Below are 118,646 nucleotides of genomic sequence, written 5' to 3'. Positions count from 1 at the left end.
CGCAAAGAGCGACGCGTACAGCTACAATCCCTACGGAAGGATTGTGTTTATTAATAATAATAATAATGGATAAGTGGCTTAAAACCGGGTCGCTCAAAAGAAAAGCCGAAGATTTCAGTGGAAAGGAAACAAGGCGAGGATCGGAGGAAGTTTAGTTTTACCTGCTGCTCAGAGATTCGATTCTTTTGAACGGTCTCCAGAGAGAACTGTTCTCATTAACTGTTCATTACAGGCCCGGCTGTCAGTATTTAACTGATAAAGAAATATTGGTAAATGTGTGAAATAAATGAAAATTTAAAAATATTTAAATAAACTATTATTATTATTATTATTATTAATTTATTTATTTATTTTCTATATTTAATTTTAGAAACTTCATCCTTTAGAAGTCAAGTCTAGGTAACAAATAGAATCAAATGAAAAATTATAACAATAAAAAAGTTTAATTAATAACATTAACAAAAACAGTAATGTATTTCATTTTTGCAGGAATAACAAACATTGCATTTATATTTTCAAATAAAAGAAATAATTTTATATACAGTTTAAAATCTCATTTTAGCACTGAAACTATACTATGATTGCTTACGGTTAGCATTAACAATCAGCAACACAAAACTGTCATAAACTCAAGTTACTTCTTCTGTCAGCTTTAATTTGACCAGATAATATGGATTAGTGGAAAAAAGAAAAGACTTAAATAAACTTGAACTGTGTCAGAATAAAGCTTTTCATTTACAGGATTCAAATCTTGACTGGCTATTTACAGAGCAATGAAAGAGTTCAGTTTAATTAACTAATTAACGCTGAATAAAAGTCGTTTTTTTAAAAAAAAAGCTGAAAAGGTTTTCAGGAGCAACATACTTATTTCACTTAAAACACAGGAAAAATATGTTATGAATACACAATGTAATCAGCCAATAGAACTAATTCTTTTTAAAATTAATATCATAGAATTATTACTTTAAAACAACTTTTCTTGCTGAAAAGCTAGTTTTGTCTTATTTCAAGTGTACTAAGATATTAAAACTACAGCTAGACAATAAATCAATAACAATGTATTTCACGATAGACATGTGATCAATATCAATAAAAAGTAAATCTGATATGATAGAATATTCATTATAGATTGTTCACTGAACACCGATCCAGAACCGCACAGCATTCTGGGAGATTTAAACAAAGCAAAGATGTTAGCTGCTTAACTTTTCACTGCTAGCTAAGCTAGGTTGGTGGCATCAGCGAACTCTCTCACTCTTTGGGTACCTATAGCAACTCACTCATCATTTGGTTACCTAGCAACAGCTTGTTGAGTAACTTGTGCAGCAGCAATTTAAAAGTTTGGCCTCATAACTGCTTAAAAATAAAAAACAACATTCAGTGAAAACTGGATAAAACAGGAAATATCACACCACCAGTTTGGCAGCATTTAAGATATTTAAAACCAAAAACAAACATCAATAATGATCTATATTGACTGATATGAAACAGTTATATACTGATATGTTTTTCATGCTTCATCCTACTGTAATGAAGTAAAGTTGCTTGTTTTTTTTTGTTTTGTTTTTTTTACACCCAATTTCTACACTATAAAAACACAAAATTGTGAATTTTTTTAGATTCTAGTACAAATATGTTATTACACCTTTAATAAGACAAATCTAACTTACAACTAACTTTTTACCAAGATATATTACCTTTATTAAGTCAATACTGATTGAAGTATTGACTTGGAACTAGTACTTTTTCATCAATATTAAGGAATTATTGACTCATATCTTGCTGTAACGTTGCTTATTAATTAGTTTTGTCTTATTTCAAGTGTGATATGACGTTTGCATTAGAAATAGACCCAAATACTCGGTAAGATTCTGTGTTTTTGCAGTGAAGTAAAGCCAGTTCAGCTAGTTTTCAAGGTATTTTCATGGCTAATTTATCTGATGTACTTTACCTGGAGGTTCGTAAGTCGGGGAGGTAGATTTTTTTTCTGTGCTTACCTGACTCCTCAGCCTAACAAGCACAAGCCTCTTTAGAAAAAACCCAGCAGGCTTCAATTAAATCGTAAACTCTCCTCTCTGTTGCTCTCCAGCTGCTTTTCTCTCAGGGTGGTCAAATTAACTTTACTCTATGCTCACATTTAATAGCATCGCCGCAGAAAGCAAACCTGTAGAGTGCGAGCATGAAAAACAAACGTGGGATTGAACAACAATAGGTAGAGCCAGGAGGAGGGGGCTGTAAATGTGGAACCACTTAAGGTCCGAGCGCGCTCGCCCTGCAAAGGGTTAAAGATGGCGATGGGATAAGTGGAGCTCGTTTATCCCAAATTTGACAGTGGTAGTTAAATGTTGAGTTTTCCCTCCAACCTGGCAGTCTGGACGAGGCTTTCTGCTCCCCTCAGCCTCCCTGGTGCTGCGCTCGTTTACGACCGTCTGTCTTCTCTAAATCAAATCCGAGAAACGGAGGACGATTCCGCAAGATTATCTCCTCAGCTTCACCTCCATCCATCCCACCATTCCTTCAGCTTTCTCACAGCCGTTCGCCTCTCCTCTCCTCCTCCCCACCAACGCTCCGCTTCGTCTTTCACTGTGGAGCTAAATTTCCCAACCTGCCGTCCCTGGGATCCCCACAGATGTCCGGAGCCTGGCGCTGAAGCGGGCGCTCGCCAGTAGCCCAGATGCATCTGCGACTCTTTGCCTTTGGGATGACCTTGCTTTGTGAGGTGATCAGGATGGGATCGGGCGTCACGCAGAAGCGAAGCGGTGAGTAGACGTCCAAGACGACCAGAAAACCACAACTGGCTTCCTAATTAATGAGTTATTATGAAGGATAAAGTTTAATATGTAATATTTGGCAAATGGACATGAAGGAAAAAAGAAAATGTTACTTCATAAGGTAGGTTGAAGTATTTTTGTCTAGTTTGTAGTTTAAGTTGTCATCTGTCATGATAACAAATGTTTCTGGACGATAAATTGTCCCGGAAGTCAAGTAATGCAAGAAGACATTATCAAAATTCAATAAACTTTAAGCTCTAATGAACTTTTAACACTGGAACTGGAAGACATTTTAAATAAAAATAAAATAAAAAACAGCAGAAAAAACAAATCAAATACATTATGAAGTGTTTAAAAACAAAATTGTCCTTTAAAAAAGATTTAGTTGAGGCCAAAGCCCCGGAATGCAGACTTATCATCCAGTTTTTAGTAAAAGGAGAGAAAAGAGAAAAACAATGAATTATGCAAATGGAAAATATTAAGCTTATTTTAATTTATCATGCAATTAATTGATTAATTACAACAGGCTGAGTTCAAATATCTCAGTCCACTTTAAACAAGATTAAACTAACTTACAAGCAACTTTTCAGCAAGAAATAGGAGCTTGTTCCAGTTTACTTATAAAATGTGAAAAATGTTATAAATGAAATAATCTGCCAGTGGTACCAGAACGTTTTATCAATATTAAGGGATTATTAACTTAAAACAAGCTCCTATTTCCTGCTGAAAAGTAACTTGTAAGTTAGTTTTGTCTTATTTGAAGCGTAATAAGATATTTGCATTAGAGGGTAGACCAACAAAACTTTGATTTTGTGTTTATTCTGTATTTTCATAAAACCCAAGGTCACTTCACATCTATCTACAGCTAACTTGGGATAAAAATCTGAATTTGTGCTATTTTTTCTCAAAAAACGTTCAACCTGAGCTGTCGCTCAATGTGCAGCTGGTTTCTCCAACACATTTAGAAGGTTTAGATTTGTCTCCAATGATTCTGCTTTTTGAAATCGCTGCAGCCAGACAGGTATGTGGCGACCCTGGCGCTCACCAGCGACCTGCATTTCCTCAAGAATTTGGCAATAATGGAGGAGAATCCTGTCCCAATCACACAATCTGTCGACCTGAAAACGCCTCCATAAAACCACAATTACCTCCATAATGTCATGCTAACTATTGTAAAATTAGACGATCGTTAAAAGTAAAAGCTGAAGGCACATGAAGGAGTCTAAAGGCAAACTGCAGCCATCTCTTCACTGCAAAAACACAAAACCTTAACATCTACTGTTGTGCAAATATTTTATTAAATGTAAAATAAAATACAACTAACACACAAGCAACTTTCTAGCAACATATAGGAGTTTGTTTAAGTCGATAATTTATAAATATTGATAGAAAAGAACTACTTCCACTGGATTAGTTCACTTATAACAAAACATTTTTCATTTTTCCTTCTTATAAGTGAAATAAACAACATATTTGCATATTTGAATCTAAACCAAAAACACTTGGTAAGATTTTGCAGTGTTCACAAACAACAGATTTACATTGGTTTACGTTTTCCCTCTCCGTCATCTGCGCCTGACATTTTCTACTTTTCATCGTCTGCTCGGGTTGCCCATCTGGACCTGGTTCCTCTTTTCTTGCCTCTTAAAACAGAAACGGAGCAACAGAAGCAGCAGGAGTTTTGTGTTTCAGTGTGAAAGCTGCAGTGCAGAGGTCAGAGAGAGCCGAGCCCATTATTCTGTCCATCAGGGCTGGCTCTCTGTTGCTATGGTTACTGTAGGTAATTGCGAGCATCTGTGGGCGTTTTTTAAAGAACAGGGAGGAAACACGGAGAAAAATAACTGAAACTGTAGACAAAGTGTTTCCAGTGGGCTGCTTTAACTTTCACTCTGCAAGATGTTAAAAAACATTTTTCTTCTAGTAGTTTCTGTAAAATGTTACTGTTTCCCAACAACAATTAACTGGACAAACATTACTGCTGTTTCTGCCATCCAAAATTTATACATAGACAATTTTGTGTATATATATATATATAATTTTTTTATATTATATATATATATATTTATATATATATTTATATATATGTATATATATATATAATTTTTTTATATTATATATTTATATATTTTTTATATTTATATATATATATATATATTTTATATTATATATATACATATATTTATATATTTTATATATATATATATATATATATATATATATATATATATATATATATATATATATATATACTGTATATAGGCTGTCAGAAACAGCAACAATGTCTGTCCACTATTTTCTTTTTCTAACTTTTTGCTCTTTACAAGAAAAAATATTTTTCATATATGTATATATATGAAATCATGTCCAGAGTTGGGTAGTAAAAAGTTACATTTACTTGAGTAACATTTTGGTTAAATTTCACCTTTACAAGTGTTTTTGTTCTGTGCTTTTTACTTTTATGTCATTAATTTTATTGTGAAGTACTGTTACTTTTACTCGAGTACAATTTCTGGATACTCATTGTGAGTAATTTCACTAGACCAGACAGTTTTATTTTTTTGTTAAAGTCTCATAAGTTTTATATTTATAAATCTTTTTATTTTGCCTTATTGTGTAATGATGTTATTCATGTTAATTATTTTTCTTTTAGGACCTTTAGCTTTATATTTTGGTCTGTCAGATGATATAGTTTTTAAAATATTAAATTATTGATGTTTTGATCAGTTACCCAGTACTTGAGGCACCTTTTTACCAAATGCCTTTTTACTCTTACTTGAGTGATTAAATATTAAATATCTTAGGTTTGAAATAGTAAATTTATGCTGTTAATTCGGGAAAAGTCAAATCTTTCTTTAAAATTGTATGACTTTTTGACATTTTTTTTCTTGTAAATATGTAAAATTATTCTCAATTTTGTTTTGTTTCTTGGCAAAAATTGAGTTCCTGGTGGCTTATTTTTACTTTCTGACCCTAAATATTCAATTGTTGTAGAGTTTAAACTTTATATTAATTTGAAAATAAAGGGTGTTTATTAATTACTATTTTTTAAGCTGTTGATTTGATCAAAATATGTATAACACAAATTAACTTTTAAACAAGGTTGATGTAAAATTTGATTTATCCATCCATCCATTTTCTGTTCACCCTTGTCCCTAATGGGGTCGGGAGGGTTGCTGGTGCCTCTCCAGCTACGTTCCAGGCGGGAGGCGGGGTTCACCCTGGACAGGTCGCCAGTCTGTCGCAGGGCAACACAAAGACATACAGGACAAACAACCATTCACACACACACTCACCCCTAGGGAGAATTTAGAGAGACCAATTAACCTAACAGTCATGTTTTTGGACTGTGGGAGGAAGCCGGAGTACCCGGAGAGAACCCACGCATGCACAGGGAGAACATGCAAACTCCATGCAGAAAGACCCCGGCCGGGAATCGAACCCAGGACCTTCTTGCTGCAAGGCAACAGTGCTACCAACTGCGCCACTGTGCAGCAATTTGATTTATTCGGAAGGAAATCAGAAAGACGGTATCGCCATAAAAACGTTTTTTTTTCAAATATAATGAAAATGATCAGAGATATGTGTTCACTTCCAAAAGTTAATTTACACGAATAAAAAACTGTATACTTTGAAAACAAACAAAATCAATACAATTATTGAATAATATAACGACGGAATACGCTATTTGCAATTAATCTGGTATTTTGAGCTTGAACAGTTTTAATATTTAGATGCGGAACTAAATGCGCAATGCAACGTTCTGCAGGGAAACTTTATAAAGTGACACCAAAACACAAAAGAGAGGATTCCGGCTTATTCATAAATTTGATATTTGGGGACATTAAAGTCCCTTGTGCTGCAACAGTGGAGAAAGAAGGCGAACCGAACCAGATTTTCACTGAATAACTCAGTAACTCAAGCTGAATGTAAGTATGACAGGAACTGAAGAAAATCAGCTTCCGGTAGCGGCCGGTCAACGGTACATAGCTGACCGCATAGACATAATATATGGATAGACGCCTCATGGGCCGCTCTCGCCTATTGGAGCTGACGAGATTTAGGGCGGCCATCTTGGAGCGGTATACCACTCCACTCAGCCTTATATATTTGGTAGGCACAATAAAGGATCAGCGCATTTAATAGATCATAACACGCTGAATAGTAATCACATTGTCACATAATTAAATTTTAGGCATACAGCTATTAAAATTGCATGTATAGGAACGTATAATTTAGCATATTTAAATAATTTTGGTGGAATACAATGTAAAGTATGACATGTTTTGCAAGATACAACCAAAGATGCAATTTATTCAGACACATTATGTATATATTCCGATAATCTCATATATACACACATACACACATGCATACTTATCTGTTGTGACAGTATTTACATATTCATTACATTTTTACACAATCTAATAGCCTTATACATACACACACATATATATATATATATAAAAAGTGACTTTGCTGTGGTCTTTGCCCTCTTCTCTCTGGCCATGGTGTTTTTCTTGTCCCGCTCCAGATATTCCACTCTTGCCAACGCTCTCTTATGTTTTGCAGTGACAGCGGTAAGAGAAGCTGGCAAAGCATAGCAATGATCCTAAAGACAGAGAGATGGACATCACCCATCACTTAGACATCACTATGGCACACTTTCTTTCAGACGACAGCAGCACTGTGTGTGTCTTCAACTATGTTGGTTTTATTTGTTTTATTTGTGAGAACATTCAACATGAGGGTTAGAAAATAATTTAGATTTTAATATGATCTTGACCATTATGATATGATATTTACAATAGAAAAAATACTCACATCATTAGACTGAGGTTGCAGGTCTGAACTACAAGTTTCTGGGTCATCTTGAGAGGCCACATACTCACTACTTTGGGCTTTTGTGGAGGTTATTGTAGTTCTGTAGTTTTCAACCTTAAATGTAAAAACCTTATGAATATGGACTTCACAGTATATACTACCTGTACATAAACACACATATATCCCTTAAGGCTAACATTATGCACATTTATGAATGCTAATGAACTTTTAATAATGCACCTACTCTTTGAAGGTGAACTGGGAAGCTGAAAATTGATGGTATCACATCAGCTCTCAGTCTGACAATCTGACCTGTTTTGTCAAAATCCTCCGTTTTGAAATGCTCACTGCATAGTACAGATGAATCACTTGCAGTGAATCCATCCCTCCTCAAAGCTATTTCCCACCTCTTCCTCCTCTCTTTATCTTTTGGAAACCTTTAAAACAAAAACGTGATATCTGGGAGTGTGTACACAAAAACATTGTCCGAATGAGGTCCATGTTATTTGCAACGGTTGAAACTAAGGAGCCTTGTTGCCTGCTTAAGCTGAGCATTCAGAAAAACGTTACACTCACTATTTTTGATCTTCATATTTTAAAGAACATAAAACTCCAAATTTGATTAAAATTTGTTGATAATGATAATTAAACAAAGCTACTGAAATTGTGAGTAGGCCTGTTTGAAACATATTCCTGTCATCAAATCTCCGGCTGAAGACCGATAGCTAACATTTGCTGTCATTTCGCTGGTGGGCATAAATACAGTACAGTAATATTACATTCACAACATACTAACAATAATATGTCATTCTTACTTGTGAAAAGTTATCCCCCGGTCCCTGACATCAACAGTTCGTAGATTTAAACACGAATAAGCCGAGCAGAACTGAGGCATCTTCTGTTGTTTTGGTTCAGCAAAGTACGAGGGTATACCGCTCTAAGATGGCCGCCGTATTTCCTGCGCCGGAGCGGCCAATGCGGCGTCTACCCTTATATTATGTCTATGGCTGACCGGGCTAGCGTAGCGCCTGGTCAACCCGAACTCCGTGAAGGAGGTTTTCCCAACAGCTGTGCATGCTGCATTCAGGTGCAACTGGGACAAAATACCTAAACACGCTTTAGGCATTTTTATTTTAAAATTTCAAAACGTTAACATTGAACGTTGTATTTTTTTATTTTAAAATTTAAAAACGTTAACATTGAACGTTGTATTTTTTTATTTTAAAATTTAAAAACGTTAACATTGAACGTTGTATTTTTTATTTTAAAATTTAAAAACGTTAACATTGAACGTTGTATTTTTTTATTTTAAAATTTCAAAACGTTAACATTGAACGTTGTATTTTTTTATTTTAAAATTTCAAAACGTTAACATTGAACGTTGTATTTTTTCTATTTTAAAATTTAAAAACGTTAACATTGAACGTTGTATTTTTTTATTTTAAAATTTCAAAACGTTAACATTGAACGTTGTATTTTTTTATTTTAAAATTTCAAAACGTTAACATTGAACGTTGTATTTTTTTATTTTAAAATTTCAAAACGTTAACATTGAACGTTGTATTTTTTCTATTTTAAAATTTAAAAACGTTAACATTGAACGTTGTATTTTTTTATTTTAAAATTTAAAAACGTTAACATTGAACGTTGTATTTTTTTATTTTAAAATTTAAAAACGTTAACATTGAACGTTGTATTTTTTTATTTTAAAATTTAAAAACGTTAACACTGAACATTGTATTATTTTTTTATTTATAGCGAGACATTATTCCCATGTTTAAAGTAAAAAAAAAAAAACGTGGCATTTGAAACAAGTACTACTTTTGACTATTTTATGAAATCGTTGACTTTATATCTTGATGAAAAGTTAGTTGTTAGTTTTGTCTTATTTCAAGCGCACTCAGATATTTATACTAAATGAAAGCAAAAACACATTAAATATTAAAATATTAACTCTAACCTGGTTAAATAACTTTACATTAATGAAAACAGTTTAAGCTGTTCTCCTGAGGTAATTAAACTAATTTAGAAAAAGCCTTAAATGCCACCCACAGGAATTTCACATTTCTTTCCACTCTGACATTATGCTAGCTCCTGAAAAGCAGCAAACTGCGAAAACTCACATTTATTGATAATTATTGTTAAATCGGGTGCATTTAATCAGCAGTTGCTGGCTCCTTTTTTCCCTTGTTAATTCCATCAGCTTTTTCCATGTAAGCATGAGTTTTTACTGGCCTTTCATCTAAATTAATCCCAAAACACGATTTTAAATCTGCACCTGAAGGGCTAAAAAATTGTTTTCAGTAAAGAAACATTCCTAACCCGACTGGCATTAATTGCCTGCAGTTGCAGAAAGGCTATTAAAGACAAAGGACACACACAAGACACACACAGTGAGTATTATTTTAACACGGCAAGGCAGCTGGCACCTTTTTCTTGTTAATACACGCGTCCTGATGCATTGTGGGAATTCTGCTCTAACGACTGCTGATTGATGTCACAGACAGTCTGACCTGAAAGTAAATTAACACTTTTAGCAGCGTGACAGAGGAGGGTGAACCCATCAAAACTCTCATTAAGTAAACTGTTTGCAATCTGTGAAATATTTGGTTGTGGCGCTCCAGTGAATTCAGTTTCAGGTTAAAATTCCTTCCTGTTTTCCCGAAACACTGACTGAGCTCGTTACACATGGAGCTTGTTAAAATAAAACACACGCACTCAAGAAGAAGAAAAAAAAAGGCCCAGGGTAATCCCATGCAAGTTCAAAGGTCACGGTTTTACGCTACCTAAACCTGCAGCTCCTCTGAAAGTCTGTTAAGTCTGCAGATCCGTAGCACATGTGTGTGGAGCGGCGTTTTAGACGGCCGGGCGGGTTGAGACCTCAGCGGTTGTTCTGGGGGAAAATCCGCCATGAACTCTGAACTCCTTCAACAGATCCGTCATCTTTTTGAGCCCAGATTATTTAAACACGATGACTAACGCAGAGTATCCTAAAGTAATTACAGATCTGCATGAAACTTTTGAGTCGTTTCCAAATGGTTTGGAGAATTTGCCGTTTCTCAGTCATTTGGCATCCTTCTTAGTCAAAACTGAAAAAAACAACAAAAAAACCTACATTTTTATCTTCAGTTATATTGTTGCAAGCGCTCTATTAGAAATATATCACTTCTGTTTGATTTTCTTAACCAATAAAACCCAGAGGATCAATTTTACGGCACACAAAGATGCAGTTCCTCAACGATTTATTTGCTGTATTCTGTTTTCAGTTCCTTTGTCTTAAAATGGTTAGTTCTCTTCTAAACTGCTTTGTACATAAACCTGGACACTGCAAAAACACAAAGTCTAAAACAATGGTGCACTTTAATTAAGACAAAACTAACTTACTAGTAACTTTTTAGCAAGATAAAGAGCTTTACTTAGGTCAATAATTCCTTCATATTGATTTTTAAAAAATACTATTTCCACTGGCAGATTTTTTTTCACTTATAACAAGATATTTTCCCCATATTATAAGTGAAATAATCTGCCAGTGGAACTAGTATTTTTTCAAAAATATTAAGGAATTATTGACATAAAATGAGCTCCTTTTTTTTGCTACAAAGTTGCTTGTAAGTTAGTTTTGTCTTAATTCAAATGTACTGAGATATTTGCACTAGAAATTAGACCAAAAATACTCTGTAAGATTTTGTGTTTTTGCAGTGAAATAGTTCATAAAAGAAATCATTTACAAAACTGCCAAAGTCCAAAGAAAGACTTTCAGAAACCGCTGCTGATAGAGCGAGGAAGGAAAATATAAAGAAATGAGAACTGGTCGGGATGTCAAATGTCTGCTTTGACTTTTTGTTGTTGTTTGTTTTTGTTTTGTTGGAAAATTTCTCTTTATTTCACACCCTGGAGAAAATTAACTGTCCAGTCCTGAAGATCTTCTCTCCTGCCACTTCAAGACGCTTCCCTTCTTTAACGCCTCTGAACCGGGCTTTCAGAGCTGAATCACAGGATAGAAACTCTTGAGGATTTTGACGCCACTGATTTTCCTGGTTCAAAACATCTCAATCAATGCATAATTATGTTTTATTTATTATTTTACAAGTGATATATCATTCTTCCTAGAACAGCTTAGGATAAGTTTATGGGTGATACTAAACATGTTCATTACATTTTGTTGCACAAAAACATTTTTAGGTAATGAGATTTTAGTCTAGTTCTGCCTGTAGTTTTAGGGCCTCTTGTCTCTTTCAATCCAAATAAGCAGCCGCTGGCCTCGGCGCCCCAACTCAATGTTTGCACTCACACCTGAAGATGGCTGCAAACAGATGTGCAATTATACAACAGTACATCTTTGAAAAGCATTAGTGAAGCCTCCTGCACAACCAACAGGTATGCAGCAAGTGGTTTCTGGATGGTAAGTGAACAAAACACTTGTCTTTTCCAGCAACTGTTATACATCACATACAAAACTAAAACTAATCATGCTCCAGTTATGCTGCGGTTGCTAGGTAACCGCGCTGTACGTGTTGAATGTGACTCAACAACCTAGAGATTACTGGACCGGCCAGACCAAAAAGTTATTGCCTATAACCAGCTGGGTGTTTTTTTAAGTGCTTAGTCTGTTTTTAGAAGCAGTAGAGACCCAAATGGAACCGAATCTCTGTGAGATGTAAAGCACACACAGTATGTTTACAAAAAATTAATAGACCTAAAACAACATCACTGGTATTTCCAGTGTGATTTCTGTCCCAGAATCTCAATTTATTCCATGAAAAACAGTTTAAACCAACATTTGTTCTTAAATCTATAGACATGAAGCATTTTCTGTGTTTTTAGTGGACATTCATTGAAAAATTAGTAAAAAAAAAAACAAACAGAGAAAAAGTACAAGAGGATCAAAGCAGAAAAGACACAGTAACAGTTGAGGCAAAATGAATTGGAAAAAAAACATTTCCACCTGGTTTGGAGTGAAACAACCAGGCTTTGCAAAGAGTCATTTTGTCAGATGTTTATGCTACACATGATGTAATAAAGAACATGTAGAGGCTGTATGTTCAAAAAAGGAGAGAGATTTTCAATAATGTCAGCTAAAATTGTCGATGTTACAATCTGACAGACGTAAACAAAGAAATGAAGCTGCAATGCGACAGCGATGAGTTGGCTAATCTGATCCTGAAAATGTGTTTCCATCTCCCATTTAGTCCTTTAACGCTATTTCTAAAAAGCCAAAAACCACCACAAGCGAGTGTGAAATTAGCTTTGGGTTTGTGAAACAGCTGAGTCAGACTGGATGGAAAGTGTTAGTGGAAATCTTTCACCCGACTCTTCAGCGAGCATCTGGAGGTTTACCATGAGGAGGGAACACGTGAGTTCACTTCCTGTTCGAAAACACATTTAGATCTATGGCAGAGTGATCAATCAGATTAATCATGATTATTGATTCAAATAATTTACTAATCGATTCATAGTTAACTGGATTACAGAGACACAAAAAGACAAAAGAAAAACACACTCAGAGCAGTAATTAAGCCAAAACTCTACAAAAATACATGCATTTTGCATTTAAGATGAAAAACGTTGTTTCTAAATATTAGCTTCACCTAAAGCAAAATCTCAACTCTTTGAAATATTGCCTGAGTTATTTATGGATCTACTCCAATTTCGACACAAACTGATTCAAAACTCAACACAATAGTGTCCATATGAGGCCGACACGTTTTGTGTTCATTTGACACATTTACTGTGCTAATAATTCAACATAGTAAATGTGTTAAAAGCATTTAGCACCATCGTTGTGTTTATTTACACAGTTATTGTGTTAAATAACTTTAACACAGCAGTTATTAATGTTAAAATTATGTGGTCATTTGATTGAATAAAACGGAAAAATAAAACATTTATGAGTCCTGGAGACTGACTTAATAACTAAACAAAAACAATTCAATCTCCTAATTCAGAAACTCTGCTTATGCTTTATTATCATTTTATTGTAAAAAACATTATTTATCACTTGCTGCTGCGAAGAGGTCCAACCCAGGAACCACAGATGGAAACTAGCTTGAGCTTAATCTGGTGCAAAGTAACTTTTATTAATGTTCTTTTGCACATTGTTTCTTTAATATAAACTAATAAACAGAAAAACAACACTGGCGGTCCCTTCAGTTGACAGTTCTCCTGTGGAAAGTTCAAGAACTGCAGACATCCAGGAAGTGACATCATTGCTCAGTGGTTTGACTCGTATTCTGTGGGTCCAGTTGTTGGCGTAAAACAACACAAAGTATAGAAAACAAGACAGGATGTGTTTACTGGACGATAACAGAAAATGTGTAACTCTTGTTTCTGTACCTTCATTTGGGTTTCTGTTGCTTTTAAGAGCAGACCAAGCGCTTTAAAAAACGCCCAGCTGGCTTTTGGAAATAAGTTAATAGTTTTTAGTTTATGGAAAATGAGACATTTCAAAAAACCTCCAGAATGTAACGTCACAAATCAGTAGGCATTGACCCTTCACCTAGTAAGCCCGGTGAGGAGCAGTCCGGTTTCCTAGCAACCGGAGCAGAATTCCGCCCGTTACCTAGCAATCCAATCTGAGTTCCAGGACATTGAACACACAAAAATGTCAATATCTAAGAATTATTTTGTGAAAAAAATGTAATGAACATGTTTTAAATGGCCAGCAAACATTTTCTAACATGTTCAAGGAAGCATAATGGTCACCTTTAAGAGTACATGGAGTGAATTCAAGGTGCACAGGAGTTTCACTTCCAGCAGAGTGGAAGCCTTTCAATGTCTACAGTTTAGTATTTCAGACAGCTCTGTCGAGGATTTCCAAGGAGCCCAGATAGTATCTTGGCATCTCGAGGATTTATGGAGTCTTCCTTCCCCCACTGCTTTCCTTTCTTGCCCTCGTCTTATTTTTGTTTTAATATCTCCTGCGAATAATCTGGATCTGTCTTAATGTGCTTCCTGCAGCTCACAGAGAGACGTCAGAAGACTGTCAGAGTTGTCTGGAGTGTTCAAGGGACAACGGCTGCGTACGCTGCCCAGAGCGACTCTTCCTGTTTCTCCAGAGGAAAGGGATGTCTCATCATGGGACATGTCTCCATTCCTGTCCAACCGGACACTTTGGACAGAGAGGGAGGGACGTGAACCGCTGCATGAGTACGTATAAATGTGTTATAAAGAAACAGCAAAGACAAGACCTTAAAAAATAATGAAAACTCGTTTTTTAGGAGGGTTTTACCTTCAATCAGCCTGACTTCCTTGTAATCTGTTGAAGTAGTCTTGATCAATAGTTCAATTAATCTTTTAAAGTTTTTCTTTGATATTCAGTTGCTTCAGCTTAAGTTATGCCTGAGCATGATACCATAATTTTAAAATTATGAAAGAAGACCCTAACTGCTCCACTGTACCACCCTGTCTTTATCTTTTAATAAACACCTGCTTCAATTATTCCTTCTCTCTAAATCAACATGAAAACATTTCAGCTGAACATTTTCAGTGCAACAGCTGCGATTCCTTTGGTAAACTTTGGTTCAAGTCTGACTTTATTTCTGTCCAGAACTCGTTTCATGTCAGTGTGTCCGGAGTTGCTGGACTTTTTAATCTTCCATCCAGTTCCCTTTTTATAAGATTTTTTAAAGCATTAAGTTTGAGCTTAAATGTTTATGATGTAAAACCACTTGCTGCATTCTTGTTGGTTGTGCAGAAGGCTCTACTAATGCTTTTCAAAGATGTACGGTTGTATAATTGCGCATCTGTCTGCATTCATTTTCACGTGCGAGTGTAAACATTGAGTGGTTGGGGGCGTGTGGTCAGCAGCAGCTTATTTGAATTTAAAGTGGCAGAGACCCTAAAACAGCTCAAATTAGATAGAACTGATTAGACTAAAATGTTATCTGAAATGTAATGAGCATGTTATGAAGAAAATCTAATATCCTGATATATTTTTGCTATATCACGTTACATATTACGATATTCTTAAATGAGCTCCAATGTTATTTTAAACTATAGATCCCTTGCAGCATGATGTCACCCACGCAAGTTCCCGCCTCCATTTCCCTGTTAGACTTAAATGTAAGATCATATGAAAAGGGATTCAGTATTTTTCTATGAACTGTCTACACTATGACTACATAACAAGGTGAGAAATAAGTTTTAACTAAGAAAAAATAGCGAGGGAGAAGGAAGTAGGTCAATTATGCTTGACTTTGACAAACTTAACAAATAGATGTGCTGTGGAATAAGGTGTGTTTTGGACAGATCATCAGTAAAGCAGGTGTTTAAATTATCTAATCAACCACCGCTGTGTTAGAGTGGCTAATTAGCTAATTGTCTGATTAGGTGCAATAAATTTGCTGTAAACCTTTTGTGGCAATAGTTTTATAACATGTTTCTCAAATTGCCTCATTTTGTTCAACATCCTTCATATAAAATCCAAACCGCTGCCAGATTATTGATCCTGCTGTTTCTCTTTGGAACTAGACAGTTCATCTGATTCCTCTTCAGTCACCGTCTCGTTCACGGCTCAACTCTCGCTGTCACCATGTTGTTTGTTTTCTCCGCACAGCGTGATTGGTAAAACAATTTCAGGTTGGGAGGGGGGAGGAACTAGTGATGCATTCATAGGGTGTCGGATAAACCATACGCACAGTGAATTTGACGGCGAAAGTTTATTACTTGAACAACAATGTATACTCTATAGTTGCGATATAGCAGTTTTAACTATCGTAAATTGAAAATATCGCGATACATCGAGCAATGTTCCCTCTAAGCTGTGCGCCTGCTCAATCGCGCACTGCTCGCATATTCTCAGCACACAAGAAAATCTGTGTAGCGCATAAAATAAAGTCCAGCATAAACTGGACCAATACATTTTTTTCTGTACTACTTTGCGATCTAACTCAGTGAGTGGCAGGTGTCCAGCCAGTGATACGATATGGTTCATGGTACGGGCCCTGGTCATATGCGCTGTGGCACCGTGCAGATTAGCTAGGTAAGAATAGTGCGGCGGAGTTAAGAGACGCGAAAGCTAACACCTTATCATGTATAAGCGAACGGGCAGTGGGACATCCACTCACCAAGCCAAAGTAAAAAAGAAATGCGTTTCTTTTAAGATTAAATGGCTGTCGGAGTTTGTGCACATAGAACAACTGTACTGTTGTACAGTGTACAGTGGAGTGACCGTGTCAAGGAGGCAATGGGGACCTCATCAGGTGATGGCAGAAACACTAGTGAGATTACTCTTTATTAGTGAGCTCTGTGATCACATTGATGCTCGTTTTTCAGAGGATGAATTAAAGGAATGGTCTGCATTTGACATTGAAGCATTGAGTTCAGACATTTTGACTCTGGATCAGCAGACATTTGTACATTGAAGTGAGAAGGGCAGATATAAAAAAAACAGTGAAATTAAATATTTTACAAGAATTTATACTGTATCACAAGCTAGAGCACACATTTCATTGTGCAAAATGTGATTGTTTAAATGTGAACAATAAGTTATGTCTGAAAGGATCAATGTCTCATTTCTCAGGACTCTCACTTATAACATACTACGCATCTCATGAACAGCAATGTTTTTGTTTTTTCCTTTTACAGTGGGGCAAATCACTTATATTAAAAGCAAACAAATGAAAATTGCTGCTGTAATCTGATTCTTTTAATAAGCCATGCAACTTGCTACGATCCCAGATTTATAACAGATGTAAGATGATACTGGTGCGTGGCCACGGCGTGCACATCCGATGATGCCCACAGTGGTCCTCAGTGTACTCAGGAAGCTTGTGTGTATGCCCAGACACATGACAAATTAGAGGGAACGTTGACATCGAGTATACTCCATACATCGCCTAGCCCTAGTTCAAGGAAGCATAATAGGTCACCTTCAATAAACGTCTCTCAGCATCAGTTTTCATGCAACGTTACTGCATTTAACTTGTAATTAGTTTTTGCAGTGGAGAGCCACAGAGGCTATTTTAATAAACACAACAAAATATAGGTAAGTAAGAAAAAAAGAGTTACAATTTAAATGTATCCTGAACAAAAACTATGAAATTTCACCGCTCTTACAGTCTGGGTTTCCTTGAATATTTTAATTGTTCTACTAACTTTAATTAGAGAAATCTTGAAAATTTTAGAATTTCAATGTGTGAGTTTGTGAAAGATAAACCTGCAGTAGTAAGTTGTATTAACTTCATTAAGATTGTCATATCTGTAAAAGTAAACAAGGGTTTTTAAGTTGGCACTTAAAAAAATGAAAGAAGAAAAAAGCGGGACTAGGAAATATTTTCAGGGTGTTTAGCGGCAGGTTATTGCATCTTGTGTTATTGTATCGAGTTTTATTAAAGCAGACATTAATTTTAAAGCAACTGTTGCCTTCTCTCATTATTTAAGCGCTATTCAAAACAAAAATTTGATTGTGATGTTTATTAAAATATATGATCAGATATTTAGTTCTTGTAAGTTGAATCAAAAATGTAAATTCTTCTAACTTAAAATAGTCATTTTAAACAACCACCAGCTGTGCCTCTGGAGCTGCAGGTTGCAGGTAAAACTCAGATTTTCAGTTTGTGATGTTTATCCGGCGCTCTGCTTTCTCCCAGAATGCCGCTCGTTGGACTGCGAGCTTTGTTTCAGTCGGGACTTCTGCACCAAGTGTAAGCCTGGCTTCAAGCTGCACAAAGGCAAGTGTTTGATCCACTGCCCAGAGGGAACCTTCGCTCACCAGACAGACTGCCTCGGTAAGTAAAAAAAACTGCAATATTTGAAGATATTCACAGAAAACTGATGTATTTTCTTTGTTAAGCAACAGGAATTCCAAGCCAGGTTAATTTCCTCTAAAAACATATCAAGATTCAGATCTTTTTGCCTTAGGAAGAACAATAAACAAATGTGTTTTTCCTTTTGATTTAGTTTGCTAACATATGTACAAATAATCGAGATGTCTAACAATGATATGAATATCACTATTCAGTGATGATCAGATAAGATTAATAGTGATGATTGTGCTATTAATCGCAGTGATGTCCAATAATGATATGAATAGCACAATTAATCACTAGTGCTGTGATTAATTATGATTAATTACAGCACTAACACTAGTGATTAATTGTGATTAATCATTAGTGTTACTGAGTAAAACTGGCACTAGCACTAGTGATTACTCACTAGCTCTAAACTCACTAGCTCTAGTGAATAGTGCTGTGATTAATCACAATTAATCACAGCACTAGTGTGATTAATCACTAGCGTATTCTCTTAACTAGTGATTAATCAATATTAATCACAGCAATAGAGAGTGATTAATCATGATTAATCATTAGCACTCTGATTAATCACAGCATTAGAGTGATATCACTGTGATTAATCGTAGTCGTAGTTCACATGTGAGTGTAAACTCACACAAATAATGGCTCTGATATTGTTTGAGCTTCTGAGATGCTAATCAGCCGCTCCCAGTTGTAAAAATTATACCTTAACGTGGTTACAACTGTCATAAAGTAAAAATGTACAAGCAAAATCCTTGAAAAACCAGACAAATATGAAACGCTTTACAAAAAAATGAGCAAAATTCTAAAAAAAAAAAAGAAAAAAGGAAGAAATCAGAAATAACCAGCCTTATTGTTGCATAAGGATTGCAGAAAACGTCAGACCTGTATCTGCATTGCTAACATAAAAACGCATGGGGTCTGCATCCTGTTCCAGGTTACTGCAGGCTCTGACCTAATCCGAGCCACCTATAAAAAGATACTCAGAGACATCAGTGAAACTAAAGCTGGTAGCACAATTAGCAGCCGACTCCTTTCTGTGAGAACTCAGAGTGTTCAGCCGTTTTTATTCCACCTTAAACAGCCTGTGTGACTTCACCTGCAGGTTTTTATGTTCATGTTATCGGGTTCTAATGACTCATAATCCCATTAAGTGACAGCCTAATGGCATCTGTTTAACGTGCTTTTAATTTTGTTTTTGCCTCCTAACGTCACCTGGAAACACTTGTTTGTATTTTTATCGGAGTTAAATCCGTTTGGATGGGGCCAGGCTCTCAACATAACACACGATACGCATTAAAGACCTTCAGAGTGGTTTTGGGCTTCATCTTTCCCTTCTCAGTAAGTGAGATATATGACTGAACTCGGTCATTATTTGATGCTTTTCTTTTCTCCTCCGCCGTCCACCTGCAACATCTGCAGCTACGGATCTTTGCTGGCAGTCGAGCAACATCTGGTATTAATGGTGCTGTTGGGGTTTTACGTCCAACTGTTGGTACACACCTTAACAAAGCCTCTGCTTTCAAATCTGACGGCCGCGATGACGATCATAAAGATACTCTGGCGCCGTTTGGCTGAAGCTGCAGAGCTGCATGACATCTCTCTTCCTGAGTAACCGGCTAATGTTCAGCTGGCATTCATCTACCTTAAATAATTGCACCGTTGCTGCCAGAAATCCAGGGAAATCTTTATGTATTAGTCCAATTCACCACTGCTGAGTTATAGCTGCAGTTTATTTTATCGTTGCTGTCACATTCGCTCTCTGTAATATGCGATCTCCAACATTTATGTATCCAAGCTTGTTTTTATTTTTTTATCCATATTTAATGGTCTTTTTTTCAACTGCTTCATCTGGATTTAATTACATGATTCTGACTTTAAAAATCATTTAAAGGAAAGTTTGAATAAAAATTAGTGCTGTTAATTAAAAATGTAATCACGATTAATCACTGGGTCCATATAACGCAGCTGTGAACCAGGAAGTCCTCCGCAGGAAAGAGGCTTTCAGGTTAAAATAGTAGTTTGATTAATATGCAGTGTGTAATATCAATGTGTTAATATGATTTTCAGGTTAATTGCATGAATTAATGCGTTAACGTTGACAGCCCTAAAAAAAACAGCTTCCAAGTTTTTTCTAGATCAGTCTTGAAATTTCTGAGCTTTTTCTTGCAAATTTTTCACTTTTGGAGCTTTGGGAGTTTTTTCTTGAAAAATTTTTAGATCATTCTCAAGATTTCACATTTTTTTGGTGGAAATTTACTTGTCCTTTCTTTTTCTACCTAGAGTGGCCCTAATACCCCGTCGTAGATTTTCACTTTAGAATTTAAAAATGATTTAGGGGAAGCTAAGATTAGCTGAACTTTGCTAAAGTGCTAAGCTGAAAATTAGCTCCACTATTAGCAGAAGTTTGCCCACTACTGATGTCTTGAGATATAAAACTAAAGAACTGAAAAGATTGTGCTTTGTTTTAATAGATAAATAGTTTTTTTGTCTGAAATTCACCGGTGTTCTCCTCTCTTCCCAGGCATTTTTTTAATCCATTATTACCACTTTTTCTTTCACGTCTTTTCTTTTTTGCATTATTTGTTTTGTCTAGAGGTCTGTCCCCTGCCTCCGCTGGGAGAGTGGAGCGAGTGGAGCGTCTGCGTCCGTGACGGCGCCACCTGTGGTTTCAGATGGGGAAAGCAGACCCGGGTCCGGGAGAGCAGCCAGAGCTGGAAAGCGACTGAAAAAGCGCCGGTCTGTCCGCCCCAAAGCGAAACACAAAGGTGCAGGATGAAGAAAAAATGTCCCACAGGTGAGAAAGATCCCACTATGTTAGCAGCTGCGCTAAAATGAGCAAAACATGCAACATGTTTGTTTATCTTTGTTTAGTGAACTGCCCACATCTGTGTTTTGACACACTCGTGCAATTAATAATGCCAAGTTGAGGGGAATTGGACCTTTTAAAAACATTCCAGTCTCGTCGGCTCAGCGCTATGAGGTTATAGACATCCTCTCTCTGCATCACACGAAACACGGCAGATCTCATCTAACCCTTTAAAGGTCATATTTGGTCATCTGGTATTATAAAACCAAAGTTATAAAGTTTAGTAACTTTAGCATCGAGTGACTGATATGTAGTCCAGCCATGCAAACGCTCTATGTTACAGCAGCTCCCTCCTTATAAAACGTTTGTGTCCAGCTGGTCTTTATTACTGCTGCACTGTGAACATCACAGGCGAATATAAAGATAATAAAAAGTACTGAAGAATCCAATAACCTTTGTCTTTTTAAAGCCAACTCATAAAAACCTCTTCAAGCTAACGTCTCTTCATAATAAACACCAGAAAACTGCAGTTTGGGCTTCTGTTAACGATGATCATGGCGAGTTAATGCCTGGAAATAAATATTTAGTTTCTGATTTTTAATCATTTGTTTTGAACAAGAACTCTGGACTCCTGCCATTCAGAAAGTCGTTACTGGTCTCAACTCAACATTCATCCAGGGGCGGATCTACACAGAAGCAAAGGGGGGGCTACTGCCCCTCTGCAGTTGAACCTTGCCCCCCCAACTGTATTTTATATTCTCCAAAACTAAATCTTAATTCATCAAAAGTATGTAATTGTACAAATAATCTTAGGCTGCTTTCACAACAGCCCTGTTTGGTTCGCTTTAATCGAACTCCAGTCCGTTTCCTCAGAAAGTCCGGTCCATTTAAAGAGGTGTGAATGCGTAATCAGGTGAAAAAAGAAAACTCTGGTCCGTGTAAAAACCTTGGTCTCAGTTTGGTTGAAGTGAACTCTGGGGTGGTTTGAATGCATATGTGAACGGCAAGCGGACCAGAGACCGCTCCAAAGCAGGAAGTAGACTTTAGCGCAAGGCATTCTGGGTAAATACAACCAAAACAAACATACTAGGCTAGCGCTAGCGGGAGAAATGGTTCCTGGTCTTTAACTAAAGATAAAAGAGAAATCCTAACCGCTAAAATCTGACACCACTCCTTTTCTTTCATTTCGTAAAGAAGGAAGTTAGGATTTATGTTGCTTCCCTCCCCTGCGACTCCTTCAGACTAGCCAGCAGCAATTAGCAAACAATAAAGTTTATGATAAGACACATTTTTATTATTGATTTTTTTAGGTAACTGTATGGCACAGCTTTCATAGAACCACAAACATAAATATTGTTCTTGAAAAATATTCCCACATCCAATCAATTTCTTCAGGACGCAACTTGAATTGCGATAATGGCCGCACAGAATCGTTCCGAGGGCCGCAAATGGCTCTCAAGCCGCATTTTGGACGCCCCTGAAGTAAAACAAACATATTCAGGGTTTAAAAAGTTGACATCCAGCGTCCTGGACTTTTGCATTCAGCTTTTAAGCCGCTAATAGTCTCCTGCAGAGTAACCGCAGGCTGCACATCCATCTGTGTACATTCAGGCTAGCAGCATCGCGCTCCTTTTCAACCGCTGCATTCTTCTCTGGAGCGTCATCTGGAACCAACATCTGTCCAGACTGTTCCCATTTGTGGTTCCATGATGGTAGAACAGCCTACAAAATGCTAGCAGGGAAAGGGATTCCCTCGTTCCCACCCACCTCACCCCCCAAGAAATGCGTGAAACACCAAAAACGTGCTCAGTTTGCACCTCGCTACCTGTTCTGCTACATTAAGGAGCAAACCAGCCGAGGTTTCTTTCAGGTCTGATGCCTGCATGCTGTTTCTCGCTCCGGTTCTGCTTTGATCTTGTTCTCTGTGGTGGAGGCTCCGACTGCAAATATTTTGAAAGCCTCTTGTTGTGTAAATGCTGCCAAACCCAGTTTAGGTTGTAAAAAAAAAGGGAGGAGAAAAAACCAGAATGTGCGCTCGGTGTCTTCAGCAGCTACAGAAGTATTGAAGTGACAGCGCCTGGCTCTGGATTCAACTAAGGATTTAATTAATAATGAACCCCAGACGGATTAAAATTAAACGTGGCAGCTGGTTTTGGCTTTCCATCAAACCAAAACAAGAAACTGTGAGACACAAAGCAGAAGATGAGACTGCAGCAGGTTTTTGTTTTTTTACAGTAATTCCTTTAATAGTTCAGATATGCATTGAGTGTTTGAACTTTATCCACAATATAAGGCGTGTCATTTGAAGTATTTATCATTATCACCAACATATTGTACGTCCTGAAGAGATCTTCTGGGATTGGACACATCTGGGATAAAAGAAGTATCTCCCAGATTACACTGCTTTAGTTTTTTAATTTTCCGTCTCCAAAAATTTACTCAAGTAAAAGTAAAAGTCTAAGTTACCGAGTAACTGATCAAATTATCAGTCATTTATTATTTAAAAATTACATCAACAGATGGACCAGATTATAAGGTTTAGTGCAAATTTTTTAAGTTTTAAAGACAAAAATGATTATAATTCATAATATTAACAAAATCAGGCATAAGAAAAATTTTCCAAATCAGTTTCTTTCAAAAATAAAACATATAAAACTTTAACAAAAACTGCAGGTGTTTTGGTTAAAACATGATTGTTTTTCATTCAGTGGGTAGAAAATCCAGAAATTTTACTCAAGTCAGAGAAGAGAGACTTTATAATACAATTACTCAAGGATAAAAAGTACAGTGTAGTCAAAAAGTACACTTTTCAAAAGGTCAGTCAAGTAAATGTAATTGAGTAAATGTACTTAGTTACTCCCAGTTCTGCCCGTCTGTGTTATGGTCCTCAGACGAAGTCCCTTATTTTCCTCTAAAACAAGAGATTATCTTCTGCTTTCTGTCAAAGTTTTACTAACCTGGAACCTTGTGCTGTTGCAGTTGATTTTTTAAAAATAAACTATAACAGAACTCGATTGAAAACTAGAAAATTTTCAATCGACATTTGAAATTTAAAATTTTCCACGTTTATTTTGTAGAAAAGTTCTTATATTAATCTAAAAGTTTGATTTTTTTATTTTTATTTCTGAGATTACTCTCAAATGTTTTTGGCAGAAATGAATTACTTACTGCTACTTTAATTTTGCATGTTTGCTTTATTAAAAGAAGGACATCTAGTCTTCAGTTTCTTTTGGGCCTGATTGACTAAATATATTTTCAGTAAAAAGAACCGGATTTGGGTCACTTTCTATCAAATGCTTGCTATATTTAGCCAGGATTAAGAAACAATAAGAGCTGATTTGGGTGCAGCAAACTTAGCTTTTCAGTAATAGCTGTTTAAACTTGGTTATAAAAATATGAATACTTTGTGTTATACTTTACATTTTCCTGTATAAGAAAATTATGTTGGTAACAATTTTTACCCTGATTACAAATTGAAAGTCTCCATTTGCATCTATGAGGCAAACTTGTATCATTCTTGAATTGCAGTTAGGGGCCGCACAAAATTAGTCCAAGGACCATAAAAGGCCCCCGGGCCACACTTTGGGCACCCCTGCTTTACAGTCTCTCATCTCATAAAGTACTGGGGAAATTGATTTATTGATTGATGTATAGTGAACCAAATAAACCAAAACTCCCTTTGCCTTTTTTTGTATTCGTTGGCCAGAGGAGAAAATCAAAATCAAGTTTCAAATATCTAGTTTGCAAAATCTCTTTGTAGTTACAGACACATGTTTAGTGTTAGTGTGACAGCTTATTAAGTTGTATTTATGTGGATGATAATCTCCCATAGTGAAACAGATTAACTCAGGCTGTGTTTCACAAAGACAGAGCAACCGTGTGGCTCCCATTTAGGACAATACATTTCCCCTGCTGCAGAACCCAAAGACACTCATGGAGGTTTGTTATAGGAAACACTTGTTTCTCTAATAACTGTGACTGAGCTCTCCAGCAAGTCAATTTTTCATTGTTATTGTGTTTGTGCTGCGATGTGTTCTCTCCCATGTGAAGGAGAAGCGAACCAACATGAGTTATAATATCAAACTGATGTCTCTGGTGGCTTGTTGCCGGGTCGTTACTTTTGTTCTCTGGCTGATCAGAAACAGAGCCGGGATTAATTTGTACAAGTGATTCTTCTTGGATGGGGAAAGCAGGACAACAGCAGCTTTACCTCAGCGGATTTATGAACTCACAAATCACGGTGTTTTCATAGTCCAGGTTCTAAGCCACTAAACGGATCCGAATGGGTTAGCTCATTCCTACGGAACATTAGTGTTTTACCCTTTACACCAGAGATGGCTGTAAGGTATATGTGTCAAATTCAAGGCCCACAGGGTTATTCTCACACCTTCTGATAGTCCAGTAGATTCGGTTCGATTGGGAATTAAAATTACAACATTTGTTCCATCTCAGCTGCACTTTGAGCAACCTGTTCCCCTCCTGGCCTGTGGGGGCGCTGCACCAAGAACCACTGAAGGAAAAGACCCAAAAACCATTGAAGACACTGAGAGCAACTTCCTTCTTCACAAAAACCAAACCAAAATGGAATCATGCCAGATTTTAGTGGCTGCAGGATTTCTCTTTTGTTTTTGTTTAATAAAAACATAAATCCTTTCTCCTGCTAGCTCTAGACGTGCTAGGTTGTTAGGGTTGTATTTACCCAGAATGCCCTGCGCTGCAGTCCACTTCCTGATTTTGTAGCATAACTAGTCCGCTTGGAACCTGAGGAGGTAAAATAATTTTCCCTTCTGCAATAACTTCATCAAACAAGGTTCGACTTACAAACTGGTTTAACTTGGTTATTTTGTACGAACATGGGTCTAATTAGTACTTGTTATGCATTCGTCTATTTTTCTTTTGTCTTGAATGTATTTTTGACATGGAGCCCTGTTAAAAAAGAATTTCAGTCACATATGGCACAGAGTAAAATTTATCTATCATAACTAGACATCTGGACATCTAGCTAGCTAGCTAGCTCCAATTGCTACATTATTTATTATTCATGCTTATTACGTAGATAAAATGACCATAAATCTAGATTTCAAGAGCCACATCAAGTGTATTTCTATATCAATACCTGTAAAAAATGACATTATAATGAACAAGTTTATTAACAAATAGTTTAACAGTTTAAGAAGTTCGTTTTATTATCAATAAATTAGTAAAGCAGCTGCAGCTCCTCAGAAATTACATTTTATTGTCTGTTTCATGAAGTTCGCAATTTATTTCCATATATAAATGTTACCTGTGCAGACAGTTTTCAAACGATGAATCCCACTGACTGTTTCTGCAAAATGGCAGGGCTGCCATGTGCTATGACTGACTTTCCTCCAGATTAAATAACGATCACTTTGATGTATGGCGTGCAATCTATCTACGAGGGAAACGGATCAGATCAATACCATGTGGAGAACAACATATTCGTTGTACTCACGCCAGCACCCAAACTTTCTTCTTTTCAACCCCGTTTCTTTGGCGTCTGTAACCACAAACACTAGAGTCCCTCAGTTACGGTTGAAACTGTCCAACCAAGAGGCCTCCCTCTGTGATTTGACAACTTCCATCCCATCTGGGATCCTCCAAGAGATTCTTGAGTTAAAATATCAGATCGTCCCTTTAACCTGCAGTCCTGACTGAGAAAATAGTCAATAATTTAACAAAAACTGAACCAGAAATCTCCCATCCCAGAAGACTCAACTTTCCTATTTAACTGTAGTTTTATTTTATTTTAAAGCAAATGCATAGAGACTAAAACAATGTGGTATTTCTTTATGTGGGGTTTGGAAATGTGTGTGAATTGCTATTATAATCTTAAACTCTCCATTTGTTCGTAACAAAGGGTCAGAGTTGAATGAATGGGAAAATCAATGCCAGGACATTCAGAGGGTCGATCTGGTTTTCATTCTGCTGTGGAACATCGGAGCATCGGAACCGTTCTTTATCTTAATAAGAACATTCAACAGCGATTTGGGACCGGTCCAACAGAACTTCAGATGTTTACTGAAGTGGAGAAACCTCTCTCTCATGGTGGTCTGCCGATATTACTTTGGGTTTTTGGGCCCCCTGCTGAGCAGCATTTGGTTCCTGTGTTACACCTTCATCTGTCACCACCATATATTGTGACCGTAGGAGGCGCTGTTGCAGTTTTACACTTTGCCATACCTCGGCCTGACGCAAAAAGAAAAATAAAGAAAAACAAATAAGTAACATCTTACCACTAATATTGGAATTATTATGGAAATATAAATGGACACAATATGACAGGTCATCAGATATTGTGACCACACTGTAACTTAGTGTAAAATACTAAATATTTGAACCAAACTGTTTCTGTTAAGTAATTCAGTAACGCAACAAGTTACTACACAACTCTGTCACTAGACTAGGCTAACGCGCTTGTTTTGTTTGTGTTTACCCAGAATGCCCTGCACAGTAGTCCACTTCCTGCTTTTGGTCCGTTTGGTGTTGAAATATGAATTTGAACCGCACCAGAATTCACTTCAACCAAACTGAGACAGAGGTTTGTAGGTGGACCAAAGTTTGCTTTTTTTGATTTGGTTACGGATTCATACCTCAAACTTTAGTCTCTAGGCGAACAAACTGGAGTTGGATTAAAGCGGATTAAGCAGGGCTGGTGTGAAATCAGCATGTTTAAATATGGTGGCGTGGGAGTTGGAGATGAATAACCGTGTGAAACAGTTGGGAATAAAATTCCCAGTGAAGCCCAATGGTTGTCAACAACGTGAACAGAGGTCGTCAGTCCATCAGTGGGTTGGTGGCAATGGGTCAGTCTGGGTCGTATTTCCAAATCCAGTCATCTGTAACTGAGACCAAATGTACAGCATGTGCAGTAATCCAGGCGCTTCAAACAACCTGAAATATCCTCGACTTTCATTCAAACGTATAAAGCAGAACTGGGCAGAGTAAATCCAAACTCTGCTTTGGATAAAATCTCCTATGTTTCTGCTGGCCCTTTTTGAGTTTCGCTCGGTATTACAGATGCCACTTTTGTTATTCGTTTTGCCTTTTGTTTGTTACTCTGACATTTCATACAAGATCACGGCGCCGACAGCCAACTTACAGAACATCCAGACAAATCCCCATAGATTGAAACAGAGTTACTGAAGATTAGAGGCTCTCTGGTACTTTAAAGGGCAGACCTCGGTGTCCCTCTCATTCAGAAGCTCATGGATCAGGATTTAAACCCAACATAAACACGCATCATGTTCACAGACAGACCCTCAGGCACTGTAAAACCCCGGACAACAAGTACTGATTACACAACAAGTTGGTTTTTCTGCCCTCACTTTCACTCCATGAACATCACTAATGTAATTTAGAGGCATGTCTAAGCAGAGAAAGCAGTTTTTTCTTCTTTCCTTTTGGACATAATGTGGACAAAGATGAGAAAAATCGGTTTCAGCAAATTCCAAACATTTTCGCTTGGATGGAGGTTTTCTGCTTGCATGACCGATTCAGTTGGAATCTTTTTATTCGAATTTACTTTTATAAGATTTTCATCAACTCATCAAGAAGTTGGACAGTTGTTATAGACCACAGCTGCTCGCTGATTTTGATCAGAGCGAAGATGGAGTTTGTCGTTAACCCGTAAAGAGCCGTAATCTCTGGTTTGTTGCTCTGCTGCTAGCTTCAGTTTTGTGCTAATTTTACAAGATATGCCAAGATCTAACAGAAATTCAAGTTTGCACAGATGTGGAATCAAAACATGGGATTTTTTTCAGTATTTTACACATTTACTGACAAGCCTCCTGTACGGCTGCAACTAACGATTCATTATTCTCTCAATTATTCTGATGATTAGTCGATTATTCGCATAAGAACTTTTGCTTGTTCTGCAGATTTTTCATTTAACCACTTATGATTATTTGATACATTAGAAATAAATTAAAAGATGCAGATGAACAAATTACACAGATAACATCTTATTGATGCATTTGCAGCTAATGTCCGATATCAACATGTGAAAAATTCAGCTTAACATAAACAAAGTGCATGGCCAACCTGTTGAATATTTTTTGGATTAACCAGTTAATAATTGGGCAGAAAATGATCATTAATATGAATATTTCACAGAATATGAAGCAGGCAAAGCTAAAATTGACGAGTTCTGGGTAAAAAAGTTTTACAAACAAATAATGTTTTTTATCTTAAATGCAAAATGTATTCATACTTGTACAATTTGTTGTTCTTTCAGTAATTTGTCTTCCTTTAAAGTCTTTATACTCCGTTTAAAGATGATTCATTGACAATTATTTCAGTGATTGATTAATAGCGATTAATCGTTTCAGACGTAGCCTCTTGTGTTTTCATCTCTTCAGTTTTCTTTTGGATTACGTATCAAGAAGAAAGTTTGTCGTTTTCTATATATTTTGGATCATTGTCCTTCCAACAGATCCATTGATGCTTCCATATTTATTTGAAATCTAGTCTTTTGTGAAATTCTTGAACCTTGTCACCAGGTGACCTTTGACCCCATCCAATCACTGAACAGATGCTTAGAACAGATAAATGTGTGGATGTGCCAAAACTTTCTCCAGTTGAACAGAAACAAAACTGAAGTTATTATTTTTGGACCTAAAGAGGAACAATCTAGAGTTATAGATCTAGAGTTATAGATCTAGAGTCAATGCACAGCTTCAGTTATTACAACTGAAAACTAGCGATCAGCCCGAAACCTGGGAGTAGTGATGGACTCTGACCTGAACCTCCAGAGCCACATAAAGACAGTTACAAAGTCGGCCTTCTATCACCTGAAGAACATTTCCAGGATTAAAGGACTAATGTCTCAGCCAGATCTAGAGAAACTCATCCATGCCTTCATCTTCAGTCGTATTGATTATTGCAACAGCGTCTTCACAGGTCTGTCCAACAAATCAATCAAACAGCTGCAGCTGATCCAGAATGCTGCTGCTGGCGTTCTGACTAAAACCAGGAAGATAGAGCACATAACACCAGTTTTAAAGTCCCTCCACTGGCTCCCTGTAGCTCAGAGAATAGATTTTAAAACACTGTTGTTAGTTTATAAATCACTGAACGGCTTAGCACCACAATACATTAAAGATCTGCTGTTGTTGTATCAACCTTCCAGACCTCTCAGGTTCTGGTTCTGGTTCTGCTCTGCATCCCCAGAACCAGAACCAAACGAGGAGAAGCAGCTTTCAGCATCTATGCACCACAAATTTGGAACAAACTTCCAGAAAACTGTAAAACAGCTGAAACAATGACTTCTTTTAAATCTCAACTAAAAACCCACCTGTTTAGAATTGTATTTGAAACGTAATCAATTACAAATTTAACCTGACTTAATGTCGTGTTTTGATTATTGATTCTATCTTGCTTTGTGTTTCTGTGTTTGTTATGATGTAAAGCACTTTGAAATGCCTTGCTGCTGAAATGTGCTATACAAATAAAATTTGATTTGATTTGATTTTGATTTTATCCTAACAAGGAATATAAACCACCCCACAGCATCACAGATCCTCCTCCGTATTTTACAGTGGGCATGATTTTCTTTCCTACATGTTTACTTGGGCTGTTTTTTGCAGAAAAGCTGAGTTTTAGTCTAATCTGACCCAAGCATATGGTTCCAGTTTAGGTCCCAGAAGAGTTTAGCAAACTCCACATGTTTACATTTAGGACGTCAGGAGAAAAAAGCCTTTTCCTGTCATGCTTCATAAACAACCAGTTATTTTCTATATAGTGACTAATGCTTGTTGTGGATACTTGGTGACCCCAAGTTGCTGCAGTTCACTAAGCTTTGGAGATATTTTCACCTCCCGTACAACCTTGATAATAATGGATCCTGTATATCACATAGTTACAACCCATTCAAACAGGAAGTGGTGGTTCTGATCAGCTTCTGTGTTAATTACATTCATTTAGAGCCGCAACTAACGATTATGTTAGTAATCGATTATTCTGGCGATTATTCTGTTAATCTGGTGACTAATCGGATTTTAAAAATCGGCCCACAGGTTTATTAATTTAACCTTTTTATACAATGTTAGAACTACATAAAAATATGCAAATAAACTATGAGATTCATTTTTAAGTGAGAAAATTAATAGTTTTTTTTTTTTTGAAAAAACAGCATTTCGTTAGTGAATCCTTAATCATTTGTAGCAAAAGATTCATCTTCGGCTAAAAAAATACATCTTGCATCAACATGTGACAAACTGAGCTCTTCTGCTGGATGAAACATAAATACAGGTTAGGGATGATCTGTTAATTATTTTTTGGTATTAAATGACTAATATTTGATAGAAAATGTTATTTTTCAGTTAGTTTTTTCCAGAATTTGAACCAAGTGAAGCCAAAACTGCCACTTGATGAGTTCTTGGGGAAAACATATTTACAGACAAAAGGTTTTATTGTTTTTTTAAATCTTAAATTCAAAATGTATATTTTTTGGTTTAATTTCTCCTCTGAATGTTTTTTCAGCAAATGACCTTTTTTGTCTGTATTCTGCAGTTATTGATTAATCGATTGCTAAATTAGTTGACGATTATTTCAATCATTTATTTGTCGTGGCTAATCGTTTCAGCCATAAATTTATTTTTAAATGAATAATTGAGGTTGGAGTAATTATATAACTGAAAATAATTTATATTTGCTCGATTGAAAAAAATGCCCAAATTTAAGGTAAATTTTTTTCCGTGTAAATTGATCCGCAAAAATATACTGTAAAAGTGTTTTTTTTTTTTTATATTTTTGCTGTATTTCTGTTCTGAGGAGATAAAATCTGATTTTTTTTAAGGGTAATATATGAGTTCATGCAGTAATTATGTGGAGTTGTGCAGGTTCTTAATGAAAATCTGCAGTTTTTGTCTCAGTGCCACCAAACCGTACGTCTGGCAGATCTCAGTGCCAACCTGGAAACCGCACAGTAAAAGAGGTGAAATTAAAGTAGAGCTACGTTTCGTAGCGCTAACGGGGGCTAATCACGACCCCCGCTTGCTATTTGATCATGTCTGGCCTGCAGCACATTCTGCACTTCAAACGCAGATCCGTTAGTGGCGGCTTGGGTTAGTGGCAGCTGGAAATTGGCTGGGCTGTGGTTTTTGTTTTTTTGTTTTAGGGGAAGGCCATCGTTAGCATCGCATAAAAAAGCCTTTAGCATGTTTGTTTTAAGGTTCACAATCAAAAAAACAACCAAAACAGACCAACCTGTATTCAGACTTGCACATATTGGTGATGATGCGTGTTCTGGTCTGCGTGACCCGGCGGTCGGTTCCCCTGTTCCCAGTTCCTGCGGCCCGCATGGCTCCATACCGTTTAAAGCTTCATGCTGATTTATTACCTGTTATGCCCATGTACAGTGCTTTTCTTTCTTCCACCGCAACATGTGGTTCTGACTACGACTGTTTTCCAACGAGTCTAACGGATTGAGAGGATAACACCAGCATTTTTGGAAAATCCTCAAACTTTTTATCCCTGTTTATGGAGTTCTGGTTGTTGTATTTAAAAAGGTCAGTTTGGGTTATGAAGGCATCGAGGCTCAATGATTCCAACAAATTGCAGTGAAATACGATTTTTATCTCTGTGTGAGTTTTAAAGTTTTTGACTGTTTATCATGTAAAGGTTAAAGGTCTGAAAAAATCTCCTGTTTGTAAAGTTACAAAGTCAACATTTAACAATAATTTGGGCTATTTAATCTGTCAAAGCAAAAAATAACAAGCTTATGTTATTGATTCATTTACAGTCATATGAAAAAGTTTGGGCACCCCTATTAATCTTAATTATATTTATCTCTAAATATTTGCATGTATGCAACAGCTATTTCAGTTTGATACAACCAATAACTTATAGACACGGTAATATTTCAGTATTGAAATGAGGTTTATTAGACTAAAAGTAAATGTGCAGTACACATTAAAACAAAATTTGACAGGTGCAAAAATATGGGCACCTCAGCAGGAAAGAGACATTAATATTTAGCAGATCCTCCTTTTGCAAAAATAACAGCCTCTAGTCGCTTCTTGTAGCTTTTAATGAGTTCCTGGATCCTGGATGAAGGGATTTTTGACCATTCCTCTTTGCAAAACAATTCCAGTTCAGTTAAGTTTGATGGTCGCCGAGCATGGACAGCCTGCTTCAAATCATCCCACAGATGTTCAATGATATTCAGGTCTGGGGGCTGGGATGGCCGTTCCAGAACATTGTAATTGTTCCTCTGCATGAATGCCTGAGTAGATTTGGAGCGGTGTTTTGGATCATTGTCTTGCTGAAATATCCATGACCGGCGTAACTTCAACTTCGTAACTGATTCTTGAACATTATTCTCAAGAATCTGCTGATATTGAGTGGAATCCATGCGACCCTCAACTTTAACAAGATTCCCAGTTCCGGCGTTGGCCACGCAGCCCCAAAGCATGATGGAACCTCCACCAAATTTTACAGTGGGTAGCAAGTGTTTTTCTTGGAACGCTGTGTTTTTCTGCCGCCATGCATAACGTCTTTTTTAATGACCAAACAACTCAATCTTTGTTTCATCAGTCCACAGGACCTTGTTCCAAAATGAAACCGGCTTGTCCAAATGTGCTTTAGCATACCTCAAGCGACTCTGTTTGTGGCATGCTTGCAGAAAAGGCTTCTGTCGCATCACTCTCCCAAACAGCTTCTTCTTATGCAAAGTGCGCTGAATTGTTGAACGATACACAGTAACACCATCTGCAGCAAGATGATGCTGCAGGTCTTTGGAGGTGGTCTGTGGGTTGTCCTTCTCTGTTCTCACCATTCTTCTTCTCTGCCTTTCTGATATTTTTCTTGTCCTGCCACTTCTGGGTTTAACAAGAACTGTCCCTGTGGTTTTCCATTTCTTTACTATGTTCCTCACAGTGGAAACTGACAGTTTAAATCTCTGAGACAACCTTTTGTATCCTTCTCCTGAACAACTATGTTGAACAATCTTTGTTTTCAGATCATTTGAGAGTTGTTTTGAGGTCCCCATGATGCCACTCTTCAGAGGGGATTCAGATTGGAGAACAACTTGCAACTGGTCACCTTAAATACCTTTTCTCATGATTGGCTACACCTGGCTATGAAGTTCAAAGCTTTATGAGGTTACCAAACCAATTTTGTGTTTCAGTAAGTCAGTGAAAAGTAGTTAGGAGTATTCAAATCAATAAAATGATTAAGGTGCCCATATTTTTGCACCTGTCAAATTTTGTTTTAATGTGTACTGCACATTTACTTTTAGTCTAATAAACCTCATTTCAATACTGAAATATTACTGTGCCTATAAGTTATTGGTTGTATCAAACTGAAATAGCTGTTGTATACATGCAAATATTTAGAGATAAATATAATTAAGATTAATAGGGGTGCCCAAACTTTTTCATATGACTGTATATATTAAATTTCACAAACTAATTAGCAAGTTAAATAGTTAGTTTACAAACTAAGTTGTCCACTTTCTGTTAACAGCCAGTGAATTTGCAAGTTAGGGTTAGCTAGCTAGCTAAATATTCTGATTGGAGCAAAAATATTTAGATTCCAGATTCAATATTCAGATTTCTAATTAAATATGTAGCTTGAGCATAGAGATCTGGATTAAGAAGTAACATTTAGTCTTAGTTCTGGTTCCTCTCTTTAATGTATTTAACCATTTTTACAAAAACAGAAACTACTACTAATGTTTGTGCTGCCAGTCAGAGTTGTCTGAAATCTGTAACCTGCTGTTGTTTAGAGAAAACTGGACCTTAAAGACAATCGTCCAGGTTGTTGCTCCAAAACAGACCCAATTCTGGTTCCTGCAGCACTTCTGCTAACAAGATCAATCTAAGCACATGCTATACAATAACCAATATAGGCATATTGCATATCTATGTAATAGACAAAACCTCATCGAAATGATAACAAAATTTTCTACCTCAATAACTCCCAGCTCAAACACTAACAATTTTTTTAAACACAATTAGACACTAACGACTCACACCTGGTAAACACACAAACTACCAGTCAGTTTAAAACCCAGACTCTGCTGTTTCCAACAGGACCAGAATCACCATGCAATGTGCAAAACTCACTGAACCAGCAGCCAAAGAAGACAAATGAAACAAAATGTCTATGCTTCAGTTTTTGGAATGAAATTTGGTCCAGTAATTGGTCAGAACCTGTATTGTGAATTGCTAGAGGTTTTGGGTTTCCACTGCATGCTTTTAAGGAAAATCCACATTACGTAATGTATTTTATTAGAATGTATTATTTTTATTTTGTTTGTTTTCCCTGTGTGCCATATGTATTTGTTCTTTCTCAGTAATACAAATGTTGATTTTTAGACCTCTGGAGTATTCTCTGGAATATTACCTTTATTTTGATACCTGAACCAGTCAAATACACCTGATAGTTCCTGAGATATAGGAAATTCATTTTGAGGGTGTTATTTTCAAGACCTCTCCAAAGAATTTCCCAAACAGAGGTTCTGTTCGGAAGAGGCTAAAAACTGGACCTTAAAGACAATCGTCCAGTTTGTGATCCTGCAGATAACCTTGTCTTTTCTGATCATTCATGGAGTTCGGCTGAACTAAACAGAAACCAGAGCCACTTTCATTCTCATGTAGCTCCATAAAGTCCTCGTATGTTTTCCTGTGAGTTTGGTTTGAGGTTTGGTCACAGCGCCACCAGCTGGGCGGTTTTCCAACTTTCTGCCTGAAACAGTTATGATAGTCGCTGAGGAGTTTTACAATGTGCATGTTTGGTTTCCTGAAGCATGCATCAAATTGCAAAAACAAGACTGTGTTTACTTCACTGTTGCATGTAAAACTGGGATTTCTTCTTTTTACTGCTGTGGGTTGGAATAAATTTAAATCTGACTGATGTAAAAACCAATAATTGGGTATTTAAGATGCCAAAAAGACCCAAAACAGAGAGAGATCTTAATCGCTGCAGCTGGATACAACAGATAGTTATAAAACGTTTGCCAAGATTCATAGTTTTCAGGAATATCCTGGTTTTACTCTCATGTTGAGGAGGTTTAAATTTTAAGGGTTGAGTTGGACTTCACTGTAGAAAGTTAAAAACATTCACAAAATTGTTTACTTTATCACACAACACTGATCTGCTGAGCATTTTTTTTAGGTTTGACAAAATTATTGGTTAAATTTTAGGATCTTTACAGGAATGTAAACTGGAAATGTTGACCTCTTCCATCCGCTTCATTTCATATTCTGTCTTAAATTCAGTGTAAGAAGTTAATACTGTTTGATAAAGATTTAAACCACTTTCACTCTTTTACATTAGACAGTTCATTGCATAGAAAGTCATGAAGGTTCGGAAACGCTGAACACATTTTTGTTTCCCAAAACCTGCTTAGTAAATAAACTTCAGATTTATGTCAAAAAAGGGCAGAAATAATTATATTAACCATCTCTGTCTCAGAAGGAAAGGATGTAAAATGAAATTTAAACATTTTTCCAGCATTAACAAGATCTAAAAGACAAAAGTCCCAGAAATGAGAAGTAGTGCTCAGATTCTGGTTCAGGACCGGAAGTGCAAAGGTCAACAGACAAATTAGAGAATTGGACTCGCCAGCTGCGTTTCCATTACAATCTGAGCAAAACTTTGTTGATATGAAATATCAACATTTTTCCACTAATGTCGAAAAACACAATTTTGTTATTGTGGTCTTTACATTACGAAAGAAACGTAATTAAGGTCACAAGTGAATAAGTTTGTTCAGGCCATAAGTCATTTAAAAATTGCAGCGATATCATCCTTCTTCCACTTCCTGTCGTGTCTTTGTCGTTTCCGTAGTAACAGACGGTTGTTGGTCATGTGACTCCTGTGATACAAAAGAAATGTTTCTGTTGCAGTTTTGAGTAATGCACATCTTCTGATATGGCTGAAAAGCCGCCTCATCCTAGTGCAAAAAGGTTTTGTCGAAAACTGACTTTTTTTTCAAACTGACGTGTTTCTATTTAGTAAATTTATTCCTATTTGCCTAAATTTTTACCAATGGCAAAAAATCGAAGAATTGGTGGGAGGATGATTTCTAATAACTTATCGCATGAACTAACTTGTTCATGTCTGATTTTATTTTCATTCTTATTTAATACTGCAATTGCGAAATTGTGTTTTTCCAACATCAGCAAATATGGACAAAGTTTTGTGCACATCTGCATTGGAAACAAGTTTTTTAGTTTACATTATGAATAACATTCTGGACGCCTCCTTGCTGCACTTCCTCTGACCATAAAATTGCACCATTGGCTGTAATTGCAATTTGAGCACAAATTTTACGCAGTTTGGCCAAAATTCCGATATAAAATTTTTCTACTAGCTGAATTTTCATTAACCATAAAACTGCACAACTGGTCGTGATTCCAATTTGTGCAATTTCACACAAATTGAAACATAATTCTAATTTTATGGTCAATGAAAACACAGCATCATTTCCATTGACCATAAAATTATGAAAATTAATTTGCCTTATGGAAACACTGCAATTTCGGAAAAACATGTTTTTTTGCTCGACTCTTTTTATTAGTTTTTGCGCTTGAGTAAGGTGGGGTTTTGTTGGCTGTATCAAAATTTGTGTAATTCTCAAAAGTGCAATGGAAACACTTTTTTTCACATCACACATGTTACATGATCAAGAACCTTATATTACTACTGGCAGAAACAACAAGGAAGACGACAGGAAGTGGTAGTAGGATGATGGCATGAACAACGAACGTGTTCTCATGTGATTTTAATTACGTTTCTTATTTATAGGAAACACTTCAGTTGCAAAAAATGGAAACGTAGCTACTGAAAACATTGTAGATGCAGAAATCCAGCCAGGTGAAACTTTCATAAAAAAAAGAACTGAGGTATTTTAAAATTCAGCTGCGTCTCATTGCATGTAAGATAAATAAATACTATTCATAATTTAACCTACATTTTAAATACAAAATTTAAATGCAAAAAAATTCTCTTGGAAACTCAAACAACGACAAAGAACATGAGGACAGAAGTCATGAAGAGTCATGAAAGCTCCATGCTAGGCGATCGTAACGAAGAGCAGACGGCAACGTCTGGTTGGATAAACTCCTGATCATCAGCAGCATCAATCTGCGACAAATTAAACTTCACCAGGAATCACTCCAGCAGAAAAATCAGGTCAGGGAAAAAGATTTGACATTTTCTGCTTCCTTTGTATCCTATTCTCAAAAAAACAATATACGACTGTTCAAAAGACCCGTAAATGGTTCAAGTTTGATGTTGAGTACTGCTGTTTGTATTACTTGATTTCTGTTCAGCGGTACTTTTGTCCCTTAAGGCATACCGTAGTTAGGACAGTGATGACGTCAGCACACTGCTGTAACCAACGTTGCTGATATCTGGTTTGCAAGTTCGGTAGCTGAGTCGCTGTGGTAACACGTGGGAGAGATTTGCAAGAGATGTGTGTTTTCCTTAGAAGTGTGCGTCAATGATAAGTGTTGAGACGCTTATCAAGGACACACACTCACAAGCTTTTACACACCTGGCATGTTTCACTTTCACACTTTGTAGAAATAGAAACTTTAGCTGACGTAACACATGGGGTGATCACTGGGCGTGTCTTAGATATAAGGGATGGATCGTCCGTTTTTGATCAGATGCTGTATAATTTCGGTTATATTCACTCCACAACAAATTAGCCTGTGAGGGTAAGCGTCTCTCTTTTCTAGCGCTAAAAAAGAATAAAAAAAGTAAACTCTGATTATTCTGTGTTGGCTGATTTCCTGTTCGTGTGCTCACACGTTTTTGGTCCGTCGAGTTTAAATTACAACATAAGTAAGTTACGATATTTGAGTGTTTACTGCAGCTAATTGAGTGAGTTGAAGTTTATTCGTTTGCTATTATTTCACCGGTTGCTAAATCAGAGCTATCTGCTATATGTGTGTATTGTAGAGCGTTGTGCTGAACATACATATCTACTTATCGGGAGCAGAGGCATGGTTGTTAGTTAACTTGTCTTAGTTAGCTTATTAATAGTGATTTAGAGGTTGAGATTAGTTAGGTTTATCTATTTCCTTCTTAGGTCATCTAAGGTATAATAACTTGGTGTAATGTGTAATGATAGGACACTTATTGATAGGAATGATAGGAACTTATTTTCTGTATTTTTGTTTGTTCTAGGAAACCACACACACACACCCTCACCCAGACAAACCGAAACACACATTTATGCCCATCCATGTTCACTTGGATCAAGATCTGTAATACAGTTTGGAATACAGAACCATTAAAGGATCCTGCCTCGTGTCTTCATTATTCCATCTGCTGCACCTCATCCTGACATCTGGTCCTGAGCTGAATCCTGGCCTAAGTGGTGTTCTGGCCGACACTCCAGGTTGAGAGCAGTGATAAACACGAACAGTGCCTTACAATCCTTCAACCCTAGAGCAAACTCACCTACGACACAAAAAAAGAAAACCTTCAAAATGTTCTCACTTCTGCAGTAAATCTGATTCTTTTTAAACTGCAGCCAAAGCAGGTGAAGCCAGAGCAGCAGCTTCTCCATCCAAGCCGGACCCGAATCCTCACACCTGACCTCATACATGAGTTATGATGTAAAAATGTGAAAATATGTAGCAGTGTGATCTGGAGTCCCTATGCTGTAAAAGCATCGTATAATCCGACCTCTGCAGCCAACCATCAAAGCAGCGATACATCACCCAGAATATTTACCTGACACTCCACCTGGAGGACTCTTCTTCTTCTTCTTCTTCTCCTTCTTCTTCTGCTGGCCAAATGATGGATAAGTTCCCAAAAATCCTGCGGGTGGCGGGCCTGGACCGCCATCTGAGGATGGAGAACCTGAGACGCATCAGCAGAGCCAGAAAACATTTTTCCTCCCGACATTTGAAGAGTCACTAGAGGAAAAAAAATTTACAATTTTATTTATTTAGAAAATAGGATCTTGTAAAGCCTTATTAAAATAAACTCCTCTTGTTATTGCTTACATCTGGAAATTTTGCGCATGCCCTCAACGCTGGAAGGCGAAAAGACGATTCTTTACTTCTCATCCATAGCCGCACTGCAGCTGTGGAACAAACCGGTCACTAAATGAAAACCTGGAGATGTTGGCATCATTAATTTAGTGCTTTGCGCCACAGCAAAGGGAAAAATAAAGCAGAAAAACTGTTCAACTCAAAACCACTTTTGTCTCGCTGTCTGTGTCGGCTACGCTACACACAGACTTGTTGCCATAGCAACTGACAACAACGCTACGGTACTTTATGTTTCAGGATTCAACACCAAAAACCATGAAAACATTTCTCACACTGCTTATTTTGCTATTATAGATAAATGATTGCTGTGGTAGATTAGCTACCGCGACTATTAGCTAAGCTAACACAGAGGTGGTAGATTAGCTACCGTGGCAATTAGCTAAGCTAACAGAGAGGTGGTAGATTAGCTACCGTGGCTATTAGCTAAGCTAACACAGCGGTGGTAGATTAGCTACCGCGGCTATTAGTTAAGCTAACACAGCGGTGGCAGATTAGCTACCGCGGCTATTAGCTAAGCTAACACAGCGGTGGTAGATTAGCTACCACGGCTATTAGTTAAGCTAACACAGCGGTGGTAGATTAGCTACCGTGACTATTAGCTAAACTAACACAGCGGTGGTAGATTAGCTACCGCGACTATTAGCTAAGCTAACACAGCGGTGGTAGATTAGCTGCTCTACTGATGATCTGTCAGACTTGGCGTGTGGGTCAGCTGTTTTTTATTTTTTAACTGAACTGAAACACATCAAATTCCACATCACATCTACATGCTAAGGTTGTCATAGTCAAGCTAGCATAACTGACGTACTTCCCTCTCCCTCACTATTTTTTTCATGATTAAAACTTTTTCCTGACGCGTTATCTAGATGTCATAGTGTTGACAATTAGTAGCAAAGCACTGCGTCCCGTTTTCTTTTATATATCACATACATTTTAGCTTTAGGACATTATATTGACAACTTGACGGCTAATGCTAGTCATTGTAGGGTAGCAGCTTTCTGCCCTCCAGCAGGGAGATGGGGCGGGACGTTACGCTGCAGCGGGTCTATAGATCTTTTTTATCATATTTTCTGTTTTAATGTAAGCAATTCAAGTTCAATTCAACATAATTTAAACCATCAGTGGTCAAACTGGGCAATTTAAACTACTGACAAGCTAAAAACTATCAAATTAAAAATGCAAAAGTTTTTAATTTACCCCCCTCCCCCTTAGCCCCCCTCCGCCAATTTTTGGGGGTAATCAGCTGTTTTCTGTTTTGTTGGCCAAAATATTTATCATTTTTGACTTCTGGTCAAAGGCCGAACAAAATCCTTTCCTGGGCTAGAAATGGACCCCAGGCCACACATTAGGAAAGGATCATGAAATGTTCTGAAATATAGAAAAATTTATAACTTTTAAGACACAGCTAATATAAATCAGTCAATAAAGTTTATTTGTAGAGCATATTTAAGCAACAAGGCAGTTTAAAATGCTTTACATCATAAAAACACAAAAATAAAGTAATAAAAACGTCTTACAGCCACCAATAAAGAAACCAGAAACAAATATTACATTTTGACAAGTGCTATCATCAAAATCATGTTTCATTTATTATGGCTCAACTATAACCAGGTTAATTTTTAGTATCTGTCTGTCTGTATCTGATGCTAACGATGCTAACGATGCTAACGACAGATCAAACGCGGTTTACCTGAATGAGGTGAATCGATGGGAGCCGCAGAGAGAAAAGACAGAAATATTTGACCTTCATAGTTTTCATGTCCAATTTTTCTCCTCCGCCTGTCAGAGAGAAGACCGAATAAAAAAGGAGGACTTGGCAGAAAGAGGGAGAGAAAACGACTGCGACTCCTCGCCAGCCTGTCGGCTAACGCAACAACAGACTCCATCAGCGGCGGCGCCTGAACCGGATCCAGTTCCATGTTGGCCCGCCGAACCAAAACCAGAACCACCGAGGACAAAAACAACCTGAACCGACTGTTCACTTTATCCCCATGATGTGTGAATAAAATGTGTTTTCCAAACATTAAATCAAAGTAGGAGCTGCACTGATCTGAATTTACCTCTGATTCGCTTTTTAATTCAAATTTTGGTCAAATTTATTGCAAACATCATCATCACAAAAAAACCCAAACTGGGTTAGATTACATGAAAAATAAATGTTTGTATAAAAGCGTCAAAGTGAAATATTATCCACTTGATTTGGAAAAAATGGCCCAGTTGTCGCTAATCTCAGGTTGTGATTACATTATTGCTTTGGGTGCTAAAATGGCCCAGTCAAAGTCCAGATTTCAACCTTATTATAAAAAACAAGAACAAAAACTCAAAGTTAGTGCCTTTTATTTATCACTGAAGAAAGATTGGAGATTCGACTCAGCATGAGAAATGATGCGTTCAAAGCAGTCGGAAAACTGGAACGCGGATCTGGGAATAACAGAGATTACTGTCATGAATTTAACAGGATTTACTGACGAACAATGTTTCCCCTCCAGAGCCGCCATGTTGGATGTTTGAGGAATGAAACTTAAAACTTCAGGAGGTTCCCCAGATGTTTTTATCCAACTTTGAACTTGTAAATTTTGAATATATTGGAGAAAAAATGGGCAAAAGTGCAAATAGTCTCTTTTTTTTGGGCATGAAAATTTTAAATTGAATAATTTTTATGAGGTTAAAATTGACCAAAAATATTTTCTGCTGCACTATTTCCCACAATCCACAAATAAGCCAGTAAAATATCTGCAGAACTCCAGCTGGATTATCTTCAAAGGTTTTTATTTTGTAGTTTTGGTTTATTTCCTCTAAGTTTGACCAAAGATGAAAGAAAGGAGTTTTTCTGGTGCATCTTAATGGCTGATAATAATAAACGCTGCATGTTTAGTCCAAACTATCTCGCAGTTTATTCGTTTGTCAGTTTGTGTGTAATATAATTGAGCTGTATACATGATGTAATATTTTGATGCAGGATGATTTATCTGATATTGCACAAGTAAAGCTTGCATGACAACATGTGAGTTCTCTTACTTTTTTTTTCTCCAGAGCAAATAAAATCTCTTCTTTTTTCCCACCAAATGAATATTTATCACTTTTTTAAAAGACGAAATGGGAAATTTTTCCACAACATGAATGTGTTTCTCTGTAAATGTGTATTTTTATATTATCACAGATTATTCTGGGTTCAGATGTTCACAAGCTTTTAAAAAAATCATTTAAAAAATGCCAAATTTCAGACAATTTGATTAATTTCACAAAAACTGCACATTTCATAACTTTTCTTCTCAAGCATTTTTCCTTGAACATGTAAGATTTTTGATTTTGTTTGTTTTATTTTCTGATCACCACGAAATAATCTGACAAGATTAAAACAAGCTGCTATTGTTTTAAACTTTGGGATGGTGTGATTTCTTTCTCAGTCATTTCATTGTTGGCCAACAGGGGGCGCAGTTGGTAGCGCTGTTGCTTGGCAGCCAGTTTGATTATTTTCTCTTGCCTGATAACTGCTGGAGAAAAACTTGCGCCATATAAGTTGTAGTGCGTTTTGGTAATATCACAGAGTAATAGTATAAAAGTATTGTTAGATGTACGCCATTGTAGATTAAAAAAAGTAGGACATTTCTTCAAAAAGAAAAAAAAAGAAAAAAAAGTGAAATTTTGAGATTAATCTCAGAAATCGTCCAGAAAAAACTCCAAGTCAAAAGTGTCTGACAAGAAACTCAGGACATTTTTAGAGATTCTATTAGAAATGTATATAAAACAAGTTTCTTTCTACACTTTTTGCTGAGATTTATTTAAAAATTTCTGAGGTTTTTTTTCTTGCAAATTCCCAATTTTTGTAGCTCAACAAATTCAAAGGTTTTTCTAGAAATTTTCTGAAATTAATCGAAACATTTTTTGAGTTTTTTGTCACAAATATTCGACTTTTGGAGTTCAGCAATTGCGAAGGTTTTTCCAGAATTTTTTCAGATTAATGTCAAAATTTTCCTAACAGTTTATCCCAAATTTTCAACTTTCAGAGCTCAGAAATTTCCACGTTTCTTCTAGATATTTTTCTGAGATTAGTCTGAAAACTTCTGAGAAAATTACTCGTTTCTATCTTTTCTATCTACAGTAGCCGTAAAACACCATCGTAGATCTGAGATACAGGAACCCAGATGAAGGTTAAATATTCACCAAACCTTAAATTTAGTCATCAAGAACATAAATTAAATGATCTACGACAGACGAGGAGAACTTGAAAGTCATCTTTTATTGCACGATAAAAGATCACACATACCATGTTTTGACTTGTCAGATTGGTCCACATGGGAATATAGAGCGCTATAGAGAACAATAAGAAAGAAAAGTAACCAAATGAGATAAAACCCCCATGAAGTCCAGGTGATTTACGTATTCTAGCTATGATGGGTTTGCAGCGTCAGGATCAGATGCTTCCTGTGACCTTTGACCTTTACATTGCACTTTGTTCAGCAACGCCAACCTGACTGAGCGGTGAGTTTATTCAGACACCAAACTGCATTTGAAACTATATTCATCACTGACTGAGGTTTTATCGATCTTAAGACAGACCTCTGTAAAGAATAAAACAGGCACAATAAATTGATAAAACTTTCAGATTTGATGTTTTAAAGATAAAATTTACACGGTAAAAATAAAACCAATCTAAACTGGGAGAAGAGTCTGGTCTCTGCTGGGAATCTGGCAGAAAACAACAACCTGACCCAAGAATTTTATCTGAATATTTAAGAATAACCAGGAATATTTAAAGGTGAACTGGACTAAATCTATTTTCTCAATGTGAGGTTTTCCAGATTTTATCCTTTTAAGCCAAAACACAAATAAAAGCTGCAAAATGTTAAAAAGCAAACTCAAAACGAAAGCTGAAGGATGGATGAGGAAGCGCACAACCTGCCTTCTCATGAATTTAAAATCATATTTTAGTTGATTCTGCAGCCAGTTTTTTTCTTCTGGGTCTGAATAATCTTTGTACAATGGAGTTTAGGGCCCAAATAAAAAAAATAAAATCTAAAATTATGAGAATAAAGTCGTACAATTATGAGAAATCGCAAAATTACGAGAATAAAGTCAAAATAAAACGAGAAAAGTTGTAAAATTACGTGAATAAAGTAATAATTAATCAAGTTTATTTGTATAGCAAAGTCAAAATAAAACAAAATTTATCTTTATTCTCATGTGAGTTTATTCTCATAATTTTATGTTTTTTTTATTAATATCTTCTTAGCATGGTGCTAATACAACGTCGCATCTTTCTGTATATTTATTATTTTCGGCCATTTTGGTGCCTAAATGCGAACAAGTCTTGAGAGCATAAAGGAAAAAAACCCAGCTGAACATTTCCAGCTTCCAGACTGAGATTATCCGTCAGGCAACAGAAACACAGATCCGTTTCATTTCCATGTGAACCAAAATGTTTCTGTATTTCAGGGTAACAAAAACAGGAATCAATCAGTCGTGAGACAACAATGTAAAGACAAGAACTGTACAATAAATACATCAGAGTTTTACACGTTGAGGTGACTTCCATGAAAAAATAAACACTGTTGACAGAAAGCACGTGGTCGCCACGAGTCCGTTTCAAGTCTTCACACGAGAACAGGAAGTGATGCGCAGCCACAGCTTCATCTTTATTTAAAAAATAAAATAAAATAAAAAACAGATTGGATGAAACAGAAGAAAACAGAAGGCATCGTGCAGCTAAGGAATGCAGTGAGGGTCAAACTACCGACTTAACAGATGCTACTTCATGTTCCTGTGTGGTTTTCCTGCCGGTGTCTGAATTTCAGAGTTGAATTTAACCTAAATGTGTGATTTAAAATGTGGTTATGAGGTGTAGCTCTGAGCAGTCAGTATCTTAACTGCAGCAAATTCAATTTGAAAAATACTTCACAAGAACTCTGAACATGTAAGCATATGTTCCTAGATTAAAGAATCAGTAAAGAGCAGGTATGGCAGGACAATAAACGTATCACAATATAAGCGTTTCATATCAGTCAACATTGATAATTACTGATCAGTTTTTTGTTTGTTTTAAATATGTGAAATACTGCTGAACTGGCAGTGTGACGGTTCCTGTTTTATCCAGTTTTCACTCAACTCTGTTGTTTATTTTTAAGCAGTTAAGAAGCAAAACCTTAAACTGCTGCAGCGCCGGTTACTCAACAAGTTGTCGCTAGGTAACCAAAGAGTGACTGAGTTAGTTGATTCCACCAACCTAGCTTAACTAGCAATGAGAGGTTGAGTAGCTAAAGTCTTTCCTCGCACTACATCTCCCAGAATGCTTTGCAGTTATGGATCTGAATTATTGAATATTCTATCTATTGATATTGATCATCTGTTTATCACAATATATGTCTGTGTCCGAATTCAAGGTCCTGAAAAAAGGACCCGGTCTACGTGGGACGGGTCCTTCACAGACTGAACGACGACCGGAAGAGAAAAGCTGTGAATTCGGACAGGTCTGGTCTTCACCAACTGCCCCAACTGCCCCAACTGCCCCCGCCTCAGCGCAACTCATGTTGCCTAGCAACCATGACAGCATGAAGCAGAGAGCGGCAAAGAAAATAACAACGCAGCCAAAGTTTGTTTTTCAGTCATGCATTACTCCTGATTTCTGTATTATTCTTCAACTTTTATAGTAAATGCTGTTCCATAGGGAAAAATTAATCTGTTAGTTTGATTCTAAAATATTCAAACATGTATAGCACATTTCTACCAGGAATAAATATAAGCAAATTATTCAATTTCAAATATAATACTCTCCAAATCTCGGATAAGCCATTAGTTAAATAAAACTAGTTTGTTTGAAGGCTTAACTTTAATCAATCAAACTGATTTGATCAGGAATAAATGAAATACTTTAGTAAACCAAACATTTTACAACCAGATATTACCTGTCTGAATAATATCGGTGTTTAACTTCCACTCATTATGGAAAGCTAGTGGGAGTTTTTGTAACAATGTGCCGGGAGTCAGGCGTTCTGCTCCGGTAAACCCAACCTGAGCTGCCGGCCAGCTGGCTGCTAGCGCAGCGGCAGCAGACAGCAGGTGATGTTTTGGTGAACAGAGCAGATATTGGAGATTTACACACTGACATTCACTTTGTGTCATTTAAAGTGTAAAACAACTAAATCATTTGCCGCTCTTCACCGCCATTGACGCTCTGCCTGATCACCCAGTTTGGACCCGCAATGAATTATGGGATATGGCGGGCCATGACGGACACACCGGACCCATCCTTCAAATCGGGGGAAGAGGAGAAATCATTTGGAGGAATCTTCGAATTCGAACAGGCCTTTTCGCCACGCTATGACATAATCGGCCTACAAATCCGTCCTTCGCAGGAGGCAGACCCTGAATTCGGACCCGGCTCTTATCGGACCTGATTTACTGTCCAGCCTAGGAATAAACATCAGCATTTATCGTATCGTTTAGCATTTATCGTGACAAATTTTGTGATAAGAATTTTGATTTAACAGTAAATTTCAGTTAATATTTTTAAAAAATGATTTAAAGTGTTTTTACTATTTTCAGTTTTTTTTTTTCACAAGTACATCAATATATCTGTACATTTCAAAATATTGTGATTTTAAACCCAATTTAGATACGCTTATTCTTTCTCCTGGTGAAAAAAAAAGTTTAGATATAAAAATAGAACAAGTGAAAAAGAACAAACGACTCCTGGCAAATGCAGCTCACACATTTACGCTAGGTTAGCATAAATGTTAATCTAGCATAAATGTTAATCTAGCATAAATGTTAATTTAGCATAAATGTTAATTTAGCATAAATGCCAAGTTTGCCAGTTGAAATAAATCATGTTTTACTATTGAGGTGTTTTAAGATGGTGGTTTTATGAATATATTGCTCTGTCTCGCTTTCAACTGCAGGTCAGATACTGACTGCTCAGAACTGCACCACACAACCCCACTGTAAAAAAAATAAAAAAATAAAAATAAAGCGTTAGGTCAATTTGTACCGAAACTACAATGGTGTATTAGGACTATAAAAAAAGAAGAAAAAAGGGAGTAAATTTCCACCAAAATTTGCTAGAAAACTCAAATTTGGAGATTAATCTCAGAATTTTTCTAGAAAAAACTTAGGAATTTATGAGTTTGAAAAGTCAAATCTGAGAGAAAAAAATTACATTTTGAGATATAAAAAAATATATAGAAAAAACAAAAATTTCTAAGTTAAAAACTCAAAATATTTTAGAACTATTTAGAAAAAAAATCTCAGAAATCTTCTAGAAAAAAAACAAACAAGGAATTTTAAGTTTAGAAAGTAGAAAAATTTAGACAATTTTAAACATTCAAAAATGTTCTGAAATTTTTGAATTTTAAACTTTTCAACTTTGAAAAGATGAAAATTTTCCACCTTTGAAACTCAGACATTTCCATGTTTTCTAGAAATTTTCTGAAATTAATCTCAAAATTTACGAGTTTTTGTACCAAATTTCTGACTTTTCAAAAAAGTTTTTTGGCCAAAATTTACCCCCTTTTTTTCTTTTTTTAAAAAAAAAATCTACAATAGCCCTAATGACGCTGTCGTAGAAAAAACAGGTCATATTTTAACGATCTCTTATTTGGTGACCCCGTCGCCATGGAAACAGGACAAAATGTGCAAGTGAAGCCACACGAGGGAAAGTGTTTTAACTTTAGAGGCACTGATACGCAAACGTTTGTGCTTTGAGGGACGACTGATTGGCCTTTTAGGAGTCGATGTACTGAGTTAAAAACTGCGCTATGTTTTGTTTCTGTTGGGTCTCCATTAAAAAAATAAAAAATAAAAATAAAACAAAACAAAAACGCCACCGGGCGGTGAGATGTAACAGACCAGCTATACAAAGACATACTAGCTAGAAATAAGGCATTTCACTTTGACGAATACAATGAAACTGAGGAAAAATAATATTTGGTGAAAGTTTGGCAAAAAAAACAAAAAACAGAAAATATAATAAATTATATGGAGCCACAAACTTGTGACAAGGCAACAACAACGGACTTTTTCTTTTTTTTGTGACCTGTCAGGACGAAACACAGCAGAAAGTGTGCGCATGCATGCACACATCCAAACTTTCTCCCAGTCGCTCACAAGCCGCAACGGAAAAAAATAATAATAAAAAATAACAGGTTCACAGGACGCTGTGCAAAAAAAACAAAAAAGACGTTTTCATGGATGAAAACCGGAGATACGGAAAGCCGTCGACGGAAACATTTCCACCCTGTCGTGAAAATCGGAGTAGAACCAGCGACTTGCATCCTTTTAATGTACAGTACAGTCGGTTTGCTTCCCGGCGGAAACAGGAAAGAGATGCATGGAGCACTTAAAAAAAAGACAGCAATGTACAGCGAGAGATTTACAGATGAAATATTACATGTTTGAACTGCAATCTGAGGAAACAACGAGGCGTTCAGTCTCTCTTTTTCTCTTTTCTAAAATCAGGGCAAAACCTCAAATTGGAGCTTCAGATCAAAATTCGAGTCTTTTTGCACTTTTCCCAATGATTTCAGGAGGAAAACTCACCCTCTTCTACCCACTGTTTGCATCTACAACTGCCTGCTGCTGCCCCCTGGTGGCCGGACTGAGCTCCTGATTGGACTGGACCACTTTTTTAAAGGGGAGGAATCTCCCAAAGTGACTCTGTGGCTTGATCCGAAACAAATCCCATGATTGTTCTGTGCTTTTGAATTAAAGAGCAGGAGTTAATTTAGCTTTTCATGTTAGCAGTGGAAAAAATATCAAAATAAAGTTTAAGTTGGTGCAGCCTTTTAGTATGGAAGAAAATTAGTGCCATAAAAAAAAAATCAAAGTTTTCTTTTCTCAGAATTTTGACTTTAATCTCAGACAATTAAAGTCAAAATATTTTTTTTCCAAGAGGCACTAATTCTGCTCCGTATTTTAGTGTTATGTTTTGTCACAATATATGTTATAGCTAAAAAAACAATAAGAAAACTCGGTTTTAATTAGCCTTGGCTGCACTTTTAAATTATTTTTTTTATTAAAAATTTTGAATGCAGGAACTTTAGAAGACATTTTTCTGCAGCGTTTTATGGTTTAGCGTCGGTCAAATCTGGTGGGATTTTATTTCAGATTAATTCGGATGGCAGTTTTCTTTTAAGTATTGCACATGTTTTACACTGAAAAAACAAACAAAATCAACATTTTTTTGTCTAGTTTCTAGTGCAAATATGTTTGTACACTTGATTAAGACAAACTAACTTATAAGTAACTTTTCTGCAAGATATAAAAAACCAGTAGTGTCCAAACGTTTTGCCAAAAATGACTAATTTAAATTATTAGTGTTCCACAAATTAATTCAATTAAAAATGCAGGAATTTGTCTTTTTTATTATTTTATGGTAACATTTCTATGAAATCTGTAAATCATGAAAAAGAAAAATAGAAAATTTAAAATTGTCATTTGTTTATTTTCTTGATCAAATTTTTACCACTCTTGACTAGAGGGCCGAACAAAATCATTTCATGGACCACAAACGGCCCCAGGCCCACACTTTGAGCACCCTGTTTCAATTCCTACATATTGGTGAAAAAAATACTAGTTACAGATGAAACATTTGAAGACATTTTAACTTATAACATGAGCAGATTATTTCAGTACTTTTACATCAATATTAAGGGATTATTGACCTAAAAAAAATGCTAAAAAGTTACTTCTAAGTTAGTTTTGTCTTAATTCAAACATATGAATATATTTTCAGTAGAAACCAGATGAAAAAAAAATAGTTTTGGTGTGAAGTTTTTACAGTGCAGAGGAACCATTTTGGATCGCTCCCTTCTTTCGGTTCTCCCTCCTGTTTTCAGTCTGGATGCAGGATGACGGGGAAGAATACGGAGATTATTTAACTCTACTCGTGTTTTCTTTTCTTTTTTTACAGTGGAGTGGAGAGGGTGGGGGGGGCGGGGTTTCTGGTATATAAACAAGTTGAATATAATCATCATCATCATCATCATAATAAAAGTCTTTACATGGACGTTAACTTACAGACTCGGCACAAACTTTACACGGCTGCTCAGCGGAGAAGAGAGCAACTTACGACACTGCAAAAACACAAAACCTTACCAAATATTTTAGTCTAGTTTATTGTGGAAATATCTTATTACACTTAAAATAAAACAAAGCTAACTTACAAGTAACTTTTCAGCATAATGTAGGAGCTTGTTTTCAGTAAATGATTCATAAATATTGATAAAATAATCCACCAGTAGAACTGGGACTTTTTCACCGTATTAATAACTTAATACTTGGTGTTCAAAGTGTGGCTCAGGGGCCATTTACGGCTCCTGGACTGACTATTTGTGGCCCCAGACTGAAATTCAACAATAATAGAAATCTATAATTGAAATCTTGTTAAAATACAAAGTATTTCCTTTTTTTTGCGCAAATGAAATATATCTAGTTCCAAACCTAAACTGACAAAATTATTAGTATTTCTTCAATAAACACCTGATAAGTATTTATTTTAATAAGAAAAATCTGCAAAACCATAATCAGGTTTTGGCTCTACAATTATTTAAAATAAAAAAGGAAATCTGACTACTTCATTAGTTTAAAGTATTATGTATAGAGCTGAACCGATCCGATATTAATATCTGTATCGGCCCCGATATTGAAAAAAATTTTGATCTGGTATCGGTAACAATGTGTCGGATCTAATCAGTCTCATTCTGTGCTTTATTATTTATTTTACATCATATTTAGAATTCCTAACTGCGCTTTCTGATCCATTTGAAGGTTTTTGAGGTTTATTTTTAAATAGTTTCAGTTTCTTTATTATTTATTTTACATTTTTCTGTTCTACTCCACTGGACTGTCTGAACAAATTAAAGTTGTTTTTACATGCTTCACCAAACGTGTGAAGATATTTATTTCTATATTTCAGTGTCAAATTAATTTGTAATTCAGTACATGCACGTCTATGTTTTAAAAAAAGAAACTATTCTTTTTTTTTTTCTGCCTCTGATCGGCTGAACCTCAGATATCGGTCTTGGTAAAAACTGGATCGGTGCGTCCCGAATTACACTGTAAAAGTTTTTTTTTGGTCCTCAAGTCCAAACGTTTGGACACCCCTGATGTAACACAAGCTCTTATTTCTTCCTGAAAAGGTTTTTATCAGTTAGTTTGGTTTCGTTTTAAGTGTGATTGGATATTTACAGTAGAAACTGGACAGAAACATTTGTTGATATTTTGTGTTTTTGCAGTGAGACGCAGGGAGACGATGTCCTACGCCGCCTCGCCGTCCCGTCTGTCCACCTCGTCCCCCGTCTCCTCCGACCCGTCCTCTTTCTCCTCCGGCGCCGCAGCTTTTTCTCCGTGGCTAATGGAGTCCGGTTCCGCCCGGCCGGCCCGGCTGTCCTCGCTCGGCGGCGAGGCGGACGAGGACGCGGTAACGGTAACTGTACTTTCTCTCTCCTCCGCGTCTCCCGATTTCCCCCTCTCTCTCTCCTCCTCCTCCCTCGCCCGTTTCCTCCTTCTTTTGGGACTTCCCGGTGCGCCGTCGCCGCCGCCCGGCGTCACGGCGGGCAGCGCCATGATGCCGCCGTGGGGGAGGAACATGTGCGGGTACAGCAGGCCGTGCGACACGCCGGGGATCAGGAAGGGGTTGAAGGTGTGATGCACTCTGCTGGTGGAGGTGATGACGGCCGCTGCCGCCTCCGCCGTTCGCTTGGCGCCCTCTGCTGGCTTCTCCTTGTCGCCGCCGCTCTCTCGATCGGCGGCGGCGGTCGTCGATGACGGGCTGGCTGCCTCCGACGCTGCGGTTGTCGTGGTGACGGTGGATGCAGAAGCGGAGGCGGTGGAGTGCGGCGGCGGCGCGTGCGCCATCATGGTGCCGACGCTGAACAGGGCGTGCTGCGGGATGGCGGCGGCGCCGTGTGGGTGCGGGATGCCGTGCAGCATCATGGGCAGCATGCTCAGCCCGTTCTTGGCGTCGTCCGCCGCCGACCCGCCGCTCCCCGCGGGGAATCCGTGTGGGAATCCGGCCGCCATGATGGGGATCCCGGGGATGGCGCCGCGGAGGTTCTGCAGGGTCACGATGGAGTCCATGCTGCCGATCAGGCCGCCGTTCATGTAGAGCGGCGGGCCGAGGCCCGCGGAGGCGGAGTCCGACACGGACAGGAGCGGCTTCGGCATCTCGCTGCGCGGCCGTCGTCCGCGGCGACGCGAACCCGGGTCCCGGTTGACCGGTTCCGTCAGGATCCGAGAGAACTTCCCCTCAGGAAGGAAACCCTGGAGCAAGAGCCGACATTCAGGAACATTCAAGAAACCTTTTAAACCTCTGAGATAAAAACAATACAAAGAAATTCAGGTTAATATGATGTTATTTATTACTGCTGCAAATGTTTTGTGATAATATCTAGATTAAGAAGGGAAAAAAAAAATTTAATTTAGAAAAAATTACCCAAATTTCAGAAACGTTTAGCATATAAAAAATAAGATGATCAATAAGTCAATAATGAATAATAAATATTCATTATAAGGAATCAATCCTAAATGTTTTGAAGTAGAATGAGCTTCAGGTTCAAACTGAAAATTAAACACAACAAAGAAAGTTACACAAAAAAAAATCCCCCCCAAAAAATACACAAATAAATAAATCTCCAAAAAAGAAAAAAAAAGAAAAAAAGATGAAACTCACAGAGTGTTTGACCACGTCCGCCCAGTCTGGAGCGACGAAATACTCCGAGTTAGCATCAAGCCACCTGGAAAGCTCCTTGATAGCCGGAGCCATAGCGCCACCAAGCTGCAGAGAGAAGCAATGCAGACAAGAAAAGTAAACAATACAAAAAACCCTGAAAACTGATGACTCCTGTATGAAAAGTCAGTTAAAACTAACAAAAAATGAAATTCTGGATCCTAAACTAATGTATCTGAAAGCTGATTTCAGTTGTCCCATTTTTCTGTGGTCAGCTTCTATCTGGATGGTTCTGACCCACCTCTGTTTTAGGGTCAAACTGCAGCCTGACTGAAACATAAACGGTATTTATTCCAGTGTGTGTGTGTGTGTGTGTGTGTGTTATCTACCCTGCGTCCTGTTCCTCGGTGAACTACAGGAACTCTCTCCTCCCCCGTCAGAGTGTTGATGTCCAGCTTGGTGGGATCTTTGCAGCGATGCCTCCTCTGTTTGGGACGCTCCACAAAGCCGTGCAGGAGACTCGCTCCCGACTGACCAGCAAAAAACGAGACGAAACAAAGTCATTAAAACATCAACGTCTCCATGGTACGTTTTAAGAAATGGTTTGGAGAGTCACAACAAGGCTGCTTCATCAAGTCAGTGTTAACATCCAGCAGGTTTGTGGTCTGCAGCGCCCTCTGGTGGCCTTCTGCTGAATAACTGCTTTAGTTTGTTTTGTACGGCCGTTGCTCCGATTTTCTGCATTTCCATTAACCAAAAAATTTAACAAATTGAAATTATGAAAATAAATTCTCTTAATGGAAACACATCAATTTGGAAAAATCACATGTTTTTCAGGCGTACTAAACAGATGAACTTTGCAAAACTGCAATGAAAACACTTCTATCGCATCTCAGGAGTCACATGACCAACAGCCGGATGTTACTGTTGGCTGAAACACTGTTTATTCAAAGAGCCCACAGGTCTACCCACTCCTGCTGCCATACTCTAAACCATCTCCATCAGTCTCTCGTTAGCAGCTATTAGCTAACCTGGTGGAGCTGCGGGTCTGCTGCTCTCCTAAAAGCAGTTAACTTTCATCTGAACCAACAGAGATACGTACGTGAGCGAAGGCCGGCAGATCCATGCTGTAGCCCGGATTCTGTCTCAGCCACTCGATCAGGCCTTTGCTGGCTGCTTCCCTGTCGATGGCCACGATCTCTGGCTGAGGAGGCGTCTGGGTGGGGGTGGGGGTGGAGGAGGAGGAGGGAGTGGGAGGACCAGCAGGCCGCTCGGACGGAGACGGGGACGGTGAGGAGGTGGAGGACGACACGGAGGAGTGGCTGATGGCCTCAACCCGAGTCTGTAGGTGCAGATGTTTAAAGTGACCTGTTATTCTTCCTTAAACCCTAAATCTATAGGCAACAATAATAAATAATAATGAGATTTCAGTCTGGTCAGTTATTATGAGCTGTTTTAGAGTCTCTGTCACTTTAAATCCAAATAAGCTGCTTCTGGCCACGCCCCCAACTCAACGTTTACACTCTCACATGAAAATGGCTGCAAACAGATGCCAAGTTATTCAACTGTACATCTTTAAAAAAGAAAAAGTGGTTGGAGGAAAACAAGATGGAGACAACATGAATTGTGGATTATGTCTTTGTTTCCACCAATGAGGAAAGAAAAGCAGAAATGGAGCCTCCTGCACAACCAACAAGACAGGTCCAGGTATATTCAGACAGTTTGTTTTTCATCTGAAACAAAAATTTAAAAAAACAACAACAAAGAAGAATAGTCTTTTGTTTACTAAACCAAAGTGAAAAGTTGGATAAAAACCCGAAACAATAAAACGAAACAAAGATAACAAACTGCCTCAACATACACGCAATCAACAACAAAACATTTGTCTTTTCCAGCAGCCATTATACAACCAACCAAAAGTGCTGGAGTTCTGCCAGGGTTGCTAAGTAACAGGAAAGCTTGGCTGGGGTTGCTAGGTAACGGCTGCCTGCTGATATGTGAGTTTACGTCCTGGACGTTTTCTAAACGGCTCATTCTCAAGACACCAAAAAACATTAATTTATTACCAAAAATCAGCAGGGTTTCTTTTTTTAAAAACACTTGAGTTGCTTTTAGAAACCCAAGTGGAAAAACAAAAACGTACAAATTTAAAATTTTGATTCTCCTTTGAACTCAGATTCTTTTGGGTTTTCCCCATTTCTCCTCAGTTTTTCTACCTGTTCGGACTCTACGCCACGCCCCCTCCACCCACCTGTGCCTCCGGCAGGTGCAGCCCCCGGCTCTTGGCGAACTCGGAGTACAGAGCCTCCACGTTTCTCCGTCTCCCTCTCCTCCTCCTCAGGGAGTCGTCTCCCCTCAGGCTCCCGTTGACGATCTGCCCTGTGACCGGGTGGATGAGCCCCGCCTGCAGAATGCCGGACATGTCGATCCCCACCGAGCCGGGCAGCGGCGCCGTGATGGGCGGCAGCTTGTGGCTGCCTCCAGCGCCGGCGTTGGGGTGGCCCATTCCAGCGGCTTCGTTCGTCCCCGCGCCGCTCGTGGTGCTGATTTCTCCAGAGGATTTTGTCAGATCTATCGCCGCTTCCTGCCAGCCGTTCAGCATGGCGCCGGCGCGGTGGGACAGAGCGGCCACCGCCGCCACCTTCTCTTCGCTGGAGCTGCTGGCAGCGGCGGCGGCGCTCGTGTGGCTCGGCGATGCAGACTTCCCGGCTAAGATCTTTGCGGCCGCGGCGGCTGCGGCGGCTTCGTAGTCGAAGGACCGGCGTCCTCCGGCCCGTTTGAGCTCAGGGAGGAAGGGAGGAGCCACGAGCCTCTCCTGCAAGAGAGGCAAGGAGGTGAGGCGCCAAGCTGCGCGCCCACATGCGGCGCCCCGCGGCACGTACTGTCCGGGTGGGCAGGGTGGGTGAGACAAGAATGGGAGAGAGATGATGGCTTTGGTTAAACACACATATGGACTAGACACAACGAACGGGCTGCTGTGGATTCAGACCTGGGTGAGATTCAAAACTGATTGAAAGCAGCTTTAACGATATTCACATTGCATGTTACTGTTTACATCCGCTGGAGGGCAAAAAGACGATTCTTGTACTTTTCAAATCCTTCGTTTATCTCGCTCTCTGTGTCGGCTACACTACACACAGACCCGTTGCCATAGCAACCTACTGACAACAACTCCACTAATGTTTCAGGATTAAACACCAAAAAACACGCAAACATTTCCCAAACAAAGAACAGAACATCCAGTAAACAACAATTTTATGTTTTTAGGCTTGATGCTTATTTTGAGATTATTAATAAATGATCGCTGTGGTAGATTAGCTACCGCTGCGCTAAGCTAACACAGCGGTGGTTGATTAGCTAATTTAAACACCTGCTCTACTGATGCTCTGTCAAACTTGGTGTGAGGGTCAGCTTTATTTTTAATTTTTGTAACTGAACCAAAACACACAGGATTCCACATCACATCTACATGCTAAGGTTCTCATAGTCAAGCTAGCATAACTGACCTACTTCCCTCTCGTTCGCTAATTTTTTTAATTAAAACTTTTTCCTGGCCTTGTTATCTAGTTGTTGTAGCTAGGCCTGTCACGAAAACAAATTTTGCTGAGCGATTGTCTCAAACATTATTGCGATAAACGATAATATTGTTTGAAGACCTTTTTACACTGATTTAATGGAAATGACGTAATAATGCAGGCGATTTCCTGCCAAAGATAGATACACTTTATTTTCAAAAGAACACTAAACACTGGAACTGATAAACAAAATAAAACAACCAAAAACAAAATGGATTCTCAGTCTCCATTAACAAAAAATTTACTTGAATAAAGACTAAACAACATAAAGCCAAAGTGGAAATAAATACTGCATTCAATCAAGAGTGCAGATTATGAAGTCTGTATATTATGTTGCCCTTCAGTAATAATTAGATTTAAATAGAGAAAATGGGCACATCGACTACCTGATGCAATAGTTCACACTACAAGGTTTTTTTGCCCTGATTTTCCCCTTAAGACAATGTTAGAACGCCGCTGTTCTAACATTGTCGTAACCGATCATCCTGTAGTGTTTGGTGTGTTACGGAAGATCACCAGCCGCTCCGATCTAAATCAGGGGTTTTCCCCGACTGGGAGCTTAACTCAGCCTGTTGAATGTGACAGGCAGCCAATCAGAAAGCGCGGATTCTCCTCCTGCTTTCTGAGGGTAAATTACGGAGGGGAATCCCAAACATCTGACACGGCGCAACCCGAAGTCCAGGACATTGGAGATGATACGTGGAAACAACATTAATGTTTATTCAACATGCAAAGAATATAGAAATGACAAGAGGAGGAGTTGGAGCGAAATTGCTACCGCAGTTGATAAACCCGGTAACTTTTCAGCTGTTCTTCGTTAACGTGACGTAAATAGTTTATAATGATTTTCATTCAGTCAGGACTTTACGCTGACACTAGCCACATGCATTGCAGGTAGATTGTAGTAAAGCATTGATTAATGCCTGGTTTTAAAATTAGTTCACTGGACTTGTTGCCATTATTTTGTGCCCATTGTTGGACACCACACGGCAGGACCGAACCCGATCGAACCGTTATACCTAGGATTTCTGTCGGCTAATGTGTGGGTCTGTCAGGTTTTGGAAATGGGCCGACAATCGGCCTGGTGTGCGCTGAGCTTTACACAAAGGAAATGAGGAAGGGAGGGTCAGTGGAGAGCACCGGAGTTTAGCCTTTTTTCATTCAGTGTCATTAACTGAAAGAGAAAAAAACCGGAAGAGACGATAATGCCGATAATTAAAATGAGGTTGATAGTTTTAATTTATCGTACGATTAATTGATTTATCGTTTATCGCGACAGGCCTAGTCATAGTGTTGACAATTAGTAGCAAAGCACTGCGTCAATTTTTCTTTTATATATCACACATAGATTTAAGATTTAGCTCGTTATATTAACAGTAAAACTAATGCTAGTCATCGTAGGCGAGCAGCTTTTGCCCACCAGCAGGAAGCTGGCAGCAGGATGTAGCACGTGTGTCTTCACGCTGCAACGGGATCATCTACCCAAGACTGATATCCACATATAAAAGCTTTACATGGTACAGAATAAGCAACAAAGCAACATGTTGACAGGAGGTGATCAGTGCTGCAGGACTAACTGAAGATAATTCAACATTATTTCTTATTTAATGTTTTTAAAACACTGCAAAATATCTACATATTTATTAACTAATTTGTGTTTATTGCATTTACAGTGAATTCATTTAGTCAAGTTTCAACAACAAACTTCAGGTTTTTCTGGACCAAGAATACTTGGTAAGATTTTTCAGTGTAGTCACTGGATTCAATGAAAAAACACAAAATCTGAGTATTTTTGTCTCATTTCTAGTCCACATATCTTAGTGCACTTGGAATGAGACAAGATTAACTAAAAGTAACTTTTCTGGAAGCTGTAGGAGCTTGTTTTGAGTGAATATGGTTTTGTGTTTTTGCAGTGTAACATCCTCTGGGTTTGAGTTTCTGATTATTCTGCAGCAGACATTCTTTTTGACATTGAGCACTTCTGGGGACACAAACCGGACAGAACCATGGCATGGAAGACAGAAACACGCAGACGGGTGATAGATGTGTAAAAAGGAGAATATTGAATTAATTCGCTGGTTTTTGCAGAACGCCTCACCTTGGGAAGTCGTGTGAGGGGCGGCGGGACGGGGAACCCCAGACCGCCCAGCTGGACCCGCGGCTGGCCCGGCGCGGCGCCGGACAGGAGCCCGGCTCGGTGCTGGTGGTGCTGCGCTAAACTGTTAGCCAGACACGAGTTAGCCGCCACGGACCCAGGGGAGTCGTATTGCTCGCTCGATGACGGCCATTTTCCCTTCAGGATGGCGTGGCAGATGCTGTCCAGCCGGTTGATAATAACTCTGTCCTGCAGGGGGCGATCACAAGCAGAGCTGTAGCTATAAATCCCCTAGGACTACCGTTTGTTTTGTTCCATAATGAACTTGGTGTTTTTACGTCTGGCAGGTCTTCTTAGCTGCTGAAGTAAATTTCCACCAAAATTTCTGAAATTAATCTCAAAATTTCAGATTTGTTTTTTTACTTTTCAAACTCAAATTTCAAAGTTTCTTCTACAGAATTTCTGAAGTTAATCTCAAAATTTATTCTTGCAGATTTTCAACTTTTGAAACTCAGACATTTTCATTTTTTACATAGAAAATTTCTGAGATTAATCTCAAAATTTCAGGGGATTTTTAGAAAATTTCCGATTAAACTTTCAAACACATATTTCCAGGTTTTTTCTAGAAAATTTCTGAGATTCATCTCAAATTTTCTGAGATTTTCAGCAGAAATGTAGTCCTTCTTTCTGTCTGCAGTGGCCCTAATGAGCCGTTGTAAGGAGGAGTAAAATAACAGACAAAAATAAATAACATCTGAAATCTTAAGTCTTGAAAGATCCTTCCTGTAAAGGAAGGATCTTTCATAAACTCTAACAGTTTTTGTCTGCACAAAAACTGTTAGAGTTTATTTCCTAACTCGATGAAAATCCATATGAGAAAGGATAAGGAACCTAATCGATACTGGAATCGGTATCACATCCCTACGTCTTGATAGAAGGGAAAACAGGGTTTAAAAGAAAATGGCCGCCCAGCTTGCATCCCTATCAGGCTGAGGAAGGGCTGAGCGAACCTTTGGCCACTCAGAGAAGGAGAAGAGCGCTTTCTCCTGCAGCAGCTGAGCGATGGTCGGCTCCCGGCTCTCATGCAGGCCTTCGGGAATCTCATACATGGAAGCCGGAGCTGCAAACCTCGGACTGCCGGGATATCCTTCCACCACAGGAACTGCGGAGACAGCAGAAAAACGATTCACGGCGAGCAACGTGAGCTGACGATGAAACTGTTTTGTTGATTTCATGGTTTCATTTATTAATTTTATTTATTCAGTCATTAAATAATTTATTTATAGTTTAAAAAAACTGCAACAATTTAAACAATTTGACTGAAAAGGTAAAGGTAGAAGATAAAGGATTAAATTTATGTCTGTCCTACACATCAGATTAAACTAAGTTAATCATAAATCATTACAGTATATAATTTTGGTTTTTTTTAATAAAAATTCTGACTTTTTCTCAGAATTTCAGTTTTAATCTCAGGCTTATGATTTTAATCTGACATCAAAAGTCATAATTCTGAGAATAAAAGTCAGATTTAAAAAAATATATATTCCTAATATTCAAATTCAACCCAGTAATGCTGAATTAATCAGAAGGTTCAATCAGATTAATTCAGTCAGATTGATTTAATCTGATTGAAAGGTGAAAGGTGAAATGGAAGGGGTTGCGTTCGTACCTGGGGAGCTCGGCCTCTCCTCCTTCACCTGGCCTTTCAGCGGACTCTCCGCCGCTGCTTCTCCCTGCTCCAGCTTCGGCGTCAGGACCGTGCTGTCCGCCTCCAGCGTCTCCCGCTTCATCTCCATCTTTACCTCAGGCAAGGTTGTGAACTCCAGAACCTCCGGCTTCACCTCGGCTTTGATCCCAGAGCTGTTCGGGAATGCCGCGAACTCCAGAGCATCAGGTTTGCTTTCGGGCTTGACGACGGACGTCTCCGGAAATCCGGCCAACCTCAGAGCTTCTGGTTTGATCTCCGCCTTGAACCTCGCGCCGTCCGGATAGACGGCGAACCGCAGGTCGGCCGGCTTCACTTCCGGTTTTATGTTGCCGCCGTCCGAGAAAGCGACAAACTGCAGGACTTCGGGTTTGACGTCGAAGCTCTCGGACTTCATGGAGAGGCTGAGGTCTTCGGGTTTGACGTCGAGCAACGGCGAACGCAAAGGAAACTCCAGTTGCTCGGCTTTGGTGTCCTCGGACTTCATGGGGAAGGAGAGGAAACGGGAATGCTTGATGTCGGAGCTGTCTGGGCAGACGTCCTCTGCTGCCTCGGTTTTCGGAACCACGAACCGCAGTGGCTTCTTCTCTTCATCGATGGAGAATTTAAGATCCGATGACTTCGCGTCGACGTCGTTTAGAGTCAAATTAGCCTTGATTTCATTTTGATCCAGGAGATTTTCCCGATCCAGAGAGAAAGACGAAGTTTCGCCCCGGTTCAGGTCGGGATCTATTGAGACGGTACGCTCTCTGGGTTCTGCTAACTCTGACCCGGCCATCGCCATCAGACCGGGTTTATCCTCCATCGGTTCCTCCGCAGCGTCGCCCAGAGAGACGCAGTCCAGCCGACCCTCGGAGATCTCGTTAACCTGATCCGCGCCAAAACCGCCACCAGAACTTTCACAGCTCTCCTTCATTTCCAAAAACTCTCCGGTTTCGTTCCGGATAAACGCCTCGGCGTCAAGAGAACTGTCCATCGAGCGTTCCTCTTCGGTCTGATACAGGATCAGGCCGTCCACGTCTTCTGGCGGCGCCTCGATGGACGCCGGACACGCCAAGCTGCCGTCCTGCTCCAGCTTCCCCAGGTATGGCTGCACCTCCCGGGACAAATCCTCGTTATCGTCCTGGAGGTCCGGAGAAAGTCGCTGCAGGATCTCCTCCGTCTTATCCGGCTCCCGTTCTCCGTCCTCCATCTGGGGAACGTCCAGGACGCTGACGCCACGGTCCGCACCTTTCATCAGAAACAACAAAAACACTAATAAATCAATTAGTTAAATTAAAACAAGCTCAATAACTTCCATTTGTATAATTTATCTTTTCTCTCGTTTTCTACCAAAATCTGAATGATAAAAGTTTGCAGTTTGGTCTTTTATTCTGAACTAGCCCTTTTTTTGAGGGTTTTGTTTACAGAGACTTCCTGACTCATTTTATTTGTTTCTCTTGTTTTGTTTATTTATTTTGGATATTAAGAATGTCTTCTTGTTCCAGTGTGAATTTAAAGTTTATTCATCTTTGAGAATGTGTTCTTGCATTTTTATGCCATTACCATTACATTAGTCAAAAATGTCTCAAAGCAACAATATCATAACTTCCAGGAAAATATATTGTCCAATAACATTTGTTATCGTGTCAGGTCCCAATAACTGTTTCACTAGTTTTCCTAAGACGGTCGCTACTGTCCACACTTTTATTAATTTCTGAAATGTGGAATTAAAAGGAGATTTCCTTGAAGTCTAAACTGTCTTAATAAAATTTGACGTACCTTCCTTTTCTGCTTCCTCTTCATCTTTGTCTTCGAATTCAAACCCAGCGCCTCCTTCCTGGTCGTCTCCTTCCTCCGCTGGGTGGATCAAGCTCTCGGAGACGTTGGAGTGGCCGAGTCCATCCTGCGGCTCGTGGGCGGTGATGTCGGGTAAAGAGAGGGGCGGAGGCGGGACGTAGGGGAGCGGCGGACTGGCCGACAGGTCCGTTTGATCCGGACTGGCCTCTTCGTTCACTCCGATGTCCTGAAGGATTGAACACAGAGGAGTCTGGATTACTGCAGGTTTATTCTGATCATCTTCATCTTTTCTGAGCAATAATTGGCACCAACCTACACTTTGTTAATGACACAGCGACGAGTCGGTTAAAATGGTGAGAACCACTGGCGTATATGACTGGATAGGACGGCGTCTGTCAGCCGCTACAGACACTTATTGTTTACATCCAGAAATTTAGCGCATGCGCACAACGCTGGCAGGCGAAAAGACGATTCTTTTACATGCCGTGCTGATAGCTGCGCTAGAACAGTTTACTAAATGAAACCTGGAGATGTAGGTATTATCAGTTTAGTAAAGTGTGCCATAAAAAGGGAAAAAATTGTTAAAAAACAACCACTTTTTCTCATTCTTTGTGTCAGCTACGCTACACGCAGACTTGTTGCCATATCAACTGACAACAGCGGCACCTCCTGTCTCAGGATTCAACACCAAAAAACATTCACACCAAGAACAGAACATTCAGTCCGTTACCGTTTTTATGTTTTCAGGCGTCATGTTTATTTTGCGATTATTAAAAAGTGATCAATGTGGTAAATTAGCTATGGCTGCTAGTAGCTAAGCCAACACTGCGGCGGTAGATTAGCTAATTTAAACACACCAAACTAAACATCACATCTACATGTTAAGGTTCTCATAGTTCCACCTTAAAGAGCATGTAGCTTGACGAAAGCGGCTCCACTGAATCCCCCGTCGAAGGGTGAGACGGAGTGGATGAAGGTGGGAGGCCTAAACACTCCTCCAGAGTCCTTCCTTCCTCTCCTCCTCTGTCTCCCCCCTGAGCCTCCTCGTCCTCCTCCTCCAGGAAGCCCGTCTCCAGGGCGGCGGGGCCGAGGATGGGGTCAGACTCGTTGAACATGTGCTCAGCTGGACTGGTGTGATCCGCGCTGTCCCAGGGAGCCTGCAGGAAACCAGACAGATTCAGAAAATACCAAGAAAGGAGATTTAAGAAATGCAGTGAAAGGAGCTAACAAAACACTAAAAAGATGAAAATGTGCTTTGGAAAAGGACATACCTTAAGAACTAGTTAACACCTCAAAATTACATGTTTTCTTAAGTAAATCCTCCTTTTTTAGCCATAATTACTGAAAAGTTTGAACTTACTGTCAGAAAACTGGGAATCCAAAAACCAAACCAGCTTCAAGTGGTGACTTTTTTCTGTTGATCTAAGTTTTATATCTAATGCTGTTCAACCTGAAACGGAAGCATTCTGAGGAAAAAAATCTATTTTGCTATATTTTAAATCTGATTTAATCTTTCAAAAACAACAGATAAAGTGTAACATGAGGTGGCCTGGAGTGGCTCCGCAGGAGGATCGGGACATTCCCGCTGGGCCCGTTCTCCCTCTCTCTCTTCTTATTTCTCTAAAGTAAGGTCGGTGTAAAGTACTCTGAACTGCCTTGTGCTACACAAATAGACTTGATTGATGTAACATTTAAAGATTTTAATTACATGTTACCTGTTCTCTGACCGGTCTGAGACGCTGCGTACCTGTAGCTGATCCAGCTCCACCGACGGCGCCAGCAGCCCCGTTTCCTCCGACGAGCCCTGCTCACCAACCAGGACGTCACTCCTCAGGTTGGCGTCCAGGTCGGCTCCGCCCACTCCGTACGAGTTGAGCATGCTCTGACCCCCGGTGGCGGAGTTGAAGGGGAACCCGTTGAGCGCGTCCTTGCAGACCTTCCCTCCGTGCAGCGCCCCCAGCTCCAGCGTCTCATCCAACGGAGCGCAGTCCAGGAAGTCCACCCGCGACCCCGGTACCAAGCCCAGGCTGGGCGAGCCGGAGTCCCCGGCGTCCAGCGGCGGAGGCTGAAGGTGGGGGTGAGAGGAGGAGGATGAGGAAGAGGAGGGCGAGGGCGTGGGCGGCGGCTGCTGGTGGTGCTGGTGGTGGTTGGAGGCCTGGTGCGGATACTCCGGAGGCTGAGGGGAGTGATGGCCGAGCCCCGACTCGTACAGGCAGCAGTGAGGCAGCTGGGACGAAGACGCCGCCATCCCAGGGTGGTGAGGGTGATGATGGCTGTGGGGATGAAGATGAGCGGGGTGCCGCCTGACGTAGTTCCTGTGAGCCTCCAGGAAGCTGAGCTGCGGGTCGTTGAGGATGTAAAAGTCGGTGCGGCTGAGGCCGTGGCGGGCCGCGCCGACCAGCAGGTCCCGGTCGTGCTTCCCGCTCTCCCACCAGACGGGGAGGTAGAGGGACGGCCGGCACAGCTGGAGGCGGGCCAACAGGAGCGGGTGGCGCAGAACCTGCAGGTCAACACTAAGCTTTACAGAACTGCTTCAACTACGGAGGCCCAGAAGGGACAAACATCTCTGGACATAAACAGAGAACCGCTTCAACTACGGAGGTCCAGAAAAGCAAACAGTTTCTGCAGAGACCCGACCTGCTCTCGGATCTTCCTCAGCAGCTCGATGCGATACAGCGTCCTGGCGGCGCGCTCTTCGGTCAGCGGCTCCACGAGAACGCCCGGATCTTCCAACCCTGAGGAAACAAAGTGGAGATTATCAATATTAAACGTCTTGTTTAGCAAAAGTTCTGCATTTATTCCTGAAAATAAGAGGATAAGTACACAGAAAAATGAAGATTCATTGGAAATCTGCATTTCAAAGCGTGACTACGCCCTGCTCCCAGAGAAATTCAGAAAATTCCACCAAAGTTGGCAGAGCAAAAAGATTGCATTTCCCGGCGGCCATTTTGAGCCTCGGTACCTTCTTCCTTCTTCGGCGGAAGCTTGCAGGCCGTCCTGCACATGTTGACGAACGAGTTGAAGTATCGCTCCAGGCTCTCGTCCGTCTTCCTCTCCAGCCGGGCCAGCGCTCTGAACTGGGACCAGTCGAACACCTTCCTCTCCGGATCGTAGACGACGCCGAAGGACGAAACGGTGCGGTAAAAGTCCGCCTGCTCCCGGCGGGTCCACCTGGAACGGAACCAGGGGGATGAATCCCTGATGGCGGGGAAAACCCGATAAAACCACAATCTGCAGCGGCGTCACCTCCTCTGCCACTCCAGGAACAACGGATCCGTCTCCGTGGAAACCACCGAGCACCTCCTCAGCTCCTCGCCCATCTGCCAGGCCAGCGGCCCGCCACCGTGGTGACCGTGAGCCGACCCCGCACCCCCCATCGCCATGCCGACCAGGCCGTCGTGCAGCAGGAAGTCGTGCCGCAGCAGAGGCTCCCTGCGCAGCGTGAAGCGCTGGTAGGCCGTGATCAGGCGGCGGAACCGGGCCGTCAGGGCCGGGCCGGCGGGCCACAGCGGCCGCGCCTGGACGACGTGAAGAGACGCCACGCCCGACCCGGTGCCCGTTGTCGTCGTGGTAACCAGGGGTCCATCTTGGTTGCACGGGTCGGCTGGCGTCTGAGAATCTGTGGAGGGAAAATGGTTTGAAGAAGAATTCAGATGTTTCACTGAACTTTAGTAGAGCTTCAAAATGCAAAAGTAGAAAATATTACCAAGTTTTTCTGGTCTAGTTTCTAGAGCAAACATCTTAGTTCACTCGAAATAAGACAAAACTAAATTACAAGCAACTTTTCAACAAAATAAAGGAGTTTGTTTTAAGGTCTTTTTTTTTAGGGTAATTTTATTTATTTCTGGATGGTAAGTCAACCACAAAACCCTTGTATTTTCCAGCAGCCGTTGTACAGCACATACAGCAATAAAACCAGCTGACTAAACGTGGTTTAGTCAGCTGGTTTAATAACCAGCTAATACACTGCTCAAAAAAATAAAGGGAACACTCAAATAACACATCCTAGATCTGAATGAAAGAAATATTCTCATTGAATACTTTGTTCTGTACAAAGTTGAATGTGCTGACAACAAAATCACACAAAAATCATCAATGGAAATCAAATTTATTAACCAATGGAGGCCTGGATTTGGAGCCACACACAAAATTAAAGTGAAATAACACTACACGCTGATCCAACTCTAATGTAATGTCCTTAAAACAAGTCAAAATGAGGCTCAGTATTGTGTGTGGCCTCCACGTGCCTGTATGACCTCCCTACAACGCCTGGGCATGCTCCTGATGAGGTGGCGGATGGTCTCCTGAGGGATCTCCTCCCAGACCTGGACTAAAGCATCCGCCAACTCCTGGACAGTCTGTGGTGCAACGTGACGTTGGTGGATGGAGCGAGACATGATGTCCCAGATGTGCTCAATCGGATTCAGGTCTGGGGAACGGGCTGGCCAGTCCATAGCTTCAATGCCTTCATCTTGCAGGAACTGCTGACACACTCCAGCCACATGAGGTCTAGCATTGTCCTGCATTAGGAGGAACCCAGGGCCAACCGCACCAGCATATGGTCTCACAAGGGGTCTGAGGATCTCATCTTGGTACCTAATGGCAGTCAGGCTACCTCTGGTGAGCACATGGAGGGCTGTGCGGCCCTCCAAAGAAATGCCACCACACACCATTACTGACCCACTGCCAAACCGGTCATGCTGAAGGATGTTGCAGGCAGCAGACCGCTCTCCACGGCGTCTCCAGACTCTGTCACGTCTGTCACATGTGCTCAGTGTGAACCTGCTTTCATCTGTGAAGAGCACAAGGCGCCAGTGGCGAATTTGCCAATCCTGGTGTTCTCTGGCAAATGCCAAGCGTCCTGCACGGTGTTGGGCTGTGAGCACAACCCCCATCTGTGGACGTCGGGCCCTCATACCATCCTCATGGAGTCGGTTTCTAACCGTTTGTGCAGACACATGCACATTTGTGGCCTGCTGGAGGTCATTTTGCAGGGCTCTGGCAGTGCTCCTCCTGTTCCTTCTTGCACAAAGGCGGAGGTAGCGGTCCTGCTGCTGGGTTGTTGCCCTCCTACGGCCTCCTCCACGTCTCCTGGTGTACTGGCCTGTCTCCTGGTAGCGCCTCCAGCCTCTGGACACTACGCTGACGGACACAGCAAACCTTCTTGCCACAGCTCGCATTGATGTGCCATCCTGGATGAGCTGCACTACCTGAGCCACTTGTGTGGGTTGTGGAGTCCGTCTCATGCTACCACGAGTGTGAAAGCACCACCAACATTCAAAACTGACCAAAACATCAGCCAGACAGCATAGGTACTGAGAAGTGGTCTGTGGTCCCAACTGCAGAACCACTCCTTTATTGAGTGTGTCTTGCTAATTGCCAATAATTTCCACCTGTTGTCTATTCCATTTGCACAACAGCAGGTGAAATTGATTGTCAATCAGTGTTGCTTCCTAAGTGGACAGTTTGATTTCACAGAAGTTACTTGGAGTTATATTGTGTTGTTTAAGTGTTCCCTTTATTTTTTTGAGCAGTGTATAAACCACTAAACGTGGTTTAGTCAACTGGTTTAATAACCAGCTAAAATAAACCACTAAACATGATTTAGTGGTTTAGTCAGCTGGTTTTATAACCAGCTGACTAAACCACTAAATGTGGTTTAAACCACTAAATGTGGTTTAGTCAGCTGGAACAGCAGGACCAGTTTCCAGAGGTCTGGATTTTCCAGACACCGAAGGGCTTTAACTTATTGTGTTTCTGTGTGACTGTTTTTCTTAAGCGCTTGAACTATTTTAAGAAACAGTCAGGACTCAACTGGAAGGATAAAAATGAGCAAATTCTGCAGTTGACTCCAGTGACGATTTTAATGTTTTGTTCCATAACCTTTTGGATATCGGACAGAAAATGACGTTGAATCCACATTTTTGCAAAGTTTTAGGCTTTTAAATGCTGAGGTCTTAAACTTTTGAACATCTGATGAACAGCACATTTCAGTTTAATGATTGTTTGCAATAAATTTGTCTCACTGCCATTTCTTCTTTCGGCACTTTGAAGCTTTACTTAAGATTCTTCTTAAGCTCCAACAGGTCAAAATATGAATTGTTGCCATTTTTCAACCAGTTAAAAGTTTTAGTCAGGAGTGGAGATAGGCCTGTCACAATAACAAATGTTGCTGAACAATTAATTGTCCCAGAAACTATTGCAGTAATGGCCTAATAATTCAAGAACAGATTCTCAAAGATCAATAAACTTTAAATTCTAATGAACATTTAACTAATGAACTGGAAGACATTTTAAATATCCTAAATAAATAAACAAAACAAGAAATAAAATGAATTATGAAGTTTCTCTAAACAAAATTGTCCTTCAGAAAAGGGGATAGTTGAGACCAGAACACCAGACTGAAGATGTTTATCATCCAGACTTTGGTAGAAAAAGAGAAACGATACATCATGCAAATGGAAATTATTGAGTTTGTTTTCATTTATGATGCGGTAAATTGATTTATTGCTAATTGTGAGAGGCCTAAGTGAAAATATCCTCTGGTTTACTGGCTAAAAGGAAGCGTTTTTCACCTGGAACGTCTTTCTGCTGCTGCTGGTCCGCCGCCTCGGCCTGAGCCGTGCTGTCGGGTATCTCTGATGTGACGATGCTGGAACAGGTTTCCTGCCAGGCAAAAAAGCAGTTTTAAATCAGCTCTTTAGGTCGCAGAGATGCTGTTTGGATTCCTATGCAGTTTCTGGTGTTTTCCTGTATTTTAACAGGTTGTGTGTGTTTTCTTAAAGCTGCAGCACCTCAAGCTCTCTCAGCCTCCATAAACAAGCAATAAAAAATTGTGAATTAGATTTTCCTAAACAGAACAATCCATTTTAATGAGTTCCATCTGTAAATCTGTTACTTTTACAGCACCCAAAAGGCAGATTTCTACCAAAGTGTGCAACGAAAAAAGCAAAAACCCTGAGCTCTACCTGTCTGTTGTCGTCTTGATCCTCCTCTCCGTTCGCTTTGCTTTCCGGCTTCTCCTTCGCCTCCTCCATTTTACAGCTGCTGACGGTAAATAAAAAGACATTGAAGGGGGAAATAAGTTAACAAACGATGACGACGCTAAAGAGCAACAAAGATCTATCAACAGAGCGGCTGTTCAGAGGACGTTCGTCATCAAAACGCTGCTGTGATCTCAGGAGAGAGAAAAACGCTGCAACAAATGTCTTCAGCAAGAAACTAAACCTGAAACTGAGAGAATCTATGAGGAAAGTAAAAAGATTCAAATCAGAGTCATTAAGAACCAGGAGTTTATTTCAGACGGAAACAAATCTGACCTTGACTTGAAGGATTTGAACGCCATGTTTTGCTCAAGTAAAGATAAAAAGTATCTGGTAAAAAGGCGACTTAAGGGGCGTGCTGTGGTGGTGCAGCGGGTTAGCACGCCCCACATTTGGAGGCCTTAGTCCTCAAAGCGGACGTCGCGGGTTCGACTCCCGGTCCCGGCGACCTTTGCCGCATGTCTTCCCCCCTCTCCTCACCCTCCTTCCTGTCTGCCTACTGTGGAAAAAATACGAGCCGCTAGCGCCGCAAAAACTCTTCGGAGAAAAAAAAAAAAAAGGCGACTTAAGTACTGAGTAACTGACTAGAACAATCATTAATATTTAAAAATTGCCGTCAGATGATCATCAGATGAACCAAAATATAAAGTTAAATGGAAATGTTGGTATTTTAAAGGCCAAAATGACAATAATTCATATAAATAACGAATGTAACAAAGTCAGGCAAAAGAAACTTTTTTTCCAAATTAGTTTCTTTTCTTATAAATCTTTAACAAAACAAGGAACTGAATGTTTTTTTATTCAGTGACTCACAGTGGGAAAAGAATCCAGAACATTGACAAAAGTGACACTTCAAGTAAAAGTTAAGCGTACAGCATGGAACTAGTTCTTTTTCATACTATTTACTCTAACAAGTTCCTATAACTTGCTGAAAAGTTACTTTCGAGCTAGTTTGGTCTTATTCCAAATGTACAGAGATATTCGCACTAGGAACTAGATCAAAATTACTTGATAAGATTTTTTTGTGTTTTTGCAGTGTAAGGATAATAAAAAAGAAGAGAGGTAAAATCTGGCAGGTGATCTGCTTTGTGGAGTAAAATTCATCAAGCAAAGCATCAAAAGTTCCACTTGTAATTTAAAAACAGGGAAAAATGGATATAAAAGTTAATTTCTGTCCAGAAGGGAATCATCTAGTAGCAGTTCTTTACCTCCTACTGCTGCAAGTCAACAAAACTTAATTTAGTTTACCTTTCTCCAATGCTTTATTCAACTTTTTCCTGTCTACATGAAAAGTCTGATGTCTTTAAATGCAAATTAAACTTCTTTTTTTTTGTGTGTGAATTAATCCTAATTTTCACCTGTCCGTCAGTTCGGCAGCCGCCTCCGATCCTCCCTGCTCTGCAGACAGAGCTGTGACGTCCGGCATCCCAACTCTTTCCAGGAAGCAGAGGTCGGGATCGGCCCGCATGGCGTTGTAACGCTCGTATCCTGTCAGCGGACAGGAACAGAAAAACAGAGTTAAAACACACAGCAGGAAGCAAAATGCTGCTCACGTTTCATTAAATTAAAGCAAAAAATTACAATGGACTTCTCCTTCTGCCCCCACAGTAAATATGTGGCTCACACAGATATCTGTTATCCTTCCTTTGGAAAAGCTGACCATGATCTCAATCACAAATCAGATACATTTTTGACACTTTGGGGTCCCCTTGAGTCTTTTCTGCTTGGTCCCTAGGATTTTATTTTATTTTTTATTATTATTATTTTGTTTTATAGCTCTATTTATTCTTGCCTGCTTTTGTTTCTCCGCTCTTGATGGCTGAGGGGTGACGTGGACTGGAGGAGAGGATTGACACCCTGTTTCTCGTGCTTGTGGGGTATTTTGTTGTAGATTTTTTTTTTTTGTTTGTTCGTTTGTTTGTTTGTATGTGTGTGGCGGCACAGGCTTCTTCTTTGTTCTTTATATTGTAACGAATCTAAAATTAATAAAAATAATATAAAAAAAAAAAAATTAAAGCAAAAAAGACCAAAAAACTACTAAATGAGCACATCGAGCATTTTTAAGGAAAGTTTTCAAACATTTCCAGCATCACACAATACAAATGAACAAAAAAATACAGCTTCAGTTCATTACTATATAATATTTATTACAGTTATTAATCATTTTTCCGTGACATTATTCTAAATGTTACAGAATGGACAAAGTAAATTAAACTGGTCAGAAAACAAAAAAATAATTTCTTTAAGATATCTCCAAATTTCAATACTGCTCCTTAAAATATAAGACGATCAATAAATCACTGAGCTTTTAGGAATAGTCAGCATTACATTACATAGAAAAAATCAAAATAAATGAGGTAAAATAACCACAAAGAAAGTTACAAAACAAAAGAGTCTCTAAAAATGTTCTTGCCAAGTTTTCTGTCATTTAGCTTATAGAAATAACTGGTGATTCTAACCGACTTAAAACAAGAAAAGTTTAGTCTGATACACGGGGAGTTTATTGTACAAAACCCATATTTGCTCTTTTTTTTTTACTTCCATTTGGGTCTCAACTGCTTCTAAAAATAGCCAAAGCGCTCCTGAAAAATCCAGGCGTTTTTTTGGCAATGGGTTAATGTCCGTTTGGTATCTGGAGACTGAGCCGTTTCAAAAACCTCCCAATTGTTACGTTACATTCTATGCGCGCATTCTATGGGCATTGTGCCGTTACCTAGCAACCCCGGCCAGGCCAGCCCCGTTACCTAGCAACCCCGGCCAGGCCAGCCCCGTTACCTAGCAACCCCGGCCAGGCCAGCCCCGTTACCTAGCAACCCCAGCCCCGCTTAATTCTAACCGACCTAAAACAAGAGAAGTTTAGTCTGATTTGACTTCATACCGTGAGAAAAAAATGTTTACAGTTTTTTATTAGGAGTATGAAACATCTGGTTTCAACTCTAAATAATGTTTTCCAATTTTAGGCTTTAAATCAAACGTTAGATTGCACTTTGTTACAGGTTGAACATCCAACTCTTTCAAGGATTTGAAGCAGCCTCTGTGACGTAGAAGTTGAGTGAATTTCAAACCTCAGCAGTAATCTCAGTGTTACTGTGATGAAATGACAGCAACTTTCCGAGTCTCACCGTGTTTGTGGACTCCTATGAGGAGAGACTTGTCAGCGTCTGCGTCCCACCAAGTCACTGGAATCTCAATGTAGTCGATGTCAGGTAGCGACACCTCCAGCTTACTGTCGATGCACAAATAATCAAGCTGTTACCGTCTGGATCTGGACCATTTATTGACTAACAGAGTCCTTTCGTCTTGATTTCATTTTACATCCGCCATGTTTGCTACGTACCTGGCAGGTACCCCCTCCTGAGATTGATTGGCAGCCTCACCCAGAACCTCCACCTTCAGGTAGTAAAGCATCCTCACCCTCAGCAGCACCCTGTGGCATCAAAGTACAAGTGGCAAAGGTTGGAAATGAAAACTGAAGCTAAAGCTAATTTATCATGTAAAGTGCACTGAGAGGAGGACACCAGCTGCTCAAAATGAGTTTTATTTAGCTGGACTGAGAAAAGGTTGCAGCTCTTCCATCTTATGTTCTACGTGGTTTCTTTAAAACTTTCTAAGATAGAGAAAAACCTTCTAGCGTTACTCAATCTGAGCTCCTATACTGACTTGTTGCAGTGCTGTTTGAGGTGTTTCTTGTAGCTCTCGTCCTGCAGCACCACCTCAGGGTTACAGTGGACCAGCCAGTCAGCGTTTTTAACGTCGGGAACGTTCAGCTGATTCTTCAGCTTCTTCCCCTTCCTGCCCCGAGGAACCGGAGCAGACAGACCTGCGCACCCAAACGAGACGCATTAACCTGAACTGGTAAAAATAAAGCAGAGCGCGTTGCATGTGGGCAGAGGAAATCTAACCCGAATGGTTGAGCAGCGCCTGGTCCTGTCCGTCTTTAGAAGGAGAGATCAGATCCCAGATGAAGCTCTTGATCTTGTCGTCACCTTTGTAGTGTTTCAGGCAGTAAACCAGCAGAGCCCTAAAGGATAAAACAGTCAAATTATGTCTGAGTGTTTTCACTTAAAACAAGGAAAGTTCAAGCATTAACAAGGTAAGTTTTCAGACGTTTCCAGACTGTGGAGATAAAAACAATGCAAATGAACCAAAAAGAAACATATTTGTTATTACTTATTAACGCAATTATTTTTTGCGACAGTTTTCTACATTCAACAACAGGGACAAGTTAAACTAAAATATAAACAAAACAAAAAACATCCCTCAGTTTCAACAACTATGTTTAAAGTACAGAATATAAAATGATCATTAAGCTACTAGGAATAATAAATATTCATTACAAATTGTGTTAAGGGAAATTACTTTCCTGCTCAAATTAAATATATCACAATATATCAAGAAAGTTGCAAAACATTTCCAAAAAACTGAGATTTTCTTTCATTTAGCAAATAAAAATAACTACTGTTGATTCTAACTGACCTAAAACAAGAAAAGTTTAGTCAGATTAAATCAGACCTTAAATGCAAAACTCACATTTTAAGTGTTTTTTTTTCTTTCTTCCATTTGGGTTTCAACTGCTTGTAAAACCAGTCCAAGTCACATTCTATGGGCCTGTGCCGTTACCTAGCAACACCAGCCAAGCTTAGCCCGTTACCTAGCAACGTCAACCAAGCTTAGCCCGTTACCTAGCAACGCCAGCCAAGCTTAGTCCGTTACCTAGCAATCCGAGTTGAACTCCAGAAAGTTTGGGCAGCTGGTTTTACTGCTACAAATCACACACTAAAACACAACATACAAAACGGTTGTAAAAAAGCGCCGCCATCCTACAACGACTTCCTGCCGTCGCCTTCAGGAGTAACATCTGGTCGATGTTCTGGCAAATCTTCTGTCATTTATCAAATATTAATAATTTTGGTAATTCTAACTGACCAAAATCAAGAGAAGTTTACTCTGATTTAACTCACAGTGAGAAAAAATTATCTGTCTTTTTCTTAGATGTATGAAAATATTTGGTTTCAACTGTAAATAATGTTTTCTAAATTTAGGCTTTTAATCAAACATTAGATTACACATTAGTACAAAATTGTTCTGTTTGAATATCAAACACTTCCAAGGACTTTATTAAGAACCCAAGCTCTTTCCAAACCTTGAAACTCATTGAAATTCAAGCACTTTGAAGGATCCCAAGAGTTTTTCTTACCGACAGATCACCTCCATGTCTCGCTCCGCCAGGTGCCATTTAAAGCGACCGTGGTTCAGGATGTCCTTCCACCGACCCCAACTGGAAACCAAGATTCAAATAAACAACAAACACGGCGCTGCACATCTCACACGCTCTGAAGCGTCAGCAGGAAACATTGGGAGAATTTGGGCGTCGTACCCGAAAATCAGGAGATTCTTCTCGACCCTGAAGCATTCGGCGCGGAGGTACCGCCGGGCGCGTTCGCCAAGGCGACGGGTCCGGCACGGCCGCTCCTCCGAGTCGCTGTCCAGCTCGGAAAACTCCATCAGCTCGTCGTCCTCGAAGGAGTTGTAGTGGCGGGTTTGTTTCCTGACGCGCGGCGTGTCGATCACCAGGGACTCCTGGACGGCCAGAGAGAACCGGAGGAATAAAAGAGGAGAAATCTGGGTTGGGAACAAGACTTGCATCTCAAAAGTCCAGACTTTCTCGCACTAAAACTTCCAGAGGATATGGTTGTTTTTTATTGATTCAATTTTAAAGCATAAATACAAAAATTGTTCACCATAAATTCATGGCAGATCTCACTACAGTGTTGGAAAAACAGAGACTATTAAGTAAAATTCATATTTTTTATATTTTGGTTCTTACATTTACGTTTCAACTGTTTCTAAAAAACAGCAGAACATTTAAAGGAAAAAAAGAAAAACTGATGTTTTTTTGGCAACAAGTTAATGTTTCTGATTTCTGGAAAATGAGTAAATTCAAAAACCTTCTTTTTCAAGGAAGAATAATAAATCACCTTTAAGGAGAGTTAGATGTAAAAATGTAGGAATGGCTGAACTAAAGGATGGACGTACTGTTGGATGTATGAATGGTTAGATGTAAGAAAAGGGCAAATTTACTGTTTGATGGACGGACATGTATTAATGGATGGATGGGTTGTTGGACGTATCAATGGATGGATGGATCTCACTGAAACTCCTTAGTAGATTCAAATATTTCTCATATAGTCAGACAAACGGTGAATACAATCCTGAAAACTAAAACCTTTTTTCTCTTTCTTCTGTTCTCCAAACTTCTCCAAAGCTGGAAAACAGTTCAAATTTTCCAAACTGCAGAAATCCAGCCGGTCTTGGGCCTTGAATTCCCAATATTTCCATCCAGGTGAAGATGCAGGAAGTTTTAAAATGCTGGTGGCTTTAATCTCTCCTAAATTATACTTTAGCCCCACTGGGTTTTCTGAATTATGTGTTTTAAATAATTACATTTTTTTCAGTAAGTACCAAATCTATTTCAATAATGCTGGTAGCAAAACAAAGCTAACACTTGGCAGAGTCTACCAGAAGTTTTAAGTGTTGCAGCAGCTGATAGCGTTTCAGAGAAAATGAGGATCAAACATAAAATAATTTGGATTTTTTTGACACTTGCCTGAATTTGTTTTGCATTACACAGGATATAAACATTTTAGAGATATCATACCTTCTCTGATCTGGAGTCGATTTCCACCTCAGCGATTTTTGCCCATTTCTGCCAGAAGTTTGGATCGTCTAAAGAAATGTCCGTTCTGTTGCCGGACGACACAAAGCTGGCCTGAAGAAGAAGAAACGAAAAAAAATCTTAAAACAGTTTTATAAGCAGAATTAATAATTTTAGCAGAAACATTTGAAGTGTCAGACCTTTGCAAACGTGGAGCCTTTCCCTTCAGACTGGATGGTGATGGTCTGCGTTCGCCTCTGCAGGATCTGATCGATGTCTTCCTCGCAGAACTTGGAGCCTTCGTCTTCTTCGTCCATCAGCGCGCCGTACGCTCCCTTCTTCAACAAATCCTCCACTTCCAGCTTAGAAAGCTGCTGCACCTGCAGCACCAAACAAAACACTGAAATTCAAGAACTTCTCAAGCATTTTCAAGGTAAGTTTCCAAGCTGTTACAGCACCACACTTTGGAGACAAAAATAAATCAAATAAACTAAAACACGGTCTCAATTCAATATTATACGATGTCATTTATTACTAGTATAAATAATGTACGGAGACAGTATTTTATATTCAACAGCAGGGACAAGTTGAACTAAAATATAACTAAGTTTTACGCTTTGAAATGTCTTTCTCATATCCTACACACCTGAGAAAAAAACCCTCATTTAATTTTAAAAATCCTCAATTTAAATATTGTTGTTAATGTATGAAATACAAGTCAACCTTTATTTCAATTACTCAGATCAAAAAGTTACTGAGCCATTAAGAATAATAAATATTAATCACATAGAAACAATCCAAACAAATCATGTTAAAATAACCTCGTTGCTCAAATGAAATGCTGAAATATGGAATAAAGAGAAAGTTACGAAAAACATTCTAAAAAACTGAGCTTTTCCTTCACTCAGAAAATAAAAATAATTGTTGTTAATTATAAATAACCTAAAACAAGAAACATTTCGTCTGATTCAAAGGAAGCCTTTTATGTAAAACTAACTTTTTACATGGTTTTGTACATTTGGGTTTCACCTGCTTCTAGAAACAGCCCATTCTATGGCCATTGGGCCGTTACCTAGCAACGCCAGCCAAGCCAAGCCCCGTTACCTAGCAACCCAAGTGGAACTCCAGAACATTTGGTCAGCTAGTTTTACTGCTACAAATCACATACTAAAACACAACATACAAAAAAGTTGTAAAAAAGCGCCGTCAGCAGTAGCAGCTGGTCGATGATCACATGAACTGTGTGATGAGGAAAAAAGCGTTTTGTGAAATACACTAGTTTCAATATGACAAAAAATTTATCCCAGCGCAAAACTAATGTATGGAGAAACAAGATTTTTTTTTTTTTTTATATTGTGTTTCCATTAAACAAATTTATTATCATAATTCTAATTTAAGTGATTTTATGGTTAATGGAAAAGTAGCTAGTGAGGAAAAAATTTTTTTCTTAGTTGTATAAAATTATCTGGTTTCAGCTGTAAATATTTTTTTTCCAAATTTAGGTTTTCAAACAAATATTAAATTGCACTTTATTACAAAACTGTGTAGTTTGAATGTCAAGCAATTTAACAGAAATCAAGCACTTTCCAAACCCGTCGAACCCTGAGCTTTTCTTCCAGTTCTTTTGTTAATTCAGACTCTCACCCCGTTGAGGCTTCCTTTGCGGTTGATGTCCTGAAGAACGGCTTTGTCCAAACCCAGCTTCAGGCTGGCCTTGTCGAACATTTCCCTCTCGTACGAGTTTCTGGTGATCAGTCTGTAGACTTTCACCGCTTTGCTCTGTCCGATCCGATGGCATCGAGCCTGAGCCTGAAAGAAAACAAAACATAAAAAACCCAGACAAATCAACATTGGTTTTGCAGAAATGTAAAAAGAATGTGGTTTAATTGCATGGACCAATTTAAATAAACTCCAGCCTACTGGGATTTATGAAATTCTGATTTTTTTCTCAAAATGTTGACTAAACTCAAAATTCGGACTATTTTCTCAAAATTCACACTTTATTGTCATAATTCATATTTTTCTCTTTCCAAATACTGACTTTTTCAGTATTCTTGCTTGTTTCTCAAAATTTTCTCAAAATACTAACTTTTTTCTTCAGAATTCTGACTTTTTCTCAGAATTTCAACTAATTTTAAAATTCCAAGTTTTTTCAAAATTCTGACTTTTTCTCAGAATTCTGACTTTTTTTCCCCTCAAAATTCAGACAATTATCTAAAAAATTTTTAAACTAATTTCAAGATTCCGACATTTGTCCAAATTCTGACTTTTTTCAGTGGCACTAATAGTCTTCCATAAGCCACATAAACATGTCTTAAATAAAACAAGTAGCAACTAAAGCAGCAGTTGACATCAGAACTTCTCTCTCAGGGCTTCTGACTGCCCAGATTCAGCCGGTCCGGTCCGGTCCAGTCTGACCTGGTCCAGTCTGACCCAGTCCAGTCCAAGCCAGTCCGGTCCAGTCCAAGCCGATCTGTGTCTCCCGGCTCGCTGACCCACCTGCAGGTCGTTCTGCGGGTTCCAGTCCGAGTCGAAGATGATGCAGGTGTCGGCGGCCGTCAGGTTGATCCCCAGGCCTCCGGCCCGGGTGCAGAGCAGGAACACGAAGCGGTCCGAGTCGGGCTTGCAGAACCGGTCGATGGCCGCCTGCCGCAGGTTCCCTCGCACTCGGCCGTCGATGCGTTCGTACGTGTAGCTGAACGAACCAGAAGCACCGAGCAGATTTACACAAACTGTGGCTGTTATTACCTGTGGTTTTCTACACTGCACTGTGAAAGTTATCGTAGCTTAATTATTACATTTTTAAAATTAAAAATAAAATGTCAATAATCAATAAATACTCAAATCAAGTAAGTAAATGCCCCCATAAAATAAAGTTTCTAAAAATAAAAATTGTGAGAACTTATTTTGTCAATTTCAATTTTATTTATTTCAAGATTTATATTATTTTACTGTTTATTATTTTATTTTGTTAAGCTACTTTACATATTTCACTTATTTTATTACTCCATTTTTAATTTATGTATTTATATACACAATAAATAAATAAAAACTAAACACTACATAAAAAAAAGAATTTTTTCCCCACATATATTTAGCTCTATTTTTTTCATTAGGACATTTAATTGTTATGGCTTGATATTAATAAAGTTTGAATTCTAGTGAACATTTAACACTGGAAGACATTTTAAATATCTAAAATAAATAAACAAAACAACAAATAAAATGAATTATGAAGTGTCTGTAAGCAAACTGTCCTTCAAAATAAAAGCCCTAGTTGAGACCAAAGCACCAGACTGAAGTCTTATCAACCGGTATTTAGTAGAAAGGGAGAAAAATAATAAATCATGAAATGGAAACTATTGAGTTTAATTATTTATCATGTGATTTATCGATTCATTTGGACAGGCCTGTTAATCAGAGTCTGCCTGTGATGATCCGGCTCACCGCCTCTGGATGAGGTAGTCCTCCAGGATGTCCAGGCAGCGGACCATCTGGGAGAAGATCAGCACCTTGTGGCCCCCCGACAGCAGCTTGGGCAGCAGCTTGTCGATCAGAACCAGCTTCCCGGCCGCCTGGATCATCGCCTGCAGCTGGAAGTCGGGCGCCTCCGGGCTGTGGCTCTTCTTGAAGCTTTCCAGAATCTTCTCCTCCGCGCCTGAAGGAATCGGTTTGAATAAAAACGTTGTGGATCTGAACTAAACTTGCTCCATAAACGAGGCGCTACCTGTGATCAGGTACGGGTGGTTGCAGCACTTTCGGAGCTCCATCATGGTGTTAATGAGGTTCGGCATATTGTGTTGGTTTGCTCCTTTAGACAGGAAGGAGAAGTTCTTCTCCAGGATGGCCCGGTAGTATTTCTTCTGGATGTTCGTCAGCTCCACCTGGACACACACAAAAAAAGCTCTGAAAACGACCAAAATAAGGAGAAGACTTAAACCGTCCTCAATAGAAACCCCACGACTGCAACAAAAATGTACCCATCAGGATGTGGAGCCATAATAAAGTTTTAGGCTTTTGATACTCAGAAATTTCCTTGTTTTTCTGAGATTTTACTCCAAATGTTTTGTTTCAACTTTTCAAACGCTGATATTTCTTTGTTTTTTCTAAGATTAAACTCAGAAATTATCTTGGAAAAAAAAAACTTTAACATTTCTGAGTTTGAAGAGTCAAATAATTTGTATAAAAAACAGCAACATGTCTGAGCTCCAAAAGTTGTAAATTTGTGAGAAAACACTTTGAAGAAACTTGAAAATTTCTGAGTTTCACAAGTTGAACATTTTAGACTTTTGAATCTCAGAGATTTCCCTGTGTTTCCTAGAAATTTTCTGAGATTAATGTCAAAATTTCCTCATTTTTTCTTACAATTTTCAACTTTTCTAACTCAAAATTTTCCTTGTTTTTTCTTAGATTAATCTCAGAAATGGTCTAGGAAAAAAACATGGAAATTTCTGAGATTCACAAGTTGGATTTTTTTTTTTACCCCTCCAGGGGTTTTTTGTGGCTCTAGTGTCCCTTATATGAAAGTAGGCCGACAGGAAAGGGGGAAGAAAGGAGGGAAGACATGCGGCAAACATCATTGGGTCAGGGAGTCGAACCCGCGACGAGGACTTAAGGCCTCCAAACGTGGGTCGCGCTTTCCCCTACGCCATCACGGCACGCCCACAAGTTGGACATTTTTGACTTGAATCTGAGAAACGTTCCAAAAATTTAACATTTTCGACTTTTTTGATCTCAGAAATTGTTTTTTTTTTTCTAAAAAATTATTCCGAAAATTTCTGAGTTTTCTCTCACAAATTTACAACTTTTCAAACTCAGAAATGTTTTTGTTTCTGTCTTGAAAATTTCTGAGCTCAATCTCAAAATGTCTTGGAACTTTGGCAGAAATTTACTTTCTATCTTGCAAAAGCGCTACGTAGCTAAGAGGGGTGAATTAGCAGCTACTTAGCGTTAGCCTCAACCGCTTTGAGTTATAAAACGTAATGAAGACGCACAACAGAAAAAAAATGATGAAATAGTCCTCCATGAAAAAATTTACAGCCAAATTACATTTTTTAAAGTTATTTAAGACATTTTACAGTCTTAATGTTAGATACATGAATTTAAGACGTTTTAAGGTACACTAGATGCTAGGTTTGTGCTAATATTTCAGTTTGTTTTTCTGGATGCAGACAGATCTGAACCTCGATGATGGTTTCCTCTTTAGGCGCCAGATTTTTCTCCACATCGTCCTTCAGTCTCCTCAGCATCATTGGTTTTAAAATGGACTGAAGCTTCTTCACCTGTTGAGGAGCAGAGAGGAGATAAAAACACAAACGTCAACGTCGTCCTGGCGTCCTCGGTGCCGACCCGGAACCGTGCGGACCCACCTGCTCGTCCGTCTTCAGGTCTCCGAACTCCTCCAGGAAGGAGCTCTCTGAGGGAAACTGCTGCGGCTCCAGGAAGTTCAGCAGACTGAACAGCTCCTCCACCGAGTTCTGCAGCGGCGTTCCAGTCAGAAGCACCTTGTGTTCCTGTCAGGAAACGGACCACAACATGTTTCACAACTCGCATCACTGCCGGAGCAGCCGGAGACGCTACTGAGCGTGTGCGTGCGGACGCTGACCAGGTTCATGAGCTTCAGTCCCTCCAGCAGCTTGCAGTTCCTGTTCTTGAGGCGGTGGGCCTCGTCGATCACAACGCAGCGCCACTGCAGCTTCTTCAGCTCCGGGCAGTCGGCCATGATCATCTCGAAGGTGGTGATCAGGCCGTGGAACTTCAGCCCGCCTGAGATCGTGTTGCCCTGCAGCAGAGGAGCCACGGCTCAAATTTAGGACTTTTAAAGACCAACATTAATGAAATTTAAGTCAAATGTTTTGTCATCAGAAGCGATTCCATTACAAATGTGCACAGAACTTTGATGGTCCTGCGCTAATGTTGAAAAAACACAATTGTCATTAAATAAGAAATGCAAATAAAATCACACATGAAGAATTTTGTTAACGTCATTAAAAAACTTCCTGTCGTGTTTTTCATCATTTCTGCCAGCATTGACATCCGGTTGTAATGTATTAAAGTCAACTTTTTGAAAATGAAATGACAGCGTTTTAAGGAAAATGGTGAAGATGAACGTCTTCGCCAGCCAGTTTGCTAGTTTAGCCACTTGGCTAATTTTATCAAACTGGCTAAACTAGCTAACTGGCTATGGAGCAAAAACCATAGCTAACTGGCTACTAATGTAGCAAAAAAATCTCGTAGCCTTACTGAAGCTAATAAGCCAATAGTTAGCAGCTAGTTAGCGGTAGCCTCAACCGTCTGCGTGCGACTCAAACTTCTGCCTGACTGAAAAGTCCCGTGACATTTTATGGCTTTAGTTTTAGCTGGATGAATTTCTGGACGCCACAGAGGCACAGGTGACCTTTCACCTCCTGGTTTCCTACCTGCTGGTCTCTGTAGAACATCTCGTACTGCAGGATCATCTGGCGGCTGATCTGCGAGCCGTGGTACACGATGACGTTCATGTGCGTCCACGTGCGAAACTCCCGCTCCCAGTTGGTGATGGTGGACAGCGGGGCGATGATGAGGAACGGCCCGCGGATGCCCATGTTGAAGATTTCGTACAGGAACGTGATCGACTGGATCGTCTTCCCCAAACCCATTTCATCTGCCAGGATGCAGTTTTTCCTGAAAACGAGCAGAAGGTGAGCGGGAGGGAAGAGGCCAGAAACAGGAAATGGCTTCCCAGTGGGTCTGGGCGCTCACCGGTTGTACCAGTTGAACATCAACCAGTTCATTCCCTCCAACTGGTATTCTCTGAGCTGGTTTCCGTTCCGGTAATCTCTGGAGCGCTCCAGCTTCTGCCATTTATCTGGAGGTGGGCGTTCCTGCCAGACGAAAAATGTAAAATAATGTTTCCAAGATTAATAAACAAAATAAAACATTAAAAGAACTTTAATTTTACACATTTACACAAGTAAAGAAACAGTTATTTATCACATATTGGTATTTTTATTTTGTATTAATATTTTCTATTATTCTAACCATCTTTTAATTCATTTAGTTATCTTTCACTTATTAATTAATTAATCTATTTTATTTGTTTATCACGTTTTTTGGCCAATTAAGGGAAAGTTTTTAGTTATTATATTACATGGGCTGATTAATAGGACATTTGAGTTTATTTTTTGTACTTATTTATTAATTAATTTTTATCTATTTGTCATATTCTATGGGTTGGTTAAGAGACATTTTAATTATTGTTTTTATTTATTTATTTTATTATTATATAGACTGATTAAGTTTTAATTTGCTTATTTATTTCTTTATTTTTATTTCTTTATCATATTTTATGCTAAAAATAACTTTTTATTGTGTTTATTTTTGATGTTGATTAATTACAAGAAGGTTTTTAATTATTCACTATTTATTAATTAAATGGTTTTTATTTTCCATACAAGTTTTTATTTATGTTTCTTATAGGTGGAAGTTTTTATTATTAATTCTTTTAATAATTATGCTGTATTGTAATATTTTTCATTTATATCTTTTTATATTCATCAATTTACTCTCTTTATTTTGACTTATTTCTCCATAGATATATTTTGTACTAATTTTTGCACTTATATTTTGTTCGTACAGTTATTATCTGCAGTTGATGTAAAACGATGGTTATTTAAGCCAAACAATGTATGTAAAATAAAGCTAGATAAAATAATAAAGTGTATTTGAGGCCCTGAATCAACAGAGATCTGACATGGATGTGCTGATAATATTCACGCCGTCACTCATCAGGACCTGAAGGTCGTTCCTTTAAATTTCCGTTCCTCTCACCATGTGCCTGAGGTCCGCCGGCCGCTTCTGGATCTCCTCGAACTCCCGGATCTTCTCCGGGTCCAGGTCCTCCTGCAGCTCCCAGGTCGCCTCCTCGTACGACAGGCTGCACCACTTCACCAGGTAGTGGGTCACCTCCTGCAGCCGCGCACAAGCACACGCTGCGTCGCCGCCCTCAACAACCTCCAGGAAATAAAACTGCCTGTCTGGGAACGTACCTCGCCCGTCTCTGTATCCGTGGTAACGGCCACTTCCAGGACGCGGTCGACCTCCACGTAGTCTGGGTTGAATATGTCGTCGTCGGGCTGAAGGAGAAAAACGGAGACGAACGACTGTTTGGTCGCTGCAGCCAACGATCAACTCAGTGATCAAATATTCTGGTGATTAATTGATTATTTGGAAAAATTATTGATATTTGGCACTTCATTTAAAATGCAGTTGAACTAATAATTAAAATGATATTTTAAACAATAAATGCAGTAACAGTATTCCTTTAATAAACCATCATTTGTAGCTTAAAACAATACTTCTACCATCAAAGCTCAGGCCTTTCTGCTTGACTTCACATCAACACATTGTAGGGATTTTCTGTTGATTATTTTTCATTATTAACTGCAAATAAAGAGGAGATTAATTTTACAGAATCTGAACAAAGTGGAGCTAACTCTGCCACTTGAGGAGTTCTGGTTAGAACAGATTAGTAAGACTTTTCATCTTTTCTACAGTTTTTGGCTTAATTTCTGCTCTGAGTGTGTTGTTCTATACAGCCTTTTTTGAGTCTGTATAGTCTCGCTAATGATTAATCGAATACTAAATGAGTTGACGATAAATTCAACAATTGATTAATCGCTTCAGAAAGTCAGGAAGTTTCACCTCAGTGAACAGGTGCTTCATCTGAGCCTGTTTGGTCCTGAACCGTTTGATCTTCTGGTGGATTCTGGGATCTTTCTCCAGCTCTTCCAAACTGGCCCATTTGCAGTGCAGGTAGGAACTACAAGCGTAAAAAATAAAAACAAAATGATGATTTAAATCATGCAGCTTTCACTCTGTTTTTCTCCATTTGGACACAAAATCAATAAAATTCATTATGAACTAATGGCAGAAACTTACAGAAGAGGAAAAACTCTAAAAAAAAAAAAAAAAAGAAATCTGACCTTTTTATCAGAAATCCAACTTGTGATCTCAGAAAAAGTTAAATCACAATTCAGAGAAAAGACAGAATCCTGAAAAGTCAGAATTTTAATTTTTAAAAAGTCAGAATTTTAATTTTTAAAGTCAGGATTTTGAACCAACTAACTAGAATTCTGAGAAAAATGTCAGAATTTTGATAAAAGTCAGAATTTTTATTTTGATTAAAATAAAGTCAAAATTCTGAGGTTAAGATGAGAATTTGTTTCTTTAGCTCTATTCCCCTTCCATAGATATTTCTACATAGATTCCCCTTTTTAATTTGGATCATGAAGCAAACAGAGTATAATCTGGACGGTTGGAGCAACTCGTTTTTATCAATTCACAGATTTTTCATGCAGGCCCTCAGATGAGGAATAAAGTCTGGAAATCAAAAAAACTTTACATTTTAAGTCAGACGTTGAAAAAAATGTCTCAAACCGTAAATGCTTTGGAAAGGCATCAGCTGTTGTAACTACAGCTACATTTATTTGCATGATTTCATCCATAAATGACAGCCTATAAACATGGCCACTCATCATTATGAATAATAAAGATTTTTACAAAAACAGTTTTCCTGCAACTTTATGATGCACAAATAAATTATTCCTAACAAAGTGGAGGAAAATGTAAAGTTTGAATCCATCCAGTTATGTTTTATTCATTATCCTCTGAGAATGAATTACAGAAAACAGAATAACTGCTGTACAGAGGATTCTCCAGAGGCGCTCTTACTTCGGGAGCTAAAACGGATGTTTTCACTTTCTTAAAGAAAAACTAAGAAAGTGAAAAAGTCTGAATTGTGCAGAAAACGAGAAGCGTAAAACATTTCAGATCTGAGACAAAAAAAAACTAAAAACCATGTTTTAAACTTTTTTATGTTTATTCTACAAAGCAAGAAAAATGGTTGATTAAAAAATTTATACTTTGTGATTTTAGACTTTGTGTTGTCTGTTTCTTTTTTGAAAGTGAAATTTTTTTACTGCATCAACCTCCAGGTGGAAAAGCAAATCTGTACTGATTTTGGTTGGAAGTCGAGGACCGCAAAATATCACTTCAAGGGCCGCAAACGGCCCACGAGCCGCACTTTGGACACAACTGGATTAGTGTTTGATATTCATGAATGTCATGTCCTTTCAAGAATAATTTTAACTGGGGCGTGCCGTGGTGGCGTAGGGGACAGTGCGACCCATGTTTGGAGGCCTTGAGTCCTCGACGCGGCTGTCGCGGGTTCGATTCCCGGACCCGACGATATTTACTGCATGTCTTCCCTCCTGTTCTTCTCCCTTTCCTGTCAGGCTACTGTCATTTAAGGGACACTAGAGCCCACAAAAGACCCCCTGGAGGGGTAACATAGAAAAAAATAATCATTTTAACTGGCATTTTCTCTGTTTCTTAGTTGAATCATTAAACAAATATTTTAATATTTATTAAATCTGAAGAAGTTTGGATTTATTTTGGATTTTCTCAAATATAAAGCAAAAATAAACTTACTCAAAGGCACAAACCCCCACTGGTATGTAGTTAAATATCCTTAAACGCGGGTTTTTAATACTTTCTTAATAGAGTGCAGTAAATTAAGTCAGCAGAAGTAGATAAATAAACCATAAATCGGGATATTTGTTTTTAATATTGAACAAAATCAAAAGTTGATAAAGAGACTCACAAATTTCTGTATTTGACATAAAACTCCTCCATGTCCTCTGTTTGGTCCTCTGATGAAGTCTAAAGAGACAAATTAAATGCACATTCTTAGGAAAATCAATAAACATTATTTCTGACATAAAAGTAATTCAAAATCTGGATGTATTCAGGATTTTAAGTAAAGGTAGATTTATTTTTTACCTCTTTCTTCATTTTTCTGACAGCCAGAATTTTCTCGATGATGTTGGCCTCGTCCTCTGGAGGTTCCTGAGACACAGAAACAATAAAACTACATTCAAACGGCAGAAATAAGGAAGAACCATATAATAAACTGTAGAAAACAACTAGAAACATTTAAACCATTAAAATCCAAAACCAGGATGAATCTTTTTAGGGCTGACACGATTCCTGGAATGGTTCCAGTTCCTCGATTATTAAAATTCCTTGAGGAAAATGTACCTGCCTCGAAGCTTCGTTAATTTATGTTTTATTATTTAGCGCACCGTGTTCTGGCCGGGACATTATTTGCGTTGCGCGGAGCTCTGACTTCCTCCTCTGAGTTGTTGACGAAAGCTAAGTGTTAGTGGCATAATGTCCAATTTTCAAGTTCGGCCCGTGGGGATTTTATTGATCCATGATAATATCCGGGTTTTCATCGTTTTTTGGGAACCAATAAGCATCTTTAAAATGACTGGCGCCATGCCTGGAGTACGGCAGCCTTTCTCCTCCTGGAGCTGCTGGTTCAGAGCGAAGGGCAGGAAGAGCTGCAGGTATTAATACAGGTGAGCTGATAGACTGAACCCGGCGGGCGGCTGAGTAGCTGATGGTTACAGTGTAAGTGTAGCTTTACGGACGAACCGCACAATAAATTTCATATCATCCTGGTCTGAACAAACGGCTGGCGGAGCGTCATGGCGGTTCATGGCTGGTAGACGAGTTTCTGAGTGTGATGAACGAAGGTGCCGTAAAAATCCTGCAATATGTTTGTCTTACGTTCGTCTCCTGGTCTACCGGTCGTCTTTCCCCCCAGACTTACGTTCGTCAGTCCCCTGGTCTATTTGCTCCCCTCTACCCCCATCTTTCGTTCGCCTGCCCCCCTCATCCCCACCATCCCAACTCCAGGCGACATTTCCCGTATTCTCAAACCCAAAGCTTGACCGGTATGGGGCAAGGTGAGAGTTCATCTATTAAACATAAACATAGAGATGAATACATAAACTAAAAGCTGGAGCATAGACATTTTTTATAAGCGTATTTGTGAGCCTGCCTCTTTATTATTAAATTTAATATAATTTCAGATTTTTGTATAACTTCAGGTTAACTTAGAAAGTGATCTATTATTATTACAGGTTAGTTTTCTAAACTACAGAAAAGTAACTGTTAGGGAAGCTCAAATATTAAAAATTGGACCGATATTGATATCCGATAGTAACACTGGTGTTGTGCCAGATTTACCAATATTTTATTTTATCAATTTTTTTATCCGATTACTCGATTAATTGAAAGAATAATTGATAGATTACTCGATTACTAAAATATTTGTTTACAACAGCCCTAATCGTTTAGTTTTTTCCAGGCAGATGTTTCCGGACCGGACCAGAAGTGTGAGCGGTGTCGTACTTCTGCCTGCCATGCCAGAGCTGTAGCGTTGAGCGCCGAGATGCGTCCGGCTCCCAGAACGGCGATCGTCTCTCCGTCGTCGTCCACCACCTTGAAGTCCAAGTCTTCGTTGTACTTCCTCCTTTTGACCTGTCGACCCGAACGCCGCTTCTGCAGAACGGGCCGAGGACAAAACAAATAAAGCTAATTCAAAAACACTTACTGGACACAGCTCCTTCAGCCTTTCAAAGGTTCCTTGATCATGGTATGAATAAATAAACAAAACAACAAATAAAATGAATTATGAAGTCCCTGTAAACAAAATTGTCCTACAAAAAATGTAAGCATGTTGCAATAAGCATTAAATCAATTAACCACATAATAAATTCAAATAAACTCGATGGTTTCCATTTGCATGATTTATCGTTTTTCTCTTTTGTCTCTTTTTACCAAAAACTGGACGACTAAAGTCTTCAGTTTGGTGTTTTGGGCTTTATAAATCATTTTATTTGTTGTTTTATTTATTTTGGATATTTAACATTTCTTCCAGTTCTAGTGTTAAATGTTCATTAGGATTCTAAGTTTATTGATCTTTGAGTATAAAATGTTCTGGCATTATGGCGCCATTACCATTATATTACTTGAAAATGGTCTCAAAACAACAATATTATAGTTTATTGTAATAAATTCTGGCACAATTCAACTAAAAGGCCTAGGTGAAACCAAAGCACCAGATTGAAGACGTTTATTACACAGTTATTGGTAAAAAAGAAAAAACACTAAATGACACAAATGGAAGTGATTAAGCTTGTTTTAATTTATCATGCCATTAATTGATTAATTGCTTATTGTGACCAGTCTATTAGTAACCAATTCAGTATTTCCAAGTAACTTGACCAACACTAGAAACAGGTTACAAAAAGTCATAAAACTTGACTTTGGAATATTTTTTTTTAGTTTATTGTTTAGTTTTACTTTATGCATTTTGTTGTGTAGTGTTAATTTGTGTATTCCTCCTGAACTCACAGCGTTGTCCAGGGGGTCCTGGCTGTCGTCGCCTCCCATGTTGAGCGCCGACGTTGAGGTGGCGTCGTCGCTCTCCGCCCCCTCCTGGACGGCCAGGTCCTGGTTTCTCCTCTTCCCTTTCTTCTTCTTCTCCAGTGGCGCCGCACCTGGGTCTCTGAAGGAACAACAGCATTGATTCACAACCGGAAAGTTAAATAAGAGCGTAAATCTAAATATTTAGCTTGGTTTTCAGTTCAAAAGCTGGGATGAGAAAGAAGAAACGAGACTCACCACTCTGAGCATTTTCAGCTAACTTTGATTTGCCTTGTTGCTGAAAATGTGCTACATAAATGAAATTACATTTCCTTACCTTAACCCTAACTCAAAATGAAACAGTATTGTTATTATAGTTGGGGTGTGGAGGTAATCCATCTATAAACCATCCAGTACAGTTTCAATTTTTGAGTTTGTTTTGGTATGCAAGTCATTCTTCAAATTTAAATTTAATTTAAATTTTATATAAATAATAGCACAGATGCATTTTTAAACATTTGACCAAATGTTCTGGAACTTTGCTGGGTTGCTAGGTAACGGACTGGGCCTGGCTGGCGGTTGCTAGGTAACGGCTCGTTACATTCTGGAGGTTTCTAAACCGACTCCTTTCCCAAAAAACATTAAGTTATTTCCAAAAAGCTGAGTTAACTAGAATAACATTTAAAAAAAACCCAAAAAAACATGTAAATAATAATAATAATAATAATAATAATTGAGCTAATATACTCCTGTTAGCTAGTTAGCCAGCTAGCTAACAGGAGTATATTAGCAGCTAGTTACTGACTGCCTCACGTCACAGAACACGAGTCAAACTTTTGTCTGATACAAAAGTTTCGCAAGAAAAACTACGTACGAGTTCAAATAGTCCTGCCACAATAAAATTTAAGACCTGTGATTAGCATATTTAAGGCCAACCTGCATTTGGCCTTAAATATGCTAATTTAAGACATTTTAAAGCCTTAGTTTTAGATGGATCAATTTAAAACTTTTAAGACCTGAATTTAAGACTTTTCAAAGGACTTGCAGACTGCTTACTGATATATATATATTTTTTGTGTAAATATGGCAGCAAAGTTGCTAAGTTGTGGTGATTGTTAACCATGCAGACGTGAGCTGGTGGCCAGATCTCTTCACTTTATTCTCTGAGGTTTGCTTTGCTTTCATTCCTTTATTTTTCCTTCATTACTGTCTTTCATGCTTGAACCTTCCTCTCTGCTCGTGATAAGATTAGTCATATCATGATTATAGGTTGTTAAAGAGTCGACACTCTCAAATCCAAGGTGTAAAACCTAATGAAGTTGTACAAATATTAGTTTCTGTAGCCTGAGGAAACAAACAGCTCCTAAATCTGTTAGCAGGCAGCAGCTGGCTGAACCGGGTTGGTTGCATCTTTTAGGATCCTTCGGGCGCTCTAAAGACAGACCATAATAGTCTCTGATGAGTTTAATGATGTTCTGAGCAGTTTAATTTACCTGCTGTAAAATCTGCATCTACATTCAGAGCCAGTTCACGATTTTATGCAGGATGGGTTCTGCTCAGGAGTTTGGCTCCTTTAAGTTTCCTTTAAAGTCGAGGAATTAGGCTAGTGACAGGAACTGACTGACCAAAAAACTCAGAAATCTGATCCTTTTCTGATCACTGAATGCACCACACCGAAGCTCTGTCAATAACACTTTTTTGAGTGAAGAAAATATACTTAAAGTTTGGTATTTTCAGTATCAGTGAAGTTTCTAATAAAGGGGTATCTGCAGGTTTTAGCAAGTCAAATTTAAGACTGTCAATGTAGGGATTGGTTGGGAGACTGCTGCATTACAATCAAGCATGGCAAAAACTGTCAATGTTTGTGGCTTTTGACAGCGACTTTAGGTTTCGCACACTGAATATTGCTCTCTTAAAGGGGTAGTAAAATGTAAAAATAAACTTTTACATCATGTTATTCTGTCATCAAAAACATACCTGGAGTGTTGCTTTCATTCTTTCACACATGTTTGAGAAATCCTTTTATCTCCATAGTAACCATTGAGTTGTGCAAAACCCCTGGGTGGACCTAGCCCCGCCCACGAGGTGCAGCTCCTCCCCAACTCAGCTCCTTGAGACTAGCCAGCAGCAATTAGCAAACACCTGTTTGAAGTGCGTATCAGCTGAGCTCACTATAGGAGCTACAGTACTTCTCAGTGAAATGCTGGTAAAGGCGTCGTTAAAGGGTTAATAGAGGAGCCATGTTGTGACGACGTCCTGGAGATGGAGCTTCAAAAAGGGCAGGAGTTTTTAATTATCACACTCATTTTCATTTATCATGCGATTCATTGACATACTTCTTATTGTGACAGGCTCACTACGACCTGTCTTATTTAAGCAAGAGGATAATTTGCTTTTAACTAGATGTAAATATCATTATAATGAGTTTATGAAAGCGAAATGCAGCAGACTGAGCTATAAATGCGCCATGTGTCACCAGCTTCACTCTGAAGCCCTGGAAGCACCTGAAACCAACCTTTCCAGTTGTGCCCTTTGTTGGTTATTTGAGTCATACAGCTTGATTCTGCTTTTCCAAGCTTGTGGTTGTTCTTACTTGGGTTTGCGGCCCCTCTGCTTTGGCGCCGTGGGGGCTGCAGTCTTGCTGTTGGCCTGGCCATGACTCTTCCCGTGGATCTGGGCGGCCTGGCTGTTGTTTACTTGAGGCCCTGCTGCAAGAGTGGAAAACAGAAAGACGGTTGGGACACTCGTTAGTCCAATAAAATCTGTTTTTGGCCTGGAGATGCTGTAATTTGAATTTCTAATTTTGAATTAGCTGAGTTTGAGGAGCATGTCGCCAATTTAAAACATTTCATAGTAATCTACATTCTAGGTAAAGTAAAATAAAACAAAATATTAGGTTTTGAAATGTCCCTCAAATACACCCAGTACACCTGACTGGTCTGAGAACAAAATATTAACTTAGCAAGAAATTCCCTAATTTCAGTAACATTGTTTAACATAAAAAATATACGGCGATCAATAAGTCATTGAGATGTTAAGAATAATAAACATTCATTACATTGAAACAGTCCAAATAAGTCATGTTAAGGTAAATTATAATGGTAATGGTAAATGACACTCAAAAGTTACAACAAAAAAAATAAATCTAAAAAATGTCCTTGCCAAGTTTTCTGCTAATTAGCAGATAGAAAAAAATTTGGTTATTCTGACTAAACAAAAACAAGAAAATTGAAATTTAAACACTTCCAAGGATTTCAAGAACCTGCACAAAACCCTGCAACTAGGGCTGGATGGCATGGCTGAAAAATGACGATGTAAGCGTTTCATATCAGTCGATATCAATAATTATTGATTAGTTTTTTTATTTAAATACCTGAAATACTGTCAGACTGGTGGCGTGACCTTTCCTGTTTTATCCAGTTTTCTCTCCACGATATTCTTTATTTTTTGTCAGTTATGAGGCACAGTAGCAAAACCTGAAACTGCTGCTGCGCAAGTTACTCAGCAGGTTGTTGCTAGGCAACCAAAGAGTGACAGAGTTAGTTGATGCCACCAACATAGCTTAGCTAGTCATGAGAGGATGAGTCTTTCCTCTGCTTCCTTCCCAGAATGCTTTGCTGTTCTGGATCAGAGTTCAGTGGAAATTGTTGAATATTATATCTGACGAATAATCAGATGCAATATTTATGGTTTTGATTTTTCCGGCGCTAATTACAATATAAGAATTTCATGTCAGTAGATGTAGATAATTATTTATCTCTTTTTTTGTTTTAAATATCTGAATATCTGAAATACTGCCAAACACTGCCGTGACCTTTCCCAGTTTTATCCACAGTTTTCCCTCTACACAGCTGTTGCTAGGTAACCAAAGATTGAATGAGTTGCTAAGTAACGAAACGATTAGTGAGTTAGCTGATTCCACCAACCTAGATTACTTAGCAGTGAGAGGTTGAGCGGCTAAAGCCTTACTCCTCTGTCTACCTCTCCCAGAATGCTTTGCAGCTTTGGATCAGCATTCAGTGAAATTATTGATTATTCTTTTTCTTTTTTACCCCTCCAGGGTTTTTTTTGTGAGCTCTAGTGTCCCTTATATGGAAGTAGGCTGACAGGAAAGGGGGAAGGAAAGAGGGGAAGACATGCGGCAATCGAACCCGCGACGGCAGCGTCGAGGACTCAAGGCCTCCAAACGTGGGTCGCGCTATCCCCTACGCCACCACAGCATGCCCGATTATTGATTATTCCATCAGATATTATTGATTTATTGTTCAACTGTAGCTGCAACCTAAACGCATTAATAAAATTGAAGCCATTTTGGATGTTTCTACGAACCTTGGTTCGCCGGCACAGGAGGGAGGACCTTAACCTTCGGTTTCCGACCTCTTTTCCCAGGAATTTTGACCGGGACTGGAACCGGTCCAGAAGCCGCAGGCGGCTCCGAGGTTTTCCCACCTGCCGCATTTCTGGGATCTGCACCGCTCTCCTTCCGGCTGCCCTTCCCCTTGGTGCGCCGCTCCTTCCTCTCCTTGCCCTCCTTCGGCTCTTTGCTCCTCCTCAGCGTCAGCACAGTCGTCTCCTTCTCCTCCTTTTGTCTCTTTGGTTTGCTGCTCTCCTTCTCCTCCTCTTCGGCTTCGACTTTCTCCCACTGCCTCTTGTCCTTTTTCTTTCGTTTCTTCTTCACCCTGCCCCCACCTCCTCCCTCATCTTCCTCATTCAAGGAGGCATGGGACCTGGCGGCGTGCAGGCCGACCGCCGCACAGTGATTGGCCGTTGATGTGCTGCCCACTGGGGTGAGGATCCGGAGCTGTTGCCTGGAGCCGACGACCAGGTGTCCCCGAGGGATTGTGGGAACTGCGGTTTGTGCGATGCTGCCTTGGTCCGAGGCGGTGGCGGCGGCGGCGGGGGAGGCTGGAGGCGGCGTGTGCTTCGGGAGGCCAGTGAACATCTGGAATCAGGAAAACAAAAACACAGCTGAGCACCTGAATCAAGTCGACCTCACCACCTTCTTCAAATTTAACAAAATTGGTGTTGAACATTGACCTGCAAAAATTTTAATTTGTGCCGCTATCATTTTAAATGTATTAATAAATGTTTCCAGAGGTCATGAAAGGTCATCCAGCCCAATTTCTTAGAATCAGATTTATGACCTCCTGTTATAAAAAGCTGAGGTTTGTCACTTAACAGCAAATGTTTGCTTTCATGTGAACTTCAAAGTTGGGCAACTTCACAAAATATCAATAAACAGTTTAAACAGAAAAATAACATGGATTAATTTGCTTGAGTAAAAAAAGCTTAGTGGGACATAAAGGTGTAAAATTCAGCAATAAAACTAGAAACAGTCAAGATTGAAAAATAAAAAGTGACAGGAGGAAGGATCACTATATGCTGTAAATGTCAAACACTCAAAATTTAAATAAACTAATCCAAATGATTATTTATTACAGAAAGCAGAAATGCCTATAAACAACAAGCACAAAATAGAAAAAAAAAAGAACGTTATTACAATAATCCACAGGGCAGAAGGTGAATTTAGGGAATAAAAGCAACTAACAGTAATACAGCTTCTAATTAAGTATCATCACCTGGTGTTTATATTTCCAACATTGATGTTAGGAAGAAAGCTTGTAGTAAAGTATATTTTTATATGACATAGAGGATGATTTGTGTGGGGATAATAGTGGTAAAACTGGAGAAAAGTCCCATTCTGAGCACGCGCCGTTGAATCATGCTGTGACTAAACACTTAACAGGCAGAATATTCCTGTATCGGCCTGCAGGACGCTGCAGCCTTTTGGGCTCACGCAACACGGACGGCGCGAGTGTTAAAACGATTAAACCGCCTGCAAGACGTAAACAAACCAAACATATGTGAACCAGGCCAGACTGCTCTGCGCAGAAACATCCAGGATGCTTAAATATTCTGTTTCTATGTGTTTCCCAGACACATGTTACAGAAAAAGGTTATAAGCATAAATTGAAATTGGACTCTGTCTCTTTAAGAAGTTCCTGCTCTTTCTGAAACTCATTCCAACATGGCTCCTCTTTAACCCTTCACGTTTCTACCAGCGTTGCTCTAACAAGTAGCTCCTATAATGAGCTCAGCAAATGCACCAGGTGTTTGCTAAAAGCTGCTGGCTAGTCTGAAGGAGCTGAGTGGGGGAGGAGCTGCACCTCAAAGGCGGGGCTAGGTCCACCCAGGGGTTTTGCAGCTGAATGGTTGCCATGGAGATTGAAGGATTTCTCAAACATGAATTACAGAATCAGGTATGTTTTTGATGAGGAAATAACTTTAACATGATGAAAAGCTAAAAAAAAAAAAAGAAGTAAATTTTATGTGATACTAATGCATAATAAAATCCTTTAAGTAATGAAAGTTACTTCTATCAGAAATGTCAGATTTATCTACTACAAATGAATAAATAGATGAACAACAACAGATGATCAATGAGGGTGAATCAGAAAACAAATGAAAACCTGCAGATGTGCTTTGCTTTGTCTTCTTCATGTTTAATTCGTTCGTTGGTGTGAAAAAGTGCTTTCCCTTCCCGACGTCCTTTTTCCCCACATTAGTCACATTTCACTGTTTCAGGACTTAAATGTATTGAAAAATTTGTCAAAGTTTGATTCCTTATCTGTTTTTTTCATACTTCATACCTGAGACTGTATGTGAAATGTAACATGAAAGCCAGTGTTTAAAAATCTCTTAATGCAACTTTGATTTTTAATTTAAAGATAATGTGAAATGTTTTATTACTCATATTTTTGCACTTAAAAACTTGAGACTAAAAGTAATATTTGAATCACTTTACATTTTAAGCAATAAAATGTTTTTTATTTGAAAAGGGAAATTAATTGTTTTTTTTACAAGCATTTTCTCTCATGTTTCTTTTACTGTTTTATTTTGTTTTCTTCTTCCTTAAGTACAGAATAATGTGTTGGGTAAAACATATAAAAGAAACGGTGTTGGATCAAATTAGTTTATGATTCTGCCTAACTCCTTTTCAAACAGTTATTTAAACATAAATAATGGTATTTAACCTGTGAATGTGAGATAAATAAACTTTAACTAGCTTCAGTAACTGCTGCAAAACATAAATTTTTATTACATTACTACGGTAGCTTATTCATCAGAATAATTAATAAAATAATTCATTCATTCATTTTATTAATAGTTTACAACAGCTGGAGAGTTTGTGATATATTATGCAAGACAGAAGTTGTTTGCAGTGAGAAAATGTTTCCCTGGATGAAGTCGGTTTAAAGTCGCAGTTAAAGCTGCAGAAATGTTCATAAACCCGGGAAGTTTCTTTATCTGCTGCAGAAGACGGAGCGAGTTTTTCCTGCAACCAGCCAGGGATCGATGCAGCCTGCAGGAACTCCATCCGTCTGACTCCAATCGCTACGCTGCATTGTCTCAGTTTTCTGCATAAACGCTTGCAGTCATAAATATTCATGACCGGTAGGCGGACCTCAAGGTCAGTGCAGCATGTGGGCAAAAATCCAATTGGATCAAACATGCAGAGAAGCCTCAATAAACAGCAGATAGATGATTTCAAAGAGCTCAGATGTGCAACCACTGAGGCAGCAGCACTAAGAAAAAAAACTGATGTTTTGGATCAACCGCAGAGTCTGTTTGTATTATTACAGTTTGATTCATTTCAGTCGGCTACAGACATTTAAAACTTTTTAAGACCTTTATAATGCCACTTTGAAGGAACTTAAGACAGAAAAAACTATAAATATAAGGGATTTCATTTAAAGTAAATGTTTAAATTTCCTTTGGTATCAATATAGTGTCTTAATTGAATTTTTGGGTAACGAGTTTGCTGCATTGAAAGTAAAGGGGCCGAATAATATTGCACACCCCGCTTTGCAGTTTTTAATTTGTTAAAAAAGTTTAAAATATCCAATAAATTTTGTTCCACCTCACGATTGTGTCCTACTTGTTGTTGATTCTTCACAAAATAATTAAAATTTTAGATCTTTGTGTTTGAAGCCTGAAAAGCGGCAAAAGGGTGAAAAGTTCAAGGGGGCCGAATACTTTCGCAAGGCGCCGTATGTCTCTCTGAACCCATGTAGCACCTAGCTTACAGTTTTGGGGGGTTTTGCGCCTAGCATCGTACAATTTAGCAGCAGAAATGAGCCGTTGGCAAAAACAAACGTCGGCCATCCAACTTGCAAAATTTTTTCACTCAAAATAGACATAAAAAGCTAGCTAGCTAGCAAGGTATATCGACTGCTATTTAGCGATAGCCGCAACCACTTCAAATCACAGAATGCAATAAAGATGATTAAATTGTCGCGATATGACAAAATTTAAGGTCAACTTTCATTTTTAAATGAATTTAAAACATTTAAGACCTTAATTTATCTAGCGATGAACTCTGATCTGAACCTTCAGAGTCACATAACGATGGTTACAAAATCAGCCTTCTGTCATCTGGAGAACATTTCCAGGATTAAAGAACTAATGTCTCTGCAAGTTCCAGAGAAACTCATCCAGCGTTTATTTTTGCATTCTGCATCAGAACCAGAACCAACGACAGAGACGCAGCATTCAGCTTCTATGCACCACAAATCTGGAACAAACTCCGAGGAAACGCAAAACAGTCAAAAATCTAAACTAAAAAAACATTAGAGTTGCTTTTGATTAATGATAACTGAAACATTGACCAACATATTGATGAATATTTGCTTGATGATTTGACAAAATGTAATATTTATTGCTTGTTTAATAATTGGTTATTTTGTGATGTTTTTATGATGTAAAGCACTTTGAACCGCGATCCTGCTGAAAATGTGCTAGATTAATAAAGTTAACTTATTTTAGAGACACAAATTGTCTTTATTCAGTCACAGAAACTCGTTCAAACCAGAGAGCGTCAGCAGAAATCAGAGGAGAAATGGTTAAGAAATAAAAAACTTAATTTTGCAAAAAAGTTCAGACTTTCACAACAATGCGAAAAGGAATAATTAAATCATTTGTTAGGGTTAACTAACATACAGTGAGGTTTACTGAAAATAAAACATATTTAATTTCTCCATTCATTATGAGTTGCTTATACAACAGATACTTTCTTCACATATAGCAACTTTATTTATCTGTGAAGAATAAACTATCCACTGAAAATAGCTTTTAAAAAAAAGGATTATTTCACATCATGTTGAGCAGATAATTTGCACCGCGATGATAATGCTCACTTTGTCAGGTATAAAAAAATCTGAGCTGCAGATGATTAACTCTGTGTTTAATAGCTGCTAAAACCTGCACACACACACACACACACACACACACACACACACACACACACACACACAGAGAGTACCAAGCATCAGATGGTGAGCATGAGAGATAGGACTTTATAACCGTCTCCTCGATCTCGTGACTGCTCTCTGAAAATCCCGGGACGCGTTTGTGACGAAACAGGGGAGAAAAACAGCTGCACAAAGTGAAGCCAGCTTTGCATATTTCCATCACCTCTACATATTTGGCTTCAGAGACGCTTCTTGTGGGTGTAAATTACTTATTTTTAAGTTTATTTGAACCATAAACAGGAATTTAAATTAGTCAGGAACCACCAAGTTTCCGAAACGCCACATTTTCACGGTCAGAGGAAGCAAACATTGAGTTATTTGGTGAAGAATATTGGAGACAGCTTTTATACCTAAAGGCACTGAACCAACCATCCAGCATGGTGGTGGCAGCATCATGCTGTGGGTCTGAAATGATTGCATAAAACAAAGAATACATTTTGTATTCTTCAACGTCCCTTCAGATCAACCAGATCAGGGGGCCCCAAGTGTGGAATGTTTTTTTGGCCCCTGAATACGTGTCAGAAATTATTTTTAAAAAATTAAAAATAAAAATAAAAAGATGGTCAAGGTCAAGATGACTGTTTTTTTTTATTAGGGCAGCAGCTATTTTGATGTTGTGGATCTTTAAAGAGATGCAGATTTCATAAAATAAAAAATAAAATCACAATAAACTTATATATCTTATATAAAATATAAACTTATACACAATTATAATATTTGCCTTTTTATTTCCATAAATTTTTTGTGCCAACAGTCGTTTAAATTTGCCAGTTTTGGTGCCCAGAACTAAACGTTTGGACACCACTGAACTACATGATTGAAACTTGGATAAAACTGGAAGGATCTCCTGTAGCAGTCAGTATTACAGCGGTTCTGAAAAAGGCTCTGACTGAAGACACCGTCTCATTTTCATAGTTTCAGCAACAACTCTTAAAACAAAACCAGCTAAAAAAATCATCTTTGAAATTAAAGTTTTCAGCTTTAATTTCTCAGTTAAAGCTGAAGACGTTTTTTTTTTTTTTGTTATGAGACAGATAAACTGTGAAAAGATTCATCAGTAGTATTGCTGCCTGAAGACATGAACTGCAACCAACCAAAAGCAGCCAATCAGAGGCAGAGGGAGGGTCTTAGCACTGTCTATCAACCTCATGTACACGCTGCTAAATGTACAGCAAGTACATGACAACTTACAGTTACAGAAAAACCATTTATTGGGGGCTATGCTAATTAACCTTAGCTATCACTACAGGTTATGCTAGCTGCATCATAGCAGAGAGCAAAATGGAGAGAAGCGCCACTTGGGTGATTGACAGCGCTAAGACCTGCCTCTTAGCTGTGATTGGTTGTTTTCAGTTAGCAGAGGAGATTTATTCATAGATTATCTGTCTCATATGCTGTCAACAGTTTTTACAGTGCAAACTGTAAAAAAAAAAGTTTCAACATGTAAATCTTTTTTATATATATAAAACTTAAATGCTGCAGCTACTTTTCCCAAAAATCCAAATATTTTTCCAAAGTTATTGCAACAAGTAGAATCAACACTAGAAATAATAATTTCTTAATAAAATCCTTTAAAATTTGTGAAATACGGGGGCGTGCTGTGGTGGCGCAGAGGGTTAGCACGCCCCACGTTTGGAGGCCTTAGTCCTCGACGCGGACGTCGCGGGTTCGACTCCCGGTCCCGACGACCTTTGCCGCATGTCTTCCCCCCTCTCCTCACCCTCCTTCCTGTCTGCCTACTGTAGAAAAAAATACGAGCCGCTAGCGCCGCAAAAACTCTTTGGAGAAAAAAATGAAAAAAAAAAATAAAAATTTGTGAAATACTTTTTAATTTTAGTTCAATGTGAAATAGAAACAAAGAAAAAAATCCCCAAAGCGAATCAATTGGGTCAGATTATGTTCTGTTTGCTGTTTGTGCGCTGCGTCCATCTGCATGAAGTGAGAGGCGGCTCTTTGTCCGTATGTTTTCTGTTCCAGTGTCACCAGCACAAGCTGTGGCACATTTCTGCGCTTGGCAAAAGAGGAGAATCTGCACTGAACACGAGCCAGAAGCGGCTCGTTTCTCTGATTATGAGGAATATTCAATCAGAAACTTCGGAACATGGCTGACAAGTTTTAAAAAAACTGTATCCTGAAGGGATTCAAGAAGGTTTTCATCATCATAGCAGCTTTTAAAAACTATTTCTGTAATATAATGTGGATTTACTTATTCGTGGATTTTTCTGTGGAATGCAAGTTACAATTTTTCACAACAGATTAGATCTAAAAAATGCAGCTTGGGAAGCTAAAATATGGCGCAATGCTAACTGAGATGCTGTTAGACCCACTGATTTGAATCCCCAAGAGTAAAGCAGATTGTAGATCAGAGGTGTCCAAAGTGTGGTCCAGGGACCGTTTCTGGCCCTTGAAATGATTTTGTTGTGGTCACAAATCAAGAATGGTAAAAATTTGGCCAAGAAAACAGAAAGCAATTCATTTTTATTCTGCTTTAAATAAAAATAATTCAATTGTCATACAAGTTTATCTTAAAGTACTTTGGTACCAAACTGTGATGTTAGGAAGGAGCAGGATTTTTCTCAAGGTCAAAAAACGTGACAAAAAAAGCACCCCATATTGAAAAGTTAAGAAAATACCCCAGTAATATAGCTAAATAATTTTCAACTAAATTAATTAATTGATAATTAAAGCTAAATTTCTTTAATTATCAATCGTCTGGTTGATAATCATCCGATGTAGCAGCTGGATGATTGACGAACAGCTGCATTTATGCAGAAAGTGAGACCGCCTGGTATCGTGAGACCCATGCAGATGCACAAACAGACGTTCACACAAGTATCATAAATCATCACACACACACACACACACACACACACACACACACACACACACACACACACCCACAGGCTTGTAAAGGTAGCCACGTGTCAAACTGTTCAACCCGAAGTTGAACCTTTGTACCAGCAGCCAGTTCATAACCAACCAAAACATAAATCTGTATAAAAAAACAACAAAAATACGAAAATCTGAAAATGAGTTAGACTTTCAAAAACATTTTTTAAAATCTCTTGCATTTCATCAAGGCCAACAATTTAAAAAAAGCAACAACATGACGTGGTAATGAGGCAACATGAACAGGAACGCAGGCACACACACGGCGAGCTGCGCCGCCTCATCGTCAGTCCGTTTGAGGAGCGGGTATCAAGGCTGTTGCCATGGAAACTGGCTCCCAGTGCCAGCGCTGCTGCTGCTGTTGGGATACGGGACAAGTCAGACGTAAACACGCGGTCACCACGGTAACCCGTTCGATGCCATCTACGTGAACCGACTCCCTCTTTTGTTCACCTCTGATGTGAAACTGGATGTCAGAAGCTTCATGTGATTTTTTTTCAGTCGATTATTAAACCATTATTTATAAAAACTTACTCAGAGAGATATTAACAGGTAAGTTTAGTTTATATTAGAACAGAATAGAAACATCCTTTATTGTCCTGCAGAGGAGAAATTCAGATGTCACAGCAGAAAGTTAAGGTAACAGAAAATATAAAAATATGAACAACAGACTGCAAGGTACAGAGAAATTATAAAAAAAATAAAATAATTAAAAGCAATGTGCAGCTGAGGAGGTTCAGTTAGGGAAGAAAAATGTACAATATGTTCATATATACAGTATATATATATATATATATATATATATACAGTATGTACTGTATATATATATATATATATATATATATAAAGCACAGCTGAAACAATTAATCGGTTTAATCGTGATTAATCGTTTATTTATTTATGAATCGTTCAGAACGGATTTCACCAAGAAAACGACCAAATCACAGAGTAAGAGTCCGACTCAACTCTAATCCAGACACAACAGGTCAGACCTGGTGACCAAATTTAAACCAGAGTCAAAGACACAAGAGGAAAAAATGATGCTAGGCTATTTACTCTGTGAATTACAAATTACATATTATATATTAGGAAAAAAAAAAAAAAGAATAAATTTCCACCGAAAAACTCTAAATTCAAAAGTAAAAAAATTCTGGCAAATTTTTGAGTTCCCAACTCAGGATTTTCAGAATTTTTTCTCACAAATGTTTGACTTTTGAAACTCAGAAATTTCCATGATTTTTCTACAAAATCTCTGAGATTAATCTCAAAATTTCTTAGTTTCTTCCCTGGTAATTTAACTTTTCAAACTCAAATATTCTTGTATTTTGTTTTAGAAAATTTCTGAGATTAATCTCAAAGTAGTTTTTTCTAGAAAATTTTCAGCTTTTGAAATTCAGGATATTTCCATGTTTTTCTAGAAAAATTCTGAGATTAGCCTCAAAATTTTATTCCATCCTAGAAAATTTTCAACTTTTCAAGCTCAGACATTTCCAAGCTTTCCTACAAAATTTTCTGACACTAATCTCATATTTCTAGTTTTTTTCTAGTAAGTTTTCACACATTTTTTTTAGAACATTTCTAACAATCTCAAATTTTGATTTGTTTTTCTAGCAAACTTTCAAGTTTTCAAGCTCAGAAATTTCAAACAAATTTTCTAGAAAATCTAAAAATTGGTTTTTGGTGGAAACTGCCTCCTGTTTTCTATCTACAGTGGCTCTAATGCATTATTGTAAATCTTGCAGAAATCCACATTTTAAGTTTTGATCGGAACTGTTGATTTGAAATTCTTGTTATTTTTTTTGTTTTTTTTACCCAGGTTTCAGAGTCAAACATCCACACAGGCTGCGGTGATGAGCTGCAGCGTTGGGCCTGATAGTCGGGAGAAGTCGAGCAAACACGACCAAGAGGGTCTGCCCGCAATCACATCGGCTATGAATCAATAATCCTGCCTCACAAAGCACCAAACACACACACACACACACCTCACACACACATGGTCCGTCTCTCCTTCACAAATATAGACCATGAACACTGCAGTTCCATCGATGCTGAAACCTCCTTTCACAGTTGCTACGGAAAGCTGAATTAATGAATTACTGAATTAATTTGTGAACGCAGGAAACACGTCTGACCTCCTTCTGACTGAAATGTGAACGCCAAGCGGACCAGAAACCGCACCAAAAGTAGGAAATAGACTACAGCGCAGGGTATTCTGGGTAAATACAACCAAAACAAATGCGCTAGGCTAACACTAGGCTAGCAGGATAAACGGCTTGCGGTTTTTAGCCACAGACAAAAGAAAAACTTACAAAATCTAACGCTACTCCATTTTTGTTTCCATTTCTTGAAGAAGGAAATTGTGCTTAGTGTCTTCCTGGAAGACAAGTTTTTGTGTTGTCTTCCAGTGGGTGCAGCGCCCCCACAGGTGAAGAGGGGAACCGGTTGCTCAAAGGGTTTGGTTGACTCAGTGTGAAAGAAAACCACAGCAGCTGAAAATGCAACAAACGTTGCAGTTTTGATCCCCAGTTGAACCGAGTCTCTCGGACTATCAGAAGCTTAAACCTGGAAGCCCGTATTTACCATCACTGTTACTGGTGTATAAAAAAACTTAGAATAATTAAAATAAACAATGTAGATCAAAAACTGGAAAAGAATTTTGCGTGTTAGCTGTACTAAAAGAAAGGCATGTGGTTTTTGACGGAATACATTTATTCTCAGTATAACAGCAGCAGTTGGGTCACTTTCTTTCAAAATGCCATTTCCAGCCAAGTTCAATGAAATAGACAGAAAAGTAAGTTTTCAGTGAATACTGATTATTTTCTTTGGATAAACGTGTTTCTGCTTAGCTTGGTAATAAAAAGACGAATACTTTGGGATGTACTTAACATTTTCTACTTAAAGAAAATTATGTTCTAAATAAAAAATCTCCATCTGCATTGTGCTGGACAGGTAAACTTTGTATCATTCTTGAACTGCCGTTTGGGGCCGCATGTTAAAGTGCTGCCAATTAGCTGTTGCACTATGACGCAAACATGGGACTGCTGTTTTGTTCAGTCTGTCTATGCGTGTCTGTCCCTACCAAATAAACTCAAATAAATAAATTAACATCAGTCCAAGGGCCACAAATGAACTCAATACTTAAAGAATAAAATAAAGAATATAAACTCTAACGGCCAGTGGCTTCAAACAAAATGTTTAGCAAAGCAACAGCTGAATTCAGCGGCTTCCGTTAGAACAAAAAGATCTGCTGCGTTTCTGATAGAAAGGAGCCACAAAAACAACATTAATTTTGTTTGTTTTAAGCGGCGGCCGTCTCTGCACGTTTCCACGCTCAGATCGCACAAAACCGCTCCGTTTGAAGACGCTGCAGGTAGATAAACAACCGAACAAACGGTGCAAACAAAACGAGACGTCAGCTGAAGTCAGATTTGCACTGTAAAAACTCAACAGTGCTGGACACAAACAGAGGTTCACGAGAAACAACAACAAATCAATCCGTCTGTTTTCAACTAATCAAAGAATGAAAAAGTTTTGGGGGTTTTTGCCAAAAACTGTTATCTGTTGAATCTGTTAGAAAAAGAACAAAAAAGGTTTTGTTTTTCACATTTTCAATTTCAGTTTAAGGATCAAAAATAAGAATTGAAAACTTTGAGTTTGATTTTAATATTTTTTGCTCAGATCTTTGTGACCCAGAAATTATTCTACAAACTGAAGATTAACTGAAAATCCTGTAAACGAGAAGTGGGAAATATGAATGTTTAATTTTATCCCAACAAATCACAATAAAAATGATTTAAAAAACATTTCTTAATTTTTTTGGTGCCCCTTTATATTAAAATGGCTAAAAAGCAGTTCACAGATGTTATTAACTCCACTCTAAGCACATTATAACTCATTAATAACTGTTTATTATGCATTAATTAGGGGAGACAAGGAGACAAAATCTGCCTGTTCCTTACCGAATATTGAAACAAGTCTGTTCACCTATATATTTTATCTAAAGTTGCTATTGATTTATTAGTTAAGCGCAATAAGCATTCATAAATGTATTTTTTATATATATATATATACATATAGTCTCATTCTCTCCTTTAATTAATGCATAATAAACAATTATTCATGCTATATTAAGTATTTATAGATGAATGGATAACATATCTATAAACTATTTATTAGGGGAACCTTTTTGTAAAGTGGTACCATGTTTGTTTTAGCTAACTGTGAATGTCTGTGAATCCATGGCACAAAAACTGCTTTTGGAAAATATTCCCATTTGAAATAAGTTTCTTCAGAACGCCATTACTTAAAAAAGTGTGATTTATACCACTAAACTGCACACAGTAAATGGATTTAATTCTTTTCTAATTTACTATTAGTTAATAATAATGGAGAAAATTGTAAAAAAAAATAAATAAAAAAATAATACCGTTTCTTTTAAAAAAAAACATCAACTGAAATTTATCGAGACCATGACAAATCAAAACTAATATCTTTTCACAATACAATAAATGCCCAACTATTCAGGAGGGAGAAATTTTCAAAATTAGCTTAAATAATCTTTATTAAGTGATATTACTGCCAAAATGTAGTTTTATATATGTTGATACCAAATTCTGCATGCACTAAAATCTTAATACAAATTTCCTTCTTAAATGAATCCAACCAAAGCGTCACCAAATAACTCACACTTTGCATACAGAACAGATTCAACATCTTAAAATATTAAAGTCGGATTCGGTTCTCCAGCCCATTTTTCAATTTCTAATTTTTGATCTGAGAATAAAACTGAAAATGTAAAGAAAACTTTTTCACATAATTTTGTAGACAATTCAAAAGCCAAACAAACCAAATGATCACTTTTTCATTTTTTGATCTTTGGTTATCAACTGAAAGTAGAAATACATTTTTCAGACAGAACTTTTACAGATTTTGAAGGTTCCCAAAATGCCTAATAATGCAGATTAGTTAGGAAATGATTGCTATGAGTCATCTGGTAAATTTCATCCACTTATGCCTCCAACAATACAACATTGGTTGAAGCAAAACTTTATCAGAAATACCAAAATACAACTTATTTAGTGATTAATGTACAACATCACACATGGAAATCAGTTTTAAACACTTCAAAATGCTAAATTAGTGAATATTACCAGGTTTAGTTTTCATATGGTGCTGTAGGTCAGATGCAATATAAATCCAGATAAATATGTTGGTTGTCCTGTTCAACAATAAATACAATCAATCACTAAATGACACTAAATCAATCAAAAGCAATTCATGTATGTAGTCCATATTTAATCCACTTAAATGAGTAAATAAATAAACATATTTAATGTAAACAAACATTGTTATGATTATTCTTTTTTGTTGAAACCCTTCCGCTAATAGTGAAGCTAAGTGTGCTAACATTAGCACACTTAGCTTCCACTAAAAGAACTTTTTCCAAATTAATTCTAAATGATAATTTAATTTACTAATTTAAATTTTCCAGTTGAATGAAGTTCGACATCTATGTTGACGCTTTGGTAATTAATCGTTAATAATTCTTTATGTAGTTAGATGTTCATAGTTATGCTCTTATTTTGAAGTCGGTTTACACAGTTCTATTTCCTCCATTAAAGTTCTTTTTTCTCCCAAATAGTTTATTTCAAACAAGATATTAACATAAATATAATATTTAAAAGCATTAGAGAATGTGTAAATTATAATGTTAATGTATGATTTTGAATTGAAGTTAATGCTTTAGCATTAGCTTCTGCTAACTACTGTGCCAGCTTAGTGTTTTAAGGTCAGCACAACTAACTTTGTAGCTAATCTTATAAATTATCATTTGTTTTCTTACTTTTTAATACATTATGTTTCTCTGTAGTAGTGCATAAGCCTGAGCTGCAACTTCTTCGAATGTCTTAAAATAATTGTGAGTAAATGAAATAATAACCTGGTGGGTAAAAGCATTAAATAAAGATTAGTATGAGTGTGCTGGCTAAAAAAACAGAAGCGTCATCTCCAGAAAACCCACTAAAACCTCTGACTCATCTTTCAGCTCAGCCTGACTCATGATTATAAACAAGCATCATCCAAAGCAGAGCAAAATATCAAAATATATTTTAAAAAAACAAATAGTGAAGCTGATGGATCCAAACAACGCCAAGCTGAAAACATCCCTCAGATGATTTCCCATAATCCTCTTTAGGAATTAGTTAGGAAAACTCACACAGCAGTAATCCAGGTTTAACTGAGTGTTAAACTGGATTAAACAGAATATGTGTGAGATTTACCTGATCATTCATATCAATCTGGAGGTTAAATTCAGTAAAGTGGAAGTACAAACCTGCTGCTTGTCCTTCTTGAGGATTTTCATCTTCTATCCGTTCACAGCATCTGTCAACAGAAATAAATAAATCTGATCATTAAACATTAAGAAACTATCTGAGAGGGAGAAATAAAACAAACCTGGGTTAAATTGATTTAAAAACAGCAAAAGTTTAGAAATGTGAAATAAACCTGAGTACAAAATACTATAAAATATTAATTTTGCATAGTCGGTCCCCTTTAAATCCACTTTTAAATCTTTATTGTTGAAAACTGAGCTCCTGATTGGTTTGTAATCTGCTCCATTGCTCAGCCCAGTGGTGCCCAAAGATTTTCTGGGCCCCATATGGATTACAATAAAATCCCCCCCAAAAAGAAAAACAAAATCAACTGGTCCCACTTGTCTCAACTGGTCTTTGTTTTCAAACTCCCCTGAAGTTTATTTCACACTTCAGGTTGCAACAAAACAAACTGCAAACCATCTTTACAGTGAAACACTTTTGTGTAACTGTGTTTGCGGCACACTTGATGTGATAGGCGTGTGCATCAGACATTTATAGAAATACGGAACAAATGGGTTCAATATGGAACGCAACATTTAACAGCCAAATACGGGACCAGTCTGTATTTTATGGGAAGGATGGCAACCTTAGTTCCAGAGTGCAATGGTTCTAAAACGTACCGGTGTCCGTTGTCTTGTAAACAGAATAAATGGATATTTTCTGTCAGAGAATCCTTTGCTCATGCATACTATGAAACAAAACATATCTGCTTCCTACAATCCACAGAAAAAGAAACTACCGACAATACCGGTGTTAAGACAATTTGCGTTTCCCCATCAGATACGGTTCCCCAGCGTCTCCTCGCCGCTCCACACAATTACAAACTAAAACATTTCTGAAGAAATTTAAGCCGGGCCTGCCAAAGTGTGACCGTCGGTTGGAACCCAGCGTTCTGATGCTAAAACTTAGCATCAATGCTAAAGTAAGCTACAACCTAGTTAATAGCATTTGGAGTATCAATATTTTGTTGATCGACATGAACTCAATCCATTCAGTGTTCAAACATTAGTGTATATGCTAAAATTATAAAAAATGCTAATATTAGCCTAAACGCTATCAGTGACATGTGGGGTATCACTAGCATGACTTGCTCCATTCAGTATACTAAACATAGCTAATAAATAAAAGGCTAAACTGCCTATTTAATGGAAAAGGCAGTGCTGCCACTAGTTACTGCTAATGCTCGGCTGCTCAGGCCTAATAAAGAAAGATTTTTGATGCACTTTTCCTTTGAATTTGGTAAAAATCTGATAAATATTAGAGACACGTGTGATGCAGAAACAGAGAACATCTGCTAATCCTTACCCTTTCTGTTGAAAACTGTTCTCACATCAATGAAATCGGCGCTTTTTAAAAACATGATTACATTTATAAGCTTGATTTAAACAAAGTCTACACTACAAGTTTCCAAATTCCATATTAAATCAGTCTTATTAAAAATACTAAAGTATTTATTGTGATTTGTTTTCTGATTGGTGTAGAAATGGGATCCCTAAATTAGATCCATTTGGGGGGGAAAAGCCTGGTTCAAAAAGAGGCCTACACGTTTATGTGTTCAACACTTGAGCAACAGGAACTGAATTTGGGTCACTCTTTCTTTCTTAAAAAACATTTGTTGCATTAAGTGTAAGCATTTGTGATCCTAGTTTTCTTAAAATTAACAAAAAGCATGGTTATACTTACCATTAAAGAGAAAACAGAAAAGGTGGGTAATGAAAGAAAAATACTTTATGTTCCATTTCGGGACAATTTTAATTTTTCTTTAAGGTTGTTTTCCCACCTGGTATATTCTGATTGATTCAGGTCTAAATTGGAAACATTTGTTACATTTCCAGCTGCTGTGAAAACCAGTCAAACCAGCCAAACCTTTGGAAAACCTGTTCCCCTCCTGGCCTTTGGAGGCGCTGCACCAAGAACCATTAAAGGAACTAACACAAAAAACCTGTGAAGAAGACGACGAGCGCAACTGTCTTCTTTACAAAATGTAAACAAAAATGGAGTGGCATCAGAGTTTAGCAGTTGCAGGATTTCTCTTATGTCTCTGGTAAAAGTTATTGCTAGCCTAGCGCGTTTGTTTTGGTTATATTTACCCAGAATGCCCTGTGTTGTAGTCCACTTCCTGCTTTTGGAGCGATCTGGCGTTCACATATCCATTCAAACGGCACCAGAGTTCACTTTAATCAAAAAGAGACTGAAGTTTTTAGGTGAACCAGAATTCGATTATGCATTCACACTTCCTCAAGCGAACCGACCTTTGACTAGGCCAGAGGTCTGCAACCTTTAAAGTCAAAAAAGCCGGTTTTACCCTCAATCCAGCTAAATAAAACTAATTTAGAGCCAAAAATGTTAAACATTTTGTGAAAACACTGCTTATAATTTTTTTAAATGTCTAGTAGGGGTAGGCGATATGGAATTTGAATTTTATCCCGATATTTTGTATTACTACTGTGATAACAAAAAACTATTTAGGGAACTGCATGTCGCAGCATTCATAGCGCCACAAATGTAAAAGCTGCTCTTGAAAAACATTCCTATTTAAAATAAGTTTCTTCAGGACACTGAAAGAAGTGTGATTTGTATCACTAAACTGCACATAAATACTTAATTTAATTATATTTTCAAGTGTCACACTGCCAGATAGGACAAGTATTAAAAATAGTAATAATGATATTTTTGAATTTACTGATATTCATTGATGCTCTTGTGGGGAACAAAACTGGAGAGAAAATAGTAAAAATAACATTTTAATAAGTTTTTTGAATATTATATGAAATTTATTGTGACTTTAATTAAAATTCTTAACATAAGGAATTTTTCCACTATAAATGATAAACGATTCAATAAATTTTTAATGCCCACCCTTAATGTCAAGTAAAGAAAATGTGTTCATTTTATTTATGTTTTTAGATTTTAAACTAGAGAAAAACAACTTTTTTGCAATCAAGTGTATAGATATATTTCCTTCTATGTGATATTATATTTGGGGAAAATATTCTCTATTTTATTTCCACTAAAGTTAATACAAATAATTATATTAATAATTAATATAAATAATTATATTCAAAATGTTTGTGATTTTTATAAAGGTGATTGTGAAAACACAGTTTCCAACCTAAAGACAGTAAATAAACAAATAAATAAACATTACTGTTTCAGCTCATGAGGGAAAATCTGTTGGAAGGACAACTGTTACTCATGCACTCCACAAACTGTGAACGATTTGCATGATTAAAACCAACTGTCTGCCACACGCCTCAAGTTTTCCACCGCTCAGAAGTAGTGGCGGAAAACGCCCTGAACATGCCATGCTAACTGCAAGAAAAAAACAAAAGGGTGATGGAAGCACCATGCTGTGGGGACGACCTTCAGTCTTCAGCAGAAACAAGTTCTTACTTGTTTTGTTCATGATTTTTTAACAATTATTCCCTCTGGTTTTGGATGCTGAGCAGTTGGATTAATTTTTTCCACTCCTACTTTTTAAGCTTTTCTGCATTTGTTATGATGTGTAACCGTGGAAACAATGTATTTTTTTTACAGCGAATTAGCATCTCATTAGCTCAAATTACACCTAAGCTAAGAATCCCAGAGGAGTTGGAAAAAGACGCTTCATGGATGCAGAGCAGAGAAACATCATCTCCCCGACTCCAAAACCTTTTACTACCCAAACAGACAGAAAAGATGTCAAAAGAGGAGCAGCAAAAGCAAATGAAATGGATTAGCAGCTGGTGGTTTCATCCACAACAGGTTACTGTCATTCAGCAACCATCTTAAGTCAGAAACCTCTTTAGATTCGCTGCAAGACTGACTGCTACTGGAGATCCTTCCTGACCACAGCATCACCATCCACAACAACTGTTTCAGGACACAAGTTGCGGCAACATCCAAGGCTTGGCAACATAACAAATGTTATAAATGACGATAAACTGTCCCAGAAGTTATTACAATAAACAATAATATTGTTGTTTTGAGAAGCATAATAACAGTAATGACATTATAATGCAAAAACACATTCTAAAAGGTAAATAAAATTTAAATTCTAATGTACATTTTACATTGGAACTGGAAGACATAAGTATACAAAATAAACAAACAACAAATACAATGAATTATGAAGTCTCTATAAACAAAATTATCCTTAAAAAAAGGATGATTTAAGACCAAAACAATATAGTGGAGACTTTTGTCATCCAGTTTCTAGTAGAAAGAGAGAAAAACGATAACTCATGTAAATGGAAATTATTGAATTTATTTTAATTTATCATGTGATTAATTTTTTATTGCTTATTGTGACAGTACTGGTTAGAAGCCATGAAGGATACAGCTAGCATGTGGAAGAATGGAGAATCCTTCTGTCATTTTGTTGGATTTAAAACAGACAATATCTAGAAATTATGATACAAGATATCGGCATCAACATCGGTATCGGCCGATTTCCAACATTTATTTCCATCTTCTTGCTGTTTGTTTCTGGAGGTGGAGCAAGGAAGTTACCATTTGTCATGTGACAGCGGTAGTGATGCAGCAACGGATTGTGGGTAGTTTAACTGAAAAACCGGAGAAGTGAGTGGTGTAGACATTTTTTTTTCTAAGTTGTCAAAAGGTTAGCAAAATATAAGTAATATAGGTAAATATCAGTTATGAGTAGGTCTGGGCAATAAATCAATAATAATATGAATCGCAATGCATGATAAATATCAATGGGCTCTTTCCACCTGCCGCGATGACGTTACATCCGAATGCGCAAATGCGGCTCTCTTGTTTCCGCTTTGAGTTACCATGACAGATAGAAAAGACAAAGTCGTATTTCAGACACAAATAAAACAATACTATGAACATTGTTGTCTTCCTAATATAATGGGCTTTTAAGTTTTCATGGATTTCCAAGCGGTCCTGAATTAAGAAGACGGTGGCTTGTAAATATTCATCGCTACCAGTTAAAGCTAACGCCGCACAGCAAAGTTTACAGCCTTCACTTCACTCCGGATCAACTTCTTCAGCCTAAAGCAGAAGGTAAAGGAGCCTCCTGTGTTATTTCCATGGACTCACTTCTGTATTCAGCCTGAAAGACAGTTTATGGGAACGAGAGAGCAGACCAGAGCCAGACAGCCGAGCTACTGATCCGCCTGTACACACTGCTGTAAACACCGTCCTGCTTCACAAGAACATGCAAAACTAATAAAGCGAAGTAACACGGAGACCTTAAGGAACACAGTTATATTTTTCTAAAAGCAACAACTCTGAACCTGAACCGTCAGCTGAACTAGAACTCCGACACCAGAGCTGCTCTACTGTTAAGCTATGGGCTTGTTGTTCCTCAGGCTTCAGAAGCAAAAGCCTGAACCTTAAAATCCCCGTTACTTGGTCTCTGACACTAACGACAATAAACCACGTAATATACTTGAACATATGGTAAAAACATTGTCCGTTAATGAATGATGAAAAATGTTTAGATACTTAAATAGCACATTTTTATAAGAAAAAATGTGCTACTTTTCTTTTTATAAGAAAAATGTCAGAGAATATTGCCTACTAGCATAAGCTAAAGCTAATGTTAGCCACAAAGTTTAAAGAAAGTAAAACTCACCTTCGTATCTGTGAATGTATAACGAGGCGAACATCTAAAAACCTTTCTCCAGCTTATTGTCGGGGCTTCGGATCGATGTTCATCATTAACTGTTACCTTGGACAAGCCCTGCAAACACCCAGGGTGAAGAGCCATTTTCAATAGACTGGAAAAGATTGAGCCGCTTTTCCCCGAACGCGGAAGCTGAGGTGCAAAGAGCCCATAGATAAAATATTCAATATTGACTTTACTCTGATCCAGAGCCGCACAGCATTCTGGGAAATGTAGGCAAAGGAAAGACTAGCTGCTCAACCTCTCACTAGCTAAGCTGGTTTAGTGGCATCAACTCACTCACTCTTTGATTACCTAGCAACAACCTGTTGAGTAACTTGCTCAGCAGCATTTAAGATATTTAAAACCACAAAACTAATCAGTAATTATTGATATCCACTGATACGAAATGTTTATATCGTGATACGTTTTTGCAGCCATATCATCCATAACGGTAATACAAATATCGGCCCAAATTTTCAAATAGAAAACAAGCTTTTTTCTCTGTTTATGCATAATAGGAAATAAAAATGGCAAACTGGTTGACTCTAGTAGCATGTAACGTAACATAAATATGCATGCATGCATTCAGACGGGAGTGAGGTGTGTTAGCATTCAGCTGCCATCCTTTGTCTCCAACACCTGGTCAGGTGTGCGTGAGCTCTCCCGCACACCTGGCTGCTGTAATGAGTCAGGAGGCTAAGAGGCTAATAAGAGCCTAGCCGTCCTCAAACCTCTTTTTAATGAAGGCTAGCAGCTGCGGGGGCTAACGCGGCTAGCTGCCACAAGTTGGGAGAGCTGGCTAAGGATGGGAAGAGAAGTTGGCGGTGAGGAGAACCGAAAACCGGGAGGGAGAAGCAGCGGATAAAACCGGGAGGAAGGAGAAACGGAGACCGAGAGTCCTGTTTGGTGTTAGCCCCCGCAGCTAGCTCAGAGCTAGCTTCTGTAATGTCACTGCATCGCTGCTGTAAATACATCCAAACAGCCGCCTGTCTCCTTTACACGTGTGGACAGCCGCTAAAAACTCCGTCTTCCCGGGGAGAGAAAAGCCTCTCCCCACGGCGGACAGCTCACCTGCTCCGGACTCCCGGCCGCAGTCTCACCCCGGCGAGCCCGAGAAGCGGAGAAAAAGAGGCGCCCGCTGCTTTTTTTATTTCCAAGGACACAAAATCGCCATGACAGTTTAGAAAAATGCATAAAAAATTAGCACGCAACGGAGAGGGAGGGAGGGAGAGAGGGATGGGGAGGGAGGGAGAAAAGAGGAGTGGAATATCTATTTAATCCACATAAAGCTTCCAGCAGCCCGCACCGCGTTCAGCCTGGATGCGGGACTCCAGCTCCCGTCTGCACCCGCAAACATCATCGCCCCGCATCCCCAACTTAGAGGACGATTCTTACCTAAAATGGCCTCTGCAGCAGCCAAAACACAAACAGCCTTTTTTTAAATTTCACTGGGAAGTTTGGCTGCTGCAGCCAGCCTAACCTCGGCTCTCCGGATCTCACATTTTCCATTGGCTGCAGCCTTTAGCGCAGCTGGCTTCCCGCATGTTTCCATTGGTCCCGCAGCTGTCACGCAAAGCAAGCCGAGCCGGGTTTGTCTGAGAGCTATCGCGGCACCCCCGGGCTGTTTCTTTTTTCCTTTTTTCTCCCTTCTCACTGAATCGCATTGCTGTGTGTCTGGGTTTTGTTCTTACCGCAGAGCTGCGGGAGGATCCAGTCCGCTTCCCACCGCAGGATCCGGCGTTCCCCCCTCTAATGCAACAAAGCCGAGGGGTTTGCATTTCTCCGCCGCTGCCTGCTGCATCCACCAATCATGTCGCTTTTTGCTGCTCCATCACTGCCGGGTCTGAAGGGCGGAAGGAAAGAAAAGCAAAGCGGCATTCCAGGTTCCGCTTCCCGGATGCTCAGCCTGGCTGCGGGGCTGGAAACCGCTGGAAGCTCCGGCTTACGGTCACTGTAGGTAGGAACAGTGGAGCACATTTTTAGATCAGACATTTTCTAGAAAAAAAAGTTTCTTTGAGCTCAAGAAGATGTAAATGCGCAAGAAAAAAACTTTGTAATTTTGAGATTAAATTCAGAAATTTTCCAGGAAAGAAAACTTGGAAATTTCTGAACTATGACAGTTGAACACGTTTGAGAAAAAACTGAAGCTTTAAGATTAATCTAAAAAAACAAAAAAACAAAACAAGAATATCAGCAGAGCTGAAAAAGTTGTAAATTTGTTAATAAACAAAATTCTGAAATGTTTAGATTAACGAGTCTCAGAAATATTTCAGAAAAAACTTTGAGATTCTTTGAGTTCAAATAGTTTGCAAGAAAAAACATTCAAATTTTGAGATTTCTCTTAGAAAGTTTCTAGAAAAATGTTGGAGATTCTTAAGAGTTCAGAAAGATGTACATTTCCATGCTTATAATAATTTAGTGCTTATTCCACAAAATTAATGAATCTCAAATTTTCTAGAAAAATCTGAGCTCCAAAAGTCATAAATTTGCAAAGAAAATCAACATTTTGAGATCGATTTCAAAAACTTGGACATTCTTTGAATTAAAAAAATTGTACATTTGTGAGAAGAAAAAAACATTTTTTTGATTACTCTTTCTCTTTAAGTTTCTGAGTTCAAAAATTGTAAATGTGATTAATCTTGAAAATTTTCCAGAAAATCCCAAGGAAATTCTCAACACTAGAAGTTGAAATTTGCAAGGAAAAAAAAAAAAATTTACATCTTTTCAATTTTTCGGTTGTCAAAAATTTTTTACCTTTGAAACTCAGAAATTTTCTAGGTTTTTCAGGAAGATTTTTGAGAATTACTAATTTTTTCTGGAAAACGTATAACATTTTGAGCTCAGAGAATCTCCCAATTAATTTTTTTTGTAGAAACTTTTTTTTTTAGCTCAATCTAAAAATTTCTGAATTTTTTTGGCAAAAAATAGATTTTTTCCTCCCATCTTATAACTACGATGGCCCTATTGCCACTTTTCAAGGGAAATTGTAAGTTTGTTTCTACCTACAATGTGCCGTCTGTGTGCCTGATTACAGGAAAACATTTCTTTGTCTCTCAGTTTCACCTGCAGAGCAAATATTCTCCAGCCAGTTCCTATTCTGTCATTAAAAACATAAAAATCAGCCCTCATGCATTGGTTTTGCATTTTTACATTTCTTGACAGAAAAACAAACAAATTCTAAGTGTCAAAGTTGGATTTCTATGACCAACCCTTGCATCAAAATCTAACATGGCTGCCACGTATCATCTGATATTGATCATGTGTCTGTTGTTATTGATTTATTGCCCAGCCCCAAAGTTAATCAAATGTTTGCTCTGTCCATGAATCTCAAGACGCTCCGGACCTCTGAATTTTATTATTTCATTTTAATTTTTAGGTCTTTTAGACCTTAGACAGGAGAATTAAGACATTTCCTTCAATGGGACATTGTTTTTCCAATCCAATTTTATTTATAAAGCACTTTAAAAAACATAGAAAAATAAGAATAAAATACAACATTTGATCAAAAAGACAAACAGCTAAAATTACAATTGCAAATATTAAGAACAATTAACGGAGAATGACATGATAATGAATTCAACAACTCACATGGCATCATGTTTTTGTTGAAAGTGACAAAAAAGCACATAGTTGCAACAAAAAATATTTTTTCAACTGTTGATGTTAAAAATATAATCTTTCTATTTTAAGATGTTGCTTATTCATGAACTGCACCTCAAACCAACAGTTATATTGGTGCAACTAGAATTAATCCCAAATTACCTTGGTAACAAGAGGCTAACATTATGCTTCTATTCCCAACCTCAATTAATCTGAAAGTTTGTGGACTTTGTTTAGAAAACGAGTTCAGTAGAGCAACAGTTAGTAACATTTAGATGTAAAATTAGCTAAAATGCACTTCAATCTGGAGAGACTCAGACAGAGAAAGGGAAACAATTAGAAAAGTTTATTAACAACATGAGTTAAGTCTTTGGCGCTCGGGCCCCGGCTGAGGTCATCTATTGTCGCAAACTTTGCGTTGGGCTCGGATGAACATTCCGGACGCTGAACGGAACGTCATCCCCCGGGACCCGACACTGGTGGTGGAGGCGATGAGGGATGCGGCCGGATGGCCGAGCGAGTGGCGGTGCGGGGGTGGAGGTGGGTTGAGCTCTGCTGGAAAGCCAGAGACGCCGTGGATGGAGATCCTTTTCAGCTGGAGCTCTGTCGGAGATGGGCGTGACTTGGATTTGGACCAGCATTGGTTAATCAGCGGTGATGAGCTGGAAGCGCCGGTTGGATGATGCAGGTGGGGCTAAAGAGTCTTCCAGATTGAATTTACGCCTAGGCTTCATAACATTAATAAGTTAAAATCATAAAGAAAACGTGGCAAACCCTGTATGTGATTACATTTGTCTGAAATAGACGCTAAAATGTAATACTTCCAAAGAAAACAGAGCGGATCCTAATGCGTACTGCAGTTAAACATGGCAACAGAAAAAAAGCTGTCGG

The 118,646-nt window shown here is 38.5% G+C and overlaps 2 protein-coding genes across 7 annotated transcripts; one reads left to right on the top strand and one right to left on the bottom strand.

Moving 5' to 3' along the window:
• Window positions 1–1,823: 1,823 nt before the first annotated feature.
• On the top strand, window positions 1,824–43,258 carry rspo4 (R-spondin 4). Its single transcript, XM_032549468.1, has 5 exons — window positions 1,824–2,759; window positions 14,550–14,738; window positions 18,182–18,319; window positions 20,943–21,143; window positions 41,979–43,258. The coding sequence occupies exons 1-5, from the start codon at window positions 2,675–2,677 to the stop codon at window positions 42,092–42,094; spliced, it is 729 nt and encodes a 242-aa protein (XP_032405359.1). The 5' UTR covers window positions 1,824–2,674; the 3' UTR covers window positions 42,095–43,258.
• Window positions 43,259–52,315: 9,057 nt separating this feature from the next.
• On the bottom strand, window positions 52,316–118,055 carry chd6 (chromodomain helicase DNA binding protein 6). Of its 6 annotated transcripts, none has more exons than XM_032549222.1 (45): window positions 115,227–118,055; window positions 108,496–108,545; window positions 94,294–94,906; window positions 92,558–92,672; window positions 89,953–90,106; window positions 88,948–89,097; window positions 87,529–87,594; window positions 87,350–87,408; window positions 85,390–85,507; window positions 84,735–84,821; window positions 84,517–84,654; window positions 83,449–83,570; window positions 83,127–83,370; window positions 82,313–82,489; window positions 82,077–82,220; window positions 81,891–81,989; window positions 80,435–80,591; window positions 80,155–80,365; window positions 79,207–79,402; window positions 78,352–78,516; window positions 76,908–77,087; window positions 76,711–76,821; window positions 75,430–75,632; window positions 75,250–75,330; window positions 73,955–74,073; window positions 73,713–73,872; window positions 73,390–73,479; window positions 73,175–73,278; window positions 71,411–71,540; window positions 69,978–70,056; window positions 69,585–69,675; window positions 66,256–66,628; window positions 65,972–66,180; window positions 65,647–65,744; window positions 64,757–65,509; window positions 63,912–64,166; window positions 62,992–63,235; window positions 61,195–62,460; window positions 60,536–60,687; window positions 59,529–59,774; window positions 56,107–56,736; window positions 54,958–55,197; window positions 54,245–54,385; window positions 53,859–53,963; window positions 52,316–53,449 (listed from the first exon to the last, which is right to left on the bottom strand). In XM_032549222.1, exons 2-45 carry the CDS (start codon window positions 108,523–108,525, stop codon window positions 52,445–52,447), a joined length of 10,110 nt encoding a protein of 3,369 aa, XP_032405113.1. In that variant the 5' UTR covers window positions 108,526–108,545; window positions 115,227–118,055; the 3' UTR covers window positions 52,316–52,444. The 6 variants fall into 6 exon arrangements, with proteins under 6 accessions (XP_032405113.1, XP_032405119.1, XP_032405117.1 ...); XM_032549228.1 differs by having other exon boundaries at window positions 56,107–56,670; XM_032549226.1 differs by having other exon boundaries at window positions 69,978–70,053.
• Between the last annotated feature and the right edge of the window lie 591 nt (window positions 118,056–118,646).

This window comes from Xiphophorus hellerii, chromosome 20, assembly GCF_003331165.1.
Source record: "Xiphophorus hellerii strain 12219 chromosome 20, Xiphophorus_hellerii-4.1, whole genome shotgun sequence".
Taxonomy (NCBI): domain Eukaryota; kingdom Metazoa; phylum Chordata; class Actinopteri; order Cyprinodontiformes; family Poeciliidae; genus Xiphophorus; species Xiphophorus hellerii.
The sequence above is the reverse complement of the archived record's forward strand: the minus strand, read 5'-3'. Positions and strand labels throughout refer to the sequence as shown.

Excerpts from the sequence above, each read along its gene's own strand:
- rspo4 (XM_032549468.1), top strand. The coding sequence starts at position 2,675 with ATGCATCTGCGACTCTTTGCCTTTGGGATGACCTTGCTTTGTGAGGTG. Across the intron at positions 14,739-18,181 it reads GGACGTGAACCGCTGCATGA|AATGCCGCTCGTTGGACTGC; the intron begins GTACGTATAAAT and ends GCTTTCTCCCAG. Across the intron at positions 18,320-20,942 it reads TCACCAGACAGACTGCCTCG|AGGTCTGTCCCCTGCCTCCG; the intron begins GTAAGTAAAAAA and ends TGTTTTGTCTAG.
- chd6 (XM_032549222.1), bottom strand. The coding sequence starts at position 108,525 with ATGAAAATCCTCAAGAAGGACAAGCAGCAG. Across the intron at positions 79,403-80,154 it reads GACTACCTCATCCAGAGGCG|CTACACGTACGAACGCATCG; the intron begins GTGAGCCGGATC and ends TGGTTCGTTCAG. Across the intron at positions 60,688-61,194 it reads GGAGAGGCCGAGCTCCCCAG|TTCCTGTGGTGGAAGGATAT; the intron begins GTACGAACGCAA and ends CTGTCTCCGCAG.